We start from the raw sequence: 144,179 nt of genomic DNA, 5'->3' as shown, positions 1-144,179 counted from the left end.
AGCTTGCACCATTTTATATTGTCGAACGCTTTTTCCATGTCGACAAATCCTATGAAAGTGTCTTGATTTTTCTTTAGCCTTGCTTCCATTATTAGCCGTAACGTCAGAATTGCCTCTTTCGTCCCTTTACTTTTCCTAAAGCCAAACTGATCGTCACCTTGCGCATTCTCAATTTTCTTTTCCATTCTTCTGTATATTATTCTTGTAAGCAGCTTCGATGCATGAGCTGTTAAGCTGATTGTGCGATAATTCTCACACTTGTTAGCTCTTGCCGTCTTCGGAATTGGGTGGATGATGCTTTTCCGAAAGTCAGATGGTATATCGCCAGACTCATATATTCTACACACCAACGTGAATAGTCGTTTTGTTGCCACTTCCCCCAATGATTTTAGAAATTCTGATGGAATCTTATCTGTCCCTTCTGCCTTATTTGACCGTAAGTCCTCCAAAGCTCTTTTAAATTCCGATTCTAATGCTGGATCCCCTATCTCTTCTAAATCGACTCCTGTTTCTTCTTCTATCACATCAGACAAATCTACTCCCTCATAGAGGCTTTCAATGTATTCTTTCCACCTATCTGCTCTCTCCTCTGCATTTAACAGTGGAATTCCCGTTGCACTCTTAATGTTACCACCGTTGGTTTTAATGTCACCAAAGGTTGTTCTGACTTTCCTGTATGCTGAGTCTGTCCTTCCGGCAATCATATCTTTTTCGATGTCTTCACATTTTTCCTGCAGCCATTTCGTCTTAGCTTCCCTACACTTCCTATTTATTTCATTCCTCAGCGAATTGTATTTCTGTATTCCTGATTTTCCCGGAACATGTTTGTACTTCCTCCTTTCATCAATCAACTGAAGTATTTCTTCTGTTACCCATGGTTTCTTCGCAGCTACCTTCTTCGTACCTATGTTTTCCTTCCCAACTTCTGTGATGGCCCTTTTTAGAGATGTCCATTCCTCTTCAACTGTACTGCCTACTGCGCTATTCCTTATTGCTGTATCTATAGCGTTAGAGAACTTCAAACGTATCTCGTCATTCCTTAGTACTTCCATATCCCACTTCCTTGCGTATTGATTCTTCCTGACTAAAGTCTTGAACTTCAGCCTACTCTTCATCACTACTATATTGTGATCTGAGTCTATATCTGCTCCTGGGTACGCCTTACAATCCAGTATCTGATTTCGGAATCTCTGTCTGACCATGATGTAATCTAATTGAAATCTTCCCGTATCTCCCGGCCTTTTCCAAGTATACCTCCTCCTCTTGTGATTCTTGAACAGGGTATTCGCTATTACTAGCTGAAACTTGTTACAGAACTCAATTAGTCTTTCTCCTCTTTCATTCCTTGTCCCAAGCCCACATTCTCCTGTAACATTTTCTTCTACTCCTTCCCCTACAACTGCATTCCAGTCGCCCATGACTATTAGATTCTCGTCCCCCTTTACATACTGCATTACCTTTTCAATATCCTCATACACTTTCTCTATCTGTTCATCTTCAGCTTGCGACGTCGGCATGTATACCTGAACTATCGTTGTCGGTGTTGGTCTGCTGTCGATTCTGATTAGAACAACCCGGTCACTAACCTGTTCACAGTAGCACACCCTCTGTCCTACCTTCCTACCTAGACCCGTGGTCTAGGGGTAGCGTCTTTGATTCATAATCAAAACGTATTCGGTCCCGGGTTCGATCCCCGCCACTGCATAAATTTTGATAAATAATCAGCATTGGCGGCCGAAGACTTCCGGCATAAGAAGTCAGCCTCACTCTGCCAACGGCCTTGTCAAAGAGGGCGGAGGAGCGGATAGAGGTTCAGGGCACTCTCTTGTCCTAGGGGTGGGAAATTGCCCCTAAAGGCGGAAGAATCAGCAATGATCAACGACATGAGGATGCAGAAGGCAATGGAAACCACTGCATTAAAGACGCGTAACGTGTATCCACAGGACATGTGGCCTGTAATCGAAGAAGTGTCATGATGATCTCTCCATTGGTAAAAGATTCCGGAATAGTCCCCCATTCGTATCTCCGGGAGGGGACTGCCAAGGGGGAGGTTACCATGAGAAAAAGATTGAATAATCTACGAAAGGATAACGTTCTACGAGTCGGGGCGTGGAATGTCAGAAGCTTGAACGTGGTAGGGAAACTAGAAAATCTGAAAAGGGAAATGCAAAGGCTCAATCTAGATATAGTAGGGATCAGTGAAGTGAAGTGGAAGGAAGACAAGGATTTCTGGTAGCTGTATGAAAACTATAAAAACACCGCTATTTCTGTTGCTATTAATAGGAGATGGATAGCACAGAAATACTTTAACTAATAAGCAGGCACTATAGCATTTTAGAGCACAATAACCACTTTAGTTATCTTAGTCAGTATTGCTAACAATAGGCTCCGTGCAATTTCAATGTTCTATCTTGGATATTTCATCTTAGATGCCCACATAAAATCTTACATAGCGTTGAACAATAGTAATATTTTATAACAACTAATTATTGATTGGGGACCGTACCACATACATGTCCGCCGTTTTTAAAAAATATATCAGGACTATGGTAACATAAGACGATTACAATTCTTCAGCTGTCAAAAAATAAGCCTGCACGGTTAGATTATCGAATGTTAGTTTATTTAAGCTATCGAAGCAGATACTAATATTACAGTATCTCAAAGGTAGCGACAGTTAAAAATAAATGTAAGTTTATTTAAGCTATCGAAAGAGATACTAATATTACAGTATCTCAATGGTAGCGACAGTTAAAAATAAATCAAGACACTTTCGTAGGAATTGTCAACCTGGCAAAAGAATTCGGTAATGTAAAACAGCGCAAGATGTTCGAAGTTCTGAGAGAAACAGCAGTAATAAATGGGAAAATACGCATAATATGTAATGCATACAAGAAGTAAGAGGCAGCAAAAGGAATGGAAGGCTAAGAATGAAATTCTCAGATTAAAAAATATCTAATGCAGGCATGTATTCTTTTGTTCCTGCTGTTCAATTTATACTTCAAAGAAGCAATGACGGAAACTGAAGCAAGCCTCAATAGTAGGATTAAAGGATGTCAATGACAAGATTCGATGATGACCATGGTATACTGAGTGAAAGTGAAGCAGAATTATAGAACTTGTTGAATGGAATAAACTAATGAGTACACAACGTCGACTGGCTGTAAGCGAAGAGACACGACAGTAATGAGATTAGCGATAAACGAAACATCAAACCTGAGGACCACGAAGTAGAAGAAATTAAGGAATTTAGCTACTTTGATAGCAAAATAAGCAATGACGGACGGAGCAAGGAGATCGTAAAACGCAGACTAACACAGAAGAAAGAGCGCATTTCTGCACAAGAGAAGCCTGCTGATACAAACATTGGCCTTAACCTGAGGAAGAAATTTCTGAGAATGATTGCTGGAGCACAGCATCGTGTGGTAGTGAATCAGGGGCAGTGGGAAACCCAGAACAAAAGAGAGTTTGAGATGAGGTGCTACAGAATGTAAGAGGTATGCGATGTATGCGCTGCCTGCTACAGGCAAGACTTAGGAGAGTCTCTGACCAGAGAGCAGTATGTAGTTAGTTGTTGCTTGTCGCTAGTCGGCATTAGTCTTGGGTAGTCTTCAGTAGTCTGCAGTAGTCTGCGTGAGTAGTCTTGAGGAGTCTTCAGCTGTTGTTGTTGTTGTTGTTGTTGTTGTTGTGGTCTTCAGTCCTGAGACTGGTTTGATGCAGCTCTCCATGCTACTCTATCCTGTGCAAGCTTCTTCGTCTCCCAGTACCTACTGCAACCTACATCCTTCTGAATCTGCTTAGTGTATTGATCTCTTGGTCTCCCTCTACGATTTTTACCCTCCCCGCTGCCCTCCAATGCTAAATTTGTGATCCCTTGATGCCTCAAAACATGTCCTACCAACCGATCCCTTCTTCTAGTCAAGTTGTGCCACAAACTTCTCTTCTCCCCAATCCTATTCAATACCTCCTGATTAGTTACGTGATCTACCCACCTTATCTTCAGCATTCTTCTATAGCACCACATTTCGAAAGCTTCTATTCTCTTCTTGTCCAAACTGGTTATCGTCCATGTTTCACTTCCATACATGGCTACACTCCATACAAATACTTTCAGAAACGACTTCCTGACACTTAAATCTATACTCGATGTTAACAAATTTCTCTTCTTCAGAAACGATTTCCTTGCCATTGCCAGTCTACATTTTATATCCTCTCTACTTCGACCATCATCAGTTATTTTACTCCCTAAATAGCAAAACTCCATTACTACTTTAAGTGTCTCATTTCCTAATCTAATCCCCTCAGCATCACCCGATTTAATTTGACTACATTCCATTATCCTCGTTTTGCTTTTGTTGATGTTCATCTTATATCCTCCTTTCAAGACACTGTCCATTCCGTTCAACTGCTCTTCCAAGTCCTTTGCTGTCTCTGACAGAATCGGCGAACCTCAAAGTTTTTACTTCTTCTCCACGAATTTTAATACCTACTCCGAATTTTTCTTTTGTTTCCTTTACTGCTTGCTCAATATACAGATTGAATAACATCGGGGGGAGGCTACAACCCTGTCTCACTCCTTTCCCAACCACTGCTTCCCTTTCATGCCCCTCGACTCTTATAACTTCCATCTGGTTTCTGTACAAATTGTAAATAGCCTTTCGCTTCCTGTATTTTACCCTTGCCACCTTCAGAATTTGAAAGAGAGTATTCCAGTTAACGATGTCAAACGCTTTCTCTAAGTCTACAAATTCTAGAAACGTAGGTTTGCCTTTCCTTAATCTTTCTTCTAAGGTAAGTCGTAAGGTTAGTATTGCCTCACGTGTTGCAACATTTCTACGGAATCCAAACTGATCTTCCCCGAGGTTGGCTTCTACCAGTTTTTCCATTCGTCTGTAAAGAATTCGCGTTAGTATTTTGCAGCTGTGAATTATTAAACTGATAGTTCGGTAATTTTCACATCTGTCAACACCTGCTTTCTTTGGGATTGGAATTATTATATTCTTCTTGAAATCTGTGGGTATTTCGCCTGTCTCATACATCTTGCTCACCAGATGGTAGAGTTTTGTCATGACTGGCTCTCCCAAGGCCATCAGTAGTTCTAATGGAATGTTGTCTACTCCCGGGGCCTTGTTTCGACTCAGGTCTTTCAGTGCTCTGTCAAACTCTTCACGCAGTATCTTATCTCCCATTTCGTCTTCATCTACATCCTCTTCCATTTCCATAATATTGTCCTCAAGTACATCGCCCTTGTATAAACCTTCTATATACTCCTTCCACCTTTCTGCCTTCCCTTCTTTGCTTAGAACTGGGTTGCCATCTGAGCTCTTGATATTCATACAAGTGGTTCTCTTCTCTCCAAAGGTCTCTTTAATTTTCCTGTAGGCAGTATCTATCTTACCCCTAGTGAGACAAGCCTCTACATCCTTACATTTGTCCTCTAGCCATCCTTGCTTAGCCATTTTGCACTTCCTGTCGATCTCATTTTTGAGACGTTTGTATTGCTTTTTGCCTGCTTCATTTACTGCATTTTTATATTTTCTCCTTTCATCAGTTGAAGTCAATATTTCTTCTGTTACCCAAGGATTTCTATTAGCCCTCGTCTTTTTACCTACTTGATCCTCTGCTGCCTTCACTACTTCATCCCTCAGAGCTACCCATTCTTCTTCTACTGTATTTATTTCCCCCATTCCTGTCAATTGTTCCCTTATGCTCTCCCTGAAGCTCTGTACAATCTCTGGTTCTTTCAGTTTATCCAGGTCCCATCTCCTTAAATTCCCGCCTTTTTGCAGTTTCTTCAGTTTCAATCTGCAGTTCATAACCAATAGATTGTGGTCAGAATCCAGATCTGCCCCTGGAAATGTCTTACAATTTAAAACCTGGTTCCTAAATCTCTGTCTTACCATTATGTAATCTATCTGATACCTTTTAGTATCTCCAGGATTCTTCCAGGTATACAACCTTCTTTCATGATTCTTGAACCAAGTGTTAGCTATGATTAAGTTATGCTCTGTGCAAAATTCTAAAAGGCGGCTTCCTCTTTCATTTCTTCCCCCCAATCAATATTCACCTACTATGTTTCCTTCTCTCCCTTTTCCTACTGACGTATTCCAGTCACCCATGACTATTAAATTTTCGTCTCCCTTCACTACCTGAATAATTTCTTTTATCTCGTCATACATTTCATCAATTCCTTCATCATCTGCAGAGCTAGTTGGCATATAAACTTGTACTACTGTAGTAGGCATGTGCTTTGTGTCTATCTTGGCCACAATAATGCGTTCACTGTGTTGTTTGTAGTAGCTAACCCGCACTCCTATTTTTTTATTCATTATTAAACCTACTCCTGCATTACCCCTATTTGATTTTGTATTTATAACCCTGTAATCACCTGACCAAAAGTCTTGTTCCTCCTGCCACCGAACTTCACTAATTCCCACTATATCTAACTTAAACCTATCCATTTCCCTTTTTAAATTTTCTAACCTACCTGCCCGATTAAGGGATCTGACATTCCACGCTCCGATCCGTAGAATGCCAGTTTTCTTTCTCCTGATAACGACGTCCTCTTGAGTAGGCCCCGCCCGGAGATCCGAATGGGGGACTATTTTACCTCCGGAATATTTTACCCAAGAGGACGCCATCATCATTTAATCAGTAAAGCTGCATGTCCTCGGGAGTCTTCAGTAGCCTGCAGTAATCTGCGTGCGTCGGCGCGTGTCGGCAGTCCGCTCTGGTCGGGACTCTGGAGGATGAGTATTATTGTAGAAGGTAAAGAAGCAGCCTTGCGCATATCCAGTAATGTATGTTAACTGTCATCCAATTTCTTTTAAAAAATGCCCCAATAATAATTTTTATAATATAAAGTAATTTTTTTTTAAAAAAAAGCATTCATTTCAATTTAAAGATTTTATTCAATGGACTATCTTTCCTTTCATGAATCACAAAGCATAGGCCAGCTGTGCCGAAAATTTCTTTATGTAAGAGCAGATATATTCGCAGTTTTTATTGAGGTAAGAATTTTCGCTTTTTTTATTCAGAATACAGGGCCGAGGCGCAGCGCTGCTGTCGTCATAAAACTTACCAGGTTACTGAATTTTTATTTTATTTTAGTGTTTAGGAATTTTTCTGTTTCGAACATAACATTAAATGAGAAAAGAATTTTGTGGGAACATTAAATGTGAATGCATTTCTGCACAGAGATTATAAATGGGAGCCAATTTTGTTCAGAGGTTACAATATTTAAAAATTCATTTAATTCTTATTTCTGTGGGAGGTTACACGTGGTTCATTTTCATTTTTATATTTTTGTGGGGAGGTTACAAGAAGAATTTTGAAAAATGAGATAGCATGATAATACAAAGAGCGACGGCAATCACCAGCCTGTTGTAATTGGTAGCCTATTCAGCTGCAGTTCTTCCTGGCCACCAGCGCGGTTTCGTCTCGTAGATGTCTGTGACGCGGAAGCAGCAGAGCTCCAGACTCCTGCAGGGTCACTTACCGGCGCCTAGTTAACGCCAGTGCGTGACCTAATTACTAACCCGGACCTGTGTCGCTGGCTTCAGGTCCTGCTTCACCTCCACATCTTTTTATGCTATAAAAGCACGGCCGGCCGCTGTGACCGAGCGGTTCTAGGCGCTTCAGTCCGGAACCGCGCTGCTGCTACGGTCGCAGGTTCGAATCCTGCCTCTGGCATTGATGTGTGTGATGTCCTTAGGTTAGTTAGCTTTAAGTAGTTCTAAGTCGAGGGGACTGATGACCTCAGATGTAAAGTCCCATAGTGCTTACAGCCATTTGAACCATAAAAGCATGAGCTAGGTCCTTAATCTAATTATGAGTTTACACTGAGGTGATAAAAGTTATGTGCTAGCGAAATGCACTTTACAAATGGCAGTAGTATCACATACACAAGCTGTAAAAGGGCAGTACATTGGTGGAGCTGTCATCATACTCAGGTGGTTCATGTAAAAAGGTTTCCGACATGATTATGCCAGAAAGACAGGAATTAACAGACTTTGAACGTGGAATGGTAGTTGAAGCTAGAAGCATGGGACATTCCATTTTGGAAATCGTTAGATAATTCAATATTCCGAGATCCACAGCGTCAAGAATAGCAAATTTCAGGCATCACCTCTCACGACGCTCAACGAACTGGCCGACGGCCCCCACTTAACGACCGAGAGCAGCGGCATTTGCGTAAACTTGTCAGTTCTAAAATACAGGGCTATTACAAATGATTGAAGCGATTTCATAAATTCACTGTAGCTCCATTCATTGACATATGGTCACAGCACACTACAGACACGTAGAGAAACTCATAAAGTTTTGTTCGGCTGAAGCCGCACTTCAGGTTTCTGCCGCCAGAGCGCTCGAGAGCGCAGTGAGACAAAATGGCGACAGGAGCCGAGAAAGCGTATCTCGTGCGTGAAATGCACTCACATCAGGCAGTCATAACAGTGCAACGACACTTCAGGACGAAGTTCAACAAATATCCACCAACTGCTAACTCCATTCGGCGATGGTATGCACAGTTTAAAGTTTCTGGATGCCTCTGTAAGAGGAAATCAACGGGTCGGCCTGCAGTGAGTGAAGAAACGGTTGAACGCGTGCGGGCAAGATTCACGCGTAGCCCGCGGAAGTCGACGAATAAAGCAAGCAGGGAGCTAAACGTACCACAGCCGACGATTTGGAAAATCTTACGGAAAAGGCTAAAGCAGAAGCCTTACCGTTTACAATTGCTACAAGCCCTGACACCCGATGACAAAGTCAAACGCTTTGAATTTTCGGCGCGGTTGCAACAGCTCATGGAAGAGGATGCGTTCAGTGCGAAACTTGTTTTCAGCGATGAAGCAACATTTTTTCTTAATGGTGAAGTGAACAGACACAATGTGCGAATCTGGGCGGTAGAGAATCCTCACGCATTCGTGCAGCAAATTCGCAATTCACCAAAAGTTAACGTGTTTTGTGCAATTTCACGGTTTAAAGTTTACGGCATCTTTTTCTTTTGTGAAAAAAACGTTACAGGACACGTGTATCTGGACATGCTGGAAAATTGGCTCATGCCACAACTGGAGACCGACAGCGCCGACTTCATCTTTCAACAGGATGGTGCTCCACCGCACTTCCATCATGATGTTCGGCATTTCTTAAACAGGAGATTGGAAAACCGATAGATCGGTCGTGGTGGAGATCATGATCAGCAATTCATGTCATGGCCTCCACGCTCTCCCGACTTAACCCCATGCGATTTCTTTCTGTGGGGTTATGTGAAAGATTCAGTGTTTAAACCTCCTCTACCAAGAAACGTGCCAGAACTGCGAGCTCGCTTCAACGATGCTTTCGAACTCATTGATGGGGACATGCTGCGCCGAGTGTGGGAGGAACTTGATTATCGGCTTGATGTCTGCCGAATCACTAAAGGGGCACATATCGAACATTTGTGAATGCCTAAAAACACTTTTTGAGTTTTTGTATTTGTGTGCAAAGCATTGTGAAAATATCTCAAATAATAAAGTTATTGTAGAGCTGTGAAATCGCTTGAATCATTTGTAGTAACCCTGTACAGCCAACACGCCATGAAATAACCGCAGAAATCAATGTAGGACGTACGACGAACGTATCCGTTAGGACTGTGCGGAGAAATTTGGCGTCAACGGGCTGCGGCAGGCGACCGACGCGAGTGCCTTTGCTAACAGCTCGATATCGCCTGCAGCGCCTCTGTTGAACTCATGACCACATCGAGTGGTCCCTAGACGACTGGAAAACCTTGGGGTGCTGTGCAAGCTGGTGGTGCTCCATAATGGTATGTGTTGTGTGTTGCGTGGAGTGTATAACACTATACTGCATCGCGTATTATATCAACATACATTGTGTATTACTAAGTATGGTATTACGATGCAGTAAATGTTACCCTCTGGGAGGATTTAAGTAAAATTGACGTGAGTTACCTAATGGATTTGGATTATCGAACCTGAATATAACAGTAGAAACCAGAAAGCTAAAGACTGAAATTTGGAAAATGTTTTTAAGTGACCAAGCATACTTAAATAAAATACGGTCGCCAGCCTAATTAGGCATAGTAATATGAAACATTACTTTTAAAGAATCTGTATTGAATTTTGGTAAAGGAAAGCTACCATTACTTCTTTCCCAGAGAAGTGCAATGAAACTCTACTATAATAAGATAAGTGATACAGTGAATACTAGCAGTCATAAATAGTATGTGCAAGCTCTCACAGAAACAATTGACACTTTATCTCTTCTCAACAGTAATACTTTGTCATAAACAAATGATCTCATCATCAAATGTTGTGAATGACTACTAAACTACTAAACCAAAAATGGACATGGACATGGTCCTGTTTCAATAGTTACTTTTCATGTAGTACAAATATAATTAAAAGTCACTGGCAACAGGATTTTTACACTCACTATGAAGCAATCTTATTTCTATTTCTATTAATAAAAGCAATTACTGTAACTTTATCTTTTATAGACAAAAACTTAGGTGGGGACCTCAAACTGTCTTTCCAATTTTTACACCACAAAGCATTCAAAACTCAAAATTTGCTTCAACTGCAATTAATATATTCATTACTGAAATAGGTCTATTCATTTTAAGCAACTCCAAATTAGGGACTCTTAAACTGTTCATTACCATAAAGCAAACTAAATACACTTTTCTGAGGCGATTTGGTAGATGCAAATTTAGGTATTACTTTTTCACAAATCTCACTCATCTTGCATGGCTTTTAAAACTGTTAAAGCCAGTGATTTTCCATACAGATCCTTAATTATGACTTTAAATTCATTTACACTCTAACTTCAAGACAACTTGCTGTCTTATTGCCATTTATACAACCAGCAATTTTCACTAACAGTATTTAATGCAGTTAATCTTTAAAGCGCAAACACTTTAGAGTAAAGCAAATCAGTCACTATGGAAGTTTTCTTAAATGCAACACTAGCTTCCTCCCTTAACTTCAGTTGATACCACAGTATCTCTATACATCTTTTTGCATTCAGAATTAAGCAACACCAACAATCACTTATTTTCAATCGTTTTTGACATACCGGATACTCAGATGTTAGTAATTATGTGGAATGAATCCTAAGAGGTATGATGAGAGGAACCAATTCAAGGGTCGGACACACAGTTTATAATAATTTGTCTTATTATTGCAAATTAAACAACACTTAAATGTACTGGATCATACTTTCAACTCTTAGATTTGCTGAAGTGATGGCGCAATATTGGTGGCGAGTACATGATGGCTACCTGGTCCTTCCTCTGGATGTAATTGTTCTACTACTGTCTTCCAAGCGACGAAATTACCAGCTTTAGAGCCTTTTCCAATAATAGAGCACCATTTTAGAGTCGTACACACATCCGAGGCCTTTCCATATTAATCCAGGTACTGGATGCTACCCTCGGCACTTGCGCTATTCACTCAATTGCTGCTCAGACCAGACTTGTCCAGTAGCCGGCTGCAGACTGACTGTCTTCTCTCACTTGGCGCCCAGATTGAGCGCCACATCCACCTTTCAGTCCGCGCCAACCACATTTTGCCACACGCCAACTCACTTCCGTTACAAATGGAAAGTACTGTTGCTTTTCATTTTATACTATGCAAGTCCCTAAGTATGAACCAGCTTGTACATAGTTGTAAAAAAACATCTTTTAAAAATCTTAATATTTAAATACATTAACATGTCAACACAAAAGCCACATATTTATATAACAATTTACTCCAATTAATACAAAGAACTAAAATAGTAAAGAGAACACATTTTACACAACTTTGCACTTCATTACAATAGGTCAAAGACATTACATGGTGAAAAATACATACTTGACATTGAACAGAATTAATCAGTACAAAATATTTATATTATTAATTATGGTGTTAAAATGGACTAGGTCCTCTGGTCCAATTTGACCGATCATTGGCTGGAAACTGTTATTTTCGCCCACTTTGGGACTGTTTGTAGCCATTCATGGACTTCTTGTTGTTGTGGTCTTTAGTCCTGAGATTGGTTTGATGAAGCTGTCCATGCTACACTATCCTGTGCCCGTTTCTTTATCTCCCAGTACTTACTGCAACCTATATCCTGAATCTGGTTAGTGTATTCATCTCTTGGTCTCCCTCTACGATTTTTGCCCTCCACGCTGCCCTCCAAAGCTAAATTTGTGATCCCTTGATGCCTCAGAACATGTCCTACTAACCGGTTCCTTCTTCTTGTGAAATTGTGCCACAAACTACTCTTTTCCCCGATTCTATTCAATACTTCATCATTAGTTATGTGATCTACCCATCTAATCTTCAGCGTTCTTCTGTAGCACCACATTCGAAAGCTTCTATTCTCTTCTTGTCCAAACTGTTTATTGTCGACGTTTCACTTCCATACATGGCTACACTCCACACAAATACTTTCAGAAACGACTTCCTGACACTTAAATCTATACTCGATGTTAACAATTTCTCTTCTTCAGAAACGCTTTCCTTGCCATTGCCAGTCTACATTTTATATCCTCTCTACTTCGACCATCATCAGTTACTTTGCTCCCCAAATATCAAAACTCATCTACTACTTTGGGTGTCTCATTTCCTAATCTAATTCCCTCAGCATCACCCGACTTAATTCGACTACATTCCATTATCCTCGTTTTGCTTTTGTTGATGTTCATCTTATATCCTCCTTTCAAGACACTGTCCATTCCGTTCAACTGCTTTTCCAAGTCCATTGCTGCCTCTGACAGAATTACAATGTCATCGGCGAACCTCAAAGTTTTTATTTCTTCTCCATGAATTTTTCTTTTGTTTCCTTTACTGCTTGCTCAATATACAGATTGAATAACATCGGGGAGAGGCTACAACCCTGTCTCACTCCCTTCCCATCTACTGCTTCCCGTTAATGCCCCTCGACTCCTATAACTGCCATCTGGTTTCTGTACAAATTGTAAATAGCTTTTCGCTCCCTGTATTTTACCCCTGCCACCTTTAGAATTTGAAAGAGAGTATTCCAGTCAACATTGTCAAAAGCTTTCTCTTAGTCTACAAGTGCTAGAAACGTAGGTTTGCCTTTCCTTAATCTTTCTTCTAAGATAAGTCGTAAGGTCAGTATTGCGCCACGTGTTCCAATATTTCTACGGAATCCAAACTGATCTTCCCCGAGGTCGGCTTCTACCAGTTTTCCCATTCGTCTGTAAAAAATTCGTGTCAGTATTTTGCAGCTGTTACTTATTAAACTGATAGTTCGGTAAGTTTTACATCTGTCAACAGTTGCTTTCTTTGGGATTGGGATTATTATATTCTTCTTGAAGTCTGAGGACTTAATGTTGGCAAAAAACATTGTCGTGCTACCGGGCTACAGTTGTTCGCGATTGGGTCGAAGAGCAGTCTGGAGAACTCGAGCGAATGGTTTGGCCACCCAGATGGCCCGACATGAATCCCACCGAACATTTATGGGACATAATCGAGAGGTTAGTTCGTGCATAAAATCGTGCGCTGGCACCACTTTCACAATTATGGACGGCTTTAGAGGCAGCAGGCTCATTGTTTCCGAAGGGCACTTCCAACGACTTGTTGAGTACAAGCTACTTTGAGTTGCTACACTAAGTCGGGCAAGAGGAGGTCCAACACGATATTAGGGAGATATCCCATGACACTGCAGCGTAAATTTAGAGAAAATATTCCTAATCTGATATAATTTTGATATTCACATTTCTTATATTCATGAAAACTGCTTCTATTTTCCCCACGGTAGCTCACTGCATCCAGATGCGCAGCCGACCGTGTGGAAGTGGCCCCAGACTTTTAGGTCGTTGTTGCGAGGCGACGCCAGCGTCCTCTGCAGGAGGGGCGGCCCTTTGATTGAACGCAGCGCTCTGGGCGGCTAATGAGCCGGGTGCAAAGTGGCGCTCGCCTTCTCCAAGGCTTCCCTCCCCCTCACGGAGCGCGCAGGAGCCCCGGCCTCCTCACGTTACGTGAAGCCTACACCCGAGCTCCTACCTAACCTCTCACACCATTCATTACTCTTCTCCACTTCTCTCACCAACACCACGTCTTCTCCCTCTTTTCCGGTCCTCCAAATTTTGTTACGTCACTCGTTACCACGATACTAACATCTTTCCTTCCACCGCGAAAAATACGTGTTTCTACATCTACATCGACGTCCATTCCTTGCAAACCACTGAAATGCGTGGTAGTGGCTACTTCACATTATACCATTTATGATAGCTTTTTGCCATTCCATACACAGAGTGCGGGAAGGAAAAGTCTCTGTGCAGGCTGAAATTACTCTAATCTTGTCCTCGTGGTACACATAGGGTTGTAATATATTCCTAGACTTATGACTTACAGTTGCCTGAAGAAACTCCCTAAGTAGATTTTCGCAGCATAGTTCGGGTCTATATTGAAAAGCCTGCCAATTTATTTTCTTCAGCGTCTCCGTGAGTCCCTCGCGTCATACAAACCTGTGACCGCTCATTCGTGCTGCTCTTCTGTGTACACATCCATTATTCCCCGTTACTCCTATTTGGTACTACTCCCACACACTTCAATAATATTCTAAGATAAGTTGTATAGGAACATTGTTAGTAACCCTCTTTGTAGACTGATTGCGTTTCCCTAATATTCTATCAACGAAGGGATGTCTGCACCTGGTTTAGCTATGACTAAGCCTATGTGATCTTTCCATTTCATACCCCTACAAATTCATACAACAGTTTCTTGTACGAGTTGACCTATTCCTACTGTGAGTCGCTGTTATTGCTTTCATACAATACTATGTTGTTTTCATTTCTTGAAGTGCACAATTTTACATTTCCGAACATTTAAAGCAATGTTTGCACCAGTTTTAAACCTTATCAGACCTCACACATGACTGTGCAACCTTTTTCAGAGAGTCCTTCATTATAGATAACTGCATCTGCGAAAATTCTTGGGTTAGAGTTAATAATGAACATGAACAGCAAAGGTCGCAACACGTTTTCATGGGGCATACCTGAATATGTTTCTACATCTGTCGGGAGCTCTCCATCCAACATAACATTCTGCTCCTTCCATTACGAGAAATGGTCAGCCCAATCACGAATTTCGCTTTATTACGATCTTACTGTCTGTAATAGCCATAGATATTGGTACTTAAAGTAAAGAAATACTGCTTCTCCTCACTGCCTTGACCCATGGCAAAAATGGTTCAAATGGCTCTGAGCACTATGGGACTTAACATCTGAGCTCACCAGTCCCCTAGAACTTAGAACTACTTAAACCTAACTAACCTAAGGACAACACTCACATCCATGCCCGAGGCAGGATTCGAACCTGCGACCGTAGCGGTCGCGCGGTTTTAGACTGAAGCGCCTAGAACCGCTCGGCCACACTGGCCGGCCGTCGCCTTGACCCAAGTCTTACTCGACGTCATAAGGCAAATCCTTATTTTATAATTCTTTGAGCTAATGTTAGTATCCGTTGTCCAAACGGAGCTTTAATTTCTGTTGAGTCCTTAGGCGAGATGTACGGACGTCGGTCGCAGCAGTAGCTTTCACCAGTCCGTCACAAAAGCCGGTCCTTCAAACATTCTCTATAGCATGTTGCGAAAAAAAGCCTTCTTCCCTCCCGTTTGAGTTCACGGAGAATCTCCGTAATACTGACGCAAAATACCCGTAAAAAAGCTGGCAATAAGCCTCTGAAGCCCGCCCGGCTAGCCGCGAGGTCTAACGCGCTGCTCCCGAGCGGGAAGGCGTGCCGGTCGCCGGCACGAATCCGCCCGGTGTACCTGCCAGCCTGTGGATGGTTTTAAGGCGGCTTTCCATCTGCTTCAGCGAATGCTGGCTGGTTCCCCTTATTCCACCTCAGTTACAAATGTCCACTTTTGCTGACCTAATACTGTCTCCACTTACATGTACACCATAATTACTCTGCCACGCAAACATTTGAGGGGGGAGGGGGGGGGGAGGTCCACTGGGGGCCGAACCGCACAATAACCTTGGGTGTGAACCACTGAGGGCTACGGCGGGAACGAAGCCTATCCGTCGTTTCTAGGTCCCCAGTTCAGTACCCAATACACAAAGCCTCTGAATTGTTTCCGTGCCTTCCTTTAATCCGACCTGGTGGGGATCTCAGACGCTCGAGCGATACTCAAGAATGGGTCGCCAGAGTCTTCTGTACGCCGCCTTATTTATAAACAATGTGCACTTTCCTAGAATTCTCCCAATAAAACGATGTCGACCATTCGCTCTCCTTGCTGCCATGCTTAGGTTCTCCTTGCATTGTATGTCGCTTTGCAACAATAGCCCATGCCTAGAGACATTCTAAGGAAATAAAAAAAAAAACGACGTGGTACGAAAGAATTCCGAATGGGACGGAAATCGGTATATGTAATGTACAAACAAATGTTTACAATTTCAGAAAAATTGGATGATTCATTCAAAGGAAAGAGCTCCGCAAACTGAGCACGTCAATAAGGCTTTGGTTCACCTCTGACTCTTATGCACGCAGGTATTCGGTTTGGCAAGGATCGATAGAGTTTTCGATTGTCCTCCTGAGCGATATCATGTGAGAATGTCTCCAGATTGGCGAGTTAGATCGTCAAAATCCCGAGATGGTTTGAGGACCCTGCCAACAATGCTCCGAACCTACTCAGTTGGGGAGAAATCCGGCAACCTTGCTGGCAAAGATATGATTTGACAAGCACGAAGACAGACAGTAGAAACTCTCGCCCGGTGCGGGCGGGCGTTATCTTACTGAAATCTAAGCCCAGGACGGCTCGCCAGGATGCGCAACAAAACGGTGTGTAGAGTTGTACTGTAGGGGGGGGGGGCAGGGGGGGCTGCGCCGTCTGGCTAGGAAAAGAAATGGCACTCCATGCTATCACTCCTGGTTGTCAGGACGTATCGTGGCCGACAGTCAGGTCGCTATCCCACTGCTGCTCGGGACGTCCTCGGCCTGGAATCTCAGTCACTGAAGCAGAATTGCCTTGAGTGACGAGTTCCGCTTCGAACTGAGACTCGATGACCAGCGAAGACATGTTTTAGACGCTCCAGACATCTGTGAGATGGCCATTCATCATATGGTCCGACAACCAGGAGTTATGGTCTGGAGTGCCATTACATTTCATAGCAGGACTCCCTTCGTTGTCATTCGCGGCACCATTGCAGGATAAAGGGACGTCGGCGATACTCTACGCCTTGTTTTGTTCTCCATTATGGCAGTATTTCAGCAGGGTAATGCCTGCCACCACACGGCGAGCGTTTCTACTGCTTGTCATGCGCTTGCCGAACCCTGCCTTGGCTAGCAAAGTCGCCAGATCTGTCCACATTTGGAGCGTTATGGGAAGGGCCGTCCATACAACTCGGGAATTTGACGGCCTAACGCGCTCCTCCCTCTGGAGGACATCCAACAACTCTGTCAGTCAATGCCAAGCCGAATAATTGCTTGCACAAGGGCCAGAGGTGGAACAGTGAGTTACTGACTCGCTCAATTTGTGAAGCTGTTTCTCTTGAATAGATTTCCAGTTTTTATGAAATTGTAATCGCTTGTTTGTCTGTACACGTATTTCTGTTCCATTCAGATAATTCCTTCGTGGTGCGCTGGTTTTCTTTTTCACCTTAGACTGTATTTAATCGATGTGACTGTGAACCATACAATTAATACTGTATTATCCGAACATCATAAGATTTTTTTTTTATTAATCTGCACTAACTTATATTTTTTCTACATTTAGAGCTAGATGCCATTCATCACACCAACTAGAAATTTTGTCTAAGTCACCTTGTATCCTCCAACAGTCACTCAATGACGTCACTTTTCCGCATACTACTGTGTCATCAGCAAACAGCTGGAGACAGCTACTCACCGTTACCAGTCAGACCATTTACGAATGTAGAGAATAATAGTGGTCCTATCACCCTTCGCTGAGGCATTCCTGATGATACCCTTGGCTCTGACGAACGCTCGCCGTCGAGGACAACAAACTGGGTTCTATTACTTAAACAGTGTTCGAGCCTCTGACATTACTGTTAACATATTCCATACGCTCAAACATTCGTTAATAATCTGCAAGGTGGCAGCGTGTCAAAACGCTTTCCGGATGTCTATGAATATGGAATCTGCCTGTTGCCCTTGATACATAGTTCGAAGGATATCATGTTAGAAAAGGGCTGGTTGAGTATCGGACGAGCGATACTTTCTAAATCCATGCTGATTTGTGGACCGAAGCTTTTGTGTCTCAAGGAAATTTATTGTATTCGAACTTAGACTATGTTCAAGAATTCTGCAGAAAAATTATGTTAAGGATATGGGACCTTAATTTTGCAGTTCCATTCCTTTGCCCTCCTTATATTCAGGAGTCACCAGCGCTTTTTTCCAGTCACTTGGGGCTTTACGCTGGGCGAGAGATTCGCGGCAAATGCAAGATAAGTAAGGAACCAATGCCATAGAGAATTCTCCGTAAAACCGAATTACGATTTCGTCCGGACCTGGTGACTTATTTGTTTTCAGCTTTTTCAGTCGCTTCCCAGCATCACGAATGCCTGTCTCTATGTCCTCCACATAGCAGATTGTGCGACTGTCAAACGATAGTAAATTCGTACGATTCTCCTGTGTGGGTCGGCCGCTGTGGCCGAACGGTTGTAGGCGCTTCAGTCCGGCACCGCGCGACCCCTACGGTCTCAGGTTCGAATGCTGCCTCGGGCATGGATGTGTGTCCTGTCCTTAGGTTAGTTAGGTTTAAGTAGTACTAAGTCTAGGGGACTGATGACCTCAGAAGTTAAGTCCCATAGTGCTCAGAGCTATTTGAACCATATCTCCCACGTGACTGACTTTCTAAACGCGAAATTTAAATTTCAGCTTTGGTTTTTCTGTCTTCTCTTGTCCCACCTAATTGGTGGACGAGTGACTGAATAGAAGCCTTCGAACCTCTTCGTAATTTTACGCACGCCCATAATTTTCTATGAACCTCGGCAAGATCTTTCGTTAACGTGCGGCGGTGGAAGCACTGCTATGCTTCGCGCATCGATCTTTCCACAGATGTACGATTTTCTAGCAACTTTTTGCCCAGTGACATTTCTCCGTTCATTTTTGTGCCCAGAGTACAATAATATGTTTTCTCAGAATTTTCTGAATTTTGTTATGAAACCACGGTGGGTCTGTTTCGTTCTTAGCGCACTTACTCGGTACATACTTCCCGAGAGTATGGTTTAGAATCATTTTAAACTTTCCCCATAACTGCTCTATACGTCCACATGTTGCACACACACAATAAGTAAAATTTCGTTATTTGTTATTGTTCCTGCTGCTGCAGTTTTAATGGCCTCCAGCGTAAAGCGATCCTCGTAAAAAAAGTTATCGATCGCAACTGAATATGAAGCAAGAGTCAGTCATTAGCGTAAGTGCGGTTGTTGTTTCCTCCTCTTTTTTACCACAGATGGTACATGACTATGTGCATTCGCACAAAATTTCCTCCTCTTTTTTACCGCAGATGGTACATGACTATGTGCATTCGCATAAAATTTACCCGAGAGGGGCCAAAAGTCTTACATTACCATTCATGATACAATTAATTCAGTGGCTTCGGAAAACATGTCGGGCTCTACGAAGTAAGTTTGACAGAAAGTATACAAAATTTACTGTATCTCAAACGACTGATAGATATCAGAAGATTTCTTAAGTCAGATTACTTTGCTACCTATAAGTTAGGCAGATTACAACATTTCATGTTTTTATACATCTACATCTAAATGATTACACTGCAATTCACAATTAAGTGGCTCGCAGAGTGTTCATGGAACCATCTACAAGCTATTTCTCTACCATTCCATTCTCGAAAAGCACGCGGGAAAAGCGAACATGTAAATATTTCCATGCGAGCTCTGATTTCTCTTATTGTATTATGCCGATCGTTTCGTCCTGTGTAGATGGGCGCCTACAAAATGTTTGCGCACTCGGAGGAGAAAGTTGATGACTAAAATTTCATGAGAAGATTGTTTTAATGATTTCCACCACTTCTTCAGTGTGCTCCGTCAGTCGTATCTCATGCGGATCCCACACCGCGCAGCATTACTCCAGAAGAGAGCAGACAAGCGTAGTGGAAGCAGTCTCTTTAGTAGCCCTGCTTTCTGAGTGTTCTGTCCATGGAGGTAATCCAGAGTTCTGCCAATAGATCGTATCTTTGAATTTCTTCCCCCACAACATTATCTATGTGATCGTTCCAAATTAAGTTATTCGTAATTGTTAAAATGGCTCTGAGCACTATGGGACTTAACATCTGAGGTCATAAGTCCCCTAGAACTTAGAGCTACATACACCTAACTAACCTAAGGACATCACACACATTCATGCCCGAAGCTGGATTCGAACCTGCGACCGTAGCGGTCGCGCGGTTCCAGACTGAAGCACCTAGAACTGCTCGGCCACATCGGCCGACCATCGTAATTGTAATTCCTAAGTATTTAGTTGAATTCCCAGCCTTCTAGATTTGTGTGATTTATCGTGTAAACGAAATTTAGCCGATTTCTCTTAGTACTCATGTGGATGAGCTCACGCTTTTCATTATTTAGAGTCAATTGTCACTTTTCGCATAATTCAGCTATCTTTTCTAAATCATTTTGCTGTTGATTTTGATCGTCTGACGACTTCACAAGGCGGTACATGATAGTATCATCCGCAAACGATTTAAGACGGCTGCTCAGGTTGTCTCCTATATCGTTTATATACACTCCTGGAAATGGAAATAAGAACACCGTGAATTCATTGTCCCTGGAAGGGGAAACTTTATTGACACATTCCTGGGGTCAGATACATCACATGATCACACTGACAGAACCACAGGCACATAGTCACAGGCAACAGAGCATGCACAATGTCGGCACTAGTACAGTGCATATCCACCTTTCGCAGCAATGCAGGTTGCTATTCTCCCATGGAGACGATCGTAGAGATGCTGGATGTAGTCCTGTGGAACGGCTTGCCATGCCATTTCCACCTGGCGCCTCAGTTGGACCAGCGTTCGTGCTGGACGTGCAGACCGCGTGAGACGACGCTTCATCCAGTCCCAAACATGCTCAATGGGGGACAGATCCGGAGATCTTGCTGGCCAGGGTAGTTGACTTACACCTTCTAGAGCACGTTGGGTGGCACGGGATACATGCGGACGTGCATTGTCCTGTTGGAACAGCAAGTTCCCTTGCCGGTCTAGGAATGGTAGAACGATGGGTTCGATGACGGTTTGGATATACCGTGCACTATTCAGTGTCCCCTCGACGATCACCAGTGGTGTACGGCCAGTGTAGGAGATCGCTCCCCACACCATGATGCCGGGTGTTGGCCCTGTGTGTCTCGGTCGTATGCAGTCCTGATTGTGGCGCTCACCTGCACGGCGCCAAACACGCATACGACCACCATTGGCACCAAGGCAGAAGCGACTCTCATCGCTGAAGACGACACGTCTCCATTCGTCCCTCCATTCACGCCTGTCGCGACACCACTGGAGGCGGGCTGCACGATGTTGGGGCGTGAGCGGCCTAACGGTGTGCGGGACCGTAGCCCAGCTTCATGGAGACGGTTGCGAATGGTCCTCGCCGATACCCCAGGAGCAACAGTGTCCCTAATTTGCTGGGAAGTGGCGGTGCGGTCCCCTACGGCACTGCGTAGAATCCTACGGTCTTGGCGTGCATCCGTGCGTCGCTGCGGTCCGGTCCCAGGTCGACGGGCACGTGCACCTTCCGCCGACCACTGGCGACAACATCGATGTACTGTGGAGACCTCACGCCCCACGTGTTGAGCAATTCGGCGGTACGTCCACCCGGCCTCCCGCATGCCCACTATACGCCCTCGCTCAAAGTCCGTCAACTGCACATACGGTTCACGTCCACGCTGTCGCGGCATGCTACCAGTGTTAAAGACTGCGATGGAGCTCCGTATGCCACGGCAAACTGGCTGACACTGACGGCGGCGGTGCACAAATGCTGCGCAGCTAGCGCCATTCGACGGCCAACACCGCGGTTCCTGGTGTGTCCGCTGTGCCGTGCGTGTGATCATTGCTTGTACAGCCCTCTCGCAGTGTCCGGAGCAAGTATGGTGGGTCTGACACACCGGTGTCAATGTGTTCTTTTTTCCATTTCCAGGAGTGTACATTAGGAACAGCAGAAGGTCTATGACACATCCTTGGGAAAATCCAGAAATCAGTTGTGTTTTACTGTATGAGTTTCCGTCAGTAACTGCGAACTGTGACCTCTGTGTCAGGAAATGACGAATCCGGTCACATAATTGAGACGATGTTCCATACGTACACAATTTGATTACAAGCCGCTTGTGAGGTTCTGGAAATCTAAAAATATGGAATCAATTTGACATCCCCTGTCGATAGTACTCAACACTTCGTGGGAGTAAAGAGCTTGTGTTTCACAAGAACGATGTTTTCTGAATCCGTGCTGACTGTGTATCGATAGACCGTTACCATAGCGTTCGAAGACAGTATATATTGTAAAATCCTACTACAAGTCCACGTTAATGATATGGGCCTGTAATTTCGTAAATTGCACCTACTACCTTTCTTGAATAATGGTGTGACCTGTGGAACTTTCCAGTCTTTGGGTACGGACCTTTCGACGAGCGAGCGGTTGTCTATGACTACTAACAATGGAGCTATTGTATCAGCGTACTCTGAAAGGAACGTAACTGGTGTACAATCTAGACCAGAGGCCTTGCCTTTGTTAAGTGATTTAAGCTGCTTAGCCACACCGAAGATATCTACGTCTGAGTTACTCGTGTTGGCAGTTGTTCATGATTCGAATTCTGGAATATTTTCTTCGTCTTCTTTAGTGAAGGAATTTCGGAAAACCGTGTTTAGTAACTTTTAACTTTGCTGTAGTGGCACTGTCGTCGGTAACATCACATTGCTATACCGGAAGTAATGTTGCACAAATTATAGGGTATTTGTTCGCCTGCCGGCCGCTGTGGTCTCGCGGTTCTAGGCGCGCAGTCCGGAAGCGCGCGACTGCTACGGTCGCAGGTTCGAATCCTGCCTCGGGCATGGATGTGTGTGATGTCCTTAGGCTAGTTAGGTTTAAGTAGTTCTAAGTTCTAGGGGACTGATGACCACAGCTGTTAAGTCCCATAGTTCTCAGAGCCATTTGTTCGCCTATTCTGTGGAACTTTATTACGTTGGACTGGAAACTAACAGTTTGCAATTTGTTCCCTGACATTAATAATTATTGATCTGAACATCAGAAGTAGCCACGTATAAAACACACTGCTCAACAGGTTTCCCTTCCAGAATCGGGGCTTTGTGAGGTAGACTGTAATGTGTCAGAAGTATGGATGCAGTTATGGACACAAAATCGGAAAAATGCTCCCTAAACATCTCTAAAAATTGTTAATCGTGGCTCTAAAACTGTAATATTACTTGTACAATGGACGAGCTGTCCTGCTCTGCCACAGCACTTGTAAAAATGTAATTGAGATAAATCACATGTCCATACAATGCGTTGCTAAGCAAATGTGTTGGGATGCTGCAACTGAATGTTACTATTAATTCATCCCAAACATCCACGGTAGCAGAAAACTTTTTCACTGCTACAATTCACTGGAATTGCTCGCAAAGTTCATGTTAAATTACGCACTTGTTTGATAAGATGATGTTAGAAGAGAAATGTGGCTCACAATAAGAAATAACCATTGACATTTACTAAGAGTATGTTACAAACTTTACTTAACTTTTGGTAGCAGTCTAATTCATGGCACTTGATGTCCCACACCTATTACACTGAAATCTAAATAACTTTCCCCTCTCTGATATTGTCACTATGACTGAAAGTAATTCTGCAGACTCTTATCTAACTTTCTTGCTACCCCATAAAGGGCGACTGCTAAGTCGGAATGTAATCTTCGGATCGGCACTCATGGAACTGCACTCCGTGGCGTAATGTACTTTATTTATTTATTTATTCGTATGGCGTGGGCCCCCGTCGGGCGGACCGTTCGCCGGTTGCCGGTCTCTCAATTTGACGCCACTTCGCCGATCTGCAGTCGATGAGGATGATAGGATGATGATGAGGAGGAGGAGAAGGAGGAGGACAGCACAACACTCAGTCCCTGGGCGGAGAAAATTCCCCGACCCAGCCGGGAATCGAACCCGGACCCGGAGGACTGACAATCCGTCGCCCTGACCATTCAGCTACTGGGGGCGGACACGTAAAGTACTGAGCTGCCTGAAGGGACTGAATTGCATTGTCGTAACTTTACGATCAGAACTGAGTGATTGTCCAACGCACCGACGGATGTGGCGGCGGTGCAGAAGCAGGAAGTGGTCCATGATTGTGAGCGGCTTATGGAGGCTGCTGCTCAGAACTGACTGTGAGAGCTGCCAGGCGAGTTGTTGTGCCTGAATGAAGTGCCTGAATGAAGTGCCTGCATGAAGATTTAAGACACTAAACAGGCCTTGGTGCAATGTATGTCAGGAAGATCATGCAGAGTAAGCATCCATTTATCAAGAGGAAATATGTAGGTCTGTGATCAAGCAAATCAAAAACCGATCTCAGTTTAGTTCCTACATTTTAATGAAGAAAGCATGGCTGATTAAAAGTTAATATTTGATTAATACGAGGGCGGTTCAGAAAGTAACCTCCGATTGGTCACAGTGCGGGTTGTGGAGGGAGTAGCGACGCCATCTGTGCGTTCACGCACTCAACAGGTCAGTCGGCATCAAGCCGTGGTCGAGTGAACGTCGTACCTGCTCTAGTTTAGTTTTTGTGGCAGTTTGAAATGTGTGCTGCAATAGAAAACCCCGCCAAATGTGAAGTGCGTGCTGTCATAAGGTTTTTTACAGCCAAAGGATATTCTGCAGCAGCTATTCATCGTGAGCTTTGTGCCGTGTACGGACCAAGAGTTATGAGTGAAGGAGTTGTCCGTGAATGGGTACGTTTATTTAAAAGTGGACGAGAAAACGTTCATGATGAAGAGAGGAGTGGTAGACCATCATTGGTGACTGACGAACTCGTTCAGACAGTTGATGCAAAAGTTCGTGAAAATCGACGTTTCTCAATGTCGGAGTTGTCTACTGGTTTTCCACAGATTTCTAAGACTCTCTTGTACGAGATAGTGACAGCAAGATTGGGTTACCGTAAGTTCTGTGCACGATGGGTGCCCAAAATTCTTACCGACCACCACAAAACTCAAAGAATGGCCTCTGCATTAGACTTTCTGTCACGTTATGAGGACGAAGGAGAACCATTGTTAAACAGAATCGTGACCGGTGACGAAACCTGGATTAAGTACGTGAACCCTGAGACAAAAGAACAATCAAAGATGTGGGCACATTCAAATTCGCCTACCAAACCAAGAAAAGCCTCGCAAGATTTTTCTGCCAGAAAACTGATGGCAACGGTGTTTTGGGATGCCAAAGGGGTGTTGTTGGTTGAATTCATGGAACGTGGTACGACCATTAATCAAGACGTGTACTGTGAAACAATAAAAAAGTTACGACGGGCTATACAGAACAAACGCTGTGGTATGCCGACTTCCGGTATCGTTTTTTTGCACGATAACGCCCGTCCTCACTCTGCTCGCAGAACAACGGCCCTTCTTGAGTCCTTCAATTGGGACGTTATCAACCATCCACCTTACAGCCCAGACCTGGCGCCAAGTGATTATCACCTCTTCATGCATTTGAAGAAATGGCTCGGGTCACAGCGGTTTGATGACGACGAAGAGCTCAAAGATGCGGTCACAGGCTGGCTCCAGGCACAAGCGGGTGATTTTTATGCAGAAGGAATTTCAAAGCTTGTGAACAGATACGATAAGTGCCTCAATCGCTATGGAGACTACGTAGAAAAATAGTGCAAAGATGTAGTTGTAAGATGTATATATTAAAATATTTTTATTTAACTTGGTGTATTTTTTTAAATCAACCGGAGGTTACTTTCTGAACGGCCCTCGTATTTGAAAGTAAGAACATGTCTCAGATAATAAATGTAGACACTAACACTCACATGGATACAAACATGTAAACATAAAACTATTTCATGTACTTCATGAATAACCCAAAATGAGATTTTCACTCTGCAGGGGAGTGTGCGCTGATATGAACAGAAGAGCTTCTGTGAAGTTTGGAAGGTAGGAGACGAGATACTGGCAGAATTGAAGCTGTGAGAACGGGTCGTGAGTCGTGCTTGGGTGGCTCAGATGGTAGAGCACTTCCCCGCGAAAGACAAAGGTCCCGAGTTCGAGTCTCGGTCCGGCACACAGTTTTAATCCACCAGGAAGTATCATGAATAACGTTTAGAAAAGAAAAATTCCTTGACACAATCCGTTTAACTACTGATACAATAGATTCCTCAACACATACGTTGCAATCGCGAAATGGCTACCATCACAACGCTTTGCTAAATACAGATTTAGTCTGCATATAACCAATTGTGACGTGCATGATCTGACTTAAGCATGTTGCGAAAATCATAGCGACAACAGCAAACTGTAAAATTTGTCATAATTATTACCTCACTCCCTAAACAAACTGAGGTGACAAAAAGACATGGGGTGGCGATATGCACATATGCAGATGGGGATGTTATCCCATACACAACGTATAAAAGGGCGGTTCATCAGCAGAGCTGTCATTTCTACTCAGGTGGTTCATGTGAACAGCTTCCCGACGTGATTGTGGACGCACTATGGGTGTTAACAAAAGCTCTTCATAAGAAAGTGGACAAAGTGACTTAAATAATTATAGACCAATCTCATTGCTGACTTCATTTTATAAAATAGTCGAAAAAGTTATGTATTCAAAAGTAGTCTCACATTTAAGTGAAAATAGTTTACTCAGCATGTCACAGTTCGGTTTCCAGAAGGATTACACGATTGAGAATGCTATCTACACATTTACCCATCAAACAGTAAAAGCCCTAAATAAAAAATTATCGCCAGTTGGTATTTTTGTGAGCTCTGCAAGGCTTTTGATTGTGTGGATCATGTCACATTCTTAGAAAAACTCAGGTTTTAAGGAATTAAAGGCTATACACACAGCTAGTTTTAATCATACTTAATGAACAGAAAGCAAAAAGTTGTGCTGAATAGCACAGATAATGTTGGGATGGTGATAAATTCTAGTGAATGGGGAGTTATCACAAAGGGAGTCCCACAGGGTTCAATTTTAGGTCCTCTGCCGTTCCTTATTCATGTGAATGACCTCCCACTTAACGTTCAGCAAGCAGAACTGTTACTTTTTGCAGATGACACGAGTGTTATAATAAATCCCATTCCAGAAAAAGCAGCTGAAGATATTGTTAAGGATGTCTTTCAAAGAATTATTAAGTGGTTCTCAGAAAATGGACTCTCCCTTAATTTTGAAAAAAAACTCACTATATCCAGTTCTGTACACCGAATAGAGTCATACTGACAATTGATGTAGCATATGAACAGGGCTCAGTTAACAGGGTAGATTTCTCCAAATTTTTGGGAGTTCAGATTGATGACAACTTGAACTGGAAGAAGCGTATTACTGAGCTTCTGAAACAACTAAGTTCAGCTTCTTTCGCTCTTCGTATAATCGCTAGTCTTGGTAATAAACAGATCATCCTCCTATCGTACTTTACATATTTCCATTCAATAATGTATTATGGAGTAGTTTTCTGGGGCAATTCACCACTTAGACATAAAGTGTTGATTGCACAAAAGAGAGCAGTGAGAATAATTAGTGGTCTTCATCTAAGGACGTCATATAGGCACCTTTTCAAAGAGGTAGGTATTTTAACTGTACCTTCAGAATACATATATTTGCTAATGAAATTCGTTACAAATAATCCATCTCAATTCGTGAAGAACAGTGATGTTCATACGTACAACACTAGAGGGAAAAATCACCCTTCCTATCCGTTATTGAAGCTGTCAGTTGCTCAAAAAGGACAACATTATTCAGCACCAAAAATCTTTGGTCATTTGCCCAACAACATAAAGTGTCTGGCAGGTAGCAGATTAAGTTTTAAAGCTAGCTTAAAAATCATTTCTTTTGGACAACTCCTTCTACTCCATGGACGGGTTTCTGTTCCAGAAATGGTAAAAAAAAAATGTACCTCTAAATGTAGTTGCATGTGTAGAACTAAAAATTTCAGTAATATTAATGTTAGCACTATTCATATTATATATATATATATATATATATATATATATATATATCTTGTAATCTGACTTGTTCATGCCGGCCGCGGTGGTCTCGCGGTTCTAGGCGCGCAGTCCGGAACCGCGCGACTGCTACGGTCGCAGGTTCGAATCCTGCCTCGAGCATGGATGTGTGTGCTGTCCTTAGGTTAGTTAGGTTTAAGTAGTTCTAAATTCTCGGGGACTGATGACCACAGCTGTTAAGTCCCATAGTGCTCAGAGCCATTTGACTTGTTCCACATCATATCGATAACATAATCGGGAGAATGATCTGCGGAACATGACGTAACTAAACTAAACTTGTCTGATATTTGGATCTTGACACATAGAACATTCAATTTCGGAAATCGTCAGGGAATTCAATATTCTGAGCTCCACAATGCCAAGAATGTGCCGAGAATACTAAATTTCAGGCATTACCTCTCTCCACCGATAACACAGTGGCCGACGGCTTTCAGTTAACGGCCCAGAGAGCAGCGGTGTTTGCGTACAAAATGGTTCAAATGGCTCTAAGCACTATGGAACGTAGCATATAAGGTCATCAGTCCCCTAGAACTTAGAACCACTTAAACCTAACTAACGTAAGGACATCACACACATCCATGCCCGAGGCAGGATTCGAACCTGCGACCGTAGCGGTCACGCGGTTCCAGACTGTAGCGCCTAGAACCGCTCGGCAAATTCGGCCGGCAAAAAGGAGAGAAGGAAACGAAGTAGGTGAATATGGATTGGCGGGAAGAAATGAAAGAGGAAGCCGACTGGTAGAATTTTGCACAGAGCATAACTTAATCATAGCTAACACTTGGTTCAAGAATCATAAAAGAAGGTTGTGTACATGGAAGAAGCCTGGAGATACTGACAGGTTTCAGGTAGATTATATAATGGTAAGACAGAGATTTAGAAACCAGGTTTTAAATTGTAAGACTTTTCTAGGGGCAGATGTGGACTCTGACCACAATCTATTGGTTATGAACTGTAGATTAAAACTGAAGAAACTGCAAAAAGGTGGGAACGGTTGACAAGAATGGGGGAAAGAAATACAGAAGAAGAAGAATGGGTAGCTTTTAGAGACGAAATAGTGAAGGTAGTAGAGGATCAAGCAGGTAAAAAGACGAGGGCTAGTAGAAATCCTTGGACAACAGAAGATATATTGAATTTAATTGATGAAAGGAGAAAATATAAAAATGCAGTAAATGAGGCAGGCAAAAAGGAATACAAACGTCTCAAAAATGAGATCGGCAAGAAATGCAAAATGGCTAAGCAGGGATGGCTAGAGGACAAATGTAAGGATGTAGAGGCTTCTCACACTAGCGGTAAGATAGATACTGCCTACAGGAAAATTAAAGAGACCTTTGGAGAAAAGAGAACCACTTGTATGAAGATCAAGAGTTCCGATGGAAACCCAGTTCTAAGCAAAGAAGGGAAAGCAGAAAGGTGGAAGGAGTATATAGAGGCTCTATACAAGGGCGATGTTCTGGAGGACACTATTATAGAAATGGAAGAGAATGCAGATGAAGATGAAATGGGAGATATGATACTGCGTGAAGAGTTTGACAGAGCACTGAAAGCCCTAAGTCGAAACAAGGCCCTGGGAGTAGACAACATTCCATTAGAACTACTGACAGCCTTGGGAGAGTCAGGCCTAACAAAATTCTACCATTTGGTGAGCAAGATGTATGAGACACGTGAAATACCCTCACACTTCAAGAAGAATATAATAATGCCAATCCCAAAGAAAGCAGATGTTGACAGATGTGAAAATTACCGAACTATCAGTTTAATAAGCCACTGCTGCCAAATATTAACACGAATTCTTTACAGACGAATGGAAAAACTGGCAGAAGCCGACCTCGGGGAAGATCAGTTTGGATTTCGTAGAAATATTGGAACAAGTGAGGCAATACTGACCCTACGACTTATCTTAGAAAATAGATTAAGGAAAGGCAAACCTACGTTTCTAGCATTTGTAGACTTAGAAAAAGCTTTTGACAATGTTGACTGAAATACTCTCTTTCAAATTCTGAAGGTGGCAGGGGTAAAATACAGCGAGCGAAAGGCTATTTACAATTTGTACAGAAACCAAATGGCAGTTATAAGAGTCGAGGGACATGAAAGGGAAGAAGTGGTTGGGAAGGGAGTGAGACAGGGTTGTAGCCTCTCCCCGATGTTATTCAATCCTTATATTGAGCAAGCAGTGAAAGTAACAAAAGAAAAATTTGTAGTAAGAATTAAAATCCAAAATCGAGTATAGATTTAAGTGTCAGGAAGTCGTTTCTGAAAGTATTTGTATGGAGTGTAGCCATGTATGGAAGTGAAACATGGACGATAGATAGAATAGAGACTTTCGAAATGTGCTGCTACAGAAGAATGCTGAAAATAAGATGGGTAGATCACATAACTAATGAGGAGGTATTGAATAGAATTGGGAAGAAGAGAAATTTGTGGCACAACTTGACTAGAAGAGGGGATTGGTTGGTAGGGCATATTCTGAGACATCAAGGGATCACCAATTTAGTATTGGAGGGCAGCGTGGAGGGTAAAAATCACAGAGGGAGACCAAGAGATGAATACACTCAACAGATTCAAAAGGATGTAGGTTGCAGTAGATGCTGGGAGATGATGAAGCTTGCACAGGATAGAGTAGCATGGAGAGCTGCATCAAACCAGTCTCTGGACTGAAGACCACAACAACAACAACAACAACAACAACAACATTTATTTTTACAATTATTCAAGTGTTGTTTAAATGCTTCTAGTTTATTTTATTGCACTAAACAAAAACCTGGAAGATTTTACTATTTATCACACAAAAGCACATAATTTTGTGTGGTTCTTTTAAATAGTACACATAGACAGAGTATTAGAGTACTGAATTTTACATTCTGAAAAATTATACAATCTCTGTAGCAAATAAATTTCCAAATAAATTTAAATTCCAGGGTTTAAATTTGCAGATAAAAATTCCACCCGATAGCTACAAAAAGAAAGTCTGTCAAATTTACATTCATTGCTCGACACTAAATTTTTATCTCCACTCAGAACACATTCGATCTTAACAGACACTTTAAGTATTTCATTGAGCAGACAGATGCCCATCACAACTTTTCTTCCTCACAATGATACGCTTGTTCGATAGCAGAACTATGATCACTGGCTAACGTAAAATAGTTGTGTTTTTCTTTTATTCCTTGATCTATATCACTGACACCCTCCTCCACAGACCGACTAACATTTTCATCAAACTCAGGAAAGTTAAAAATGACTCATTCGTGCGAACACATTTTGAGCTATACGGTACCGCACAGAAGAAAACAGGTACGTAGTTCACGAGGCGCGGTCTAGGCGACTCCAGCACCCATGAATAACAAGTGTCAACAATAAACACAGAACGCGATAACGCAACCGAGAACAAAACATAGTAGGCTTGGTAATTTAAGGAGGGTACGGGGAGTATAGAAGTATTCCACCACAACTCATCTTGGAGAGCGAGTTCGAAAATTTTCGCGCAGTCTGAGAGACCACACCTCGTGAGTTAAGGTATAGTAGGGTTCGTGTGATGCGGACCGCCCGAAGACATGGATGGACCCAAGTTGTCAACAGGATGCTGCGCAAGCTGGTAGTGACGTCACAACGGTTGGGATATGTTTCCATGGAATGGACTGGATCGTCTCGTCCAACTGAACCGATCATTGACTAGAAATGGTTATGTTCGGTTACGTGTAGACCTTCTGCAGCCATTCATATATTTCATATTCCCAAACAATGATGGAATTTTTATTAATGACAATGCGCCAAGTCACCGGGTCACAGTTGTTCGTGATTGGTTTGAAAAAACATTCTGGATAATTCGAGCGAATGATTTGACCACCCAGATCGCCCGCCGTGAGTTCCATCGAACGTTTATGGGCTGTAATCGAGACATCAGTTCCACGCATCAGTTGAGCGAATATACAGATCACAAGGTGGAATGAGACAGGAACTGAAGATGCTACTACCCAGTTACACCTATCGCTGGAACTAACACTCGCCCAACAACGCTTACTTGGTTCTAGATCCAACAAAGAACGTTGACGGAGTCTAACTAAACCACCAAACCTGGTCCAGGCTGAAACCGCATTAGGATGGCTCAAGGGAGGTGTGGTTACACCTTGTGGAAGTGACGTAGTTTTCGTTCATCTGCATGTTGCGACTGTGGAGTGGAGGAGCAAACAATGGAACCCACTGTTAAGGTGTGCCTACTTCGGGCTTCTGGAGGTGATCTGAGGACTGTACACCAAGTGAATCAGAGTACTCCGGTCTGGTTGTCAGATTCGGACATTTTCATTTCATTGTAGGCACTTCTGTGTATTTGTAAAACCTCACGATAAACTAATAGACATTAACGTGCAGACGCTGTAGCGCACGCGAAATGTGGGATTCTTCGACGCGGACGTAGGCGAGAACATGGTGCCGCTTGCAGCCTGTCCCGCAAGCAACGTGCGACGCGCGGTCTCTGTCAGAGGTTAGAGCGACGTGCCTCCGGCAGCAGGTGGGTGAGTACCGCGACGTGACGAGCAGACGGCGACGTGGCGACTGACGGCTGACGAGTCCTCCGCTGCGCTGTTCCGCGTCTGGCCCTAAACGCGTTAAGGGAGCTCCCGGCGTGATTAAGGGCTGCTGCTGCCGCAGGGCGCGCCGTGGCTGATGGGACAACGCACCGCTACTCCAGGGCTGCTGCTCGCCTGTAGCTGCGTCTCAGCGATACACGCCGCGTACCGCCTCCAGCCTACTGCAGGCGACCTTTAAGCTGAAGCTAATCTCACACTAGGCGACTTCCTCCGATGAAGCTGAAAGACTACCACATCTTGTAAATTGTCAACCGAGTTCGGCTGAAGAAGACAGACAGCAAAAGGTCATCATTCAAGTGTTAAGAATGGTTGTGATGTGGGGTCTGAGTGGGTGACGGTCAAATGGGGGGTGTCCCAGGGATCAGTGTTGGGGCCACTCCTGTTCCTTATTTATATAAATGATATGTCCTCTACTATTATGGGTAATTCCAAAATATTTCTGTTCGCTGATGACACTAGTTTGGTAATGTGGGATGTTGTGTGCAACACTGGCTCTGTTTCAAATAGTGCAGTTCATGACACAAGTTCGTGGCTTGTAGAAAATAAACTAACGCTAATTCACGGTAAGACTCAGCATTTACACTTCGTAACAAAGAATTCCTACGGGCGTGAAACATGGACTCTCGGGACAGAGGAAGACCAGAAGCTAAATTCTTTTGAAATGTGGTGCTATAGACGCATGCTTAAAATAAAATGTATCGACAAGTTCACAAAAGAAGTGGTCCTGGAAAGAGCAGGTGAGAAGAGAAGCTTCTGAAGTTTCATTGTTAAAAGAAAAGTGCAATTTACAGGCCATCTATTAAGACATAAAGGACTCCTGAACACAATCATAGAGGGATATGTCGAGGGAAAAAGACCAAGAGGAAGACCACGGCTGAGGTACATGGGTCAAATCGTGAAAGATGTGGGATGTAACACCTATAAAGAAATGAAGAGAAAAGCTGAAAGACGCACAGAATGGAGACAAGGTGCCATCGTAGCTGTTGCAAACCAATCCTTTGATTGACCACTACAGAAGAAGAAGAAGAAGAAGAAGAAACAAAGAATTCAACAAAATCCGAGGTTTTAATTTCACAGAATGGGCATATGATTAGTGAAACTGAACAGTTCAAATTTCTAGGTGATCAGATAGATAGTAAACTGTCAGATAGATACTAAACTGTCTTGGAAATAAACAATAAAAATAAAAGTTTCACCTTGATTTTACACTATACCATGAAAATCATCAGGACTCCCTCATTTAATGGCGGATATTGGGCGAGGAGGCGGTATCGTCCTATCAGTAGAGATGCTATAACACGAGAATGGCTTGCTCGAGGAGAGCTGACTGACTTCGAACGTAGAATAGTAATTTAGAGTAATTTGGGTAATGATTCCATCAAGTACATTAGAAGCCTTAAAAGCTGCCCAGGTTGGCTGTTGGTGATGTGATTGTAAACTGGAAATGCTAAGGAGGAATCATAACTAAAATTTTGAAGTGGAAATGCGAAAGAGCAGCCACAGCTAAACAAAGTCCGGGCAGACCTCAAATACTAAGGGACACGGATCGTCGACCACTGCACAGAGTGGTCTTAGACAAAAATCGCGTGAAATCAGCGGATGAAATCACTCTTGAGTTCCAAAGTGCTGCCACCAGTCCACTTGGCGGAGTTAAAAGTCAGCCCTAAGCGACGCTTGAGGTGGTATAAAGAGCGACGCCAGTGGACAATGACTGTCCGGAAACGAATGATTTGGAGCGAATAATTACGCTGCATCCTGTACCAGCCCGTTGCAAGGGCTTAGGTTTCGCGAATGCCTGGAGGTCGCGACCCGTCATCATCGGTAATGCCAGCAGTGAAGCACAGAAGAGGTTGTGCTATGGAAGTGCTTTTCATGCTTCGGGTGCGGTCTTCTTGCACTTAAGAAAACGCTAAATGCAGAAGGATATGAAAACATTTTACAGTACTGTGCACTGCACACATTAGAGGAACAGTGCAGAGACGACGATTGTTTGTGGAAGCATGATAAAAGCAGCATCCGCGAGACAGTGGACAACTACGTCCCTGAAACGCGCTGGCCTGGCCAGAGCGACCATGACTGGCACATGGTCAACCGCCGTCTGATTAGAGTCTTAGACTCGCGGAACACAGTTAGTCGCTGCCAGTGTGGGTTTCGGAGGTGTCGGTCGATCCTCGACAACCTCGCTCTCCTGGAAGCGGAAAGGACTTCTACGCCGAAACCACCTCATAAGTATCCCCTTCCATCTTGAGAAGGCCTGGAAGCATCACATCTTGGGACAGCTTCAGAAATGAGGCTTCCAAGAACAACTTGCGTTATTGAGTAGGTGATGCTCATTCTGAGCGATTCGTGCAAGAGAATGGTGTCCTTCCAGGGATCTGTTTTAAGTGTGACTCCGTTTGCTATTGCCACCAGTGGTATTACATCGCCGATTAAGTTCAAATGGCTCTGAGCACTATGGGACTCAACAGCTGAGGTCATCAGTCCCCTAGAACTTAGAACTACTTAAACCTAACTAACCTAAGGACATCACACACATCCATGCCCGAGGCAGGATTCGAACCTGCGACCGTAGCGGTCTCGCGATTCCAGACTGAAGCGCCTAGAACCGCTCGGCTACTCCGGCCGGCCCCGATTAAGTCTCCCTTTCGATGTTCATTGTTCGTGGATGACTTTGCCTCATTTTTCTGCTCCTCCAACCTCGCGACCACCACTCGTCAGTTGCAATCAACGATATGACTGTTGCAGGACTGGGTAGATACCACAGGTTTTTAATTTTCCTCAGGGAAAAGGTTAGTAATTTTTTAATTACTAGTGTATCTACTAGTGTGTAATTACTAGTGTGTGTATGGTATCTTGCGAATGAACAATCTTTACTGCCCATAGTGAGTAAGTATATATATCCAGCACACATCAGATACAACACGTCAGTAGTAATTTTGACCGTTCCTCTCGCTCGTTTAACCTGCCTGTTCTTAAGATGTGGTACACTATTCTCGATATTAAAAGTTAGGTTTCATATTTGATAAGCGACTGACATGGTTACCCAATTTGAAGAATAATAAGACCGAATGTTTAAAGACAATAAATATTTCAAAACGCCCCACCCACAGGTCGCGGGGACCAGACCGAATATGTCTGCTCCAGTTTTACAAGGTGTCTGTGCGATCTCGCCTTGACTATGGATACATGGTTCATGGCTAAGCTAGGCCGTCTTATCTGAAGACCATCGATGCTGTTCACCGTATAGGGATTAGACTGATGACAGGAGGATATAGGACCAGTCCGATTTCCACCCTCTTTGTTGTCATCCGATGGCAGTTCCTCATGAAGGGTCATGTATGTAGCCTGCCCTCTGGTATCCGGTATTCCGACCGTTACTCGCCATCCAGTGGAACTACTGTTCAGAAACAGGCCGCGAGCAATAAAGCCATTCGGGATTTCCGTGCGGCAGGCCTTAGTGCCTCTTAATCCGGATCATATTTCTGTGCGTTCATCGAGGTTAGAGTTTTTCGCCGGCCTGGTTAATAAGGAGACCTAGAATTACCTTAGATCTACCAGCATCCAAAAATAATTGTACTTCAGGTTATGTTTTCAAATCGATGTTTGGCAGAATTTTATGCTGTCACTCCGACTCTACGATCTTTTACACTGTCGAGTCTAAGCAGGATAATTCCATAGCCTGTGCTGTGTTATTTCCAGAATGTGTTCTCAAGATTCGGTTACCTGGTGCATTCACAGTGCGTGACACTGAGTTATATGCGATCTTGAAGGCTCTGGAGAAGGTGCCGTGTCTTCCTACTACCAAATTCCTCATCTGCACCGACTCCCTAAGCGCTCCTAAGGCTATTGATGACAAATATCCAATCAAAAAGTGTCCTCAGCTGACCCAAGGCACCCTTTTCAACTTACAGAGGCAAGAAAAGGATGTGTCATTCTGCGAGGCACATGGGCATTGGCAGTAATGAACCAATGGATGACGCAGCTAAGAATGCCTGCTTGGAAAAAAAATCTGAATTTTCTGCCTCTGTACATGCAGTTACCTTAAAACATGTACGTTTGAAGTAACGATTGAAATTACGTAACTTAACAGTAGCCTGCAACACATTTGTTAGAATGGGAATGGCATGCTAACGTGTATTTTATCTCCTCGCTTATGCGCTTTGCCCTATTCTAAACTTTTCTGACTGCGAGAATGTAAACAGTCAATAACTTTAAACCAAACTGAAACTGCATGAATTTACGAAACATGAACTAAATCTGATGCAACACTATAGACTGGAAATTGGCTCTGGTAATAAAATTAAAGTTGTTCAATTTGAAAATAACGGTCCTTGTGGTTAATGAATGCTATCACTGAAATAATAAAATTTCTTACCTTTGTTTGCGCAATGGTAACGCTTTTCGCACTGCTCTCTGTTAGTACTTTAAGTTGTACAGTTAGCATACAGCTATTGTGCAAGGCTGCTGCTTAGCATACATTTTAATTAAATCAAATATGAGAGAGACAATAACTTCTTGAGAAAAATAGTTAATCAGTGGCTCTGGGAACTCGTATTGACTTGTAGTAAGTAACAATATGGTACTAACTTTAAAACTTGTATTTTTATTCTCTGAAAGTCAATAATGGTCAGAATTAACACACAATAAACTGGTTATACATTAACAAAAATTAGCTTCACAAAATCGTTGGATGTGAGTACTACACATGTCTAAATCACCACTTATGAATACGTGCATTCGATTGGCAACAAGACAACTTTCTTTACCTTAATATTTCCAGTATGTTATGTTGCGAATAAACAATCATTATTGTCCATAGTCAGTAAGTATACAGGGTGGTCCATTGATCGTGACCGGGCCAAATATCTCAGTTGATATCCATTTGACCTATGGCAGCGCCATCTAGCGGGCCAACCATAGCGCCATTTGGTTTCCCTCTTGAAGCTAGACAAGTTTAGTTCTTTGTAGTTTTTTCGTTTGATGCTTATTTTGTGAGATATTTGGCCCGGTCACTATCAATGGACCATCCTGTATATCCAGCACCATGTCAGAAGATATGATCTGTGAGGCAATGATCTTTGGTCTCAACATTCCTGAAATGGACTGGTCTGCCCAGAGTCTCGACCTGAATCCAATGGAACACCTTTGGGAGGAGTTATAACTCGACTTGGCTCCAGACCCCAGCGTCCAGCATCACTATCTTCTCTGGTTTCAGCTGTTGCGGAATAGTGGACTGAAATTCCTTCACAGACATTCGGAAACCTCACTGACAATGTCTCCAACAGAGTTCAAGCCGCTGTAAAGGCGAAGATCCGACACAACCCATATTAATGTCCACAGATAGGTGACCGGACACTTTTAATTCGATAGCGTATACCAAAATTCGCATTGTGGATCCCTGTAAACGCAGTCTGATTTGAAAAATTCTTTATTGACTCCGTAGAACTTTCGCATGCGCAACACAGATTTTGTGGATCACTTCGAAGTAGCAGAGGTTAAATATTAAGTACATACTCTGCCTGAGCAAACACTAAACGCATAAGGATCTTTGCCTTATAGGCTGGGTTTGTGCAGGGCAAATGTGCTTACCATCTGATATATTTATCACTTCAAAAACTAATAAACAGTGAGCTTCGTAAGTGGATCTGAAATTAATCAAATCACTGCTCCAAGCTGCAACTCAAGAACCGCCTCATGTCGTCCTTACATGATTGCTGAAAAATACTAAGAAAGATTTCTGGCGCAGGGATTGTAAAGCTAGATGAATAACTTTCTTTCGACACAAACCACATGGGAAAATGGCACTATGTGGCCACCTAGTGTCACTGAGAACAGAAAAAGCTACATGGCTGTACCCTCGGACAAAGGAAATCTTCCAGTGCAATAATTACTTGTGTGTAGAGAGAATGTGATAAATGAGTGCCATAGTGTTCAAAATAATTAAACACAATTGGTAATTTCCTATAACACCTCTTGATGTCAGCTGTCGCGACCTTTTCAGTGTATCGGTCAAATAACTCACTTCAGTATACACCGAGATGACAAAAGTCATGGGGTATCTCCTAAAATCGGGTCGGACCTCGTTTTGCCCGGTGCAGGGCAGCAGCTCGGCGTGGCATGGACTGAACAAGTCGTTGGGAGTCCCCTGCAGAAATACTGAGTCATGGTCCCTCTATAGCCAGCCGTAATTGCGAAAGTTTTGCCGTTGCAGGAATCTGTGCATTAACTGACCAATGCAGCTCTGTGGCATTCGCTTTGGGCGATCTGGACAGCTAAATCATTCGCTCGAACTGTCCAGAACGTTCTTCAAGCCAATCGCGAACAATTTTGGCCCAGTGACTTGGCGCATTATCATCCATAAAAATTACATCGTTGTTTGGGGACAAATGGTCTCCAAGTACCCGAAAATAACTATTTACAGTCAATGATTGGTTCAATTAGACCAGAGGACCAGGCCCATTCCACGTAACCACAGCCCACGCCATTATGGACCCACCGACAGCTTACAACAGTGCCTTGTTCCCTACTTTGGTCCATGGCTTCGTGGGATCTGCGCCACATTCGAACCCTACCATCTCACCAACTGAAATCGGGTCTCCTGCCGTCTAGGGTCCAACCAACATGGTCACGAGCCCAGGAGACGCGCTGCAGACGATGTCGTGCTGCTAGCAAAGGCACTCGCGTCGGTCGTCTGCTGATAGAGCCCATTAACGCCAGATTTCACCGCACTGTCCGAACGGATAAGTTCGTCGTACGTTTCACGTTGATTTCTGCGGTTATTTCACGCAGTGTTGCTTGTCTGTTAGCACTGACAACTTTACGCAAGCGCTACTGCTATCTACAGTGAGAGGTTGTAGTGTAACGACGCAAGTTTTTTATAAATGATTTTCTTTTGACATATGACCATGTGCAGACTTCGTCACCTACGTCGGTTACAACGCACTTCAAAATTATTTAAATTGTCTCTGAATGGTTCTTGAACGAAACTGTAAAACATCATCATTTGAGTTGTATGCGCAGAATTACATCACTCAGTCCAATTTGTTTGTGCAAACTTTTTTCCTATTTAGATGTCGTTTTGTTTCTTCTCAGAAATTATATTAATGCAAGTCATCTGATTTAACAAATATTAGAACCACACTGAATAAACTTTCCAGATTCAAACTCGCGATGCACGTTGTCACAATTAATAATCTTGTCAAATAAATTAGTAATTCATTAACATAATTCTTCATAAACAAATTCTCGGAACACGTATTTAAACTTTAGTAGTATCCACTAGTTTATTATCTTCCTACATATGGACGTGAACCTGAGCCTTGACAAGATAGGACTGACCATTTACAACATAATTAAACTTTTTATGACATCATTGTTGTAGAAACATTACAAATTCTTATTTTTCCAGTTTTTAGAAGCACGACCCAACAACTCGGTTTCAGGATCTTCTGTTGCTCTTTGGCTGTCGACCCGTGACGTATAGTGGCCAGCAATTTTCTCTCTGGTCCCGGCAGTGAAGATGCTGTCTCCGTTCGTTGCGCCGCCCTCTCCGTACATGAAACATAAAAAATTAAATACAAAACTTTAGACAATTCACAACTATTACAAATATTACAAAAATACATAAAAAACACTAAATTAACTGATATTCACCTGCAAACTGGGCTGACACTGGTGGATGGGTGACGCTTCAATTTCGCGTCCCACTACAAGGTAATACCTGAAAGTTGGTATTCACGGTTCACTTTTGACACAGTGGGCATCAGACTACTGAATTTCCCAACCATTTCCGGAATCTAATATCCTATACGTCTCGTTCCAATTACCATTCCGTGTTCAGAGTCTGTTAATTCTCATCGTGCGGCCATGATCACGTCTGGAATCTTTTCACATGAATCACTTAAGTACAAAAGGACAGCTCCGCCAGTGCATTGCCCTTTTATACCTTGTGTAAACAATACTACCGCCATCTGTACATGTCGCTATCCCATGACTTGTCCCTTCAGTGTAAAACGCCCTCACTTGTTGCACGTGAAAGTTTATTTTTCGCACGCCAATAGGACTTTGAAGTCGTTAGGGTTTTAGAAGTTCCAAAAATTTCGCTGTAATGCTATCTTGTCGTTTTAACGAAGAATGCAGATGCTTTGTTTGTTATGACACCCAATCCTCCGCTTCTCGGATCTAGAGTGGCTACTTTGGCATTTACTCGAAACATTTCTTCTTCCCACAAAAAGGAGGTGATTTTTGCCATTATTTCTCTCGCGATACTTTTTGGTGTGAGAAAAATTTGTGCAGTATAACACGCTTTAGAAAGTATCCGTGGCAGTCTCTTGGGTATCAAGAAGCTAGCACAAGACGGAGTAGCATGGAGAGCTGCATCTAATCAGTCTTCGTACTGAAGACCACAGCAACAACAGAAAGTCATCACGAGCTTTTGTATTTTACTCCCTGCATATTTTACTCCCTGCACCTGATTCATGTAACGTCGTAAATTTTCTGTTATGGCTGCGTGTGCTTTCTCTTATGCTTGTTTCCAATTTATAGCGGCCGTTTTCATCGTGCATGCTGTTAAGATTGTCCCAAGCGTTTCGTGTTGTTTGATTTTGCCCGTTCTACATTAAGTGGTCGATACCCTTCAAATTTAAAATTTTGGTTTGATATTCATTTGTGTCAGCTCCCGAGGCGCGGAAGTAGGAATGAGTCATGTCGCTAGCATGGTTACTTTGTAGGTATTTCTTGCGATGACTCCTACATTATCTGCATAGGCTCTTAGGGTTTGCCAGCCGGAGTGGCCGAGCGGTTCTAGGCGCTTTAGTCTGGAACCGCGCGACCGCTACGGTCGCTGGTTCGAATCCTGCCTCGGGCATGGATGTGTGTGATGTCCTTAGGTTACTTAGGTTTAAGTAGTTCTAAGTTCTAGGGGACTGATGACCTCAGAAGTTAAGTCCCATAGTGCTCAGAGCCATTTTTTTTTCTTATGGTTTATGGTTTGTTACTGTTACGTCCGTCAGACTGGCAGGAGCATTTCGATGAAAGGGGTCTAGCGAAACGGTGAATAAAAGCATGGAAAGAGGACTTCCTGAGAAACACCTCGTCCTAATTGTAACTGCTTCGTTGTTTGGCCGTCAACCGCTGTTTTAGCGTTTATCTCTGTTGCGATGTTTTCAGTCATGTGTAACGATCTTCCGAGGAAACCCAGTTTTTGCATCGTCTGTAGAGATATGTGTAGTTCACTGGGTCGAAACTCTTATGTAAATTTGAACAATAAAGCACATTTTAAATTTGTCACAGAGGTTAATGAAATGATGTCCTCATATACGGCTAATATGATTTCATCTTTACCTGTGATATTGTTTGGGAAAGAAGAAATTCTCTTATTATAATTCTAGGAACTATTTCGTAATCAGAACTGAGCAGCGAAATAGGTCGGAAGTTATTTAAAGCTTTGTTCTCTTTATTTTTTTTTTTTTTTTGGAACAAGTACAATTTTTCTCTTTTCAAGTTCAGTGGGTACCGCTTTCTAGTGAATAGAAGTCATTTTCTCACCCCCTAAACGCGCAGAAATCGCTGTTGGTAATCCATTAGTACGTGGAGATTTTTTGGTGGTCGAGATGCACAGCTGGCTTGCAAACAGTCTCATGTACTTCCTCTTTGCTGACTTCCGAAAAGGATTTCTTCATTGTCATCAGTGGGAAGTTGTATCGGTATAATTTCGGCCAAATTCCCGAGTAGACTTCTTCTTAATACTGATAAAACTCATTTAGTACCTTCTTCTGCGATCTGAGTACCAAACCACTTTTATTTCCTATTTCATCAATAAGGAACCTTCTTCTGTTTCCACTGTGCTTGGATAAGTGATTTAGGGAGGTCGTTTCATCTTTTGATGCAGTTTTAGCTTTATATTTTACTTTGAGCGGTTCTATTTTTTGTCCCCTAATACTTAGTAATTTTAATGTGTTTCTAAACAAATTGTGGACCTGTCTGCCTGAGCATATAAATTTTTCAACTTTGTGTAGTACATACAGTTCTATAGTAGGTTTAACCTTGTTGGCTCTTCATGAGCTGCAACTTCACTATCACAGTGGCACCCTGCAGGCATATTGCCCATGCTTACTGTAGAAGGCCTCCCTTTCTTGTAACAAGGAGACATTAAGAGTCCACTGATTCCTAAATAAATGGGTCGGTTGTGTGATTAAGTGTGTGCAAGCCAACACACAGAATTGGTCAGAAAAATGTTGGGATTTGTCTCAATGTTTTATAAGATGAATCAAGATTTCTACAAATATAAGGTCTGTCAATTCTGCTACAGGTATTCGGATCTCCGCATGTGTACTGGACAAACGCAGGGCGTCTGCTTTCACGTGCATAGTTCAAGCTTTTAACTACTGTAACAAGGAACCTCTTGAATGTGAGGTCGCAAAAGACCAATGATGTTCATGGCATGTACCATGCAGCCACAATATTGGTTGCCAATGGCAAGAGGAGGTGGGAGTGGAGGTATCCACCGGTTAACACAACATGAGGTTACGGAGCGTAGTCGAACTGCTTAGTCTACGAGTAACTCACAACAGTGCTACAGCGCTAGTGGTGTTGATGTCAAAGCATTCCAATGACAACGATAAACGAAGCAAACCTTGCATTATATCCGCAGCAACAGTTACCGAAGTTGACATTTCGTTAGAATGGAATCCAACGAATTTCGCAGAGTGAGAAAGAAGTGGCAGATGAAATATTAGCGTTTCTGCAAGATGAGTCAGTGGAATGTATGACGTCATAAAAGCTCGACTGTGTGGACAATGTACATGACGCGTACAATGATGACGACACGAGCTTAACAAGTGAAAGTGATAACGAAACAGTTGTCGAGACATGTAGTTCATCATTCTTGTCGGACAGGGAGCCACAAATCCTACCTCCCGCAAAGTGTAGTAAAGGACGGTTGTTGTGCAAGGAGAGGGTACTAAACATAATTACGTACATGGAAATCATCCGCAGCATAGTACAAAAACAATTATGAACAGATTTCGAATAAGTCCTCAGCAATACGACCATGTAGTGTATAAGCAAAACTGTGGATATTCAAGGAAGGACAAGGCGCATTTGTTACAAAAACTGGTGTTTGCCTTTCCAAGGATGCTCGATACAATTTACAGGATGTGCCTGATAGTGACCTATTACGTTATGCACATCTAATTACGTGCGACACAGATTATAGTGATTTCAAGGGAAGCAGTAGATGGCTGCATAACTTCAAACAGTGCTACAGAATTTAAAGACGCAAGATGACTGAATTTGTAGCTGAGATAAATAAACTTGTCCCATCGTTCAGTAAGGAATTTGTTTTCAACTCCGACCAATCGGGATTTGAAGAGGAAATTCAGATGAAAGAAACTCTGGAAATTAGAGGTACCAAGAGACTTGTATCAAGATCAATTAGCGCGAGTGCCTTAACGCATTCGTATACAATTATGCCGGCCGTTAATCTGGAGGGGTAAATTGGCTGGGAAGTTATTTATTGTGCTGCGAGAAGTCGGAGATGCTCTGCCCCCAACGATTCTTTCTCGTGCACCTGATCTTGAAAAGGCAGTTGGGAATATTTACGTCAAAGTAAGCCAGAGAGGGAAAATGGGCGTAAGAGAATTACTGCTGTGGCATGAGTACCGCTTTTGGCCAGTAACTGATCACAGTAATTTGCTTTTGCTTGAGTTCTGGTCTGCGTATAAAAATCATACTCCTTTAGAGCAAACTATCTCTCCTGAAAAGTGTATGACATTGCATTTCATACCACCTGGAAGCACTGGAGAAATTCTGCAACGGAATGTTTGTTTTTTCCGTACGTATAAAACATATTATCGCATTATCGACAGCTACGCCTTAAAGGATACTTAGTTTCACGATAAACTCCATGACAGACTGTTTAGCATTCGGCTGCATGCCATTACATCCCATCAGTTCTCATCACCCCGCTAAATCAATATCATTCTGTATGCATTCTTTACACCTAGCTGAACATCCTGCACGGTTTTTAACTCCTAAGCAGTTTGCCTTCGATCTTGAAGTTCAAACTTTCTGATCATTGTGTTACGCCATTTTTCATTTGGTGTTCACGGTGCAAGTTAATGGTTTGCTTTGAACATTTCTTGAATGAGGACGATGTCCATTTTGTGAAGTGCAATACATACAACGCACAGAAGGTTGATCTCTGTATCTCCCAGACACTCACTTTCTGACCCCTTCGTGATGAACATGGTGAGTCATCAGTAGCTACTATTTTTCCTGTTATAATTGTTAATACAACTCTTTCAAATAAGCCTTATAAAAGAATGAACTTTGCTAACTCGTACTCCAGTGGTTCCTTGTAAGTGATTCAGTTCAATCGAAAAATTAAAATTGGACTCCTGGCCTTTCTGATTCAAAACACAATTAAAATCACCACCTTTTATGAGTTGAATAGGGTTTTTCCACAATAAATATATAAGTAGAACGAAAAACCAGTCCAAGTTGCAAAATTTTACTTTTTATTCATTCGATGGCTGGTTTCGAGCCTAGACCCATTTTCAAATCATCATAAGAATGTCGAAAATGGCATTTCCGAAGATGTCAAAAATGTCTAAGAAACAGTAATGAACATTTACAGTGCGTACAGATAACTATATAATATGCTGTAAGTAAAGATTGAACTTGGGACCTCGCACTCCAATGGTTCCTTGTAATAACTATATAAGTTCTTCGAAAAAACGTGGCCCTATCGGCTCTTGAACTGCTCTCTGAAGAGCCGTACAAGTTGATAAGTCACGTCAAAGACCTAGCTTCCTATCTTTCTATTTCGGCTGCTGGAATTCCCTCACTTATTAAACTAGCGGTTCCTACACTTGTTTCGTGTGACACATTTATATTCTCAACATACCCTGAGCTCTTCAAATTCGGTATCACCACTTCTTTCTGCAGGGCGATATCCGTCACAGACTCATACAAGAATTCTTTGAGTGTCGCCACTTCCCGTTCTGGTACAAGCTTATTTATGTTTATCGTAGCAGTTGAATAATACTGTCACCGCACTATCATTTTTGTAGCTATTTTCAAATTGAATATTTTAGTTACTTGCAGGTTATCTCGAAAACTACACACTCACGGAAATTTTCACAAAATACAGGGCGTACATAAAGTCCCGGAACACTTTCCATTATTTATTGCACAAGAACATTTGGAAAAGTGTGGTAAGGTCTTATGGGACCAAACAGCTGAGGTCATCGGTCCCTAAGCCTACACACTACTTAATCTAACTTATCCTAATTTACGCTATGGACAACACACACACACCCATGCCCGAAGGAGGACTCGAAACTCCGACGGGGGCAGCCGCACGGACTGTGACAGGGCGCCTTAGACCGCACGGTTTTCCCTCACGGCTGCACAAGAACTAAACATTGTATGTCATACATATTGCATTTTGAAGAGAAACACTGAAAGTTCTTTTTTTTTTACAAACATTCGATATGCGAACCATGGGTGACCCGGTATACGTCAATACGGTAATCTAATTTTTGCCACACCCGTCCCAGCATGGCATCGTTGTCTGTGACATTCGCTTCTCGCATTCTCTCCCAGAGCTCTGCTACATCACGTGATAGAGTCGGTACATACACCAGATCTTTAATGTGTCCCCACAGAAAAAAGTCACACGGAGTGAGATCTGCTGATTGAGGAGGCCATTTCATGAAACAGCTGTCCCCTTCTGTTGCACGGCCGATCCACCGATGCGGCAGCTTCGTGTTCAGGTACCCATGAACTTCACGAACAGCTTCTGTCGCAGGACTTTCCACACTGTCATTGGAGCCATTTCGAGTTCACGGAATGCACGACGCACCGGTTTCTTTTGACTCCTTATGAATGTTTCTCGTAAGCGCTCCACATTCACTTCACTCAGACTGGGACGTCCACTTGTCTTTTCCGGGCACAAGCTACCCGTCGTAATGAATTTGTTGTGCCAGTGGTAAATGGCCTTCCTTGTTGGTGGCTTCTTACCGTACTTGGTTCTAAACATCCGTTGAACAGCTGTAGCACACTTGTTTTTGTCGAACTCCAGCAACACACAGAAAGCTCGCTCCGCACCTGAACTCGCCATGTTTGCAACTAGCGCTGACCATCGGCAAATTACCGAGCTACGCCGTGGTGATATACATAGAAAAAAAAAAAAAACCTTCAGGTTTTCTCTTCAAAATGGCATATATATTCTGGTAACGCGCGCTGCGGAATTTGAATCCCCGCCTGACGTCATGGACGTCGAAGACCCACAGAGGTCTCTGCACCATCGCGCTGTAAGCCGTGGCGGCGCGCGCCTCCTGTCCAGCTTTTAGTGTGAGGGCGCCACAGTGGAACACGTGGTTCCAGCGGCCAATAGCGGCGCCCCCGATAGAGTAGTTAAGCGCCTACCTCTCGCTCAGCCAGCGAGTCTAATCGTTGCGTAAGTCTTGACATATCGCCTCTATAATAGATAGCGTGTTTACCGTTCTTTGTTTTCATTACTAGTGGACGTCTTGGATTCGTTTGGTTGTCTCTCTGTCATTCCGTTGCTTCTTTCGTGTTGTCGTAAGGTCTCTCTCCATCGTCCGTCGTTGTTTCGTGTCCGCCCTTTCCGTTCGTTTGATTGTTCACGGGCCGCTCTCCGTTTGGTCCCGCCGCGCTTTCTCGGCGCGGTCGTGGTTACAACAGGTTACAACATGTATGATATCTGTGCAATGTTTGGTTCTTTGGCAATAAATAATTTTAAAGTGTTCCCGGACTTTATGTACACCCTGTACATAACATAATGTAGCATTTCGTTTAAGAATACACAAGGTAATACACTCTCTCTGCTGAATTTTGAGATTTTTCGAGTTTGTCATTACAGATTTGTGTTTCTTTAAGATCATCAGGCATGTAATCTAGTGACCTCACCTAACGATATCATCAGGCACAGTTTTTGGTTTCGTGTGCCCTTCTTGGACTTAGATTTACCTTGAGTGTGTATTATTCGTGGCGGAGTATCTTGAGGTACAAGACTACTTTTGAAATATCTTTGTTTCAAACTGTTTCTACTGTATCTGTCGTGGTAGCATCTTGTCTGGAAAGTCTTAGTTCTTTGTTGCCTACATTTATCTCCTAAAACCAAATGGCTGAAATAAGCGGCATCTGTGGAAAACTTTTTCCAATCTCTTTCCTGTCAACCGGCTACCGTTCCTTGTCACCCGTTACCTCTGCTATTGTTTCAGGCATACTGCTCTGCGGATCACCATCTACAGAATTGCTTTCCGTCTCGTTTTTCTTCGTCTAAGTATCTATTCCCATTTGAATGCTCTCTTGTTTTCCCATGACCACCTCGTCGTTAGATTTTTTTTTTTTCTGCGGAATGAATATGGTTTATCTACATGTACATCCGCATCAACATTTATACTCCTAAAGCCAACTTGTGGTATGTGGCGGAGGGCAATTTGTGTACCACTGTCATTTTCGGCTTTTCCTGTTCCAATCGCGAATGTTTCGCGGGAAGAACGTTTGCTAGGAAGCCTGTGTGTGTGTGGACTCGAATCTCTCTAATTTTATCTTCGTGGTCTTTTCGCGAGATATATGTAGAAGGAAGCAATATATTGATTGACTCTTCTAGGAAGGTACGCTCTCGAAGCTTTAACAATAAACCATACCGTGATACAGAACGCCTCTCTTGCAGCGTCTGCCAGTGGAATTTGCTGAGCATCTCCGTGACGCTTTCGTGTTTACTAAATGAAGCTGTAACGAAACGCGCAGCTCTTCTTTGGAACCTCTCTGTTTCCTCCATCAGTCCTATGTGGTACGTACGGGAGAGCTATGTTCCAGTATTGGTGGAACGAGTGTTTTGCAACCTACTTTCTTCGTTGATGGGTCACAGTTCCTCAGGATTATGCCATCGAATCTCTGTCTGGCATCTGCCTTACCCACGATTAATTTTATGTGGTCATTCCATTTCAGATTGTTTAATATGAATACTCCGAGATACTTTATGGAACTAACTGTTCCAGTCATCGTTCTGCAATTGTGTAACCATGCAGTAAAGGGTCTTTCTGCTATGTATACGCAATGCGTTATATTTGTTTATATTGAGCGATTAAAGTACTCAGTAGAAAAGCAGCTTTATAAAAAGGGAGAAAGGGATAATGTGGATAATTTTAGACCTATTTCTATGCCAGCAGTGTTTGCAAAAGTTATTGAAAAGGCTATGTATGTAAGGATGGTTCATATGGCTCTGAGCACTATGGGACTCAACTTCTGAGGTCATTAGTCCCCTAGAACTTAGAACTAGTTAAACCTAACTAATCTAAGGACATCACATACATCCATGCCCGAGGCAGGATTCGAACCTGCGGTCTCGCGGTTCCAGACTGCAGCGCCTAGAACCGCACGGCCACTTCGGCCGGCTATGTAAGGATAATTGATCATTTTGTATCATACGATTTGCTATCAAATGTACAGTTCGGCTTTAGAAGTCGTTTAACAATTGAAAATGCTATATTCTCTTTTCTCTGTGAGGTACTGGATGGGTTAAACAAAAGGTTTCGAACGCTTGGCATATTTTTTTGATTTAACTAAGGCATTTGATTGTGTTGATCACAAAATATTGCTCCAGAAGTTGAGCCATTACGGAATATGGGGAGTAGTTCGCAATTGGTTCACCTCTTACTTTAGCAACAGTCAGCAAAAGGTCATTATTCACAGTGTTGATAACGGCTGTGACGTGGGGTCTGAGTGGGGTACTGTCAAGTGGGGGGGGGGGGGGGGCGGGTGCCCCAGGGATCAGTGTTGGGGCCACTCCTGTTCCTTATTTATATAAATGATATGCCCTGTAGTATTACGGGTAACTCTAAAATATTTCTGTTTGCTGATGACACTAGCTTGGTAGAAAAGGATGTTGTGTGCAACATTGGCTCGGTTTCAAATAGTGCAGTACATGACCTCAGTTCATGGCTTGTAGAAAATAAACTAACGGTAAATCACAGTAACTCAGTTTTTACCGTTTCTAACACACAATTAAACAAAACCTGACGTTTTAATTTCACAGAATGGGCATATGATTAGTGAAACTGAACAGTTCAAATTTCTAGGCGTTCAGATAGATAGTAAGCTGTCGTGGAAAGCCCACGTTCAGGATCTTGTTCAAAGACTTAATACTGCCATTTTTACTATACGAACGGTATCAGAAGTGAGTGATCGTTCGACACGAAAATTAGTCTACTTTGCTTATTTTCATTCGCTATTGTCGTATGGTTTTATATTTTGTGGTAACTCTTCCCATTCTAAAATGATATTTTTGGTTCACAAACGGGCGGTTCGGGCAATAAGTGGTGTGAGTTCACGAACCTCTTGTCGACCTCTCTTCACGAGTCTGGGTAGCTTGACATTGGCCTCTCAATACGGATATTCCTTATCGTCGTTTTTTGTTAACAATATTAGTTTATTCCCAAGAATAAGCAGCTTTCACTCGGTTAATACATGGCAGAAATCAAACCTGCATTTGGATCGGACTTCCTTAACTCTTGTGCAAAAAGGTGTGCGGTATACTTCTGGATCCATTTTCAATATGCTGCCACTCGAATTCAAAAATGTTAGCAGTAATCCATGCACTTTCAAATAGAAACTGAAGAGTTTCCTCATGGGTCACCCCTTCTATTCTGTCAAGGGGTTCCTTGAAAAATTAAGCTAATTTTTATTGTATTGCTGATAGCGTTTACTTAAACTTATGGACTTTTTTGTTAAGGGTCATGAACATTTATTTTTATCTGTTATTACGTTTATGTTGTAATTTCATGTACTGACACGTTCCATGACGTTGGAGATTTGCTCCTCAATTTGGTCCTACGGAACTTGACGAGTAAATAAAATAAATAAAAGTTATGTTCAGTTGCCACTCCCTGCACCAAGCGTCGGTGCTCTGCATGACTTCCTGCGTTTCGCCACAATTCTGCAGCGTCACGGCTTCTCTCCTGTGCACAACAGTATCATCCGCGAAGGGCGTAGCGTGGAACTTCCGACGTTGTCTGTTAGGTCATTTATATATACACAGTGTCTCTCCTAAGAGTCGTCAGGAGTGGTTAGCACACTGGACTCGCATTCGGGAGGACGACGGTTCAATCCCGTCTCCGGCCATCCTCATTTAGGTTTTCCGTGATTTAGGGAAATCACTTCAGGCAAATGCCGGGATGGTTCCTTTGAAAGGGCACGGCCGATTTCCTTCCCCATTCTTCCCTCACCCGAGCTTGCGCTCCGTCTCTAATGACCTCGTTGTCGACGGGACGTTAAACACTAACCACCACCTCCTCCTAAGAGTCGTCAGGCACTTTTCCTCTGGTGTTTCGGCAGATATTTGCACTTCCGTTTCTACTTTGTGTACCTGGAGCCATCCCAAACAAATACTCCTCATCGCGTCTTTCATGCGACTTCCAGTGTTGACGGAAATCGGCTGTTTGTTTCCCGTTACAAACAAAATGATTTCTAAAGGGGGAATTTTACGTGCCCATTCGATAAAGCGGTCCCAAATTAACCTAGTGCGATACTCGTGCTACGGATATGTATTAACAGGTACGGTGAAACACGAAGAATAACTGGTACTCCAGCAGCGATAGCACTGCTCTGCCCACACTGACTGCTACCGCCATGCAGCAGCGCTACTCAGTCGCTTCTGGAATACTGCTTGTTCTTCGAGTTTTACTGTCCCTGTTAATACACCTCCGTAGCACGAATATCGCACTCGATTGATTTGGGACCTCTCTATCGAATGGGCACGTAAAATTCCGCTTTTAAGAAAACATTTTGTTTGTAATGAGAAACAAACCGACGATTTTCATGCACACATGGACTTCACATGAAAGACGTGATAATTGTTATTTATTTGGGATGACTACAACAACAGATTTAAGAAACAAAACTGCAAATATCTGCAAAAACATCAGAGAAAATGCGACTGAGACTCTCAGGAGAGCCCCCCTATAGTCTTGTAACACTCCCCAAGGGCACGCCCGAAATTTAACGTCTCAGGACTTCTCTCTTTTCAGCATGACATGCTTTTATTCTGTTTGCTAGAAACTCTTGAAAAATGAAATGGTTGAAATGGCTCTGAGCACTATGGGACTTAACATCTATGGTCATCAGTCCCCTAGAACTTAGAACTACTTAAACCTAACTAACCTAAGCACATCACACAACACCCAGTCATCACGAGGAAGAGAAAATGCCTGACGCCGCCGGGAATCGAACCCGGGCGTGGGAAGCGAGAACGCTATCGCACGACCACGAGCTGCGGACGAAACTCTTGAGTCCAGTTCACACAGTTGGTCTGATATTCCATACGTTCGTACTTTGTTCACCAGGTGGCAGTGCGAAATTGTGTCGAATGGCTTCTGGAAGTCAAGGAACACGACATCTTTTCTTTTTGCAACCTATGTTGGTTACTAGAGAGAGATTTTCGGCCTCCAGAAATGTCATAATACGCGAGCGCAAAACGTGCCCCAAAATTCTACCGCTGACAGACGTCACATATATAGGCGTATAGTTTAGCGCGCATGTTCGACGATCCCTCTTGAAAACGGAATTTCTTTCTACAATCACAGCAACACTTCGCACCTCCATCGACTTACAATACACTGCCACTAAAAGAGGGACTAGTTCTTCTGCATACTCGGTGCAGAATCGTACTGGTAGTACGTCAGATCCAGCGGCCTTCCGTCTGTTGAGCGATTTCAGTTGCTTTCCTGTCCCATGGTCACTTATTTGGTGGTTCGATGAACCCTCTGCTAAGCACTTCAGTGTGATTTGCAGATTATCCACGTAGATATGGATTTAGATAGCAGCCATTTTGTTGTTTGTGAGACGATTTAAAGGAGCACTACAATGGAATCTTACTCTGTGAAACAGTTTTGGAAAAAGACATTCAGTATTTCGGCCTTTTGTGGGTAGTTCTCCGTTTCAACGCCATTCCAGTCACAGAGTGTCTGAACGGATGGCTCGCCGTCCCAGTAACTATAGATTGGCTCATGGTGTCTTTTTTTCCTTTTGAAAATCCCTAGTGCGGGCAGGAGGATCAAACATTGTCCTCGTTTCTAACGGCGGAAATTGTCTGTTGCCATGGAGGGGGACATCAAAGCGGTTTACTACGTTTCTACCGTCAACCAGCTGGGTCGGTTTATTAGCTGTCAAAACATCACTAACAGCTTCTGGCGTTGAGTTAAATTACCTTTTTAACACAAAAACTCGACTCTGACGAGTCTGTCAAAAGTGGCCCGAGTAATTGCAGGTATGATAGGTAGATTCCTGATGAAAATAAACTACTAGGACCGTGCATCCACTTACGAGTATGTGCGACGGACTATTCGTCTTTATATTCATATGAACAGAGTGGATAGCACCAAAACATCGCAGTTTATGGCCTCGAGACCATCGTTCACTTGAAACGGACTTAACTTCTCCATACTTACTTCGTTAATTAAATATTTTCAATTTAAATTGGTCCATTCAACACAAGAACGATTTTATAGACATCAGCTCTCCAACTGGTATCCTGGCTGCTCGATCCATCTCTGTATGCAAACTCGACTTCAGTACTCCACTTTCATCATCGGACTCTCAACATCTTCATAACTACAGTACTTAACGTTGTCTACTTGAATCGTACGAACTAACTCAGAATTGACACAAATTACGTCCGTTATCCAGTGGCACATTTTGCACGGAGACGGTTTTCCATTTTACAAGAGGGGTCGGGAGTCTTTTCGGACGCCAATAGAGATGATGCAGTGCAGTGATGGAATTCCGGTTAAAATGCAGAAATTAGTTGGTTGATTTGGGGGAGAGGATCAAGCAGCATGGTCATTGGTCACATTGGATTATGGAAGGATGGAAAAAGAAGTCGGCCGTGCTCTTTGAAAGGAACCATCCCGTCATTTGGCTCAGGCCATTTATGGAAATCACGGAAAACGTAAATCAGGATGGCCGGAAGCGGGTTCGAACCAGCGTACTCCCGAATGCGACTCCAGTGTGCTAAACGCTGCGCCACTTCGCTCAGTAGCAGTAATTCCGTTGAACAACATAGTAACGAACAAAAGTCACGTAAACCGTGAACGAGCATAAACCAACACGGACAGACAGCACTCAGAAAAACAGCAAGCCAACTACGTGAGTACCGCGAGTTGAGCGCAGCAGTGGACAGCTCTTCAGTTCAACGCGTCTGAGGCGGAGATGATGCCACGAGCAGCAGACATCAGTGGAAGTAGACGAGGGCACAAACTGTAGTGAAACACATAACTGTGATCGTAATGAACATTTCTGTACTTTGTGCATTACGCGGACTGTGGGTCATTCTTTAGATATTGTTACAATACAGTAAATCAGATCGCTCTAACTTTGTGTCTAATTCCTTTACACTATTGTATAACACATAACTTGTTGTTTTGTAATAATTCGTGAACAAGAAAATCGTTTACGTAGTCGAAGTAAACAACTTTTCTGCTTTTAAAAGCGTTAAAAATAGTTTATTTAAAGAAGGACACGTAAGGAAGGTTCTTCCTTGCTAATAATCTAAGCACTTGCATTACCTGACAAAATTTGTTAAGTGTCATTCAACGAATCGAAGCCAGGAAGGCTTTTTATAATACAAAATCAAGTCGTCTCTTTGCACACGAAAAATAGCTTACGTTTTGAGACCTCTTTTCAACCACACTAATTTTGGTCCGTCGTCCCAATTTAAATTCTCATGTTCTCCTGTTTTCCACCCATTATCCAGAGAATATGAGCCTAAACACTTATTTAGCCCTTAATGGTTTGCGTCAAATTACAGTGAGGGTGAAACACCTCTTAAACATAACGTGGTTGCAAGCGGACACGATGTCGCGATTTCTTTTGATTGTTCTCATAAAGTATGGCTTGTGATACCCGACATTGAAGGTTTTTACAATAAAGAAAATTAACTCAAGTTTTAATCATCCTGGAGTTGACCCTAAGCAAAGTGTACTCACCGTTTAATGCTGATAGTTGCAACGGCACAATCATAGTTCAACAAAAAAGTTATTCGTGATTTAAATAATGAAAACAGCACCAGTTGCTTATTTTTTACTGCCTAGCACAACACGTTCCGAGAATTTATTCTCATTTTCAAATGCATTTATGTTTGGTGATATTTGCATGTGTGCTTTTCTTCCTCTCTTTTTCAAGTTAGACTGCAGTCGGAGAATCGTACAAAATGCGGGTTTTTTAAATGCTAATGTTAGAAATGGTATTTTTGTTCGTTTACTTACGGGTATTGTGCCTTCCCCTTTATACAGAATATCACACACACGCAAATAATCACTTGACTGTTTGTTTACAAAACATGCTACAAAGATATTATGACACTATGGCATCACAAAGAGTTTGTATACAGTCATACAATAGTTGTTACAATGTTTTGAATTACATCGATTACATGTTTCTTTGTAATGAGAAAATTTCTATATTTATGAAAAATGTCACAGTTACATATGCAGGAGAAACATTAGGTACTACACGCATCACTTTATCACGGAAGACACCTGTCTCAGAGACACAGCATTCCTGGTTTCCATACATTAACCAACTGTAAATAACAACTCTAATGTTACCACTAATTACATATTTGACTTGCAAGTACGAGGTGCATTCAAGTTCTAAGGCCTCCGATTTTTTTTCTAATTAACTACTCACCCGAAATCGATGAAACTGGCGTTACTTCTCGACGTAATCGCCCTGCAGACGTACACATTTTTCACAACATTGACGCCATGATTCCATGGCAGCGGCGAAGGCTCCTTTAGGACTCTGTTTTGACCAATCGAAAATCGCTGAGGCAATAGCAGCACGGCTGGTGAATGTGTGGCCACGGAGAGTGTCTTTCATTTTTGGAAAAAGCCAAAAGTCACTAGGAGCCAGGTCAGGTGAGTAGGGAGCATGAGGAATCACTTCAAAGTTGTTATCACCAAGAAACTGTTGCGTAACGTTAGCTCGATGTGCGGGTGCGTTGTCTTGGTGAAACAGCACACGCGCAGCCCTTCCCGGACGTTTTTGTTGCAGTGCAGGAAGGAATTTGTTCTTCAAAACATTTTCGTAGGATGCACTTGTTACCGTAGTGCCCTTTGGAACGCAATGGATAAGGATTACGCCCTCGCTGTCCCAGAACATGGACACCATCATTTTTTCAGCACTGGCGGTTACCCGAAATTATTTTGGTGACGGTGAATCTGTGTGCTTCCATTGAGCTGACTGGCGCTTTGTTTCTGGATTGAAAAATGGCATCCACGTCTCATCCATTGTCACAACCGACGAAAAGAAAGTTCCATTCATGCTGTCATTGCGCGTCAACACTGCTTGGCAACATGCCACACGGGCAGCCATGTGGTCGTCCGTCAGCATCCGTGGCACCCACCTGGATGACACTTTTCGCATTTTCAGGTCGTCATGCAGGATTGTGTGCACAGAACCCACAGAAATGCCAACTCTGGAGGTGATCTGTTCAACAGTCATTCGGCGATCCCCCAAAACAATTCTCTCCACTTTCTCGATCATGTCGTCAGACCGGCTTGTGCGAGCCCGAGGTTGTTTCGGTTTGTTGTCACACGATGTTCTGCCTTCATTAAACTGTCGCACCCACGAACGCACTTTCGACACATCGATAACTCCATCACCATATGTCTCCTTCAACTGTCGATGAATTTCAATTGGTTTCACACCACGCAAATTCAGAAAACGAATGATTGCACGCTGTTCAAGTAAGGAGAATGTCGCCATTTTAAGTATTTAAAACAGGTCTCATTCTCGCCGCTGGCGGTAAAATTCCATCTGCCGTACGGTGCTGCCATCTCTGGGACGTATTGACAATGAACGCGGCCTCATTTTAAAACAGTGCGCATGTTTCTATCTCTTTCCAGTCCGGAGAAAAAAAATCGGAGACCTTAGAACTTGAATGCACCTCGTACTTCGCTATTAGCTAACTTACAATATTACAGTGAACAGAGGACCAACTGAGAACAGTTAACAAGCCCCCAAGTTAAAGGCTCCACATGTTAAATAATGTAGTTAATCGAGCGTAAATATGCGGTGCAATCACATTAACGTGACCACCGTCTATGTTCGATGTCAAGGTGAAATAACCCTCATAGAAGCCAAGTTGAAACTTCCCCTTTGAATGTACATAAAGACTGTGCTGGTAAACTTCTACATTATTTGACACAGAAACAGCTGAGTAAAACTGAGCGTACTCAGACAGTTTTCGCTTTACTTATTCTGATCATTATTAAACTGACACACAATATTTTAGCGCAACGCAATCTGACTTTCAATAATCCCTACAAAAGAATAGCCCTGACTAACAATACCCTCCATGAATCTCTTACCTCAGAAAACTCTTTGTTACTCGAACTACTGCAATACAACGAGCGCCAATACTGGCAACTAAATAAAAGATTCTAACTACTGAAGGCACTAACTACTGATAGGCATATACACTCCTGGAAATTGAAATAAGAACACCGTGAATTCATTGTCCCAGGAAGGGGAAACTTTATTGACACATTCCTGGGGTCAGATACATCACATGATCACACTGACAGAACCACAGGCACATAGACACAGGCAACAGAGCATGCACAATGTCGGCACTAGTACAGTGTATATCCACCTTTCGCAGCAATGCAGGCTGCTATTCTCCCATGGAGACGATCGTAGAGATGCTGGATGTAGTCCTGTGGAACGGCTTGCCATGCCATTTCCACCTGGCGCCTCAGTTGGACCAGCGTTCGTGCTGGACGTGCAGACCGCGTGAGACGACGTTTCATCCAGTCCCAAACATGCTCAATGGGGGACAGATCCGGAGATCTTGCTGGCCAGGGTAGTTGACTTACACCTTCTAGAGCACGTTGGGTGGCACGGGATACATGCGGACGTGCATTGTCCTGTTGGAACAGCAAGTTCCCTTGCCGGTCTAGGAATGGTAGAACGATGGGTTCGATGACGGTTTGGATGTACCGTGCACTATTCAGTGTCCCCTCGACGATCACCAGTGGTGTACGGCCAGTGTAGGAGATCGCTCCCCACACCGTGATGCCGGGTGTTGGCCCTGTGTGCCTCGGTCGTATGCAGTCCTGATTGTGGCGCTCACCTGCACGGCGCCAAACACGCATACGACCATCATTGGCACCAAGGCAGAAGCGACTCTCATCGCTGAAGACGACACGTCTCCATTCGTCCCTCCATTCACGCCTGTCGCAACACCACTGGAGGCGGGCTGCACGATGTTGGGGCGTGAGCGGAAGACGGCCTAACGGTGTGCGGGACCGTAGCCCAGCTTCATGGAGACGGTTGCGAATGGTCTTCGCCGATACCCCAGGAGCAACAGTGTCCCTAATTTGCTGGGAAGTGGCGGTGCGGTCCCCTACGGCACTGCGTAGGATCCTACGGTCTTGGCGTGCATCCGTGCGTCGCTGCGGTCCGGTCCCAGGTCGACGGGCACGTGCACCTTCCGCCGACCACTGGTGACAACATCGATGTACTGTGGAGACCTCACGCCCCACGTGTTGAGCAATTCGGCGGTACGTCCACCCGGCCTCCCGCATGCCCACTATACGCCCTCGCTCAAAGTCCGTCAACTGCACATACGGTTCACGTCCACGCTGTCGCGGCATGCTACCAGTGTTGAAGACTGCGATGGAGCTCCGTATGCCACGGCAAACTGGCTGACACTGACGGCGGCGGTGCACAAATGCTGCGCAGCTAGCGCCATTCGACGGCCAGCACCGCGGTTCCTGGTGTGTCCGCTGTGCCGTGCGTGTGATCATTGCTTGTACAGCCCTCTCGCAGTGTCCGGAGCAAGTATGGTGGGTCTGACACACCGGTGTCAATGTGTTCTTTTTTCCATTTCCAGGAGTGTAGTTAGCAAATGAAAGATATATATTATTCTGACGGACACACGTCCAGATCGTCCGCTCATATTAACATCTCAAAACTCTGACATCTCTCTCCCCACATCCACCACTGCTGGCGGCTCACCTCCAACTGCCCAACGCTACGGACTGTTCACATCCAACTGCCCAACACTACACTAGCGAATAATCCAACAATGAGACAATCAGCCACAGAGTGCACACAGCGCAGTCAGCGATTTTAATACAGAGCGCTACGTGGCGTCCCCGACATAAAAACCTAAACAGCCTACTTACAAAGTGGCACCACCAGCAGCCGAATGTATATAAAGTGTGTGGAGGGGAACGCGGAAACCAGTGAAGTCGTTGTCGTAATGGGGAAACGCAACGATTTTCATGACGTCCAATAGGTCATGATCATGGATCAAGTACACCGTGCATGGCAAAAGGGCGCTGTCCAAAACCGGCGCCGAGGCATCAGAGGTGCACCACGGGCCATAGATGGCAGGTGTGAACGACGGCTGCAGAGACGTGTATGGGCGAATAGCCGTGCAACTGTTGAGAAACTGACCGTCCAGCGGAACGAAGGAGCTACCAACAGTGTCTCCTCGAATACCGTTCAGCGAATGCTGCCCCTTATGGGCCTCCGCAACAGGCTCCTGGTTCGAGCGCCCATGCTGGCTGCTGGAAATGAAAATGAGCGTTTGGCGTCATTGGCCGGGAGGCCCCTTACGAGGCAGGTCCGGGCGCCTTGGTGCAGGTCTTATTACATTCGACGCCACAATGAGCGACCTGCACGCCGGATGGGGATGAACTGATGATGAAGACAACACAACACCCAGTCCCTGAGCGGAGAAAATCCCCAACCCAGCTGGGAATCGAACCCGGGCCCCTTACGACGGCATCCGTCACGCTGACCATTCAGCTGTCGGGGCGGACGGTGAGAGAATTGGAGAACACGATCCTCAGGACGATAGTCGAACACGCTCAGGGGCGAAATAGGTCAGGACAGCACAGCAGAGGCGACGTGCCGTCTTGCGTTGTCTTCCTGGTGCCAAGAGCCCCACTTCAAGATACTTTGTGTGGTATTACGATCGTGTACGGCCGAGTGATCAATATTTGTGTCCTGTCGGGCGCTAGTTGCATGGGACCAGTGTGATCTGCATCTACATCTGTACTCTGGAAGCCGTCCTATGGTGTGTACCAAAGACTACTTCGTGATGCTGACACTCTTTTGTTCCTGTCCCGAATCGTTTGCGGGAAGAACGACTATAATATTGATGAGCCTCTGGGTGAGCTCAGATCTCTCTAATTTTACATTAGTGGTTTTTTTTGTTTTTGCTAGGAATATGTGGGTAGAAACAGCATATTGTTTGACTCTTTCAGAAACAGTCTTTTAGAACTCAATCACAAAGTGATGTATAGCGAATATGTGTGGACCGAATGTTTTGTTGGCTACCACTTTCGTGGTGAATTACACTTCCTGAGGACTCTTTCAACGAATCTCAGTCTAGCAGTTGCTTAACTTGCGATTTGTTCTTTGTCGTAATTTCACTTGAAATCGCATGCTACCAGCTATTTAATGGGTATTGCTTCGAAGGTAGGACAAAACGTAGTGCTGGAAATGAAGTTCTGAGGGCGGGTCGTGAGGCGTGCTTCACTTAGTGACTACCGAAACGGAAGGTGACAAAGAGATGGCAGAAGTACTAAATTAGGTCTTTCGAAATCGTTTTACCCCGAAAGATCGTAACAGATACGTCCTTTAAGTCGTTGCACGAACGTCGAAATGGCAGGTATTGAGACAACCGATAGCGGAATAGAACAATAATTACGAGGGTTGGAACTTACATAGTGAAAACTATTTATTCACAACCGATACAAAAGAGTTTTACATGTTTGCACCAGTTACTGTCCTTCAAAGTAGTCACCAGCGTTGTGTAGAACCCGTTGCCAGCGGTGTGGAAGACGTTAGCAGAGCCTGTTCTGTTGATGGTGCGAATGGAGCGGTGTACTGCCTGTCGAATCTCTGTAACAGTTCTGAAGCGAACGCCACGAAGTGGTTTCTGCATCTTGGGAATCAAATCAAAGTCACAAGGACTTTAGCCCGGGGAGTATGGTGGGTCGTACAGTACTTCCCAGTCCAATCGACGGAACAGAGCAGCCACAGCTTGCGCTGTATGCGCCCGAGCATTGTCGTGCAAAATGATGGGTGGGCTGCGTAGAAAGTGTCGCCGCTTCTTTCGCAAAGCTGGTCGCAGGTGATGCTCCAAAAACGAACGGTAATACTGTGCACTGACGATCTGCCGTGGAGGAACTTAATGCGTTAGGATAACACCATCACAGTCGTACACGAGAATCACCATAACTTTCACCATACTGGGGCTCTGACGCACTTTCGACTTTCGCGGCGACCCATAATGACGCCATTCGTTGGATTGGCTTTTCAGTTTTGGTTTCGTGGCATTCTCTTCAGAAGTGTTCCAGAGATTTGACAGGCAGTAGACCGCTCCATTCGCACGATCAACAGAACAGGCTCTGGTAACGGTATACTACGCCTTCCACATCGCTGACAACGGGTTCTACACAACGCTGGTGACTACTTTGAAGGACAGTAACAGATGCAAACATGTAACTCTTTTGTATCGGTTGTGAATAAATAGTTGCCACTATTTAAGTTCCAACCCCCTATAATCGCTTAGTACTGGAAAGGCGTCTGCACCAGATGAGGGGTTTATAAGATTCTACACAGATTACGCGAAATAACCTGCTCCCCTTCTAGCAGCAGTTTACTGTAGATCGCTGGAGCAACGAAGGGTACTTAGCAACTAGAAAAAAGCGCAGGTCAATCCCGTTTTTAAAAGGTGTCATAGGACATATGCACACAATTATAGACCTATATCGCTGACGTCACTCTGTTTTAGAATTATAGAATACGTTTTATGCTGAAGAATTATGACATTCTTGGAGAACGAAAATCTCCTATATAAAAATCAACTTGGATTCCGCAAACAGAGATCCTGCGAAACTCAGCTCGTTCTGTTCCTCCATGAGATCCACAACGCAGTGGACAACGGCGCACATGTGGATGCCGTGTTCCTTGACTTCAGGAAGGCTTTGACACCGATAAAAAAAATGGTTCAGATGGCTCCAAGCACTATGGGACTTAACATCTGAGGTCATCAGTTCCCTAGAACTTAGAACTACTTAAACCTAACTAACCTAAGGACATCACACACATCCATGCCCGAGGCAGAATTCGAACCTGAGACCGTAGCGGTCGCGCGGTTCCAGACTGTAGCGCCTAGAACCGCTCGGTCACTCTGGCCGGTGCGAAATTTATGTTGGCGGCAGTAGGATCGTTGTGCAGTCAGCTTCAAATGCCAGTTCTCTAAATTTTCTCAATATTGTTGCTCGAAAAGAGCGTCGGCTTCCCTCCAGCCATTCCCATTCGAGTTCCCCAAGCATCTGCGCAACACTTACGTGTTGTTCAAACCTACCAGTAATTAATGTAGCAGCCCACCTCAGAATTGCTTCGGTGTGTTTCTTGCATCCGACCTGGTGCGCATGCCAAAATTTCGAACTGTGATGAAGAATAGGTCGTAGTAGTGTACAAATGAACCACACTTCCCGAAAATCCTCCCAATAAACGGAACTCTGCCATTCGCCTTCCCTAGCACAGTTGTCACACGCTCGTTCAATTTCATATCACTTTGCAACGTTACGCCCAGATACTTAAACGACGTGACTGTGATGATACTAATACTGTATCCGAACATCACGGATCTGTTTTTTCCTACTCATCTGCATTAAACATTTTTATACATTTGCAGCTAGCTGGCATTCATCATACCAACTAGAAATTTTGTCTGTGTCATCTTGTACGCTCCTACAATCACTCAACGTCGATACGTCCCGTACACCACTGCATCATTAGCAGCCAACTGCACATTGGTGCCCACCCTTTCTGCCAGATCATTTATGTACACTGGCGTCAAAAATTAAAGCAAAAAACCATTATTCACTGTCAACATACGTCCGTACAATCGTGTTCTGCGCGGAAGGTGGCTTTCCGGTCAACAGACAACCGCGCCAATGATGATGTGAGGGCACCTATGAAACGACGCAGTGTTTGCCGGGTAATCCCAAATCCACAATCGCTGTGTACGCAGTCACAGACGGTGCAGAGTGGCGCAGAAAATACGCATACCAGACTCTCTGCGGTAGAGGGCCATAGAAAGAAAGGAAGCAGAACAGTCACAAACTGATGTGGCCCGGTGGCTTAATGTGAATTGTTCTGTTTTTTTCTCGGATGTTGCGACAGTTTATACAGACCCGATCTGTATCCCGAAGACCAGGGGAGAACCAACGTCGTGTGACATCAGAAAGAGAGGGCCGTTATTTGGCTCTAAGGGCACTACGGTGCGGCCTTAGTATTACGCAGCAGCCGCCCGCGGTGGTCTAGCGGTTCTAGGTGCTCAGTCCGGAGCCGCGCGACTGCTACGGTCGCAGGTTCGAATCCTGCCGTGGGCATGGATGTGTGTGATGTCCTTAGGTTAGTTAGGATTAAGTAGTTCTAAGTTCTGGGGGACTGATGACCTCAGATGTTAAGTCCTCTAGTGCTCAGAGCCATTTGAACCATTTTTTTATTACGCAGCAACTGTCATATGAGCTCGCAGCATCCATTGGCCGTGTTGTATCGGAGCAAACGATGTACAGAAGGGTTTGGCAGAGTGGCCTTTATTGTCGGAGACCTGCTGTACGTGTGCCTCTGACGCGTCTTCACAGAAGGGAACGTCTAGAGTGGAGCCGTCAGCATACCACCTGGGCGGTCGCACAGTGGGCCAACGTTGTTTTCACAGATGAGTCCCGAGTTAGTCTGGAGAGTGATTCTCGATGGATTCGCATCTGGAGGGAACGTGGAATACGATTTCGGGACCCAACCATTGTGGGAAGAGACCGAGACCGAGGAGGATCCCTACTGGTGTGGGCAGGGATTATGTTGACCACTCGAACCCCTCTTCATGAAATTGTACGGTTGAATCGGCAAGGTTTAACTGCTTTCAGGTACCGTGACGAGGTCTTGGGATCTCATGCGCGATTGTTGCGAGGGGCTGTGGGCCCAGAGGTCGTGCTGATGGACGATAATGCTCGACTTCATAGGGCACGGGCTGTTGATGTTTCCTTGGAAACGGAAGGTATTGCACGCATACAGTGGCGTGCTCGCTCTCCCGATTTGAATCGCATAGAGCATGTCTGGAAAGCACTAGGGGGACGGCTTGCATCACGTCAGCATCCACCAAGACCGCGAGCAGCTCAGCAGGAAGAATGGGCATTATTGCCTCAACATGAGACTGATGACATCATTCACAGCATGCCCCGTAGTTGTAAGGCCTGTATATCTGCCAGAGTAGGTCACACGCCGTACTGAGCACATTAACCAGATGTCGAAATGTGTGTGCAAATCCGTTACGTTGGAAAAAAACTTTGAACTTTTTTGCCTACCGTTACGCATGTTGAATTTGTTTATATTCTGTATTTTTTACACTGTTTCTACTTTGCTATAACGTGTTTATACTATTTTGTGGCAAAATAAACACAACCTTGCAAAATTTCCGTTTATTGCTTTAAATTCTGGACACCAGTGTATGTAGAGAATATCCGCGGTCCTATCACACTTCTCTGGGGCACTCCGGACGACACGCTCGTCTCTGACGTACACTCGCCGTCGAAACCTGTCCCGGTCGGGTCCCGAGCGCAGCTGCTGTGTTTGGCCGTCACCGCAACTCCGCCAGGCCTGTCCGCTAATCTGGACACCGGACCAGACGCCGGCTGATCCTCCAGCGAGCCGGAGGCTGTCTCTCGCGCCATCCCCCAAAAACGAGAGGGGTGGGGGAGGGTGGGAGTGGGGATGGGGGTCGGGTATAGAGGCTGCGTGGCGGCCGCAATCAGCTTAGCTGTGCACCAACCGCCGCCCCCGCCTAATTACCGTACCGGTGCCATTATCCGCGGCCTACCGCACGCTACAGACGGCCGCGGGCTTCTGTGATCCCAGCCGTCGCCACTGTGTCTGGGAGGGACGTCCCCTCTGGATCACCAATACGTGCTCACCCAGTACCGCCGCGCGCTCCGTCCAAACGCACAGTCCAGGCTGAGATTGCGGCAGTACATAAAAAGAACACTCTTTAAACGCATTCGGCAGAACCTTATTTCGCCGCGTAGGATAGTGACACTGCCTACAAATTAGATGAGCCCACTGATGCAACAGCTACTGCTCAGTTGCCAGTTTTTGTAAGGATGGTTGTCGACCCCTATTCAGTAGTCTGGGAATTCTGACATTGCCCTCACAGTATATATTTTCTTTAATGTCGTTTGTTGTTAGCAATATTAGCCTATTCCCAAGAGTTAGCAGCTCTCACTCAGTTAATACGAGGCAGAAATCCAATCTGCATGTGGAATGCACTTCCTTGACTCTTGCGCAGGAAGGAGTGTAGTATTCTGCTGCATCCATTTTCAATAAGCTACCACAAGAACTCAAAAATCTTAGCAGTAGCCCAAACTCTTTTAAGTCTAAACTGAAGAGTTTCCTCATGGCTCACTCCTTCTATTCTGTCGAGGAGCTCCTGGAAGAGCTAAAAAATTAAGCAAATTCCAGTGTTACATTGTTGATTTTCTTTATTTAAACTTACGACTTGTCACCTGAATACGTTTTCTTAATATTTCATTTTGTCTGTTTCTAATATCGTGTTACAATTTCATGTATTGAGTCGTTCCATGACCATGGAGACTTCTCCTTAATTTGGTCCCACGGAACAATAAATAAATAAATAATAACTTTACTGTCAAGGAAGAATTCTTGAAATTAATTCCTTTGAAAGGCCATACAAGAGGAGAAGATATATTTTTTGCCATGGAGCAATTCCATCGGGGAAAATACCTATCCACAAGCTTGTAAGCATTACCACAGATGGAGCCCCAGCCTTGAGAGGTTCTAAAAGTGGTTTTATTGTTCTGTGCCAAAGAGATAAAAGTTTTCCACCGTTTTTAACTTATCACTGTATTTTACACCAGCGGTCTCTGTGTGGAAAGTTTTTAAATTTGAATGAAACTATGAATACTGGTGTAAAGATAGTCAACAAAATTAGATCTCGTTCTCTTCAAAGAAGACTTTTCAAAGATTTGGCGAATGAACTAGAACTACAGTATGAAGATTTACTGCTCCACACTGAAGTGCGTTGGCTCAGCAAGGGAAAAGTGCTGCAACGTTTCCACAAGCTTTTACCGGCTGTCAAACTGTTTTTGCAAGAACAAGATAAGAATAGTCTGTCAGCGTGTATTGAAGATCCTCTCTGGCTTATGAATTTTGCTTTCTTAATTGTCCTAACAAAAAAGCTTCATGAGCTGAATTTGAAATTTCAAGGAAATGACCAAGATATTGCTGATATGATGTCTGAAGTAAATTCTTTTACCGAAAAATTGTTTTTGTGGGAGTGCTGCCTTAAGAGGTGTGAATTAAGACATTTTCCAACTCTGAAGACACAAATGGAAGAAAGTGAGATACCTTACAATAGTGAATGTCATCCAATAATGATCTCCAATTTGAGGGATGATTTCCGTGATCACTTTTCAGACTTGAAAAAGATTTCAGTGGTAACCCAGTTTGTATCTTCCCCTTGGGCTAACGTTGAACTATTGAATATGTCTTCTTCCATTGCAAAAGTTTTTGACATAGATAGGGCAGCTCTTGAACTTGAAATAATATCATTAAAATGATTTTCTCCTCAAAAGTGTTGCAGAACCCCAAACCTGTTGGCCTCTAATTCCTCAGGAGAAATACCTTATCTTAGTTAATGTTGCTCTTAGAATAAAGACCTTGTTTGCTTCACCCTAGCCGTCCGCTGTGGACGAGCGGTTCTAAGCACTTCAGTCCAGAACCGCGCTGCTGCTACGGTCGCAGGCTCGAATCCTGCCTCGGGCATGGATGTGTGTGATGTCCTTAGGTTAGTTAGGTTTAAGTAGTTCTAAGTCTAGGGGACTGATGACCTCAGATGTTAAGTCCCATAGTGCTTAGAGCCATTTGAACCATTTGAGCTTGTACCTACCTGTGTGAATCACTGTTTTCAAATATGAACTTTATTAAAAATGAACACAGAACAAGGTTGACTGATGAACATCTGGACTCCTGTATTCAACTAAGTGTAACAAGTTATATACCAAATATGAAGGACATTGTTGACAAAACAGCTACTCAGGTTTCACATTAAATGTAAAGTAATTGTTGTGTTATTAATGTAAGAATAAACTTGAGAATATTATGTAATAAAATTATTACGTTTCGAATAAATAGTGAAGACTTAAAACTTTTATTTTAAATAGTTGTTTTACAGTACCGGTATCAAAAAATTAAAAATGTAGCAATTGAATTTTTAAAAGTAGATCACTTTGATATGTTGGTACAGAATAGTAGATCATCAAGGCTTTGTGGTTGCCTACCCCTGGTCTACGTCCTACGTCACAACTCTGCAATTCACACGTAAATGCTCGGTAGACGGTTCGGACGACCAATTTCAGACCGAAATCAATGTTTCACACTGTAGCGGAGTCTGTGCTGATATGAAACTTCCTGGCAGGTTAAAACTGGGACTCGAACCTGGGACCTTTGCCTTTCGCGGGCAAGTGCTCTATCGACTGTGCTACCCAAGCACGATTCACGACACGTCCTCACAGCTTTACTCCGCCAGTACGTCATCTCCTACCTTTCACATTTCACTTGAGATCTCCTGCGAATCTTGCAAGATTAGCACTCCTGCAAGAAAGTATATTGCGAAGAGCACCTGCGATAGAGCACTTGCCTGCAAACGGCAAAGATTGTTCATTGCATAAAACACACTTAAATTGTCTGTGCGTGCTTTACACGTACCTTCGCCGCTTACAAGAGCCCGAAAACTATTTTTGTGTTCAGCCAGAAAGCGATGGAGGACATATTGATCGTAAATTGCTGTCTGCAAGTCCACATTCCACTTTGTGCTCACTGAAATAAAATGTTCCTACTTGCTATTTACTCGGCAGCTCGGCAGAATCAGGAACTTTAACTATAAACAGAAGTATCCCTAATAATAATAATAATAATAATAATAATAATAATAATAATAATATCCCCGTCAGAAACAGTACTCTTAACGGATCAGAGGCGACCTCCAAGGGAACTTCAAAGTAAAATGATCTATCGTCCTGACTTATAACCACCAAAAGTTGACAGTCCACGTTCAAAGTAGAAAACAATCTGGCCACTTGCCAAGCGGTTTTGTCAACATTACGGCCAGCACACAAACAGCTACTTCTATGAAATCTAAGCGATCCAAAACGGTATACAGTCCTCACTAATTCACTTTCCACTTTTACTGTCGGTGTGTGTGTATGTGTGTGTGTGTGTGTGTGTGTGTGTGTGTGTGTGTGTGTGTGTGTGAAATCCTAAGGGACCAAACTGCTGAGGTCATCGGTCCCTAGACTTACACACTACTTAAACTAACTTATGCTAAGAACCTCCGGCGGGAGCGGCCGCGCAATCTGTGACATGCCGCCCTAAACCACGCGACCCACTCTCACTGGAAATGCATTCAAGTCTGCCCAACTCTGACGTCATCTGAGGCACAGTACATGCAGACTTTAAGGTGTTAATGTACCTAAGCATACACTGACAAAATGTGGAAAAGTTATTTTAATTTTTAAGTTCACTCTAAGATTATGGTGCAATCTGTTATATGCTACTCACAGATTCGTTACGATGACGTGGGACTGGTAGCAGTGAACTGGGGTAAGCCCGGCACACTTGCTCACGTCTGGACCTCACCGGGCCGTACTAATTATTTGAATATATATATATTTGAATATATATAATATATATATATCGTAAACCACATCAAATACTGACGAATCGATTCCACAGACCGAACGTGAGGAGAGGGGCTAGTGTAATTGGTTTATACAAACCATTAAAAAATGCACGGAAGTATGTTTTTTAACACAAACCTACGTTTTTTTAAATGGAACTCCGTAAGTTTTGTTAGCACATCTGAACATATAAACAAATACGTAATTGTAAAATGTTAATTACATCCGGAGATATTGTAACCTAAAGTTGACGCTTGAGTACCACTCCTCCGCTGTTCGATCGTGTGTATCGGAGAGCACCGAATTACGTAGGTATCCAAAGGGAACGGTGATGGACCTTAGGTACAGAAGAGACTGGAACAGCACATTACGTCCACATGGTAACACCTTTTTATTGGTCTTTTTCACTGACGCACATGTACATTACCATGAGGGGTGAGGTACAGGTTCGACGGGCGTTTCATAGGACGTGGAGGACGCATAAATTGGCCAGCCCGTTCTCCAGATCTTACACCTCTGGACTTGTTTCTGTGGGCTACGTTAAAGGAGAATGTGTACCGTGATGTGCCTAAAACCCCAGAGGATATGAAACGTATTGTGGCAGCCTGCGGCGACATTACACCAGATGTACTGCGGCGTGTACGATATTCATTACGCCAGAGATTGCAATTGTATGCAGCAAATAATGGCCACCACATTGAACATTTATTGGCCTGACATGTCGGGACACACACTATTGCCGGCCGGTGTGGCCGTGCGGTTAAAGGCGCTTCAGTCTGGAACCGCGTGACCGCTACGGTCGCAGGTTCGAATCCTGCCTCGGGCATGGATGTGTGTGATGTCCTTAGGTTAGTTAGGTTTACTTAGTTCTAAGTTCTAGGCGACTGATGACCTCAGAAGTTGAGTCGCATAGTGCTCAGAGCCATTTTTGAACACACTCTATTCCACTCCGTAATTGAAAACGGAAACCACGTGTGTACGTGTACCTCACCCCTCATGGTAATGTACATCTGCGTCAGTGAAAAAGACCAATAAAAAGGTGTTACCATGTGGACGTAATGTGCTGTTCCAGTCTCTTCTGTACCTAAGGTCCATCACCGTTCCCTTTGGATCCCTACGTAATTCGGTGCTCTCAGATACACACGATCGAACAGCGGAGGAGTGGTACTCAAGCGTCAACTTTAGGTTACAATATCTCCGGATATAATTAACATTTTACAGTGCAACAAACGGCACTGATTACGTATTTGTTTATATGTTCAGATGTGCTAACAAAACTAACGGGGTTCTACTTAAAAAAACGTAGGTTTGTGTTAAAAAACATACTTCCGTACATTTTTTTATGGTTTGTATTAACCAATTACACTAGCCCCTCTCCTCACGTTCGGTCTGTGGAATCGATTCGTCAGTATTTGATGTGGTTTACGAAATATATGCAGCGGCAACGTTTACTAATTTTGTGATTTAGAATTTCTTCGTTTTTAACTTTTTCTTTGGCTCCCATTAATCATTTTTGGTAAGGATGCCACATTGGGCAGCAATACTCCAGCAGAGGATGGACAGGCGTAGTGTAGGCAGTCTCTCTAGTAGATCTGTCAGAGCTCATCGCCCCCCCCCCTCCTCCTCGGAATTTACGGGGGTGACTTGAGTGTGCAGATGTGGTGCAGCTCCCTCCAGCGATCTACCAAGGCGTCACTGCTTCCATGCCGTGACGCGTCGGCGCTGTTGTCAGGGCCGAAGGCGGACACGGCGGCTATTAGGTTGGTGGTCCTAATGCTCTGGCTGGTCAGTGTATGCCCAATTTGCCGCTGCGATTCTTGTGTTAATCTCAATTTCCCAATTTCTATTGCATTCTGTTGGCTAAAAATACTTCCCAAATATTTAAAAGTGTATATTACTTCAAAAGTGTATTCGTTAACTGTCGGTGAGGTACCATCATTGGGTGCCATGACCTTACTTTTCTTCTTGTTAATTTGTAACTGTTCTTTGTTTGCAATATTTCTGAGACAGCTTGTCATGAGCTGCAAGTCACTTATTAGAGCAACATCGTATGCACATGCGAACCGAGTTATTGTGTTATTATCCAGTCTTATTCCAGGTGGGTGTAATTGTTTTGTGTTCTCTGTCTATCTTTTCTTAAAAGAAACACCCTAACTAGCTTGCAGACCAAACGGTGTTTTTAACCTAAAACAATTAAAATATGTACAGCTGTATGTATACAGTTTACAGAACAACCACGGAAAATGCTTTGTAAATAAAAGCGAAACGCGACTGGTGTGATTCTTTTTAATTACACTACTGGCCATTAAAATTGCTACACCAAGAAGAAATGCAGATGATGAACGGGTGTTCATTGGACAAATATACTAGACCTGACATGTGATTACATTTTCACGCAATTTGTGTGCATAGATCCTGAGAAATCAGTACCCAGAACAACCAACTCTGGCCGTAATAACGGCCTTGATACCCCTGGGCATTGAGACAAACAGAGCTTGGATGACGTGTACAGGTACAGCTGCCCATGCAGCTTCAACACGACGCCACAGTTCAACAAGAGTAGTGACTGGCGTATTGTGACGAGCCAGTTGCTCGGCCACCATTGACCAGACGTTGGTGAGAGATCTGGAGAATGTGCTGGCCAGGGCAGAAGTCGAACATTTTCTGTATCCAGAAAGGCCCGTACAGGACCTGCAACATGCGCTCGTGCATTATCCTGCTGAAATGTGGGGTTCCGCAGGGATCGAATGAAGGGTAGAGCCACGGGTCGTAGCATATCTGAAGTGTAACGTCCACTGTTCAAAGTGCCGTCAATGCGAACAAGAGGTGACCGAACGTGTAACCAATGGCACCCCAAACCATCACGCCAGGTGATACGCCAGTATGGCAATGAAGAATGCACGCTTCCAATGTGCTTTCACCGCGATGTCACCAAACACGGATGCGACCATCATGATGCTGTAAAAAGAACCTGGATTCATCCGAAAAAATGAGGTTTTGCCATTCGTGCACCCAGGTTCGTCATTATGTACACCATCTCAGGCGCTCCTGTCTGTGATGCAGCGTCAAGGGTAACCGCAGCCATGGTCTCCGAGCTGATAGTCCACGCTGCCTGCAAACGTCGTCGAACTGTTCGTGCAGACTGTTGTTGTCTTGCGAACGTCCCGATCTGTTGATTCAGGGATCGAGACGTGGCTGCACGATCCGTTACAGCCATGCGGATAAGATGCCTGTCATCTCGACTGCTAGTGATACGAGGCCGTTGGGATCCTGCACGGCGTTCCGTATTACCCTTCTGAACCCACCGATTCCATATTTTGCTAACAGTCATTGGATCTCGACCAACACGAGGAGCAATGTCGCGATACGATAAACCGCAATCCGACATTTATCGAAGTTGGAAATGTGATGGTACGCATTTCTCCTCCTTACACGAGGCATCACAATAACGTTTCACCAGGCAACGCCGGTCAACTGCTGTTTTGTGTATGAGAAATCGGTTGGAAAGTTTCGTCATGTCAGCACGTTATAGGTGTCGCCACCGGCGCCAACCTTGTGTGAATGCTCTGAAAAGCTAAACATTTGCATATCCCAGCATCTTTTTCCCGTCGGTTAAATTTCGCGTCTGTAGCACGTAATCTTCGTGGTGTAGCAATTTTAATCGCCAGTAGTGTAGATTGCAGTCAGCTCAAGATGGATAGCCGATAGTAACAGATGAAACAAAAAGCATTGCAGATAATACTGCTTCTTGTCTAGTATCAGTTATGGCTTCAACTAATAGATGAATGAATAACCTGGTCCGACTGCCTCATAACGGTGCACGCTCGCTGCTGTCGTGTTGCAGGCGGCCAGACCAAGGAGGAGGTGATCGAGACGAACGAGCGACTCCGGGCGGTGCGCGTGCGCCTCGAGGACTCGTACGACACGGCCAAGCGCTCGCTCATCACGCTCATGAGCAAGTACACCGAGAGCAAGAACGTCCGCAACGTCTTCCAGCGCTACAACCTGCTGAAGGCCATGATCAAGGTGAGGCAACCACATCTGCCGCACCGCTGCGCTCCACTCGGCACCACCTAGGTGGGTAGTCGCTTCCTCATTCATCACCGTCAGCTCACGAGGACTGAACGTGTAGGTCCGCTTGTTTTTCTTTCTTTTTTGGGGAAGGGGCCACGGGGCTAGGATGGGCGCTGCGACCGTATGGATTGTATGGAAATGTGCATGTGGTGTGGGTGACGAAATAAAATGCAATGTCTCTCGTCAACTCGCCGAAAGTGAAAGTTCTAAACTGGTCAGAAGTCCTATACCTGCTCTGAGCTCACACGTGCTACTGCACGGAAAGACTTAGCCAATTTTACACAGTGCAAACACTTCACAATGGGCCTCCGTAAACGTGACTGGACTGGTTTCATCTATTGGCTACGTTTCATCTATGGGGAACCAACACACATCCATCGCAGTGTACCCAATGCTCCACAATTTAGTATAAATGCAGGCAGTATTTACTAGGCAGAGATCACATACGCACCGATAGTTTTTTTTTTAAGTTTCACAAATTCGAGATTTTTCCCATATGAACATAGAAAAATCGAAAGTCACAGTTCACAATGAATTAATTTCAGAGCCTGACCGAGTTTCTTAAGATCTTGGGGGCGACTGAATAAACCACGATTAATTGCGTGAGTTATCTTTAGAAAACCGTTGAACTTCCACAGTATCTCAAACTATAAATTTCACAATAGCCACACTCTGAAACGTTATAAGTGCGACTTGTGTCACACCCAACCCGAAAAGTAACAAATCCATCAGATGCCGAAAAATTTCTATGTTCGAAAGTGGGAAGTCTGAATAATTCCCACACGCAAGCTAGCGCCTATTTCACCGATCATCAGACAAAACTTTCTCGAAACACAGACTAACACAGCCTGACCACCTCCATCGGCGTCCGAACATATTACCTCCTCTCCAAATTCCCGCTGTTCACCTAGCAAACCTCGTTCAGGCACCACTGAAATAATTTGAACTACTGAAAACGAAAAATGCTGAAATTCTTAATTTTAACTTTATATACAGTTATGATTCATCACATCACTTGGAAAATTTTCCGAAAAATATAATGTTATCAGTTTTCTTCTATCTGCCATAGTTTATTTATAAACAATATTTCCTATGATTTTCCTCCGTTTTCGGATTTGTAAGTGTAAATATTAACAAACAGTTTAAATTATACATTAAATAATTTTCTATATAACTGAAGTTTAGACTGCTGCCGCTACTTGTAATGTTTCTCTATTTATTTAGTAAGAAAAGTTATTTTTAATTGCGTAAAATGCACTTTTCGGCCTCTCATTTAAATGTATGAATAATTTCAGGAAATCTATTTCCACAGTCCGCTACAGTTCTACGAGAGTGTCCACAAACTTATCGTTTGTTACAATCGGATAATGTGTTGCCGGGATATTTGCTTTTACAGCTCAGAAATTATTTATAACATTTAACTTAAAATAACTTACAAACATTTTTTTGCCCATAATGGTTCAAATGGCTCTGAGCACTATGGGACTTAACATCTGAGGTCATCAGTCCCCTAGAACTTAGAACTAGTTAAACCTAACTAACCTAAGGACATCACACACATCCATGCCCACGGCAGGATTCGAACCTGCGACCGTAGCAGTCCCGCGGTTCCGGACTGAGCTCCTAGAACCGCTAGACCACCGCGGCCGGCGCCCATAATGGCTACGTTTGTGAACGGTGAGTGTGAGGGATAATTATTTATTTGTAATTTCTGTGACTGATAGCAGAAATTACAAATAAATAACTTATGAACCAATGCGGATATCGAAGGCGTGCCTTCGCACGTGTAATCGTCCATCTTTCCCGCTTCAGCTGGGCCTACTGGCGCTTCAGTGACACATATGATTCAACATTTATTAATTTTGAGGTAAGCTATAATTTTGGAGTGAACGCGAAAAGCGGCAGTGAGAAACGAGCAACCATTGTGTTGCCCAGCGGACGGGTTTTCCCATTGACGCGGTCACCTCAGCGGTCGGTGGAAGTCCAGAGACAACCCCATCTTTGGAGCGAAGTGTGGAACAGGCCCTCCACGTGCAGCCATCAAGCTGATTTCGGCTGTAAACACGAATACGACCCGATATTAGCCGCTGCCGGTGCGTCCGCGGTCGCATGTTTGTGACTAATTAAAGTGCCTCACCCCTTTTACAATAAGCTGTCGTGTTGGACAGCGGGGCTATCGCCATTCTTTACACTGTCTGGATGCAAGCTGCCGCATCTTCCTCTCTCGGCCAGGCTTCACATCTTGGAGTACGTTCTCGATTATTTGTTGGAAATACACTGGTGTGCATAACCTAAGAACGAAAGTAACTTAGCCGGCCGCTGTGACCGAGCGGTTCTAGGCGCTTCAGTGCGGAACCGCGATGCTGCTACGATCGCAGGTTCGAATCCTGCCTCGAGCATGGATGTATGTGTGATGTCCTTAGGTTAGTCAGGTTTAAGTAGTTCTCAGTTCAAGCTTTGAGTGAGCAAGGAGTGGGAGCAGCATACATTGAAGTGCTCAGGAAAATCTACGAGAATTCTTCAGCTTATGTTAACATCGGCGAATCAACTCAAGAATTCCGCATCATGAGTGGTGTCAAGCAAGGCGATCCCATCTCCCCAGAACTGTTCTCTGCTGTATTGGAAATGGCTATGTCAAAGCTGAGCTGGGAAGGTAAGGGAATTAGAATTAATGGAAGAAGGCTTACCAACTTGAGATTTGCTGATGATATTGCCTTACTGGCCAAAGACTTCGCAGAGCTCCAAAACTTAGTTACAGATCTTGCATCGGAATGTCAGCTGGTTGGCTTCAACATGAACCTTTCCAAAACAAAAGTAATATCCAAGAAATGGATCCCAGCTGGAGATGTGAAAGTCAAGGACAGTCTACTAGAAGAGGTCAGTGAATATGTCTACCTTGGCCAGATTATAAATATGAAGGGAGACATAAGACCAGAAATCTATCGACGCATCAAGCTTGGTTGGCAAGCATTTGGGAAGTATTCAGATCAAAAATGCCAGTAAATCTGAAGAAAGCAGTATTTGATCAATGCATTCTTCCTGTGATGACGTACGGCTGCGAGACATGGACACTGAACTCATTCACAAAAGGGAAACTTAGGACAGCACAGAGAGCCATGGAGAGATCAATGCTGGGCTATACAAGAAAGGACAGGAAAAGGGCAGATGACATCCGGTCTGTGACGAAGGTTAATGACATCTTAGAGAGAGTAGGTTCCTTGAAATGGCAGTGGGCTGGCCACATCGCAAGAAGAAAAGACAACAGATGGACGAAGCTAGTACTGGAGTGGAGTCCGAGAGAGCACTGGAGGCCTAGAGGAAGACCACCAGACAGATGGGACAAAGACATCAAGAAAATCGCTGGTAACACCTGGCAGAGAACTGCCCAAGACCGTCCCACTTGGAGAAGACTTCTGAAAGCCTACCTGAATCCACGACTCTAAGAGGCCACATCATCTAATGATTGAATTGGCTGATGATGATGATGATGATGAAGTCTAGGGGACTGATGACCTCAGATGTTAAGTCCCATGGTGTTTGGAGCCATTTTTGAAAGTAACTTTCGCATAATGTGTCACTGTCCAGTAAATAGCTTGGTGAACCTTGGCTCATATGTACAAAGAACTACCACAGCCTAGTACAGATAGTATCTCAGAGAAACACGCCGTGAGACGAACAGAAACGACACTTTCATTCCAAGACAATAATTACACTGGAGCAACAGCGATTAACCACGCTCCCCTAGACATTACAAAAAGGTGGACATGATTCGATTCTTAATGAGGTGCGTGATGACCACGGACGATAATGCTTGCTCTGTAACGGTCTTATTTGCCGGCCACAACGCTGGTGAGGACTTCTTTTCGTGGGACGTTTTACTTTTCGGTCAGTGCGGTTGACATGCTGGAGCATGTGGACGTGCTGCTACACCTCTCCCCAAAGCATCCCGCAGGTGCTCGATGGGATTTAAGTCGGGGGAACGGGCAGGGCAGTCCATTCACCGAATATCCTCTCGTTCCAAGAGCATCTCTACCTGCGCAGTTCGATGCGGCTGCTCATTGTCATCCATAGAAATGAAGACACCGCTTAATGCACCCCTGAAAAGATGCGCATTGGGAAGGAGTGCAGTCATTCAAGTTGACTGGTGAACAGACCTTGTTCAAAGATTTCGCGGTCAGTGCACCCACGTAACTTTATGTCTCCCCACGCGTAACACCTGTATCACCAAAACGATCATGTTCCACAATGCTGGACGTACCATCAAATGGCGAGAGATGGGAATACGTGAAGCACCCAGGAACATTGAGAAATATTGAAATTTCTCGTGGTCCAGATGTTGTTGTGTGGGGAGACATAATGTTGCATGGGTGTGCTGGCCTCCAAATCTTTGAACAAGGTAGACTCACCAGTCAATGCTATTGTCACTCTGTACTCCTTCAAAAAAAATGGTTCAAATGGCTCTAAGCACTATGGGACTCAACTGCTGTGGTCATCAGTCCCCTAGAACTTAGAACTACTTAAACCTAACTAACCTAAGGACATCACACACATCCATGCCCGAGGCAGGATTCGAACCTGCGACCGTAGCAGTCGCACGGTTCCGGACTGCGCGCCTAGAACCGCGAGACCACCGCGGCCGGCTGTACACCTTCCCCATGTGCGTCTTTGCCTCTTCATTCTTATGGATGACAATGCGCGTTCCTCTTGGAACGAGAGGGTTCTCGACAAATGAATTGCTTACATTTTCTATATATTTGTCTGTAGCTTGAAAATCACAAAGCGGAAAACTGAATGTTTTGCAGATATGTAAATACGTAATTTGCGTAAAAGCAAGAAATTCCTAAGAAATGAAAGTATCTCTTAAAGTAATGTGTTTTTCAATTGTGATTGTCTGTGACTTGACAAAACATTTACGAATGAGATGCACCACACGCAGCCAGTAAATTCAACGTGGCACGCATTGAGTCTTGTGGAACTGGCATCTGACTTTCAAGAAATATTCTTTTTTTTTTTTCAAAGTTCTTGATAGATGGGTTATAGGTCTAGAGTTCTCTGTACAAAATTTGAAAAGTTCTCCAGAATTCAGCAAAAAAATATGATCATAGCCTCTAATTCACTTCAAATTCTTCCAAGTCGAAGAGACATTTCATTTATGGTACATTCTATATTTTTATGAATGTTATGGTTCACAAATATCACCTACACTAGAGCTACTACTGCACAAGAACACCAGCTGAACACGCACAACCGAACTGTTCAAACGAACGTGGGTAGTATTCGTGCGCATGCCCCTTATCTCTTTCTTAGTTAACGTGTTCTTGTTGCCAGATAGTTACCTACTTCTTTACGAATAAGCTTTAAAGACATGTCGTCTAAATCTTCAACTTTTCTTTTAACAGGATTCCATGATAATCTTCTGTTTAACAAATATTCTGGAGCTGGTGTGTGTGTTCATGATCGTCTTCTAAATGTGACAATAATTTCGCTGTCTCCAATACACAAAAGAGCGCCGCGAATTCTTACCACCGCATCTCCGTAATACTTCAGATTGCAGAACGCTTCACGTAGCGAAGTAATTGTACGTTACCACGAGCATTAAACACACTGCAGAATCTGCCTGTGCCACAGTTTTACTTTAAATATCTAACTTAAATTAGACAACGAAACACTCCGTAATCTTGCTCAGATGACTAACCAATTGGAGGATCTGATCGTCCTGCTACCTGAGGACAAAGTCTTCGGAGTTGGAGTAAGGGCATACAACTATTCTACGAATTTCTATTTTTATGTAGTGAAAGAGGGACATTCATTATTGCAGTTACCTCATAAGCTATTTGCCCCACAAAAAATGTAATTAAGGTTTTTTGTAGAACTCTTGGGCAGCTATTAAGGTTTGTGATCAAATTTCTTTTCGCAAATTGGCAAATTATTTTTTACGACATTAATATTTCCCCTGTTTCCTTCGCGAAATTCTCCAGAACTACTGAAATTTTGTACAGTGAATTCTGCAACTACACTCTTGGAAATGGAAAAAAGAACACGTTGACACCGGTGTGTCAGACCCACCATACTTGCTCCGGACACTGCGAGAGGGCTGTACAAGCAATGATCACACGCACAGCACAGCGGACACACCAGGAACCGCGGTGTTGGCCGTCGAATGGCGCTAGCTGCGCAGCATTTGTGCACCGCCGCCGTCAGTGTCAGCCAGTTTGCCGTGGCATACGGAGCTCCATCGCAGTCTTTAACACTGGTAGCATGCCGCGACAGCGTGGACGTGGACCGTATGTGCAGTTGACGGACTTTGAGCGAGGGCGTATAGTGGGCATGCGGGAGGTCGGGTGGACGTACCGCCGAATTGCTCAACACGTGGAGCGTGAGGTCTCCACAGTACATCGATGTTGTCGCCAGTGGTCGGCGGAAGGTGCACGTGCCCGTCGACCTGGGACCGGACCGCAGCGACGCACGGATGCACGCCAAGACCGTAGGATCCTACGCAGTGCCGTAGGGGGCCGCACCGCCACTTCCCAGCAAATTAGGGACACTGTTCCTCCTGGGGTATCGGCGAGGACCATTCGCAATCGTCTCCATGAAGCTGGGCTACGGTCCCGCACACCGTTAGGCCGTCTTCCGCTCACGCCCCAACATCGTGCAGCCCGCCTCCAGTGGTGTCGCGACAGGCGTGAATGGAGGGACGAATGGAGACGTGTCGTCTTCAGCGATGAGAGTCGCTTCTGCCTTGGTGCCAATGATGGTCGTATGCGTGTTTGGCGCCGTGCAGGTGAGAGCCACAATCAGGACTGCATACGACCGAGGCACACAGGGCCAACACCCGGCATCATGGTGTGGGGAGCGATCTCCTACACTGGCCGTACACCACTGGTGATCGTCGAGGGGACACTGAATAGTGCACGGTACATCCAAACCGTCATCGAACCCATCGTTCTACCATTCCTAGACCGGCAAGGGAACTTGCTGTTCCAACAGGACAATGCACGTCCGCATGTATCCCGTGTCACCCAACGTGCTCTAGAAGGTGTAAGTCAACTACCCTGGCCAGCAAGATCTCCGGATCTGTCCCCCATTGAGCATGTTTGGGACTGGATGAAGCGTCGTCTCACGCGGTCTGCACGTCCAGCACGAACGCTGGTCCAACTGAGGCGCCAGGTGGAAATGGCATGGCAAGCCGTTCCACAGGACTACATCCAGCATCTCTACGATTGTCTCCGTGGGAGAATAGCAGCCTGCATTGCTGCGAAAGGTGGATATACACTGTACTAGTGCCGACATTGTGCATGCTCTGTTGCCTGTGTCTATGTGCCTGTGGTTCTGTCAGTGTGATCATGTGATGTATCTGACCCCAGGAATGTGTCAATAAAGTTTCCCCTTCCTGGGACAATGAATTCACGGTGTTCTTATTTCAATTTCCAGGAGTGTATGTATCTATCAAGAACTGTGAAAAAATATATATTTCTCGAACATCGTGTGCCAACTTCATCAGATCGACAGCTTCATTTCGCCGAGTGCGGCGTACTTCCGGCTAGTGACACCATTTACCACAATTGGCTCCCTTTAGAATTTAAAACATAATTTCGTAGTGACAGCTACGTATCACACACAATAATGCGTGACGCAAAGCGCAAAAAATCTCAAAATCGCCAAACGAGGACATTATACAGTGTAAAGTCTTATGATTATTAATTTCGGAACTCCAAAATAACTATGTCGAAAGATTCATCGTAAAACTATGATGTGGGTCTATAAGGCTTAAGAGAATCGTTTGGTATAAATCAAGTGCAATACATTAGAGAGCGAAAAAAAACACGCAGGAAATACGTTGTTGTTAATTGTTATACAAATATAAAGACTTTTGCCTGAAATGGATACATGAGCTCTTTATTTACAAAAAAGAATAGATTTTACAGTATCACACCAGATAGCTGCTTTCAGATAGTACTTGTCTCGTGTGACGGACACAGTTTCTCGGAACGGTACTGCAGTGGCTTCAATACAGGCTGTATCGCAAGGGATACACACTATGTGATCAAAAGTATTCGGACATCTGGATGAAAATGACTAACAAGTTCGTGGCGCCCTCCGTCGGTAATGCTTGACTTCAGTATGGTGTTGGCCCACCCTTAGCCTTGATGACAGCTTCCAGTCACGCAGGCATACGTTCAATCAGGCGCTGGAAGGTTTCTTGGGAAACGGCAGCCCATTCTTCACGCAGTGCTGCACTGAGGAGAGGTATCGATGTCGGTCGGTGAGGCCTGCCACGAAGTCGGCGCTCCAAAACATCCCAAAGGTGTTTTATAGGATTCAGGTCAAGACTCAGTGCAGGCCAGTCCATTACAGAGATGTTATTGTCGTGTAACCACTCAGCCACAGGCCGTGCATTATGAACAGGTGCTCGATCTTGTTGAAAGGTGCAATCGCCATCACCGAATTGCTCTTCGACAATGGGAAGCAAGAAGAGCTTAAAACATCAATTTAGGCCTGTTCTGTGATATAACCAAGCAAAACAACAAGCCCTCACCATGATAAACACGACCACACCGTAACACCACCGCCTCCGAATTTTACTGTTTGCACTACTCACGCTGGCAGATGACGTTCACCGGGCATTCACCATACTCTCACCCTGCCATCGGATCGCCAAATTGTATATCGTGATTCGTCACTCCACACAACGTCTTTCACTGCTCAATCGTCCAGTGTTTACGCTCCTTACACCAAGCGAGGTGTTGTTTAGCATTTACCGGCTTAATGTGTGACTTATGAGCAGGTACTCGACCATGAAATCCAAGTTTTCTCACTTCCCGCCTAACTGTCATAGTACTTGCAGCGGATCCTGATGCATTTTGGAATTCCTATGTGATGGTCTGAATAGACGTCTGTCTATTGCACATTACGACTCTCTTCAACTGTCGGCGGTCTCTTTCAGTCTACAGACGAGGTCAGCCTGTACGCCTTTGTGCCGTACGTGTCCCTTCACGTTTCCACTTCACAATCACATCGGAAACAGTGGACCTAGGTATGTTTAGGAGTGTGGAAATCTCGCGTACAGACATACGACACAAGTGACACCCAATCACCTGACCACGTTCGAAGTCCGCGAGTTCCGCGGAGCGCCCCGTTCTGCCCTCTCACGATGTCTAATGACTGCTGAGGTCGCTGATATGGAGTACCTGGCAGTAGGTGGGAGCACAATGCAGCTAATATGAAAAACGTATTTTTGGGGGGCGTTCGGATCCTTTTGATCGTATGTTGTGTCTTCCTCAACACGCAATTGCGGCCAGTCACCGCATAGGTTCGTGAACGGCCGTCGTAACTGAAACCTCCCTTACTTGCGATTCACACACACACACACACACACACAGAGAGAGAGAGAGAGAGAGAGAGAGAGAGAGAGAGAGAGCGAGAGAGAGCGACGAGCGAAAACATTAACACCACCTGCTTAGTAGCGCATATTAACACCACCGATTCCGAATGGGTTGGACTCGATAAGTCCTTGGTCGGCGTCCAGGTGCATTCAGCGTCACATGTCTACGGACAGGTCACACAATTCCCATGTATCACAGGACAGTGGGTCGTGGGCGCGAAGCTTGTGCTCTGTAGTGTGCCACAAGTGTGCTATCGTGTTCATATCAACCGAATCTGGAGCCCAAGATTTTAACGTCGATGTAGTATCAGGCTGCTCAAATCGTTTTAGCACGATTTTGGTCTTGCGAAACGGACAGTTATTCTGCTGAAAAAGTGAAATCCCCATTTGGAAAGATATCAAGTATGAAGAGATGCAGGTGGCCCTCTTAATAATGTTTACGCAGTGTCATAATGCTTTCAGCTTCTACCACAGTTGCCAGAAGCCCTGGACGACGTCCCCCTTAGCATACTTTCTGCCCTCACCATCCTGTACCGGTGACGCTGTGTGTATTTCCATTGGCCGTTCGCCAGGATGACGGCGTATCGACTGACCGTGGTGACCGAGCGATTCTAGGCACTTCAGTCCGGAACCGTGGGACTACTACGGTCGCAGGTTCGAATCCTGCCATGCCTCGGGCATGGATGTATGTGACGTCTTTAGGTTAGTTAGGTTGAAGTAGTTCTAAGTTATACGGAACTGATGACCTCAGATGTTAAGTCCCATAGTGTTCGGAGCCATTTGAACCATTTTGAACGGCGTATCGCCAAGCGGGATTAGCCGAGCGGTCTAAGGCGCTGCAGTCATGGACTGTGCGGCTGATCCCGGCGGAGGTTCGATCCTCCCACGGGTATGAGTGTGTGTGCTTGTCCTTAGGATAATTTAGGTTAAGTAGTGTGTAAGCTTAGGGACTGATGACCTTAGCCGTGAAGTCCCATAAGATTTCACACACATTTGAACATTTGTTTTTGAACGGCGTATCCGGACACGAGAATCACCCTGATGTAACAAATATCGACCTGGTTTAACAAGAAAGACGATATATCCGAGCAGGCGACACGTTTCCATTGAGCCACGGTCCAGTCTCAGAGATACCGTGCCCAGAGCCATCGTAATTGACGACGTCGTCAGGTCAATGTGAGGAATGATACGGGTCATCTGTTGCACAGACCCGTATTCAACCTGCACACTGAGCGCTGCGTCTGCTGTAACACTGCATTCTGTCGTCAGATCTGCCACAGATCAACCGCCTATCCTGCTTTAAGGATTCGGCTAGGCTCTGAACTCCGCGTTCCCATGTGGCCTACTCGTGGTTTCAAACACACTCACACGCGAACTGCCGTCAGACGGTCCTGTTTCTCAGGTAAAATGGAGATAAGCATTTGGCGTCATTGGCCGTGAGGCCCCTTGCGGGGCAGGTCCGACTGCCTTGGTGCAGGTCTTAGACATTAGAAGCCACATTGGGCGACCTGCGCGCCGGATGGGGATGAAATGATGATGAAGACAGCACAACACCCAGCCCCTCAGCGGAACAACTCCCCGACCCTGCCTGGTATCGAACCCGGGCGCGTAGGACGGCAATCCGTCACGCTGACCACTCAGCTATCGGGGCGGACTCTTTCTCTGGTGCCGACCCATAACGATCTGTCCTTTTGTCAGCGTCGCTGTTGTGTCAGCGGATTTCGCCGCATGCATCCCGTATCGCCGCTAGATTGGTTCCCCATTCGTCTCTGCACCACTTGCCTATTTCACTTGCCGCGTCCCGTGCTCACACCGCCATCAAATGACGAGGAGAAAAACAATCTAATAATAAGATCGGAGCAGGGTATGCGACGTAAAATTGAGCAAAATTTGCCAGTTTACCATAGTTCTAAAATGCACAGCTCGGGACCAATGGCCATATATGTTGTGTGTCGTTAAAATTCGTGGTGAACCCTTCGGCTATTATTTATTTTACACAATACGCCACTAGTTTCGATCAATGAACTGTAGTATTAACCTTAGCTGGCATAAACAACAGGAAAGTTATGCCATAAACTGAAAAAAAGTAATTTGATCTTTTAAGCCCACCATAGTACGTAAAAACTTCTAACCCGCCAGGGTAGCCGAGAGCGCTAATGCGCTGCTTCCTGGACTCAGGTAGGCGCGCCGGCCCTGGATCCAATCCGCCCAGCGGATTAACGACGAGGGCAGTTGTGCCAGTCAGCCTGGATGTGGTTTTTAGGCGGTTTTCCACATCCTGCTAGGTGAATACCGGGCTGGTCCCCCAGTTCCGCCTAAGTTACACGGCTCGCAGACATCTGAACACTTTCGCACTATTCCATGGATTACACTCGACGCAGACAGTTGGGGTACACTAATTCCGTCCCAGGGGGTACGGGGTGGCGGCAGGAAGGGCATCCAGCCACCCCTTAAACATTAACATGCCAAAATCGATTAACGATGGCTGATCCTGCATAACTGCGGGACAAGGCTCAAGCGATAGATAGCACGTACAAACTTCTCACAATAATAGCTGTGTTTTTCGTCAGGAAGCACATCCACATCGACAGCTAGCCGATGGTGGTGGTGGTAGTGTTGCTCGCAGCTCTCCACGGTAGCCTACCTTCTGCAACCCTCTTCATCACTACTTAACTACGGCAACCTACATCCATATCAGCCCGCTTACTGCATTCATTCCTTGGTCTCCTCTACAGTTCTTATCCCACACACTTCCCTATATAACCCAAATGACTACTCCTTGATGGCTCAGAATATGTCCTATAATACAATTTCTTAGGCTGTTTAACTTATTTTCTCCCAATTCCATGCAGTAAGTACTCATTAACTATTCGATCTAGCTGCCATTCAATATTTTTCTACAGCACCACAATTCATAACCTTCTATTCGCGTTTTGTCTCAGCGGTTTCTTGTCCGTATTTACCTTCCGTACAAGTCTACACTCGAGACGAATGCCTCAAGAAAAGGAATCCTACCACTTAAATTTTACTTTACCAAACTGCATTTTCTTATCACAGGGAATTATTCCTAATCCTTGTGTATATAAAAATGGCTTGTTTCTGTCTGTCGATATTGTTATATTTTTTTATTTATTTACTTTTGTTTTTATTTGAGAGTCGTGGACTGCGTCACCCATCTAGAGATCATAAAATTATGCAGTTACATAGGAAACTTTCCTGATGGAACCATCAGTTTGTCACATATGTTTACAAACTGTATGGAAATACCATTTCACTGTCGTGCACATATATGACATTGAACTGATAGTTCCATCAGAACAGGTTACTCTGTAACTACAACATAGGCTCTGAAGATGGGTGACATTACCCGAAACCACTCATGACTATATACATGTTGTTGTGGTCTTCAGTCCAGAGACTAGTTTGATGCAGCTCTCCATGCTACTCTATCCTGTGCAAGATTCTTCATCTCGCAGTACCTACTGCAACCTACATCCTTCTGAATCTGTTTAGTCCATTAATCTGTTGGTCTCCCTCTACGATTTTTACCCTCCACGCTGCCCTCCAATACTAAATCGGTGATCCCTTGATGCCTCAGAATATGCCCTACCAACCGATCCCTTCTTCTAGTCAAGTTGTGCCACAAATTTCTCTTCTCTCCATTTCTATTAAATACCTCCCCATTTGTTATGTGATCTACCCATTTAATCTTCAGCATTCTTCTGTAGCACCACATTTCGAAAGCTTCTATTCTCTTCTTGTCTAAACTATTTATCGTCCACGTTTCACTTCCATACATGGCTACACTCCACACAAAAACTTTCAGAAACGACATCCTGACACTTAAATCCATACTCGATGTTAACAAATTTCTCTTCTTCAGAAATGCTTTCCTTGGCATTGCTAGTCTACATTTTATATCCTCTCTACTTCGACCATCATCAGTTATTTTGCTCCCCAAATAGCAAAACTCATTTACTACTTCAAGTGCCTCATTTCCTAATCTAATTCCTACAGCATCACCCGATTTAATTCGACTACATTCCATTATTCTCGCTTTGCTTTTGTTGATGTTCATATCATATCCTCCTTTCAAGACCCTGTCCATTCCGTTCAGCTGCTCTTCCAAGTCCTTTGCTGTCTACGACAGAATTACAATGTCTTCAGCGAACTTCAAAGTTTTTACTTCTTCTCCATGAATTTTAATACCTACTCCGAATTTTTCTTTTGTTTCCTTTACTGCTTGCTCAATATACAGATTGAATAACATCGGGGAGAGGCTACAACCCTGTCTCACTCCCTTCCAACCACTGCTTCCCTTTCATGCCCCTCGACTCTTATAAGTGCCATATGATTTCTGTACAAATTGTAAATAGCCTTTCGCGCCCTGTATTTTACCCCTGCCACCTTCAGAATTTGAAAGAGAGTATTCCAGTCAAATTTATATACATATAAAACGCAATTTCCGGACTCACTGAATCACTCACTCAGTCGCTGACCCATCATCGCCCACCCCAAATCACTAAGGTCGGAAATTAAAAATCGCTGAGGGTGTCTATCTTGTACCGTAGGCATCGTTTAAGAAGGGATTTGTCGAAATCCGACCTCTATGAGGGTGAAATATGAGAAGAAAAGTTTTTTTTTTTTGAAAAATGTCGCTATCAAGGCAATTTTGAAGCTAGACCTACGACATTTGGCTTTAGGTTTCGCGGTCAGAAATAAAATACCCGTTTCACAATTTTTGAAAATTTAACTCCTGTGAGTACGAAATAGTGGGGGAAATTTTTCAAAAAAAAGTCGTTGTTATAGAACTAATACAGTACTTTTAAAGCTACATCTATGAAAATTGGTATTTGAATTCTCGGTTAGAAATTTAAAAAAAAATACATGTTTCAGTGTTTTTGGAAATGCAACCCCTAAGTATGTGAAATGGAGGATGAAAACATTTAAGAAAATGTTTCGTTATATAAAAAAATGTTAAAGCTAAATCTAGGAAAATTGGTATTTTACTTCTCGGATGGAGATAAAGAGATATGTGTTAGAGGGTGAAAGTTTATATGGGAATATCACCACAAGAACGCAAAAGGCATGATTAATGAAAACCTAGTACTCCAGCTGCAGAATTTCTTTTTGGTCAGAAGTACATTCGGAAAAGAGCATGCTTCTATGGCCTTCATTTTCGTGAAAAGTTTATGCTGTGAACAAAAAAATGGATTAAAGACGGGCAAAAAAAAGTCTGTGCAGACGATACAGGCTACGAAAGAGACAGAAAACAAGCCTTTCTTTACTTAAGTTTGTATTCGATGGTAGTAGATTTCTACAGCCACATAGTCACCTTATTAAATGTTTAACAGCTTTTGCAAGTTATAGACTCAGGTTGACTAAACATTGGTGACGAATCTCTTCCATCTGGAACTGTTTCCATTACGGGAATAATTTCTGTAATATGATGGCATAGAAGAGAAGAATCGTAACCAGAGACCGGTTTTCTGTTTGCTTCTTTATCGCCAAGGCATCGTGTGTTCAGTACGCACAGTTCAAATGGCTCTGAGCACTATGGGACTCAACTGCTGAGGTCATTAGTCCCCTAGGACTTAGAACTAGTTAAACCTAACTAACCTAAGGACATCACAAACATCCATGCCCGAGGCAGGATTCGAACCTGCGACCGTAGCGGTCTTGCGGTTCCAGACTGCAGCGCCTTTAACCGGACGGCTACTTCGGCCGGCACGCACAGTGAGTAGTATGATTGCCACAGGGAACTACTGTGATGTCATCAGAAAATGTTTTCGATTTTAGTTGAATTAATACATGGCGTTGCAGCTTTTTGGGATCGCAAGGCAATCCGTTCCAGAGTTATATGGCTACACTCTAAAACAACGAGTGTAAGTTCGTTTTGTTTTTGCTCAATCATAAGGTAAGTTAGTCTTCAGATAGCAGGTATCTTGAGACGAAGGATACTACATCTATCACATGATGTCCTTAGGTTAGTTAGGTTTAAGTAGTTCTACGTCTAGGGGACTGATGGCCTCAGATGTTAAGTCCCATAGTGCTTAGAGCCATTTGAACCATTTTTGAACCTATCAGATATTGTGCGAAGAAGTTTGCACAGGGTGCAATAGTCAATCCGCTTGAATGCTTACACCCACACTCGACGAAGCCGAATGAGCAAATCTTACCTGACAAAGAACAAGTGGCGCGCAGAAAGGAGATTATTTAGCTGTCGTAATATAAACATTTTTGGATGCACTCGTTAGCGTATTATATGTTTTGCTTGTTACTATTGATTTCCTAGTTCTCATTTCATAGCGAACGAGTGTACAGGAAGCTAAAAGTAACGGCATCATTCGAAAGAGGTACTTCCGCTTAACGAGGCGGGGACCCTGCGGTGAGCACGGAGGTGGTTTCTGCTGTCTCTCTCCATTTACTGTCGCACGTCGTGCACTAGCGAACGACGGCAGACTGTCATATTTCGTTTGCCACATCCTCTTTTTACACGTTCAGTTCTCCGTCTTAATGTAATAATAATAAGAATAAAAAATAGTTACCCCGTTAGCATCCACACTAGGTCACTACCGAACGGGGGTCGACTTTTATGGTACATAAGCTGCGGAAAACTTTGGACTTCATTGCATTTAACTTCTCTGCAACAGCACAGACCTGAAGAGTTGCTCATCAGGAACGATAGTGCTCGAGAAAAGCACCAGGCTATTGCAACTAACGAACTGAACGATGGAGTCAGGTTGCTGACTCACGTGCTTGCAGTTGCAGCGTTAAGTCGCCAAGTGCCGCACGAGTTGAAAAATCATTCACGAATACACTTCCCGTCGATACCATGCAGGGTTTATTGCATATAGTTTTACAGACTATGGAAGCATACGCCTCACACCAATACAAAAAAAAGGCTGCTGATAAAGAAAATGAAGCGCTCAGCAGACACGGTAACTTCGTACTCGGACACACAGTCGGCTGCTATGTAAATGATTAGAGGGAATGGTAGAACGGCCACCACACTGCGTTAGTTCAAAATGGTTCAAATGGCTCTGAGTACTATGGGACTTAACATCTGAGGACATCAGTCCCCTAGAACTTAGAACTACTTAAACCTAACTAACCTAAGGACATCACACACATCCATGCCCGGGGCAGGATTCGAACCTGCGACCGTAGTGGTCGCGCAGTTCCAGACTGAAGCGCATAGAACCGCTCGGCCACTGCGGCCGGCGCTGCGTTAGTGTTGTTCGGGTTTAGTGTTGTTAGCAAGCCTTGTAGGTTATATAAGGGGTGTGAGTGGTAAAGTGATCACTGTGAAGGAAAGGGAGATGCTGCGTACTCGTGTGAGACAGCGTAATCACCACCTGACAGAGTTTGAAAGGGGCCTCATTACGGGTCTCCATTTGCCCAACTGGTCGAATCATGCAATATGAAAACTTGAGAGGCATTCAGATGTGACAGTGGTTCGAAGTTGGACTGCATGGGAGCATGAGTGTGGGCATACGTGTCGTCAAGGCTCCGTTGGACCAAGTCTGACAACCACAAGAGAGTACCCTTCACATCTGCGCCTGCTATCTGAGATCAAGTAATGGATTCCCTGCAGTACTCTGTGTCATCTCGCACCACTAGTCTGAGACTTGCACCAGCCGGTCTACATAGGAATTACGCGCCGTTTCCACCACTACACAAACGACCGCACCTGGAATAGTGCTGTGACAGAGTGTGAGGGATTGCTGATGAATGGCATTGCGTTGTGTTCAGTGATGAATCGTGGTTCTGCGCTGCCCTGGATGACCATCACCTACAAGTGTGGGAGCGACCTGAAGAGAGAGCCCATTATTCCAATGTTTCGGAGACCCACACTGATGTTACTCCTGGTGCCATGGCGTGTGAGCCATTGCGTGTGGCTGCATGTGGCAGCGAAAATCTGGTGGGAGAACGATACATCATGGAATTCCTGCATCACCATATGTTACCTGTCAGGTACAGTATGTTGGTGCCATTTATGCACAGGACACTGCCTGTGCACACATGACACATGTCTCGATGTTCTCTCTGCATGATGATTTTACTTTGATGTGGAGCCACAGTCATATAAAACTTTTTGAAAGACATGAGGGTTGGAACTTTAATAGTGGCAACTATTTATTTACAGTTCGTTGAAAATAGATACAGGTTTCAAAGTTTTATTGACCTTCAAAGTAGTCACCAGCATTGTGTATAGCCCGTTGCCAGCAATGTAGAAGTCATAGGATACTCTTAGCAGTGCCAGTTGTGTTGACAGTTCGAGAGGCGCGGTCTGTTGCCAGACGAATTTGTAGCAGTTCTGAAGCGAATGCCGTGAAGTGTTTCCTTCAGTTTAGAAATCGAGTTGAACTTACGAGGACTTACGTCAGAGGAGTGCTGTAGGTGGTATAACACTTAGTAGCCCCACCAGTCAAACAAATCAGTAACAGGTTGCACTGTACGTGCTTGAGCATTATCCAACAAAATGATGGTCAGGTCCTGCAGAAAGTGTCGTCACTTCTGTCTCTATGCTGTTCATTTTTGGAACACAACCTATGACCAGCTTCATAACCGCTACAAATTCGTCAGGCAATAGACTGCGCTGCTCGAACTATCAACACAAATGGCACTGCTAAGAGTATCCTATGACTTCCACATCACTGGCAACGAGTTGTACACAATGCTGGTGACTACTCTGAAGGTCAGTGAAATTTTTAAACATGTATTTATTTTGTACAAGCTGTAAATAAGTAGTTGCCACTATTAAAGTTTCGACCCTTGTATAACCACCATGTGACTGTACAACAGGTTTTATTCCACAATCTAAATTTCGGCCTTAGGACAATACCAAGTGTTACAATGTTGGGTACAACAATAAACAAAGCTCAAGTTCACTGGAAGGGGGAAACGAGAAAATGAACAGAGAAAGGGAGGCTAGACATAGAGAGGGGGAAGAGGAGATGAACAAGAATTTGGTGAGGAGATGATAGAGAGAGAGGTGAGAGGCGGTGCGAGATGGACAGATAGTGGGTGAGGGGGCGATAGGCAGAGTGAGGGGAGGAGGCGAGAACACAAGATGTCGTGAATTTTTTTTCTTTTCTTCTTTATTGTAATTTCATGCCCCCACCCCATATAGGCAGGGGAGGGCTGGAGCGGCACAGTCCACCGCTCTTCAGCCGAGTGGCTTTACGAAAAATATAAAAAGGGGAACTCATACATAAAAAGGGGGAAAAAAGGGGAACATAAAAACACAGTAAATGCAGATAATAGAAGTTAAAATATACTCTAATACAGGGACATTCACTGGGGGGGACAGTTAAAAAGTCGACATAAAGTTAAAAGAACACAGCTGGCAATTTTTGGGGCACTTAAAATACACTGGGAGCAAACACAAGTTAAAAGTTGGCCACAGTATAAAGAAACACACAGAGCGAGACACTTAAAAACCACTGTAAATGACAGAGCACACTCGAAAAATAAAACCACTGGTAGGGAATTGCTGAGGCACAGGAGGCCGGAGAGGAGGGAAAAAAGTGGGGAGGAAGGTGCAGGGGGGAGGGCAGGGAGGGGGGAGGAAGAGGAAGAAGAGGGCAGGGCGAGCGCCAAGGGGCAGGAGACGGGTGGGGTGGAAGATGAAGAGAGAAGAAAGGCAGGAGGGAGTGCAGAGACACAAAAGGGGGGAACAGGAAAGGGGGGTTGTAGGAGGGGGAAAACCGCCTAGGGGAAGAAAAGGGGAGGGAAGAGGTAGCCCTGAGAAGTACGGGGGAAGAAGGAGGGGCTAGAGTTGATAGGAAGGGTAGATGTCAGGGTGAAGCTCATCATCCAGTAGGGGTTGGTGCTGGAAGTTGTGGTGGGAAAGGAGATGGAGGGTGTGGATATGGAGGGAGGGTGGGACACAACGGTAAAGGCACAGCGATGGGCTGGAGGGGAGATGAAGGGGAACACCACGGAGGTTGGGAGCATTGAGTTGGCGCCAATGTACAGGGTGCAGATGTGTTTGAGGAAAAGAAGAAGGTCCTGGAAGGGGATGAGGTTGTAGAGGATGTGTGTTGGGGACGGAAAGCAGATATGGAAGGCGAGGAAGAGTCCATGGTGTTCCACGATTTGGACGTCTTCATAGAATCTTGGAGGGGCAAAAATCCAAATGACATGGGCATAAAAAAGGATGGGATGGATCAAGGATGTGTAGGTGTGGAGGATTGTGGAAGGATGTAGTCCCCATGTCCAGCCAGACAGGGCTTTCAGGACGTAGAGTCTGTTGTGGGATTTGTGTTGGATTGTAAGGAGATGGGGAGTCCAAGTGAGGTGGCAGTTATGGGTGAGACCAAGGTATGTCAGGGTAGGAGTGAGGTAGATAGGACGACCATAAATGGTTAGGTAGAAATCATAGAGATGGAAGGAGTGGATGGTGTGGCCTATGATGATTGCTTGGGTCTTGGAGGGGTTGATATGAAGGAACCACTTGTTGCACCAAGTGATGAACTGGTCAAGGTGGGTTTGGAGGTTACATTGGGACCGTGGAATGGTAGGATAAAGGGCCAGGAAGGCAGTGTCATCAGCAAATTGGAAGAGATGAACAAGTGGGGAAGGTTTGGGCATATCAGCAATACACAGGAGATAGCGGAGAGGGGAAAGGACGGAGCCTTGAGGCACGCCAGCGGTAGGATAGAAAGCACAGGAGTTGGAATTGTGGACAGTGGCATAGGAGGGACGATTGGAGAGGAAGGAAGCAACGAGACGGATGAAATTGATAGGGAGAGGAGCCCGGGATGCCAGACACGGTCGTAGGCGTTCTGTAGGTCGAGGAAAACATGGATACTGGAGCGATGGGAGTTAAGTTGCAGAGAAAGAAGATTGGTAACGTTAAGGATCTGGTTATTGGTGCCATCAAAATATGTATTTTCGGTCATATAAACCAGTTTAGTCAAAAGAAAATGCGAGAACATTTGTGTAATAGGCTAGTTTATTGGCAATTAGCATGACTTATTCACTTGATATGGTTGTGGAATAAAACAGATGACCAAGCCACAGGTTTTAAACTTCACTACACTGTGTCTAAGCAACCACTGTCAGACTTGTGTTCTACTCAAATCTAATGATTTTTAATACTTGTAACGCTTGATAACGGCTAAGGCCGAAAACTAGATTGTGGAATAAAACTTGATGTACAGTCCAATGGCGGTTATATATTTTAAAAAATGTTTGCGTGGTGCTGAGATACTCCATTAGCCAGCAAGATCCCTAGATCTCTTCGCAGTAATGTGCGGGACCAGTTCGGACCAAGTCCAACTCCAGTATCTGGGGTATTGAGGATCAGACACAACAGTTGTGGGTCAGCGTGCCTCAGGAGACGATACACCAGAACCATGGCGTCCTTCCCAAACGAATCAATGTCCAGGCTAGACGGGATGCAACGCCATACTGATAAGTGGGCTCATACTGCTAAGGTCTTTGTAAATTCCATTTGATATTGTAATCACCGAAATATACCCTCTCAACTCGTGAAGTGTCTTTTCGTTTCTTCATCCCCTTCTGGGTGCTAAACGTTTTTTTTTTTTTTTTCGGGTAATGTAATCAAAAGAACCGCAGTCAGGAATACATGAAGGTCATGGACCGTCCTCAAGAAAATATAGAAGCAAAATAAGAAGAAAATTTACTCTCTAGGAAGTGAGCAGTGTAGCTAGACACAACATGAATATGTTTTGTGATTTCCCTCATTCTCTACTCTAGTTTGAACACAAAATGGCTTAATGGCCATAGTTTCGTTGAAACTCATCGTTAGAAATACCAGTACAGTTTCTTTCTTGCTAGGAAACTGAATTCATGCTAACAGTTTTTGATATTGCTGGTACAATATTTTTTAAAGGAACGCACCACCATTTGACTGTAGCCAGCTTTGAGCTTGACAACATGTTAAATGTCCTCCACTATATGTTAAAGACATAAAATCAAATACTTGAAAATGACATAAAAGGCTGAAAGCTGGATTGTACTTAAATAAACAATAAAACAGTATAGTGGTGGTGTGTTTCTTAAAAAAAATGAATTCTTGGTATTTCGGTAACTGTAAATTGTTTTTATTCCAAAGAAAATCTTCTCCAAGTGAATAAAACATTGCTTACGGTCAAAGCAGCAACATTTGTTTGTCAGTATTATCCTAATCTCAGCATTTGGTGACAAATTCTTTTAGAGCTCCGATCATCTCCCCTCAGAAAGCAACTTACGTAATAACCAGGGAAATAGAAGCATTAAACAGGACGAATGTGATACCATCGGAAACAAAGTCCAGCTCCTCAGTAGTTTCGACACGATTTCTAAATATCTTAAAACTCTTCTACTAAATTACTTCTTATTCTCATATTTAAACCTGTTTTACGAGGCAAGACTTTCTTAGGAACGATAGTAAGTAATTCATTGCAGACTGCAGATTTTGTGCTACCTTCCTTCTGTACTGTTAATCCTGAGATAATGTTCAAAAAGTGTGGGCATTTACTGTTTTAAATCTCAGTACCTTCAAGAATGGTCAATCCTAGAGTCATATTAGATAAACAAGGTGGCGGAATTCGGTTCGTTCGTAAGCTACTGTGAAAATGTCGTCAGTCAACAAAGCAGACTGCTTACAAAACATTTGTGTCCCGTCATCGAATACTGCTCGAGTGTGTGGTACCCACACAAAATAAATAAATAAATATATATCCTCTTTTATATATACACGCAAAAGGGGATTTATATTTATTTATTTATTTTGTGTGGGTACCACACACTCGAGCAGTATTCGATGACGGGACACAAATGTTTCGTAAGCAGTCTGCTTTGTTGACTGACGACATTTTCACAGTAGCTTACGAACGAACCGAATTCCGCCACCTTGTTTATCTAATATTACTCTAGGATTGACCATTGTTGAAGATACTGAGATTTAAAACAGTAAATGCCCACACTTTCTGAACATTATAGCCGGGTCCTTACACATGGGAAAAAGTAAAGTGCAATGGAAATTGTTCAGCATACATCGCAGAATGCAATCATTGACACTTGATAACAGCGTGAGCAAATCTCATTAGCGTTTTACACGACACGCACCAGGGTAGCGGAAACGTTCCAAGTCTTATCACACATAGTCGAGTATTGCTGACAAAGTTCCATGACACTACACTTCTGGACAATGGGATACGGTTGCCTGTCTAACAGCTACTACGTGCAACAAAAATATGGTTTCGAGTATTTCGCATAATTATTGACAGAATTTAAATACTTAAAAAGCTCTCATAATGTAATCATTAAGATTTATGATCTTGTATGAGCTGAAAAATGCACATATAGAAAACAAAGGAGGCGAATACGGGGCTAAATGATTTGATAAGGTTGGTAAAAAAACAAGAAAAAATGTTTGTTTCGTAAACAACTCACCTTACCTCTCGACACATTCTCCTTTTGAGGGATGTACGACTGGTCCAGCGATCCTGCAGCAATCTCGAACCATCCTAAAAAAAGGTTCTGCCGAACGCTGAAAAATACTCGTTCACGGCAACTACCACTCCTTCATTTGATGAAAATTACTTTCCAGCAAACCAAAGTTTCATGTTAGGCAACGCGAAGAAGTCACTTGGGGTTAATCTGTTGATTAGGGTGGATGAGGGACCAATTCAAAGCCCATTTCAGGCACTTTCGCCATTGTTATCTCTGAAGTGTGGGATGGTATATTAGCCAGTGAAAGAGACCTTTTTCTGTGGCACCCATGGTCTTTTTTCAGCCAAAACAAGTTTCAGACGGTCCAACAACGAAGCGAAATAGAGTCGAGTAATAGCACGAAACTCGGTTTTCTCCATTTGCAGTCGTAGTCGACACACTGACCGATTCAGATGGCTGCCAACAATGAACTGTACGCGGTCCATTCTTGAAATTCTTCGTACGATTCTTGGAATAATTAAGCTTACCAACCATGAAGGTGCAACAACAATGTTCCATTCCTTCAAAATTTACCAGACTTATCAAACGACCCTCGTATGCTCCTCTTTAAAAGACTCTGGCAGAAAATTGGGGAACCAACTGCCTCAGTCCTCATTCCGCCGTCCTCATCAGACATAGTCTAACACAGAACACTCTAAAACCTTTTACCCAATCTCTCTTTATAGTTCAGCGTCTGTACCTGGCACCTGCCTCTCAATACCACTGTCTATACATGTCTCTCTGCCATTGTCTCCTTTTTTCCCCATGGCACTTTCTCCTGCCTGACTCTCCCAATGCCGCTCGCATCCCTTTCCCTATCTCTTCCTCATCACTGTCTCCTTGTCTGCCACTTTGACTGTCTCTCTGTCCCACTGCCGTTGTCTTTATCCCTCACTTTTTGTTTCCCATTGCTACTGTCTCTTTCTTTCTCGCTTACAGTCTACTTTTTTTCTCTTCAACCACCATTGTCTCCCCTCCAAACACTTCCCTTGGCGACGGTTTTTTCCACGGTCGGCATTTTGTTACATATTGGTGTACACGCACAGCAGCATTCAAACAATCATTCTTCCCCCACTTCATACATGAATGGAACAGGGAGAAATCCTGATAACTGGTACAATAGTATGTTGAACAAATGGTGCTTTTACGAGCTATCTAGGACTCACTTTAGGCCAGACATCAATCAACCAGTTTGCTGAATTTGCTCGGGACTGGAGGAAGTGCATAAGTTTTGTTGTTAGGTAGTCCACATGGTAGAGGTTTTGGCCAACCGATGCAGGGTGAACTAGGATCAGGTTACCAGGTCACAAGCTTTTGTAAATCTAGTGCAAGTCTGGTTCAGGGGAAAGAGGATGTAGGTTCACTTTGTAAAGACTTCACAAAGAAAGACACCAGGGTAATAGTGGGTGGCGTGGGCAACAGTATAGATAGGAACACTAATTATTCAACTAAGAGTGACCTGGTAAATACAGTTTCAACAACGAGACATACTGGTGTTGGACTTGTGTCTGTGCTGAGGTGCCATGACCAGCCTCATTTTAACTCTTCTGTTAGAGTTGATTTAGAGGTGGACCAGCTGCTTGGATCATATATGGGGTCTCATATCAGTGTGGTTCCTGTTGACTCTATCAGCATGTGTGACTATACTAGATATGGCCTTCACCTCAACAGGAAAGGGAAGGGAAAACTGCCTGGGCTAATAGCAAATAACTTAAGGGAGGGCACTGTCACAATTGGTAAAGTAACAGTGGTTACAAGTGACAGATCAGCAGTTTTTTTGGGTAGGGAGAGCAGAAACAAAAGATATTCAGAAACAGGCCTAAAATGACATTCACATGATAAAACAGGCAGCCAGAAAGGAAATTTTAATGTACACAATTCATGCAGACAGCCTCTGATTGAAACTAAAGATACTGAAAAATTGGCAGGAAAATTAAGTCAATCCACTTGTAATTCTGTCAGTGAACAAAATCAGTTATCACTATTGCATCGGAATATCCAGGGACTAAGGGGTAAGCTTAATGAGTTGCTTATTTTTGTTGAAGAATTAGAGTTGAGCAAACCAATTGATATAATCTGCCTCACTGGTATAGATATCTTAAATGTTACGGAATTCACGTTAGCTTCTTATTTTTGTAGACAAAATATGGAGAAAGGAGGAGTTACCATATTTGCCAGAAACTGTTTTGATTTCAAGAATACTGATACTAATAAATTTTGCTCAGAACATCACTTAGAAGATTGTGCAACAGAAGTAGTATTTCATAATAAGTCCTTTAAAATAGTAGGTATATACATACCACCTCTTCATAAAAAATCTGGATGCTCTGCTGTCCCATCTCATAGTAAAAAACAAGGAAATAGTGGTTGCTGGGGATTTTAACGTGGATTTATTGAAAAGCACTTTCTGTGAACAATTATTGCAGTCAATCACACTATCATTCAATTTAGTTCCTACTGTGAACTTTGCTACTAGAATATGTATATGCTCTGAGACTGCTACTGATAATATCTTTGTAAACAGACCTACGAAAAAAAACCATATCACAAAAACAATTGTAACTGGGCTATCTGATCATGACATGCAGCATCTTGTGTTAAATGATGAAACTTGTCAGGATACAAAAATCTATTAAATCTGAGTACAGGAGGGTAATAAATAAGTAAAAAATTGAGAAATTCAGGAAATTGCTCAAAGACATGAACTGGATAGATGTTTACAATACATCTGACTCAAATGGAAAATACAAAGCATTCATTAATAAAGTTGCCTCCACTTTTGAAAATTATTTTCCTCCAAAGGTATCTCAGATCATATAGAAGTCAAAAAATAAACTGTGGATTACACAAGGAGTAAAAGATATCATGTGGGACAAAAAGGAAACTCTATCTATTATCTAGGAACAGCTCTGATGGTAGAGTTGTAATGTATTACAAAGAATACTGCAAAATATTGAAGCAAGCAATCCAGAAATCGAAGCAGCTTTATTATGAGAAAAAGATAATTATGTCAGGTAAAAAAATAAAAACTGTATGGCATATTGTGCAAACATCTTAAACAAGTACTTCATTTCTGTTTCTGGCAGCTTGGGGTTATCAGGTTCAGTGAACAGTGCAGTGAAGTAACTGAGCTCGGTCTTTCAAAATAACTTCAGTAAAATGGAAATGACACTCAAGTCTCCCAAAGAAGTAGTGCCTATCATAAAATCCTTAAAATCTAAGTATTCCAGTGCATTTGATGACATACCAACAAAGTTAATCAAAGAGTGCTCATGTGAGTTGAGTACTATCTTAAGTTATTTGTGAAACAATCTCTTATCAGCAGAACATTTCCAGACTGGCTAAAATAGGCTGAAATTAAGCCTCTTTACAAGAAGGGGATAAACAGATACCATCAAACTATCGACCAATTTCACTTTTGCCAGATTTCTCAAAAGCATGTGAAAAAGTTTTGTACAAACATCTCCTTGAGCATCTGACTGCAAATAATATATTGTCCAAGGCACAGTTTCGATTTCTATAGAGAAAGCTATTTACACTTACAGTGAGAATGTACTTAATACATTAGAAAATAAATTAGGGGCTACTGACATTTTCTGTGACCTGTCAAAAGCCTTTGACTGCGTGAACCACAGAATTCTCTTAAGTAAATTAGAATATTATGGTGTCACCGGCAATGCTGTGAAATGGCTTGAGTCTTATCTATCTAACCAGAAACAAAGGGTGTCATAGCGAAATACATGTGCAGTAAGTAGTCAGTCTTCATCTGACTGGGAATTAATTACATGTGGTGTTCCTCAAGGTTCCATCTTGTGTACATTAATGACCTTTCATCTGTTACATTGCCAGATGCTAAGTTTGTTTTGTTTGCAGATGATACAAACATTGCAATAAGTAGCAAGTCAAGTACAGATTTAAAAATAACTGCTAATCATATTTTCACTGACATCAATAGGTGGTATAAATCTAATTCACTGTCATTAAACTTTGAGAAGACCCACTATATACAGTTTGGAACCTGTAAGAGATTTCCTTCCAGCATGAGTATAACATATGAAGACATGCAGATCGAAGAGGTTGACAGTGTTAAATTTTTGGGATTGCAAGTCGATAATAAATTCAGTTGGGAAGGGTGTATGATAGAATTGCTTAAGCGCCTAAACAAGTCTGTATTTGCTGTGACAGTGATGTCAGATGTAGGAGATATAAATATAAAAAAATTGCATACTTACCTTAGTTTCTGGGGCAACTCATCAAACTGAGCAAAAGTTTTTAGGATGTAAAAGTGTGTGATAAGAATCATTTTTGGTGTAAATTCAAGCACATCTTGTAGAAACATGTTCAAGGAACTTTGTATTCTAACCTCTGCTTCTCAGTATATTTATTACTTAGTGAAATTTGTTGCAAGTAATACATCTCTATTTCCAACCAATAGTTCAATACACAGTATTAATACTAAGAATAAGAACAATCTACATAAAGACCTAAAATGGAACACACATTTTCAATAACCTTTAAAAACTTGGTTTCAGATAAAACACGGTTTAAACAGAGTTTGAAGGACTTTTTGATAGGCAATTCCTTCTACTCCATAGATGAATTTCTTAACAGAGACTGTTAAGCCAGCTTAAGTAAAAATATCTGTTAGATTTCAGTTTTGACAACACTTGGTCACAACAGTCAAGGCTAGCTATTTTGTGTATGATAAATTTATTAATAGTGCATAACAGTGTTTCATTCTCGCAGCATGTTAATTCTGTAAATATTAGCTGTTCCAGTTTACTGCACTGTATTAATCTATTTCGACTATCTCCTGACAGATGACCAAGGTAGTAAGTATTATATTCAAATGTTTTATGTTATACTTTCTGACATGTTCCACACCCATGAGAATCATCTCATTTTTTGGGTCAATGGAATGTAAACTGAATCTAATCTAAAATCTGTAATGTTTAAATTTTGACTCAGTGCTGTAGGATAGCCTACAGTATGCCCCTTCTTCCAATAGGTATACAAATCTTTGCAGGGCCGAGGGCTATCCAAAACACTTGCCTCTATGATCAATAGAACCCGAGATATGACCCCATGAAACACCACATTTTCGCAGGAGGTACTTTGGGAAATACCAGTATCGATACCATACAATGTTGTGAAAGCTCCATTTAAAAAGAGGCTATCTCATCACCATAGCAGTTGCAGGCTGCCTATCCTTCCAGGGGCAACAAAAAATTGATTTTGAATATTTCGCATAATCATTGACTCAATTAAAAAATTTAAAATGCTAGTAGTAGTAGTAGCAGCTTTATTCATTCTTAGATATCTTTTTACAAGGATATAGGACATGCCAAAGTATTTACAAGCTTAGACCAATTTAAAATAAGCTAATTCGTATACATATATATTTACAGACTTCTAGTTAGACATAATCATTAGATTTACTCCTGCTATAGAATACTTTTTTTTACAGATAACTTATTAAAATAATGTAATGCCACACTGTTCACTCATATCTCACTATCAGTCACTGCACACACTACGCACACATTGTTTCATAAAAATTCACTCACTATACACACACACACACACTGGTGATCTCTGGCCCATTTACTGTACCGCATGATGTACTCATTAAGAGCTATTATCTTATATTAAAAGCTTAACACAGTAAGGCATGCGTTAGACTTAGATACTGCATTTGTCTTCAAGCACCCTAACTGACAGCCCTCCAAGTAGACATACTTTATTCGTCCATTATTTCAAAACAAGGGAACATAGTGACTTTCAACAAACTTTGCACATAATTTCAAACTTTTGCGGAAGTTTTCCTCACTGACACCGCTCTAAATGATGAACGGAAAAAAAGTTTACCACTTACTACACTTTTGCAGATCATGTAGTAAAACTCCAGCATCTGGCACGACGTTTTAATTTGTTACTTCTTTAGTATGGACTTTATTCATACCACACTTTGCAGACAGTATCTACATGTATCATATAATGAACCTACAAAATTATATGTTATATCATTGTGCGACACATAGTTGAGGAGACATGACATCATAGACATTTGTTGTTGTTGTTTCCAGTCCAGAGACTAGTTTGATGCAGCTATCTGTGCTACTCTATCCTGTGCAAGCCTCTTCATCTCCAAGTAACTACTGCAACCTACATCCTTCTGAATCTACTTAGTTTATTCATCTCTTGGTCTCCTTATACGATTTTTACCCTCCACTCTACCCTCCAATACTAAATTCGTGATATCCTGATGCCTCAGAACATATCCTACCAACCGATCCCTTCTTCTAGTCAAGTTGTGCCACAAATTCCTCTTCTCCCCAATTCTATTCAGCACTTCCTCATTCGTTACGTGATCTACCCATCTAATCTTCAGCATTATTCTGTAGCGCCACATTTCGAAAGTTTCTATTCTCTTCTTGTCTCAACTATTTATCGTCCATGTTTCACTTCCATACACGGCTATACCCCTTACAAATACTTTCAGAAACGACTTCCTGACGCTTAAATCTCCTCAGATAGCAGAACTCATCTACTACTTTAAGTGTCTCGTTTCCTAATCTAGTTCCCTCAGAATCACCTTATTTAATTCGAGTACATTCCATTATCCTCGTTTTGATTTTGTTGAGGTTCAGCTTATATACTCCTATCAAGACAATGTCCATTCCATTCAACTGCTCTTCCAGGTCCTTTGCCGTCTCTGACAGAATTACAATGTCATCGGCAAACCTCAAAGTTTTTATTTCTTCTCCTTGGATTTTAATTCCTACTCCTAATTTTTCTTTTGTTTCCTTTACTGCTTGCTCAATATATTGATTGAATAACATTGGGGATAGGCTACAACCCTGTCTCACTCCCTTCCAAAACACCGCTTCCCTTTCATGCCCCTAGACTCTTATAACCACCATCTGGTTTCTGTACAAATTGTAAATAGCCTTTCGTTCCCTGTATTTGACCCCTGCTACCTTCAGGATTTGAAAGAGAGTATTCCAGTCAGCATTGTCAAAAGCTTTCTCTAAGACTACAAATGCTAGAAATGTAGGTTTGTCTTTCCTTAATCTATCTTCTAAGATAAGTCGTAGGGTCAGTATTGCCTCACGTGTTCCAACATTTCTACAGAATCCAAAATGATCTTCCCAAAAGTCGGCTTCTACCAGTTTTTCCATTAATCTGTAAGGAATTCGTGTTAGTATTTTGCAGCTGTGACTTATTAAACTGATAGTTCGGTAATTTTCACACCTACCAACAGCTACTTTCTTTGTGGTTGGAATTATTATATTCTTCTTGAAGTCTGAAGGTATTTCGCCTGTATCATACATCTTGCTTCCCAGACGGAAGAGTATTGTCAAGGCTGGCTCTCCAAAGGCTGTCAGTAGTTCTAATGGAATGTTGTCTACTCCGAGCCTTGTTTTGACTTAGATCTTTCAGTACTGTGTCAAACTCTTCATGCAGTACCATATCTCCCATTTCATCTACATCTACGTCCTCTTCCATTTCCATAAAACTGTCAAGAACATCGCCCTTGTGTAGACCCTCTATATACTCCTTCCACCTTTCTGCTTTCCCGTCTTTGCTTAGAACTGGTTTTCCATCTGAGCTCTTGATATTAATACAAGTGGTTCTCTTTTCTCTAAAGGTCTCTTTAATTTTCCTGTAGGCAGTATCTGTCTTACCCCTAGTGATATATGCCTCTACATCCTTGTGTTTGTCCTCTAGTCATCCCTGCTTAACCATTTTGCATTTCCTGTCGATCTCTTTTGGGAGATTGTTCCATTAAGTTTCGGGTGTGCAGCCGCAAGAAATTTCCTTCTTCTTCTAATATTTCGGCTGTAGAACGTTCAGCCATCTTCAGAGTGAGCCGCAAGACTGCCGCTCCAGTGCTTGCTTTGTCCCTTTATACTGTTGTACCGCGCGACTGCGCATGTGGCCACAGATGCAAATGCGCCAGAGACGTTGGTCGGCGGCAGAGACGTGCATAATGCGCGAGTTGTATCTATGACTCCGCAGTTGATCTTTGTTGGCATATCGATATATATATATTAGAAGAAGAAGGAGATTTCTTGCGGCTGCACACCCAAAACTTAATGGAACAGTCTTTGCGCCGCCAAAACCTGAAGATTCACATCATTTGGGAGATGTTTGTAATTCTTTTTGCCTGCTAGACATTTAGAAGCGTGAAAAACTATCTTCTGCTTAAAATGAGGCTCAAATTACCCAGACTGTATTCATCTAATGTTCCGCAGTTCCGCAATGAGTGCTTAGTGATTCCCAAAAATGTGAATCATAATTTCAAACCTTATCAAAAATTTTTCTCGCTTCTATGTTTACAGTCAGATATTTAACACATTAATTATTTATCTTCTTACACTTAGTTACGTAGTTGGCAGTCACATAGCAGAGATACTGTCGCTTGTGGTGGGGTCACTAAAATTACAATGTTCATAGTCACTGCCATCGACGCATTTTTGTGCACGAACAGCAAAGATGCGAGAATACTGAACATTACCCATAGCACTTCTCATTTCACGAGGTACCAATGACTCTTAAAAATTAAATTCGTTCATTAAAAAGTTGGTAGTTAGTGGTATAAAGATTTTACAGAAACTATTCGGCACAAAAAGTTTGATTTGCCTATAGCTTCAAATGACTGGTTCATTTTGATGCGACCATCATGTCATTAATGGTCATAGTTATTGTGATATTTGCATGGAGGTGCTACTGTGGGAAATTCGAAAAAGTTTGCAATGAAAAATAGGGGACGCTGTTGTCTTGAGCATGGTGCATATTACATAATGTGTTGCTGTGTATGAAATTTAGCTAACATATCGAACATTTCTTTAGACTTGGTTGGAGGTATCTATCTGTGAACAGTGTCGAGAAAATTCATCTGATGTAGCATATTCATTTTAAGCTGCTGCTGGCATCTGGCATGAACTGTACCACCTCGATTTCATCTGCTCGCAAATGTTGTGGGAGTGAATTCGCATGTAGAAACAAGAGAATGAGATTTTTTACATATTTCTTGTAAATGTTCTCTTGAAATCATACTTATAAAAGAATAGTACTGATGACTGTATTATTCTTAATTTACAACTTCTGTATGTACTACCTGTGACAGTTATTACCTTTTTTCGCATTTCACGATTTTTAAAATAATAAATGAAACAAAACTGGGTTAAGTTGCCCTTGGATTGAGTTACTTGAACCCATGTTCTATTTTCCTACGCAAATGCATTATAAACGTGTTTTGGGTTCAAGTAACAGACAGGATCTTTGAATAATATCTATATATGTTATTCCAAAATAATTTTACTCAAAAAATTCTTTTAAAAACAAAATAAAATAATGAGAAACGGAGTTGTGAAAGAAATTACAGAACCTTAACCAATTCTAAACATTTTCTTTGATTGATGGGACAGAAAATAAGCCCCTTTTGGAGATTTATCTTCCCCTTAATATGACTTCATTTATAAAGCAGAATGTTTGTTCAGGCCACTTCCAGAATTTTTTGTTTGCTTCCTACACTCAGCAACAGTTCCATTGTTGTCTATACTTGAAACAATGCCAGTAAATTCAATATTCTACCATAAAACCATTACAAAGCTGTCTTCTTCCAATATCTGTTTAAGACTACTGTCTTTCGAACACTGTCTTCTTCCTTCCCCCTTCTTGCAGTGCCCATCTTAATTTGTTTAGCTATACGTCTGCAGGTAGTTAGCACATCAAGGTCCCTCAGGTCACAAGCTTCATCCACACTGGGTTAAACAAACTAAAATCACTTTTTGATTGCAGACTGTAATCATCTGTAACTTTCGATGTTGACTCAATGTCGACTTGTTTTGATGGTTTCTTCATTTTCTTGGTATTCTTCTTCCCTTTTTCTGCGATTGTTTTGTTCGACATTTTTAGCCTTTTACCATAATGTTTAAGCATTTTCCCAGTTGTTCATATGCATCATCATCGTACTTGAGGCTCCCAGGTAATCTTCTGTATTTAGATGGTATAGTTAGCCTTAAAGCTGTAAAGAAAAAAACCTAAATAGTTTCAAACACATTGTCTATTAGTTACAAATTGAAAATAACTTGTCACAATCCGAAACAGGCGTTTTGTTTTGATGTAAATTTACGTATGTGAGGATTACTTGGACCAAAGCAGGTCGTGGGTCCAAGTATCCCTTTTATACGGTTATTAGTACACCAGCGTACACTTTCATCAATAACATTTTAAAGGTGGCTTATGGTTAAACATTGACATAGAAATTCAATAAAGTACTCCTTACGGAATAAAAGAGAGCGCTTACTGCATTGAAAATATCGTTTCTTCACACGCTGGCCAAAGAAGTTGTAAGACGAGAGAACCAGTACACATGTTATACCATTAACATAACCTCCAGTAAACTCTAGCAGCAACTCGTGGAAGTACGTGTGTGCAAGAGCCTGCTGAGTGCTGCTATCTCGGGGATGAACGAAGAACTACATTGAATATTTCAGTAAACCGATACAAGGAACGCCATAAATCACTTTAACGTACTGGGTTCAAATAATCCTCCTCCCCCACCCCTCCGGGGTCCAAGTAATCCTGATTAGTAGTAACGAAAAAACGGAGAGTTTTAGGACGTATTTTGTACTGATTTTTTTTTTTCTTGGTTAGGTGTGAGGAACGGTGTTTAGAATTAATCCTGACACACACTATAAATTAAACGTCTGTCCCAGAAGACACTTGTTGACAAGAAAGGTATTATCTGTATTATCTGTTGATTTTGTACCGTTAGTTCCATACATAGTTGTACACACTTTCAGGTATGAGACATTCGAAATGTCTTTGAGTGCTGTGCGCATTTCCATACAGGCCTCCTTCCCCCAAAATCGCAAAGGCTCAGTTCAGGTCAGTGATGGCCCAGTCGGCTGATGATGTGGAAATCCTGCACGTCGAGACCGCTTGCTATCTGAAGCCGTTGTGTGCACGTGGTGCGGAAACGATACAACTCGTTCAGGCCTATTAAGCGGAGCAGAGATGAATAATGAACCATCATAGCGACGACGCGAGCCGCAAACGGCGAAATCCACTGACACACAAGACTTTGACAAAGGCTAGACTGTTACGGCGTGGCACCTGCGAACGAGAATCTCAGAAACGGCGAAGCTAGTCATCTGTTCGTGTGCTACTGTCGGGAGGAGCTGCGCAAGCTGCGAGAGGCGTTCAATAAGTAATGCAACTCATTTTTTTCTCCGGCAGTTTCGATTGAAAATTGCGAAATTCTTGAGGAACATCGTGGAGTATTCCCGCTTCAGCCCCTACAGTTTCATGAAGTTGCTACAGGTGACGGCGCTATACACAGCCTCTAAATTGCGTCTGTATCAGAGGTGCGTTCCAAGCAGAGAGCTGTCTTTGAGTTTCTTATGGCGGAAAACCAGAGCATCACAAATATTCACAGGCGCTTGCAGAATGTCTTTGGAGACCTGGCTGTGAACAAAAGCACGGTGAGTCATTGGGCTAAGAATTGAAATCATCGCAACAAGGTTGCACAAACCTGTACGACCTCTCGCGTGCCACCCAACCGCACCAAGCTGACTGTTGCCGTGTTGGGACGTGCGGACACTCTCATTCAGTATGATCGACGGATCATAATGAAACACCTCGCTGCTCAACTGAACGTCTCTATTGGCAGTGCCAACAAACTCGTCGACTAGTTGGGGTACCCGAAAGTGTGAGCCGACTGGGTTCCTCGGTGTGCGTTATGAGGCTGATAGTGACTTTTTTTTGTCGAACGTCGTGACTTTCGTTCATCACCTCCAATCGAAAAAAAAACGGCAATCCCTGGAGTGGCGTCATATGACCTCTCCATCAGCCGGTAAAGCCATGGCGATGGTCTTCTGAGACTCTGAAGGGAATGTTCTGTTTGATGTCCTCCACTGTGGTGTAGTAATCAACTGTGAAGTGTACTGTGCAATCCTCAGAGTTCAGCATGTTCGTCGCCACAAAATGCAAACGAACCTCTCCTTCTCCATGAAAATGCAAGGCCTCACACAAATCTGCACACCCGAGAGGAGCACACAAAACTCCATTGAACTGTTCTTCCTGGCCCACTCTACAGTCTGGATCTCGCACCTTCTGACTTCCATCTGTTTGGCCCTATGAAAGTTGCACTCTGCAGCAAGCAATACATGGATGATGGGGAGGTTGTTGATACGAGAAGACTTTGGCTCCAACATCGTCCAGTAGTGAGGACATACAGGCCCGTCCAGTAAGGTGATTTCAGACAAAAAGTGTGTTGCAGTGCTTACTGAACGCCCCTCACAGTTGAAGGTCGGTGAAACTGGAAGTAGGCGACAAGGTATTGTACGTCCGCCCCTTACCACAGAACGTGAAATTCGAAGACTTGCCCGTCCTGTGAAGTAGGACAGGCGCAAACTATGGCAGACCTGATGACAGATTACAGTGCTGGTGTAGGCACAAGTGTTTCGGACCACACTGCTGAGCACCCATTTTTGAACAGCTGCAGACAAGCCCTACGCGCATCAGAAATTAATAAGTTCAGATTTCCGCGAACGGCTGCCTCCTATTCTGTTAGACGGTATTCCAATACCATATCAGAAAACAGTTAAGAACTTGGGTGTAACTTTGGATGAGCATCTCAACTGGGCGGAGAATACAGACGCATTGTGCCGGAAGACGTCCGCTTGTCTCTATGCTCTCAAAAAGTTTCGGAACATATTTCCACAGGACTTGAAACGCCAGCTCGTGCAAGCACTCGTTCTACCGAACCTCCACTATTGTGATGTGATTCAACAAGGCATGAGTAGTGAAAACAAAAGACGGCTAGAGCTAACCATGAATGCCTGTGTGCGTTACACCTGCAACATTCACCGATATGATCATGTTAGTGCTTCATACTCCGAGCTAGGGTGGCTGCGGCCGGACAAATTGCGTGACTACCACACTCTATGTCTACTTCACCGACTCCTCGTCGCTCAAGCACCCCAGTATCTTGCTTCAGAGATTAAACACCTTTCATGCCATCATAATCGAAGCACGATGTCACTCTTATTTGGTACCCTGACTGTGCCCACTCACAAAACAAAAAGTTTTGCAAACTCCTTCTCAGTTACCACTGTCCACCTCTGGAACAAACTGCCCTTTACCTTGCGCAAAATTCAATCCCCTGCTGTTTTTAAGAAGAAGTTGAAGCATTTCCTACTATCATCCTCATAGCGTTTTCCACAAAATTAATGTACAAGGCCAATCCTCTCCTCTGTCAAATAGCAAAGCTAGTGTCTCCTATCTTGCTCCTTCCTCTTCTTCCTCTTCATCTATCTCTATTAACCATGCAATCTTCTTTTCATTTATATTCCCTTAATTACGTTACATCGTGTCTCTATTCTTCTCCTCCCTTCACCATCAGTCTCCCTTATACTCCCTGCTGCTAGCACTCCTATCTAAAATCTGTCTCTTTCATAATGTCTAATTATAACAGTACTTATCTACGAATATAAACTCTATATGTATGTATTTTTCCAAGTGTGCCTTTGTAATTGTTTATTTCACTTTCTGTACTAGATGTAGTTTAACATGCCTACCAAAACATATGAATGTAAAATAAGTAGAATGCCTGGTTAGATGTAAGAGTGGGCCTGATAGCCCTAATCTTGCCAGGTTAAATAAATAAATAACTAAATTTCCACCTTAACAGAACGACATCATCAGCTACGATTGCAGTGGATCCATGGCAAATTCTCGTTTGATTTGATAAATCATGTCTTTGGTTACACCAGGACGATTTTCGTACCTGGATACGCCGTCATCTAGGCGGGTGGATGCACGAAACATGCACTGTCCCATGGACACAGGCTGGTGGGGACAGTATTATGCTATCGAGGACATTCCACCTGGGCATCCACAGGACCAGAGATTGTAATCGAAGGCACCATAACAGCTGTGGTAGCCGGCCACGGTGGCCGAGCGGTTCTAGGCGCTTCAGTCCGGAACCGCGCGACTGCTATGGTCGCAGGTTCGAATCCTGCCTCGGGCATGGATGTGTGTGATGTCCTTAGGTTAGTTAGGTTTAAGTAGTTCGACATTCTAGGGGACTGATGACCTCAGATGTTAAGTCCCATAGTGCTCAGAGCCACTTGAACCATTTGAACAGCTGTGGTGTACACAAACATCACTGGACACCACTTATATTCCTTCAAGCTTGATGTCTTCCCTGACAGCGATGGCATCTCCCAGCAGGTTAACACTCTGTGTCAAAAGACAGAATGGTGCTATAGTCGTTTATGTATCGTGATAGTGCACTCACGCGGTGTCATTGCTAGGATGTTCAGGCCCCAGACAAGCGTTTTTAGCCGCTTCCCCAAATTTTTTATTTTAAATGTTGCTTTCTAGTATTAACGCAGATAGTCTTAATGTAAAAAAAATCGATCAACCCATTTTAAGCAACTGTTTCAAGGCTCTCAGTTTACATAAATTCGATACTTTACAAAACAATGCTTTCTTTCTAGCGTTTTTGTATGAGAACTCATTTATAATCCCGCTATAATCTAATGAGTGGGCTAAATCTGACTCTACTGTGATCAGAACTAATCCAACAAGCTGCTCTCCCTCATTGTAGTTCTCGAATAATTTGAAGTTGAATGACCAGTCTGCTTGGGCAACTGGCAAGTGCAGAAAATCAGCAAGGCTACCTTCACATTTGGAAGTAGCCTACGTTATTAAAATCGCACTTATGAATAGCATTGAGAAGATACCGAGGGGGAAGTGGCTTAGACATAAATTAGTTGCATGAAACTTTTTTTAATTGCAAAATTTCTTCTTTTATTTTTTGTTTATGAACTTTTATGCCGTACGGAGATGCTGTGTTTTCTATTCACTCTGATAGTGTAGCATCGTCAAGGTTTATATCGTTCCAAAAGAACCCAAACGTGGCCACCATTTGTCTGTGGCAGCATATCTTATAGTTCAGTTTCCTACAACTATATCTAGAATCACACCGAAAACATTTGGTTTAAAACTGTACTCTGGGCTCAGATTTGATTCCTTTTCTGCTGTTTCGTCTGCAAAGCATTTTCTTATTCTTTTCCTTATTTCTGTGCCGTGAAACGCTGCATTCAAGACAGGTGACATTCCGGTTTTTTCTACTACCTCACAATTTTCAGCGTAAATAGTATTCCATCTGTTTCTTACTTCATTTAATTCTTTCACTAGACTCTTAATGTCACCACTTCCAACATCTATTACGGATTCCTTCCCTTGAAGCACAACGTTACTACGTTTATCGCAGCTAATACTTTGTACCGTACTGAAGATATCAAGACCTACTAAAATGATTTCAAATACTTCTGAATGACTTTTGAGTCAGTATGTGCCTCTGCAGTAAAACAAATAATCTGGGTAGTTGCTTACCAAATGGATGCACGGCATCTGTGCGTGCAGACCGCGTCGTTTCTGACAGCTCGTACAGGTACGATCTAAGATTTTCTTTTAGAACTCTGCATATTTGGGGACCAGACTGTTACTTATACTTACACTAAAATCTGATATCATCCATTGGATACTGAAATACATTCATAAATATTACAACACTTGCGCGTATGGAATAATAATATGTTTTTCTGTACAGTGTGTAGTGTACTGGTAGTGCCTTACACGCAGAACCATGTTATTTTGCATTAATTTAAGCACTAGGTATATTGTGCATATGTTTTTTTAAACTATCCCACAGGTCCGACGAGGACCTCCAGCCTCTGGTCTCTTATTCAAAGTCATGGTTGCAGGTTTCAAAAGTTGCATTTAATTTGTTTAGTAAGGCACCCAGGCCAGCACGCCCCCCCCCCCCCTCCCCCCAGGAGCTTGTCCCCCTGCCCCACCCCCATCCCCCGCCCCAGCATAACGCTAGCTCTGCACTCACGTTGATGTCTTGGCCTCCAAATTCTCCGGCTCTGAACTCAATGGGACGATATGGAGCGCCAGCTCCACGTCCACAAACCACCGACCCATAGTTCGCGGGAACTGTCTGACCTGTGCACAGACAATGGTGACACGTACCACCACAATAATCATGAATTTATGACACATCCTAGTATATACAGTTCCATATGTGCAAAAATTTGTTGTGCATTCGGAACATTTGTACCAGATTGTATGGTAGGCAGAGATGAGGTACAGCCAGTAGGGCTGTATAAGCTATACCTTTAACTCAAGAAACATTTTTAATTACAGTAAACAAATTAGGTGTGTGTAAATTCTTAAGGGACCAAACTGCTTAGGTCACCGGTCCCTGGACTTACACACTACTCAAACTAACTTATGCTAAGAACGACACACACACCCATGCCCGAGGGATAACTCGAAGCTCCATTGGGAAGAGGCCGCGCAATCCGTGACATGGCGCCTCAAACCTAGCGGCCACTCCACGCGGCCATATTAGGTCATAATAGCAATACGTAAATCACAATTCTAGGCGACAATGACGATATGTTTGTCGTTTTATTCGTTTAGAAAAGTAAACTTGTACGACAGGCAGAGATAAGGGACTACTGCAGTGGTCACATTATTATTTACGACACTGCTGTATACAAATTATCCATTAAATAAGTACTTTAAAACAAGTAAAATGGAATTTGTAATGAGGTGATACGAAAATGGAGTCTCTTATTCGTGATTAATAAGGTAGCTTCGTAAAATATATTTATGAAGCTAGGTATCCATGATGCCCTTCTGGCTATGATAGTTAAAATTTTGATTCGAGATGCAGTTTACAGTTTTCATGTAAACGTAAACACTACTCACAGATTAGGCCTTTGACCTGTTCTGACAGTCCGACTGCTGCCTGTACGAGGAGCGATTTATAGTCGTGGGATATGTGATCAGCGTGTTGGCAATTTCTCCAGCCGTTACTGTCAAAACGTGAATCCAGCTGATGACGTTTTTAATGCTTAGTTTTGACCCTTACTTGACAGTTTTCACATTATTTAAAATACGTTGAGTTTACTCCGAACTCTAAGCTTTCTAGTGACCTTTAAATTATCAAAAGGTAAGTTGTTTTTATAACTATGTAACCACTGAAGGAAAGTGTTTAGTCAATTCACGTATCGGTTTGTATTCTGTAATAGTTTAGCACGATTTTCGGTTTTTCTTACACAAGACGTGACCACTGTCAAAGTACATCAAGTATCGACCACAATTATATCTTTAGATTAGATGCCATAAAAACAGTTGTACACTACTGGCCATTAAAATTGCTACACCAAAAAGAAATGCAGATGATAAACGGGTATTCATTGGACAAATATATTATACTACAACTGACATGTGATTACATTTTCACGCAATTTGGGTGCATAGATCCTGAGAGATCAGTACCCAGAACAACCACCTTTGGCCGTAATAACGGCCGTGATACGCCTGGGCATTGCGTCAAACAGAGCTTGGATGGCGGGTACAGGTACAGCTAGCTGCCCATGCGGCTTCAACACGATACCACAGTTCATCAAGAGTAGTGACTGGCGTATTGTGACGAGCCAGTTGCTCGGCGACCATTGTCTAGACGTTTTCAATTGGTGATAAATCTGGGGAATGTGCTGCCCAGAGCAGCAGCAGAACATTTTCTGTATCCAGAAAGGCCCACACAGGACCCTCAACACGCGGTCGTGCATTATCCTGCTGAAATGTAGGGTTTCGCAGGGATCGAATGAAGGGTAGAGCCACGGGTCGTAACACATCTGAAATGTACCGTCCACTGTTCAAAGTGCCGTCAATGCGAACAAGAGGTGACCGAGACGTGTAACCAATGGCACCCCATACCATCACGCCGGGTGATACGCCAATATGGCGATGACGACTACACGCTTCCAATGTGTGTTCACCGCGATGTCGCCAAACACGGATGCGACCATCATGATGCTGTAAATAGAAACTGGATTTATCCGAAAAAATGACGGTTTACCATTCGTGCACCCAGGTTCGTCGTTGAATACACCATCGCGATAGGCTACAATCCGACCTTTATCAAAGTCGGAAACGTGATGGTACGCTTTTCTCCTGCTTACACGAGGCATCACAACAACGTTTCACTAGGCAACGCTGGTCAACTGCTGTTTGTGTATGAGAAATCGGTTGGAAACTTTCCTCATGTCAGCACGTTGTAGGTGTCGCCACCGGCGCCAACCTTGTGTGAATGCTCTGAAAAGCTAATCATTTGCATATCACAGCATCTTCTCCCTGTCGGTTAAATTTCGCGTCTGTAGTATGTGGTGTGGCAATTTTAATGGCCAGTAGTGTCATTATTGTTCATCAAGAACTTTTCTTTTCTTTATGAAGTTGAAAGAACAGAATCTGAACATTATAAAATTTAGTTTCTCCGACTGCAGGAATTATATGTCGAAATTTGAGTGTGCAGACTTCTATTGTAGTACTCCGTAGTTGCTTGACAGTGTTGTAGTATCTGATACACGAACTAATTCAGTGCTGCAGTATGCGATGCACGGTCTAAAGCGGTATAACGGCCTACAGGAGGTGATCCGACTGGAGACCCAGTACTGGACGCTAGTGGACATCCCGAAGCAGGAGAAGCAGGAGACGGTGCCGGCGTTCGTGCTGCGCGCATGCGCCATCATGGAGAAGACGCAGAAGTCCGGCGAGGGCGTCAAGACGTCGGCCAAGCTCGCCGAGGAGGAGGAGAAGCGCCGCGAGCGCATCGACCGCCTCGAGAGTGAGTGAGCGACCGGCCACACTACACAGTCTTATTTCGCCTCATTGCTCTTGTTCCTGGAACCCCGAACATTTGCCGTGTTCCATCGATAGGTTCCCTGCTGTCGAAAAGAGCGGTGCGCTAGTAAATACGAATATATCTGTGAGTAGCTACCACATTCTAACATAACTGTCACGACACTTCGCCTCGATTTTGTTGTTTACCGCACCAGCAGCGCCCCAAGCGGCCAGTAACTTAAACTGTTCGGCGCGATCCTGAAAGCGAATAGTGGTAGTTTATTTTGATTTCTACAATGGTTTTTACAAGCTGGAGCGTTTGTAGCGCAATAAATTATAGCAACAACAGGAAGAAGACACCACTTGCAAACTACATGTGTAATAATGATTAATGTTTCGTTTTAGGAGCAGAAAATGGTTAGTTGGTAGCAGACGAGAAGACCTTATGAAAAAAGATCCAGTTTACCTACATTTAGAACAAAACCAGTTCACGAACGCAGACAATAATAAACTCGTGTAGAATGCAGTACCCACATTGTTTGACATCCCAAATATGCCACCTCAACTGATGATGAAGAGGAAACTGCCACAGATTCGACAATCCACCTAAAGCTGTAAAACAGTCCTATGACACAGAAGCAGCCAGTTCAACTCTCCATGTATCAGTGCCAAATTCGTGTGAATCTTCAACACAGACATGCTTTGACGATGAAGTGGTTAGATTAAGTGGAGTTATTCGTGTCTTACAAAAGCGTGTATTTCATTCACTTCTGTTGTTAGTCACTTGATTTTCCTTGCTTCCTTCGTGTGATGACATTATTTTGTTAGCACCTTGTTCACTGACAGATTGTTTGAAAATTAGTCAAATATTTGGTTTTGCGTGAAATGTACTGTAATCAGCTCGTTATAATGTTTTCAACATATTTCTCCAACTATTTGGCAGTTGCTTGTCCCACTTAGAATAATATAAAGATGAAGGTCGTACTTGTGGCAACAGGCGACAACAATGACAAAGTTGGCCTACAGAACGATAAATGAGCTGTCGATTGCTTTTGCATGTAGAGGTACATGTCTGTGCTTCTTACGTGTGAATCTGTTTGTTTATATTCTTCTGATATCAACGTGGTAAACTGCAGTTTTATCCAATGTCACAAGTGTTTCTTCACGAATGTGTTGTAGCTTGTCACTCGATTCACGGTTTTTATCCATACTTGCGCTTATTTTAGAATCATTTTTAGAAACATATATGCCTTCATATATCCCCTCTGATACTACACAAACGCTTAGAGGAAAGAAAATAACTCAAATATTTCGTAAATTACGTAGGAAATGGATACAAAACAAACATTATGCTTACGACACGTCTGACGTTCATTTTACTCGCCGCTCTCAAACGCTAACAACTTTTACAGCAGTGAGTGTCGCGACTGTTATGTTAGACTGTGGTAGCTACCAACTGAGATCGACCTATGTTTAATTTTAAGATCCATTCATACTTGACAGCACAGATCCGAACAATACATTTCGAAACTCAAATGGAGGCATTCACCAAGGCTGTCAATGGAACGAAACAGTCAACGTTTTTCGGGAAGAAACTATTGACACTGATAATGGGAAAGGTGTCTTCTTCTGCTAACAGCGGAAGTTAACCATTTTCACAGCGATCTCGCATATTATAGTAGTAGATTTCGTGCTTTTTGTTCATTTTCTTCTTCTTCTTCTTCTTCTTCTTCTGCTTTTACGCGGGGACACTTCTGTCAACCATTTTCTGGCCATCTTCTTCAGTACTTATTCTTTCCGAATTGCCCAGTACCGTTTCATTCGTTCTGATATTTTTTGACATTCATCATCTGTGAATACCCATTTTACTGTTTGTCATTTGTCTATTTTTGGTTTAAATCTTTTTTTTATGTTTTTCATCTTCTTTAAATTTTCCGTTTTGTTTTGCATATCGTCCAGGGTCAATTCTAGCTCTTTGATCTCCTCCCTGATTTCCTTTATCCACCCTACCTGTTGCTTCATGTTCCAAAATTTCTCTATAATTTTTCTTAGTAATAAGGTTTCTGGTGCCCTCATAATCTGACCAAAAGAGAGATCCTTTTCTTCCATCCACTATCTGTAATGGGCTCCAGTTCACTGTACACCATTTCATATGGCATTATCTGCCACTGTCCAACTTTTTGATAGTTCTTATTTATCCAAGTTCTATTCTTCTCTCTACTTTTAAAATTTTGTCGATTCTCTTTTTCTGGGTGACTTTACAAACAGTTTCACTTCTGTACGTCACCTCTGGTTGAACTACCATTTCGTTAATGTTTTAATTTAGTTTTCATTGAGAGATATTTTTATTGAATATAGATCATATTAATTTTTGAGGTTGTATCATTTTATTAGATCTTTATTGCCAAGCAGGTTTGTAGTCCAAGCTGTATGCAATAATTTCTCCTAAGTATTTAAATTTTTCATTAATTTTACTTTCCTGTTCTTTCCTGTTATGAGGTTGATTACTTGTGAATATGCTACCATTATCTTGGTCTTTTCAAATGATATCTGGAGTCCAATTTTTATATATATATTGTAGGCTTCTTACTCAATTCCTGATTTAATTATCCACTAATGCTAAGTCATTTGTCAGCCCCAGGCAATTTAAGTTTATATGATCTTTTTTGGTTCCAATTCTTATGTTTTCAGCATTTTTCTTGTAACATTCCCTCATCACACAATTCAGACCACAGTAGAAAAGTAATTGCAATAGACCATCTCCATGGCTTAATCTTGTTGTAATCATAAATGCCTCCTCATGTATTTCTCCTCTGAACTTTACTTTCGATTTGGTGATTGTTCGAATTAAGTTTATCAAAATTAATTTTGGGCTTGCGACCGAAATTACTTAGTAACTTTATCATTGAATGTCTGTGGATACATCATGTGCTTTTTTGAAGTCTATAAAGGTTCTGATGTGATGTTTCAGTTTTCTTTCGTAGCAGTCCATTACCAATTTCAGACTGATTATCTATTCTGGGCAACTTCTCCAGGGTATAAATCTTCCTTGGTATTCTCTTAGTTCCAGTTCAAGTTAATCTTTATAACGACTGTATGGACTTCATAGTTTTCAGAACATTATTTTGCTGTGTTTTCATGACACACTGCAAATGTTGCATGATAAATTGGATATTTTTTACATTGAGTATTCTTCCCCAGTAGAGGCCAGGTAAAGAAAAGTTATTTAGATAAGAACACAAATTTATCAAGCGAAATTCATTGAATAACCTTCTGTTTAAGAGACAGTGGCAGTTCTGTTAAAGTAGAAAAATGCAAAGTAAGAAGAACACAATAGAAAAGGCCATCAGCCTCTATGTACTATATTACAAATATTATTTGATGTGTTTGTATGTGTATATTTTCAGTTGTCAATGTAGAAAAGGTTCTCAGGTAAAGACATTAGATGTCGTTGAGAAATTCCTGCAATATTTCATTGGTGCAACTGACCAACATCTTCAGATCACTTGCACTAATGGAATACTATGGGAATTTCATGATGACACCCAGTTGACTGTTTTGAAGTTTGTTTCACTTCTCAGAAATTTGCTGTACAATATTGATCAGAAATATCCATAATGAATTTTGCTTTGCCCATTAACAAACTTTATCAATACTAGTTCCTTAATTCTGATACTATATTCTGACTTTTTGTATCACATATCTCATCTCATAACTTCACTTTTATCATTCAGTGTTGGGCTATGCAAGCTGATGTCATAATGACACTGGCTCTTGTGTGAACACTTCACCATTTGACGGTATTGTCAGTTGCCTTTCCATTCCATTCTATTGATGTTTAGTGTGAATTGACATCTAGGCATAAAATCAAACCTCCCTTCAGTAGCCTCTCAAATCCACAACTTTTGCAGTCACTTTTCATTCAGCTGTAAGTCCATAGCCTCTCATGTCAGAGGTGATTTGAAATTGTTGAATAATAATGTTTGTTTATTCAGTATAAGTTAAAAAAATATTGTTCAACTTCAAAAATGGCCATTGTCAAGTGCTGTCACCAACAGCTTGTCAGAGTTCAAGATGCACATTGTTATCTGAAGCTGTGAAGCGAAACCACCACCTGTTGCTCCCATCATTCTGCTAGGTACTCCACTAACTCACTGAAGGAAAACTCTCTAGAGCCAGCCACGACCCCCTCCCTCCACCCCCTTTTCCAGCTCAGACAGAACCCTTTATTACATTGGTTTGTGGCACCACTCTTAATCACGAATCAGTTTTTCAAATGACACTGAAAAGCCAATGTTAAATGCGATTAATTGAATCAAAATAGTATATGTGGACCCTCATAGACAGGTAGGTCAATTTTTTGCAAATCATCTTCATAATATATTGACTGCATAAGAATAGAAGGGTTAAAACTACTCTGGTGGATGTACCTATCTTGTGGTTGTTGGTTGCCTGGGGTTGTAGATTCACAGATGCACTTTTACCATTGGGGTGATTTGACTTTATAACTAAGAAAAGAAAGCTTCAAGTAACTTTTTTATTATTTTTTGGTTTGAAAAAGAAGGAAAAAAAACGTAATCTTCCACCTGGCGTACTCAGAGTTTCCAATATATTGCTCCTCACCTTCAAACAATCAGAATCACTGGCCTAAGTGACTCTACATTGACATTTTGAAAAAAAAAAAAAAAAAAAAAAATCAGGACTTCTGCCGGGTGTTCGCGTTGTTCTCGCACGATATTTCGATGGCATAACTCACTACCTTCTTCAAGTGCTACCTGAGAATGGTCCTTGGGCTGATGAAGTCCAGTGTTTATGCATGCAGTCTGCACTGCATCAGGTGTTCCCTCTGCCGTCTGTGCCCACCAGACACAGCTCCCATGGTCCTTTCTGGTTGCTGATGTTCCCACTGCCATCCATACCTCTTCTTCAAATCTTACCATGAATAGGTTGGCAACCACTGGTGATAGAGAGCTGCCTATTGCAACCCCTTCTGCTCGCTCATAAAATTGACCCCCATATAGGAAGTAGGTTGAGGTTAGTGCATGCCTGAATATATGGGGATCAATTCTATGAGTAAATGGGAGGGGTGGCAATAGGCAGCCCTCTATCACCAGTGGTTGCCAGCCTGTTGATGGAAATATTTGAAGTGGAGGAGGCACTTATATTGGCCACATAAGAACGCTAGTGCTTTTTTAGATAGGTGGGTGACACCTTTGTCATTTGGCCCCATAGCAGAAAGAAGCTAGATGATTTTCTGCAACATCTGAATTTATGCCACCCGAATGTAACATTCAAAATGGAACTGGAGAAGGATGGATAATTCCAATTCCTGGATGTATTAGTCAAGAGGAAGGCTGATGGCACATTTGGGCACAGTGTGTACCGCAAACTGACACACACTGACTTATATCTGCAAGCCAACAGCTGCCACTATCTGGCACAGAAGAACGGGGTGCTCAAAACTCTAGTCCACAGAGCACGTACTCTGTCAGACCCTAACAGTTTGGTGATGGAAACAGAACACTTACAGTCAGTGTTCAGCAAGAATGGATTCTCATCTGGAGACATCCAGAAGGCACTTCGACCTGCCAGTCAACCACAGGATCCAGTAGAAGAACCAGAAAAGGCAAAAAGGGTGCCATATGTGCCACATGCTGGCCATATCTCTGCTAATATCAGTAGAATTCTCATGAAACATGGCATCTGGAGCGTATTTTTCCCACTCACTAAGATTGGGACAATGTTGGGGAATGTAACGGATGACCTGGAATTACAGAAGCCAGGCATTTACAACATACCATGTGAGTGTGGGATGTCATACATCAGACAGACAACCAGGACTGTGCACATCAGGTGTAAAGAACACCAGAGGCACACCAGACTCAGACAGGCAACTATATCAGCCATAGCAGAACATTGTCTAGAGCTTGGTCACTCGATGAACTACAGTGGCACCAAGGATGTCACACAGACCCCTAGACATTGGGACAGTGTCATAAAAGAGTCCATCAAGATCATGGAGGATCTCATCAACCGTGACACTGGATACCAGCTCAGCACAGCTCTTGAAATTCTGAAAGCTCAATGCAAGACACATCGAGATTTCACAAGGAATAGGAGTGGGGACCAAGAAAATAGCCACAAGACAGAGCACCAGACACTACAGATTTGTCCTGACACTCCTGAGATGATGATCAAGACCCCTAGAGGGTGTGCAAGTCGGGTGCGGATGGCGGTCAGAACACCAGCGACCACAGAGGACCACAGGAGCCGGGCGTGGACTGCAAACATAACATTCGATGTGGCGCGGACCAATTACGAAGCGCCCGGCAAGAAATAGAAGTGGAGACAAAGGAAACAGCCAGGATACAGAGCACCAGACACTACAGACGATGTCTGCAACCCCAGAGAGCAGCTGAGCTGGGCACAGACAGCAGCGGGAACACCAGTAACCAGAGAAGACCATGGGAGCCGCATCTGGTGGGCACGGACCACAGAGAGAACACCCAATGTGGCATAGACTGACTGGGGAGCGCCCAGCACTTTACACGCATAAATAGTGGACTCGAACTGCCCAAGGACCATTCTCAGGTAGCACCTGTAGAAGACAACGAGTTACACCGTCAAAATATCACATGAGAACGCTGCAAACATTCAGCAGAAATCCTGTTTTTTCAAAATGTCAACAGATCTCCGGGAATGCCTGAAGAATTAACTCAACATTGTCAAAAACTGGGACTGTTTCTTTTGTTGTGTTGGCCTCTGAGGTCATTCCCATGACATTAGACAAGACCTGCATCAGAACTGTGAGTATTGTGAATCAAATTAAGGTTCAAATAATTTTTAGTTTCTGTTCATGACCAATTCAGAGTCTCTCACAGAGTCTTGGTTCTGTTCACATGCAAATTGTGCCTATAGTACATTGTTTGAACCAAGCTTAAAGGGGTATCAAGAAGCTGGAAACAAAAAACAAATATCACTAGAAAAATGTCAAAATAAAAAAAAACAGAATGTCATCATGATGTCTATCAAAAGATTCATTTTTGTCAGAGTATTACCAAACTGAAATTTGATTTGGTCTAAGCAAAGTATTAAGAGATGTATCATATTAGATTAGATTAGATTAGATTAATACTAGTTCCATGGATCATGAATACGATATTTCGTAATGATGTGGAACGAGTCGAATTTTCTAATACATGACATAATTAGGTTAATTTAACAACATACTTAAGTTAATATAACAACTTTATTTTTTTGTGTTTTTTGTTTTTCTTTATTTTTTATTTTTATTTTTTTTATTTTTTAAATATTTTTTTTCTTTTTTTCTTAATTTATATCTAAAAATTCCTCTATGGAGTAGAAGGAGTTGTCATTCAGAAATTCTTTTAATTTCTTCTTAAATACTTGTTGGTTATCTGTCAGACTTTTGATACTGTTTGGTAAGTGACCAAAGACTTTAGTGCCAGTATAATTCACCCCTTTCTGTGCCAAAGTAAGATTTAATCTTGAATAGTGAAGATCATCCTTTCTCCTAGTATTGTAGTTATGCACACTGCTATTACTTTTGAATTGGGTTTGGTTGTTAATAACAAATTTCATAAGAGAGTATATATACTGAGAAGCTACTGTGAATATCCCTAGATCCTTAAATAAATGTCTGCAGGATGATCTTGGGTGGACTCCAGCTATTATTCTGATTACACGCTTTTGTGCAATAAATACTTTATTCCTCACGGATGAATTCCCCCAAAATATAATGCCATATGAAAGCAATGAGTGAAAATAGGCGTAGTAAGCTAATTTACTAAGATGTTTATCACCAACATTTGCAATGACCCTTATTGCATAAGTAGCTGAACTCAAACGTTTCAGCAGATCATCAATGTGTTTCTTCCAATTTAATCTCTCATCAATGGACGCACCTAAAAATTTGGAATATTCTACCTTAGCTATATGCTTCTGATTAAGGTCTATATTTATTAATGGCGTCGTACCATTCCCTGTACGGAACTGTATGTACTGTGTCTTATCAAAATTCAGTGAGAGTCCGTTTACAAGGAACCACTTAGTAATTTTCTGAAAGACAGTATTGACAATTTCATCAGTTAATTCTTGTTTGTCAGGTGTGATTACTATACTTGTATCATCAGCAAAGAGAACTAACTTTGCCTCTTCATGAATATAGAATGGCAAGTCATTAATATATAATAAGAACAACAAAGGACCCAAGACTGACCTTTGTGGAACCCCATTCTTGATAGTTCCCCAGTTTGAGGAATGTGCTGATCTTTGCATGTTACGAGAACTACTTATTTCAACTTTCTGCACTCTTCCAGTTAGGTACGAATTAAACCATTTGTGCACTGTCCCACTCATGCCACAATACTTGAGCTTGTCTAGCAGAATTTCATGATTTACACAATCAAAAGCCTTTGAGAGATCACAAAAAATCCCAATGGGTGGTGTTCGGTTATTCAGATCATTCAGAATTTGACTGGTGAAAGCATATATGGCATTTTCTGTTGAAAAACCTTTCTGGAAACCAAACTGACATTTTGTTAGTACTTCATTTTTACAGATATGTGAAGCTACTCTTGAATACATTACTTTCTCAAAAATTTTGGATAAAGCTGTTAGAAGGGAGATTGGACAGTAATTGTTGACATCAGATCTATCCCCCTTTTTATGCAAAGGTATAACAATAGCATATTTCAGTCTATCAGGGAAAATGCCCTGTTCCAGAGAGCTATTACACAGGTGGCTGAGAATCTTACTTATTTGTTGAGAACAAGCTTTTAGTACTTTGCTGGAAATGCCATCAATTCCATGTGAGTTTTTGCTTTTGAGTAAGTTTATATTTTCCTAATTTCAGTGGGAGAAGTGGATGAGATTTCAATTGTATCAAATTGCATAGGTATGGCCTCTTCCATTAACAGCCTAGCATCTTCTAATGAACACCTGGATCCTACTATATCCACAACATTTAGAAAATGATTATTAAAAATATTTTCAACTTCTGACTTTTTGTTCGTAAAGTTTTCATTCAATTTGATGGTAATACTGTCTTCCTCTGCTCTTGGTTGACCTGTTTGTCTTTTAATAATATTCCAAATTGTTTTAATTTTATTATCAGAGTTGCTGATTTCAGACATGATACACATACTCCTGGATTTTTTAATAACTTTTCTTAATATAACACAGTAGTTTTTATAATTTTTTATAGTTTCTGGGTCACTATTCTTTCTTGCTGTCAGATACATTTCCCTTTTCCGGTTACAAGATATTTTTATACCCTTAGTAAGCCATGGTTTGTTACAAGGTTTCTTACGAGTATATTTAACTATTTTCTTGGGGAAGCAGTTTTCAAATGCATTTACAAAAATGTCATGAAATAAATTATATTTTAAATTGGCATCAGGTTCACGGTACACCTCATCCCAGTCTAACTGCTGTAGGCTTTCCCTGAAATTTGCAATTGTTAAATCGTTGACTGAATGTACTACTTTGGAGGACTGTTTAGTATTGCTGAATGGAGCTATGTCATATATTGTAACTAGCTGTGCACCATGATCAGAAAGACCATTCTCAACAGGCTGTGCATTTATCTCGTTAAACTTATCTTGGTCTATAAAGAAGTTATCTATCAGTGAGCTGCTATCCTTTACCACCCGAGTAGGAAAATCAATAATGTGTGTCAAATTGAAAGAACCGAGTAATACTTCAAGGTCATTTTTCCTATTACCCTCTTTCAGAGAATCTACATTGAAGTCCCCACAAATAATAATTTGCTTCCCCCTGTCTGACAGATAGCACAACAAGGAGTCCAAATTTTTCAGAAATAGATGAAAATTTCCTGATGGGGACCTATATACAGTTACAATTATAAATGTGCCTTTATTTAATTTAAGCTCACAGGCACATGCTTCTATATGTTTCTCTACACAAAACTTTTTTGTTTCTATACTTTTTGCACAATGATAACTTTTGACATATATGGCAACTCCTCCTTTCTCCATATTTTCTCTCATTACATGTGCAGAGAGCTTATATCCACTTACATTTACCTTATCCATATCAGTAACAATGTGATACTAGTATCTGTATTGATGTAATCAATTAGTAACACTTATGCATCACCTTTTGACCTTCCCAGTCCTGAGCTTACATTTTGTGAATGAAAAGTTTATATAGGTGACCGTTGTGTTGCTTTGGGGCAAATTAAGACTAAAATTACTAAATTTAAAGAATTGTTGTGATCCACCAAAGTGCCAGGACAGAAATATGTTTTTTTTCTTTTTTTGTTCTAGTGATGACATGTTTCCAGGAATTCCTTTCATTTGATTGTGTTTATAAACTGACAGCTGAAATACATAGATATATTTAAATAGGTACCATAAAATGTGATATATTTTTATTATCACATCTGACAAAGCAATCACATGATTTTTCACCTGAGGGGACTTTATAAAGTAAGTTACTCATTACGATGGCAGGCCAAGCAACATTTACTGAATGCTGCACTATAACTCAAAATGACACAGGTACAGCATACTATTTCTTCAACACCCTCATCAAGTCTGTGTAAAAAACGCTCAGAACATTCCACCAACTGTTCAACTGTTCAATTTCTCGATGCTAGAGACCCAGCTTTTGGTCACAGAACCATTTGGAAGCCACTGTGTGAAAGTTTTCATCGTTGACAAGTCTGTGATTGTTGCAAATCAGTTTTTTTATTGTCTGAACAGTGTTGTCTATGGTTGATGTCCATAATCTAACTTCCCCATCAGTGTCACCCACATCTGTGTGCCTATGGTCAAATTATTGGCACCATTCCACTATGGCTTCTGTTAGCCATTCGTCTACATCAGCAGGCTGGATATCATTCTGAAGAGTCTGCAGATCTGTGACGAAATCTGTAGTGTCTGACTCATTAGTTTTATGAAGTCTTGCTCTTCATTTAGGCTAGGACGAATTTTATTCCATGATTTTTGTAGAGTGGTTTTCTTTAATTCTTCTCAAACTTGGCAACTCTGTAAATTGCATCTTTTTGCTGAGTCTTTTCACTGCTTCAAAAAGATCACAACCCTCTTCTGTTTTCTCCACAAATTGCTGAGGTATTTCCTCCTGTAACACTGTAATGTCATTTTAAGCACTCAATAACACTCTGGCCCATTGATTGGATTATTGAAGGGGCAGAGAGGGGGCAAGGATGGCAAGAACATAGATTTTATGTCAGCTTAGTGAAGTTCAGACTCAGAGAGATGGCTTGGGGTTTTGGCTAGCAATGCAGTTGCACAGGATGGTGGATTTTTTTGATTTAAAGTACTTCTTAATAGCCAGAACAAGAGCACAAAAAACAATTCTTTAAACAAATTAACATTCATCTAAACAGTTTTTTGAAGTTTGTAATGAATGAGAAGTGCTGATGGGTTTATAATTTTGAAGGCTCCTGGTTTCTTATATTTGCCGATTATAAAAAAAAGCATGTTATGGTCACCACTTGTGTTGCTGCATGCTTTAATGGTCAGCCTGTCCTTTGTTAGTTTCACGTCTGTAACCGCTACATTTTTTGAGGCAGGATTTTTTTGAGGGAACATTTTATAGTTTAGCTCAATCTAATCAATATTGTGTAACTGATCGGCTACCAGTTTATTTTATGAGACTTTTTTTTAAAGATTTTTCAACAAACTTCCTACCTGCATCATCAGCAGCAGAAAGTTTCTCACCTGAAGTAGTAAATTGCCTAATGCCTTGCTGATTTCTCCCACAGTGAAGACCACCTTCACTTGCTTGCAATTCATCTTTTTCACCCCCCCCCCCCCCCCCAGATTTTTATCCAAATGAAAAGTTTTTCTTTGACAACAGGACCAGAAAGGGAGGTCCCTTGTATCTGCCCTGACAAAACCAAATCCACACAGTGTCATCTAACGAGGTCAAGTTTTGATTTTCCAGTGATTTTCAAGTTTTTAAGGCATTTTCACCACATATAGTTAAAGAAAAAGCTTCCAGATCTTGTCCGTTGTTTTCCCAGTCTTTAATGGTTGTCTCTAGAATACCCATTTCAGAGCCTAATTTAGTAACTGACTCACCTTTGTCAAGTCTTTGCAGAACACTTAGTTTCTGTCTGACTGTGCACATAGGAAATTTCCTGTTCTGGTTCGTTGCCATTTTTAGTCTTTCACAATCCCTTACACTTCATAATCACAATTAAAAATTGTACAAAACTACACTGAAACTTTGAAATTAAAAGGAATACAGTGAAAAAATGTGCACAGATAAAGCAGCAGATTTAAAGAGTACAGTGAAGTCAACAGTCTGGCAGTACAGTAGTCTGTCAACTGAGAATGCGTGATGAGTGTGACTCAAACAGACATCTCTTGTGACACTAACAAATCAAAGTGTTAAGCTGACACACCGTTCAGTGTGGAGCACAGATGACTGGTTGAACACGTGGTTAGTTAATCAAAGGTCAGATAATCGAGGTTCTGCTATAATAATTATTTGCAGACAGTTTAAGCCCAAACACCACAACCCAAAAAAGATCCATTACAGCATAAGATACACCAGCATTCTCACATCAACAAATTCTTTTTTGAGGTTATAATTTCTGGCTAAAATGTCTGTCAAAGATTTTTGGCTACATGTGATTTCAAAAAACCCTGTGATTTCAGTCCATAGAGTCCAAACAGTATCCCAGTTATGATCTTTTTAATCCATAGGAAGCCACAAACTCCTTCCTTGAGTAAACTTATCAGTTGTGATTCTTCAATTTCTCCCAGCGTACTTCATGATAAAAGAGTTCACAGGTGAGCAGCCGGGCGTTAGTGTCCAACGGGCACATTATTTCGCCAAGTGACCACGTTACCATCAGAAAGTTAAGTTTTATGGTCATGTAATAAATTTTTGGTCTGGACTGTTCTTGTACTTTTTGTAGCAAATCACTACTTAAATAATCAGTTTTTGAAAATATAATTTAATTGGAAAGATAAAAAATCTACTCATCAAGTGCTGGCAGAAGAACACACGTATAAAGGTATTAAAGTTTGTAAGTTTTCAGAACCAGTGGCTCCTCCTTCTGGCAAAAGGATTGAAGGGGAAGGAACAGAAGTGAAGGAAAAGGGATAGAATTTGGAAATGTTGCACAGAATCCTGTATCAGGGGAGACTTAAGAGACATGATGAGAAGGACAGACAGATTCTTGGAGACTGCACTGGATAAGATTTGAAAACCTGAGAGTTTGAAGGTGGAATATAAGGTAATACACAAGACAAAGATTACTGCCAAAACATCGTGCATGAGTTAATAAGAATCAAAAGTTAAGTGCATTGTATGTGGTAGAGGTGGGAAGGGGCAGTGAAAAATAGACAGGTCAGAAAATGAAAGATGTACAAGGTGCATTCAAGTTCTAAGGCCTCCGATTTTTTTTCTCCGGACTGGAAAGAGATAGAAACATGCACATTGTTTTAAAATGAGGCCGCGTTCATTGTCAATACGTCCCAGAGATGGCAGCACTGTACAGCAGATGGAATTTTACTGTCACCGGCGAGAATGAGAACTGTTTTAAATACTTAAAATGGTGACGTTTTCCTTACTTGAACAGCATGCAATCGTTCGTTTTCTGAATTTGCGTGGTGTGAAACCAATTGAAATTCATCGACAGTTGAAGGAGACATGTGGTGATGGAGTTATGGATGTGTCGAAAGTTTTAAGTTATGCAACCAACCACTGCTTCCCTTGAAATCATTGTAATCTATGCCACATGCAATTTGATGAGCATAATGTTGTAGGTCAGTATCAACCACATCCTGTAAATTCCATGAAGCATCCCTTATGCATGACATGATCATATTGCTGCAAACTTGTATATATATTATTCACAGTAAATACTCCTTTCTTTACTCCATTTCAGTTTTCTACGTATTTCATTTTCTGACTTGTCTATTTTTCATCATCCCCCCTCCAACCTCTATTACATACAATGCACTTAACTTTTCACTCTTATTAGCTCATGCACAATGATTTAGTATTAATTTCTGTCTTGCATATTATCCTGTCTTCCACCTTTAAGCTCTCAAGTTTTCAAATCTCATCCAGTGCAGTCTCCAACAATTAGTCTATGGGATTCTGGATACAGAATGTAATATACGTAATAAACAGTTCCCAAGTTTTCTATATAGACGTATATTTTACCATAAAGACTGGTATGTATGAACTCTGCATGAAGTACAAGGGCAGACTGAATTAAACATGGTGGCTTGTCAGAGCAGTTAATGTTCCAAAGATTGTAATTTGTGTGGTTGATGTTACCTATTGATGCCACACAGCCCCCTCCACCCGCAGTACGGAGTACGGCCTATAAGCCCTGAGGGGGGGGGGGGGGGGGGTGTCAGCGTCGGCATGAGTGTTGCGAGCTGGCAGGCACACGACCAGAAGCTCCATCTCCATCAGTTCGGCGTGCTAAGGTGCAGCGGGCGGCCGTCGGTCAAACTCATAATACGATAATACGAAAACTAACACGGGTGGGAAGGGGGGGCGATGATGCATCGACCAACTCGGGAGTGGCAGTGTGGGAGAGGAGGCGGTGTGTGAGCATGCCTTTCCCGAATGCATACTGATTCGTCCAAAGAAATGAAAGCTTGAACACATGACAGGTCGCATCTTGTGGGAGGAACAAGCTGTGCACTATCTTGACGTTGTGTTCCCCAGTGAGGGTCGAGTCTGTGCTGTTGGAGAGCAGTACAAGCACATGATTATCGAACACCATAATTGACATGTCATGTCAGGTGGCACATTGCAGTGTAAAAAGAAGGACGGGGCATCCGCGTCTCCAGTACCTGAAATGTCTTCAAAACCTGTGAATGGGGATGATGATGACATGCCTGAGGAATCTGTGAACTGTGGTGGTGACTCATTGGGCAGAGAAAACCCAACTGTAGGTTGAACAGACTCCTTAGCAGGTTCTTCATAAGAACAAGTGCTCGGGCAGTCGATTGGGATGGCAGAGGGGTGTCGGAGTGTACGAAGGCAGGCTTGAGCCTGTCTAGGGAAACCGTTTGCGAGCGATCTTTTATCATAATGTTGAACGTCGTCTCGCCCCTCTGAAGTACTTTGAAGGGGCCGAGGTAAGGGGGTTGTAAGGGTTGTCTGACAGATCGTCCCTGAGCATGACGTGTGAGCAAGTGCTGAGTGCAGTCGGCACGTAAGTGTCAGGTTGGGAATGGCTGACAGCTGGGTGTAGCCGGGTGTTTCTAAAGTGTGCATGCATCCTTCCGATAAAGTCTGGGAAGGAGGGGGAATCCCCAGGTTCTTGGGGGAGAATTAGTTCCCCAGGTAAAACTGGGTTTACACCGAAAACGAATTCGGAAATCGTCCCATGTAAATCTGGTTTAAATGTAGAACGTAGGCCCAGCAAACCCAAGGAATTGCCTCAGACCAGAGACAGTCGTGGCAACTGAGTGCAGTTTTAAGGGTGTGGTGCCATTGTTCCACCAACCCATAGCTTTTTAATATCACAAAGATTACAGAGAATCATCAAAAGTGAAGATTCGAACTGTCGACCCTGGTCAGTTGTGATGGTGGACGGGCAGCCGAACCTAGTGATCCAACAAAAAGACATTTGGTCTATTGTGGACAGGCTACACCTGTGGCCCTCCGACGGAGGCAGGGGACCGATGAGGTCGATATGTACATGACGGAAATGTCCCTTAGGGATGTCAAACTTGCGAAGTGGTGGAGAGGTGTGACGTCCTATTTCGTTTCGTTGACAGGAAATGCAGCTGCGTGCCCATGTTTGACAATCCTGTTTCACATCTTTCGACACAAAATGCTCGGTGACGAGGCGAGTGGTGGCTCGGACACTGGGGTGGGCAAGATTATGCAAGGCGTCAAAAACCTGTTGGCGCAGCGGGGGCAGGAGCAAAGGCCGCAGAATGCCCATAGAAGACTCACACCACACTTCGTCTGAAATGCCAGGGAACTTAGCCTTGGTAAACACGAGTGAAGCCTGCGGGTCCGTGACCAGACCCTGAGTGTCTTCGTCTGAAGCCTGTAGAGCGGCGAGGTCGGATAAATCGATGATTTGTGAAATGGCATTGATCCGCGAGAGGAAATCAGTGGGTGGGCATGTTCTCTGTGTCTTTGATGTAGCATATGTTTGTAGTAAATTGAGAGAACAGGTCGAAGTGGGGGGGGGGGGGGGGGGGGATCCTCTGGCGGGTTGCAGAAGGCATCTGCCACATGTTAAAGGGATATAAGCTTTTTGCACATAGCATATACACTACACAAGAAGATAATCAAACAAGAGTTGTAGTAGCAGAAGTAATTACAACTATGCACAGAATGGTTTCCATAAAGACAGATTGTGCACATATTGTTTTTTCACCAGCTACACTTCATAAAAAAACGTTAAGCATTAAATATTTCTACTTAACACTGCTTCTAGTGGCTTTGAAAAAGCATTTTACAGGGTAAACAAAATCAAATTATTCCAAGACATACTTGGTAAGGGTGTCCTTTAGTCTCTGATGAGTGTAATGTGAAGTATATATGAAAGCAGACATATTAAAATTTTAAACAGACTGACACAATTTGAAATTAACCATGGACTGTATTGTGTTATATTGCATTAGACAAGGATTTGCCTGTCACATACTCTCTTTAATTGATATATTGATGATGCCATAAACATAAGGCAAAGATTATGAGGGTGATCTACAATACAGACTGCGCCTGCTTGTGAAAGTAGCAAATGAGCATAACTTAAATACCTCTGCATCAAAAACATAGTTATGGCATTTTGAGAACGTGAACCACTTAGCATCTAAACAGATTTTAACAATGAACCAACAGAGCAAATTAACAAATTTCTTTGACTTGGGTGAGACATTACTAACATATCAAAATGCTGACATGAGTACAAAGCTACAGAAATTCCTGTCCCATTTTCTATGTGGCATACAGCTGCAGAAGAGAATACACTGCTTGAACTATATAAAGCAATGACAGGAGAAAAAATGTTGTATGGATGTGAATACTGGACACTGTACTTGCTACATGATGATGGATAAAATGGACAGAAGTGCAGAGATGCGATTTCTGAGAGCAGTAACTGGTTATAGGCTAACTGATTGGAAGAGAAATGGACATATCAGAGAAGAGCTAAATATATTTAATATTAATGGAAAAATAGTGACACACCAAAGCAAATAGGAAGAGCATGCTAAAATGTTGTCTCTGAAGTATAAGTTGACACTAGGCAAAAGGAAGATCTTTTGATTGATGGTGGTGGTGATGATGATCATGATAATGATGATGACAACAGTATCTACCAAAATAGTTTGTAGAGACAGAATTGATTTATTAGGAATGACGATGATGAATTAATCTTAGATATAGTAATTCACAGAACTGTTGGACTCCTCCCTGCATTTTTACTTTTTTTATTTAATTTACTTACAGTTTGTATTGGCCTTGATAAGCCTTATTTTTGTAATCATTTACTGTAACTACTGTTGTAGAATGCCAATTTTATTCTAATAATTTGCAATGTTTTCTCTTTTCCAGATATGACAACTTTGCAGATTGAGTCAGAAAACACTCAGATGACCAATGATTTATACCGTCTGCTCAAGAAGTATTCTGGTCTCAGGAATCTTATAAGGGAACTCAAGGTACTTGCTGCTTCTGGATAATTCATTACATTTCAATTCTACTTTTTCAAAACAGGACAAAAAATTCTGATTTATTATAAATGCATAAGCATAACAACTTCGCACTTACATCATATTCATGATAATCATAGAATGTAAGGAAAAGATCCATTGCTGTTTTCCGTAAAGATGACACATTAAATTAAAGATGCGTACAACCAAAAGGCACTTACATATTATCTTTTGGCTACAGCCTTTGTCAGAAAAAGAAAACACACCCACAATCATTCACACAAATATGCATCCTGGTGCAAGCCACCAAAGATGGCAGTCATGCGTGCGTGAGGTGTGCTTGCTTTTGTTAATGAATGTGCATTTGTGTTTTCTTTTTCTGATGAAGGCTAGGGCCAAAAGCTAATATGTAAGTGTCTTTTAGTTGTGCCTGTCTGCAACTTAACATGCCATCTTTACAATAAGTAGCAGTCTATCTTTTCTTTTTGCTGCTGATGTTCCTACCAGGATTTTCCATTGTTTCGTGATCGTCATATTACTGTAACAGAAATTCCAGAACAGGAACAATAAAAAGAGCAATGGCAGGTATTGATTTGTAGTTGAATGGTGCATGATGCAAATGCAAATTAAACATCATAGAAAAGTTTCCTATGTCAATTAGAAACATTCACGTACATAACTACACACACATGTTGTCGCTCGTGGTCATTTAAGCTGATCATTTGTGTGTGTGTGTGTGTGTGTGTGTGTGTGTGTGTGTGTGTGTGTGTGTGTGTGTGTGTGTGTGTGTGTGCGCGCGCGTGTGCACGCGCGCGTGTGTGTGTGTGTGTGTGTGTGTGTGTGTGTGTGTGTGTGTGTGTGTGTGTGCGTGCGTGTGTGCGTGCGCTTGTTTAAATAAGGAAAACAACAGTAGCTCACAAGCTAGTAATGTCTTCATGCTGTTATGTATGTCTGTATGCTGCACATGAATCAACTACACGGTTGCCTTTCCTCATTCTTGTTATTGCCAGAACTTTAAAAAGAGATCATAATATGAAAATAGCCTCAAAAAATATATTAAGTCTTAACTGTGACAGGCAGTTTTTGCATTTACAGCATTTTCAGGCACCTGGAATGTTACCTTTCTCAGGCAAACCCCTTACCAATTTAGCTATCCAGGTATGACCCACAATCCACTCTCACAACTATACTTCCACACAAACACATAACCACATGAATGCAAATTGGTACCAGTAATTGCAGCACTGATTACTGTGACCTGCTTGCCACATATCGGCCCCAGATGCTGTGGAGGCTGCAGTAGGCTTGGCAGTAAACCGCCCAGTGAATCCTCTGTTGACAAACAACCTCTTGTGATAAAGCAGAAGCCTGGCCTGACCTGCGGAGTACATCCATGAGTGTGGTGGCTGAATATGCAGGGGCTCAGCCCTGCACATATTATATTACTGTCAAATAATTTAAAGCTTAGCTTCCATAATTTTCTGTTTAAGAAGTTGTTGACTTATATAAATTGTACTTTTAACTGACTTATTTTTCAACCATTACTTCAACTACCTCCAAAAGTTTGTAGAAGCTCTCCTGCATATCTTGCTGGAATAGCAGTACTGGAAGGAAAGATATCGCAGAGAAATGGGTTACCCACAGTGTAGGGGATTATTTCCAGCACACTTTAAAATGTTTCAAAACATTAAAAGTGCTCACTCCACCATAGAGTGAAATATTCATTCTGAATATTACCCTAGCCTGTGGTTAAACGATTTATCCACAGTACTTTTTCTTCTAGGGTTGCTATCGCAGCAAGGTATATAGAAGACCTTCTGTGGACTTTGGAAGGTAGGAGGGAGGTACCTACTGGAGTGAATGAAGCCGTGAGGGTAGGTTGTGAGTGATGCTTGGATATCTCAGCCAGTGAGAGAATAATCTGCAAAAGGCAACCTTCCAGGCTCTAGTCTCAGTCTAGAACATACTTTTAATCTGCTATGAAGTTTTAAGAAGTGCACTTTCTACAGCAGAGTGAAAGATTCATTCTGGATATTGTCATGTACAAGATCTTTAAATGTTATTACTGTGCAAAATAAATAAATAAAAACCTTTTTTCACTTTATAAATTCCTAATACAACACTGATTATAGTTCTCATGTTAAGAGTGATACAATCTCCAACACCTCAATAGGTATGAATGAGTGGCCACCTTCAGGTGGATTGAGAAAATGTGAAGAGGGAAAGGAACACATGCAAATAAATGCATAGGGAACATGAGCGCTGTATACAGAGAGGTACTGAGGTAATCCTATACCCTTGGCGAAACTGCCAAAGCTAAGCTGCACTCCTTCCTGCCATACCCCCCCCCCCCCCCCCCCCCCCCCCCCGACCCCATAAAACTACCTTCCTGCAATTTTATGATTGCTGAAACTATGTTAAGGTACTGCAGTCAATAACACTGTCATAAATATCCTCAAATGTATTTCAATGAAAATAATCCATGTTTGAAAATATAACATAATTGGATAGGTAAATAATCTTTCACCAAACAGCGGCAGGAGAAAACGCATATAAAAGGTATGTAAATGTACAAGCCAGTGGCTCCTTCTTCTGGTGGATGGACTGAAGAGAAAGGAAGAGGGATGAAGGTAAAGGGCTGGCGAGGTTTAGGAAATGGAGAAAGTTATGGAAAAGTTGTCTAGAATCCCGGATCAGGGGAGGCTTACCAAATGGGATGAGAAGGAAAAACTGATTGTTGGTGCCTGCACCAGATGAGATTTGGAAACCTGAGAACTTTTAAGTGAAAGGTAGAGTAATAAGCAAGACAGATTATAGAAATAAATCATGCAAGAATCACCAAGAGCAGAAAACTGAATGTATTGTACATGGTAGCAAGAGAAGAGGGAAATGGACAGGTTGGAAAATAAAAGATACAGTAAAATAAAAGGGAGTGAAGAAAAGGCATAGTTACTGGAAAGAAATATTGAGAGCTCAGAAATTAATGTAAAGCTAGACCAGATGTCTGATGAGAACCACAGAGGAATCAGGCAATTAATGTAAAAAAAATGATCCCAACAAAACAAGCACTCTGTGTCTGCTTAGGGGAACGGTCACTGGCCACCCATAGGTAGTGAAGGGGAAGGCAGGGCATAGGTAGGACAGGGGTTGGAGTTTCCAAGAAGTCATGACCCAAGGCCCATAAAAACACACTACGGCATCTGAAGCACGAACAGAGATGGGTGGACCAGCAACAGGATGGCTGTGAAAGATGTGATGGGGATGGCAGCAGCAATGGCTGGGAATGGCCTCAAGAGGACAGGGCCAACGTCAAGTGTGAAAGTGCCAGTAGGGACGATTGGGCCAGCCAATGGAATGGCTGTGGAGGTGGCAGGGATAACAATGCCAGCAGGAACAATTGGGCCGGCTGCCGCAACAGCCTTGGAGGTTACAGTGGTGACAGTGTCAGCAGTCAGGAAACATATGAAGAAGGCCAGCAGCTGTCGGGCCATTGATGACTTGAGGGTGGGTTGCGACAGGGCCAGCAAGGGAGCAGGCTTTGGCACTGACAGGGCTGGTGATAACAGAAGGGCTGCTGAGGGCAGGTGGGCTGGCCGTGACAAGGTCAGTGATGAGAGGCGCGGTGTCTGATACCATCAACCACAAAGGCTGGGCCCACACCAGAGGGACTTCTGTCAGAGAACACAGGGAACAACGGTGGAGTGCTGTACACCATGACAACATTGCAAACAAACCTGACAGGAGGTAGCCCAGCTTGTCACATATATATCCTGGACACTCTGACAAACACTGGTGTTGATCACATCCAATCAAACACCATGAGAAAAACTGAAGAACCAGAGTGAGTAGAGGGATGTTCCAACAGCATATCCAGCTATTGTTGCCTGAGGCAACGATAGCTCTGAAGACATGGTACATAGAAAGACAAGAAATACACCAAGGGACTACTGAAAACATTGCACACCAACAACATCATGCAAGAGAATGCATTCTGGACAACATGTGGATGGAGCATCTGAACTACACTGAAAAGATAACATTGATAAGAACTTGTATCTATTGAGAAAACAGGAACACTAACTGCCAACAAATGCCTACCAAAATCTGGACATCCATGCAATTGAACATAGTCACAGAAACAAAGAATTGAACAGACCATGTCCAGAACATGGATGGACACACTTGTACCTTAGTAGGACTTAAATGCAGACTGTCACAGTGCAATAAACAAGCATATGCTGCCCTATCACGCCAAATCACTGTTCAAGCAAAGATGTGTTAGTATGAGAAACACATGATCAATTGAGAAAATATTAAACCCTGCTCAAGAAAAAACAAATGACAGCCCATCATGTAACACTGAATCACTCGTGAAGAAGCAGCCTTCCCTGTCCTGTCTGGACACTACCACCCTAGGGATGAGGGCCAATGATGTCTGCACCATCTAGGCAAAATACAGCCTTGAGCAGGTGCTGGAGAGGGTGAATCTTGATCAGGCACTGTACTGAGTATCCACACAAACTATGAGTGTCACACCTGAGAGCAACAGCATCATCACTATTGTATTGTACGGCAGTCAAGGGAAGAGCACTGTATCACAAAACCATTATTCTGATAGCTACTGAAGTAACCTTAGCCAGGTGGTTTGACTAGTGGAGATTGAATTTGCACATAGCAATAACGGATCTCTATTTATTAACCTCAACAGTCCACACTTGATTACAAAGGAAAAGCTCATCGTGATGATGTGATATGTATCAGGTGCCTACTATTGCGAGGCCCACGATTGTCAGAAGTGGTGATTAGCTGAGAGGTACTGTGAATGATCTGATGAGGCTATTAACTCCTAGGTCGAGGCACGGGAGTAACTGATGGGCACCCAGGAGCTGACGATCCTGGTGAAAGCATGAGACAGTGCTGTCTGTTGAGTAGCAGTAACAGAAAGTGTTGTGGTTCAAAATGTAGACTCAAGGTGGTTGATGGTCAGTCTGGAGCCCTGAGCAGAAGTGGCTGTCAAGGGACTGAGCAGTGACCCAAGTAACCATTGCAGAGAAATACAGGCACACTGCCACGCGGACACGTGACTGCGCGAATGCAAATAGGTGCCTGTGACTGCAGTGCTGATTACCGTGGCCTGTATGCCACGTATCAGTGTGTCTTGCACCCCCACAGATGCTGTGGCAGCTGCGAGACTTGGCACTAAACTACCCAGTGAATCGTCCGTTACCAAACAACAACCTGTGACAAAGCAGAAACCGTGCCTGATCCGCAGAGTACATCCGTGAGTGTGGTGGCTGAATATGCAAGGGACCAGACCTGCATATACTACAATACTGTCAATTAATTTAAAACTCAGGTTCTATAGTTTTCTGTTTAAGTTTATGTCATCATTGCTTTAAAAGGTGTACAACTTTGCTTCTGTCATTTTTTCCCCAGCATTTGAGGCTTTTAATGAAACAAATTGGTTACACATGTATCATTCAAAGTATTTTCCATCGCTGATTGCTACTTTCTCCCATCTTTCTGGCAGTGTACGAATCCTGCGTTGAAAAAATTGTTCATCTTTTGAAGCGATCCACGAATCGATCCAATTTGTGACTTCTTCACGAGATCGAAAGTGCTGGTCAGCCAGGCCATGCGCCACTGATCTAAACAGGTGACAGTCAGAGGGAGCAATGTCTGGAGAATACGTTGGGAGGGGTAGGACTTCCCATTTTAATGTTTCCAAGTATGTTTTGACCTCTTTTGCAATGTGGGGTCGAGCGTTGTCATGCTGCAAAATCACTTTATCGTGCCTCTCGCTGTATTGCAGCCATTTTTCTTTTAATGCTCTGCTCAAATGCATTAATTGCATTCGATAACAAGCACCTGTGATTGTTTCACTTGGTTTTAACACCTCATAGTACACAACACCAAGCTGGTCCCACCAAATGCAGAGCATGATCTTGGAGCTGTGAATATTCGGTTTGGCCATCGACGTGGGAACATAGCCAGGATATCCCCACGGTTTTTTGCATTTAGGGTTATCATAATGAATCCATCTTTCATCTCCGGTCACAACTCAATGCAGAAATCCCTTCCGTTTTTGCCGCTGAAGCAACTGTTCACAAACACACAAATACTGTTCAATGTCTCTTGGTTTCAGCTCACATGGGACCCAAGATCCTTCTTTCTGAATCATGCCCATAGCCTTGAGATGTTTTGAAATGGCTTGCTGCGTCACTCCCACTAATTGTGCCAAGTCTTCTTGAGTACGATGTGAGTCTCCACTCAGTAATGTCTCAAATTCTGCATCTTCGAAAACATTCTCTCTTCCACCACTATGCCGGTCTACAACATTAAAATCACTGTTCTTGAAACATCGAACCCACTTATGTCACGTTTTTCTCACTAATAGTGTCCTTACCATATGTACTTGAGAGCATTCCATGGGACTGAGCCGCTGTTTTCGTCATATTGCGTCATTGTGTCATTAATGTTGGTATACTTTCAATGTACGTGGCATGACATGCTCAGTAATAGTCTCATTCAGCAAGATTTGATAACTCAATTTTGTTTAGATCATATATGGCAAGAAGAGACAGGGACTGTAGCAATTCTTCAGAGAGTGTGAGGTTAAAATCCTTGTCCCGACATACTGATTTAGAGTTTTCTTGTCTTCTCTCAATCACTCCGTGTGAAATCTTGGTGAGATTCATTCAAAGAGGCAACAATCTTTTTTCTTCACATCTTTCTTTAACAGAGCTAGTGCTCCAAAACAGATTCAAATGGATGTAGGCTGTGGTATGTATGCAGAAGCGAAGAGGCTTGCATAAGGTAGACTAGCCAGAGAAGTGTGTCAAACCAGTCTTCGGAGTGGTGACCACAGGAACAACCAACTGCTTTTCTCGGTGCAGGACAAGTGAAGGAGCATGGTGGGAGAGGGTGTGGGGCACGGGGTTAGCAGAGACTGAGGCCAGGAGGATTACAGGAATGAACGGTGTTTTGATAACATAACCCCCATCTATGTAGTTCAGTTCACTAAAGTAATTTTAGAAGCACTGGACGAAGGTGAAAATGTAAGTGGTATCTTTTTAGACTTGTCAAAGGCCTTTGATACAGTTGACCACAAAATCTTACTTCATAAATTAGGGCAAATAGGAATAAGAGGTTTGACAAAGAAGTGGTTCAAATCATACGTGGGAAACAGAGCTCAACGAGTTCAGATATCACAAGTTTCAAACAATTCCCTTATAAAACACCTGTCTGACCCAGAAAATGTGAATATAGGCGTCCCACAGGGAAGTGTATTAGGCCCAATATAGTTTCTTATATACATTAACGACTTCCCACAAAGTATCAGACATGGAGAAAAAATACTTTTTGCTGATGACAGCAACATAGTAATAACAGGTGAAAATCCAACACAATTGTCAGAAAGAGCAAACGAGGTCTCAATGATGTCCACAACTGGTCATTAAAAAATAAAGTAACCCTAAATGTAAAGAAAACTAACTATATTAACTTCCAATTGAATAAAAAACACAATGCCACTAGAATAAAAGTTAATAATAATGAATTAGAATGTGTAACAAGTACCAAATTCTTAGGGATGAATGTAGACAGCCAACTGAAATGGACAAACCATGTCAACATTTTGGCAAAGAAATTATCCACAGCATCCTTGCACCGGTATGCAATAATACCTGTCTTAAAATAACATATTACGGATATCTACACTCAGTCCTCAGCTATGGGATCATGTTTTGGGGAACAAGTGCCAGTAACATACAAACTGTGTTCAAAGTACAAAAAAGAGCCATAAGGATAACAAACAGCAACAACAGGGCCCACTGTCTAGAATTATTTAGAAAGCTAGGCATTCTAACTGTTTCTTGTGAGTATATCTTTCAGAACATAATGTTCATTAAGAAAAATCTCAACATGTACAACACAAACAGCCTAATACATGACCATGAAACAAGAGCTTGTCACCACCTCCATCTAGATAGAAAGAACAAGGCAAAGACGCAAAAAAGTATATTTTATAATGGGATAAAACTGTATAACAAATTACCACAAGAAATTAAAGAAATAAATGGGCCCCTCACTTTCAGACAAAAGCTTAAAACCTTTTTAGTAAGTAAAAGTTGTTATACTGTAAAAGAATATTTAACATAGATGTAGATTATCAGCAACATATGACATTACCACCAAAATATTATGTAATTATAAATATGTGTATGACTAGTTAAAAACTACACAAAATATGAGAAACCTGTTTCATTGTAAATGTAAATGTGTGCTCATGTGTTGTAAACTGACAACATCCATACAATATTTATTGTTCCACAGATGAATAAATAAATAAATAAAAAAGAAAAGCTTATACTACACAGTATATTAGAACAGAATATCACATACATAAAAATTTCAGAAAGCTGTTGCTCTGCATTATATCCTGTTCACTGTGTATTATTTCTTGTAATTAGCACTATTTTATAAAACTGAATGTGCACTGTGTTGAAACACGAAACAATTTTACTTTACCTACAGGGTGTATAACCCACTTATAAGTTGCGGGAATTGCTGCATGTATTTTGGACAATCAGTTTTGCATTTTATACATTATTCTGCAGTTATTAATCAGCACTTTTAACCAACAATAAGAAAGCAATTGCATGCCAATGAAGTTAAAATCATCACCAATATTTATCAAGTATTTTCTTCTTTCTGTTGCAGTCTGAGTATATGAATTCAAAGGTGTATCCTATATTTCCACGTTACACCATTTTGAAGGATATGATCAAGGACATCATGCATGATCCAGATTACATGGAAGTATGCCATGAAGTGGACGTTTAGTGGTAGCCTAGCCATATGGCGACCACCAAATGCCAGGTTGCCATCTGAAAGGTGTCCTTGAAACCGTCAATTGAAATCTGTAGGGTTTATTGCTGCTGAGCTTTTGTGAGTTTGCATTGTGGTTTGTGCAGGGTGTTTATACAAGAAAATTATGCAATATGTTGGTATGGAACATTTAAACATTACGCTAATGAAGTTTGAAGAAAGATTATTTTTTTATTGCACTCAGTTTATAACTTAATGCAGAAATGCTTTAAACGCTTTGATAATGCATCATTTCATGGTGGCATTTTATTCCCAAATTTTCCAACATGTGAAACATTAAAAACCCCTTAAATTGTTTTAAAACTGTGGAAAATTTAAACCACAAATGCAGCATGGAACATAAATCATGTAACAGGTGCAATGTAGTATGTGCTGTCATGTATGACTGTGTGTGTAGAAATGCTGTAATAATGACAAGACAATTCAGACCACACTAACAACTAATATTTTTATATATAAATAACCTTTTTTATTTTGAAGAATAAAGGCTAAAACTCAAAATTATGCATCTTTTCATAAGAAATGTATTTTAAACTCAATATTTTAAGAACTTCAAGCTAAAAGATCTTTATATCATTACATAAAACGTGAATGAGTTAATAGTACTGTGTATGTAGCTACTGCAATGTGCACTCACTTCTCTACATAATCATTACACGAAGGCAAGTGAACCAAGACTTTGCTTCATACACCTTTTATATTTATTTTCTATCAATACAGTTTGCCTATACAGATTAGAAAATACATTTTACTCACCACATTTCTCTTCCATTCAAACACATAGATAACACAAACTTGAAAATGGTAAACTAAGAAATGGAAGTAAACGTGATAATAAGAAATAAACATTCTATGAACTAGTACACTGTAACTGTATTATTTTGTATGTCATATGTAGCCCTTGTGCAGATCCTGGTTGGTTCCAGAATGCTTTTCCTCTGTCACTAATCTCTGATAGAAATTTGTGCATGCAGAGAAAATGCTGTACATATTTACTGTCTAAAAAACCACTATGGTGGGAAGAACTGTAAACTAAAGTACCAGTGCTGTCTACAACCTAATATTTTCAGCAGTATACTAAAAAAAAAAGAAAAAAAATCTTTTTAGCAGTTTATTCCTACAAATAATATGTTGCAGCTGCACTACTGCAAAGAAAAGTTCCATCAACAGTTATAGTTATCTCCTTGTTCCATTGACTATATTTCCGATCTCTCTCTACTATAGCGGGATGAGTCAATTTTCAATAACAACACACTTTCTCAATGAAAAATTTGGCAACTTACTTATCATTTATGTGCTTATCTTTTACATTCAATATTATTATTATTATTATTATTACTCACAGTGATAATTACACATTCAGTAATTCTTCTATGTGTTGAAGGAGTTGTCAAGCACTTTGTGTTTGAAGGTAAATTTTATTATGCATCAGATTTTTCACATGTTGGATCAATGGGGCACACATAAATTCCTGTCTCTTTTGAAATTTTCAACATTTTATATCTTTAACCAAAGGCACTTGCAGACACGGAGCTAAAGAAACTATCTCTACTACCACAAAGTCAAAGTACCACTGAACTGATAAAACCATGTTAAGAGTGTCATCCCAAAATCCATGAAATGCTAATAACCAAAAACCAACCAACAGATTTTTTTGTAAATTGGTTCCTACACCTCAGAAAATTTCACTTAAACCATACACGCATATTTCACATTAAGTAAACTCCAGTATGCAGGAATTACTCAAATATACAATGTCCCTAGTTATTTGAGGCAGTTATTACTAAAACCACTCTTGTTAAATGTAAACAATTTTCAGAAGAATCACTTATATTTTATGTTATTTCTTGAACATACTTGAAGCCACATAAAAAACATACATTGGAGCCTAATAACAAGTAATGTTTTTTGAAAAATACAGTCATCGCTGATACAGATCATTTTTGTCACAAACACAATCTAGTGTCAGAAAAGAACTACAAAATAGTTGCACTAATTATGCTTTATTACCCTTAAGGGGCACTAACATTTGGTACAAAAAAATATAAAATTACATTAGAAAAGCAGAGGATTCCATCAGTTATCTCCACTACTGTTGTTGGACTTAAAAAAAACCAAATTCTGTCCATCTTACTCAGGTGGAAAGGGAAAATGTGGTTTCTTCACTGTGTGAATGTGGTTGAAAGGCGACTCTGGCAAAATCTGCACTTTTTCAGAGTGCCATTGTATGCCACGGTCCTACATAACCAAATCCCTCAACTTCAGGCATTCTTTGTCCCTTTATTTGTTCTTTTCTTCACAGGGAGTGTGAAGTTCCAATCAACAACTTCCTACATTGTTGTACAAGCCATTGTACTGATTTGATCTACGGGACAAATAATAATAAATAAACATGATGAACATCAATGATTGATCTAGCTTTCAGTTGCTGAAAGTTAGCAGAAGTAATAACTCTATCCCAGTCAACTACAATTTAAATGAGTTGTTTCTTAAGCAGCATATCTGACCATTAGGCAAAAACATATGGCCAGTTACGGTAAAAAAATAAATTAATCAGTCAAGCACTTTCGGAACTAGTAAGTATGGAAAGCACAGTGTGACAAAAATTTTTGTCTAGCAAGTGTGTCCATCTGAAATTAAAAGTGAATCACTTTGTTGATACTGCTTGTTTTTCAAATACTGAAACAATAAAGAAGTCTCTTCCTTCCATTGCCTTTTGGTAATTCTTCCATGGTAGATGAACATTATGATTTCACAGCGAAAAGCACCTGAAACATAATACCACAGCTGTCTTGCATAAAATATTGCATTATTTGTTATATGAGGGACAGACATACTTTGCATACACTACTCACTAATATGTGTCAAGATTTTTGCATGAAAAGTCTTTTTAAATGGAAAAGGTTTTTCTTAGATCAATTTCTTTTTGCATGTTAGGCATTAATAGCAAATATCAGATGTATCAGACATCAAACAGGTGTCATGCCATGTACATTGAAAGTATACCAACATTAATGACAAACTCTCCCAGAAACAGTTTGTAATTTTTTTTCTTTTCCTCCAAATGAATACCTTTTATATGTGTCATGATGGATCAAATAAATGGGAATTCTTGGCTTGGATAAGGATATATGATGTTCAATGAGCTTTTTGAGAGCCTACAATTGCCCCCCCCCCCCCCCCCCAAAAAAAAAATACTTTGGAGAAATGTTGTTTAAAATCAATGTTGCTGAGTCATGCATAGTCAGTTTCACACATTATCTTAAAATGTATGATTGTCACACTGTAAGTAGGTACCATTAGCAGTAAGTAACATAAAAAGTGAAAACAATTGTTGTGTGCATAAGGGGTACCTCATACCGTACATGCACTATCTTTCTGAGCACTCGTTCTTTGTTCATTCTGCTTTCTTTCTCGTTTCTTTTTCC

At 42.5% G+C, this 144,179-nt stretch overlaps 1 protein-coding gene across 1 annotated transcript; it reads left to right on the top strand.

The window, feature by feature from the left end:
- The first annotated feature begins 64,594 nt into the window (after window positions 1–64,594).
- Window positions 64,595–140,706, top strand: LOC124778121. Its single transcript, XM_047253622.1, has 5 exons — window positions 64,595–64,673; window positions 72,419–72,600; window positions 114,005–114,203; window positions 131,765–131,871; window positions 140,584–140,706. The coding sequence occupies exons 1-5, from the start codon at window positions 64,595–64,597 to the stop codon at window positions 140,704–140,706; spliced, it is 690 nt and encodes a 229-aa protein (XP_047109578.1).
- Window positions 140,707–144,179: the final 3,473 nt, after the last annotated feature.

The sequence above is a fragment of the Schistocerca piceifrons genome, chromosome 1, assembly GCF_021461385.2.
Source record: "Schistocerca piceifrons isolate TAMUIC-IGC-003096 chromosome 1, iqSchPice1.1, whole genome shotgun sequence".
Taxonomy (NCBI): Eukaryota; Metazoa; Arthropoda; class Insecta; order Orthoptera; family Acrididae; genus Schistocerca; species Schistocerca piceifrons.
The sequence above is the reverse complement of the archived record's forward strand: the minus strand, read 5'-3'. Positions and strand labels throughout refer to the sequence as shown.

Bases quoted from the DNA above. Each gene is read 5' to 3' on its own strand.
- LOC124778121 (XM_047253622.1), top strand. From the start codon at position 64,595: ATGGGGGTCGGGTATAGAGGCTGCGTGGCGGCCGCAATCAGCTTAGCT. The intron at 72,601-114,004 runs GTGAGGCAACCA...AACGGCCTACAG, and splicing joins TGCTGAAGGCCATGATCAAG to GAGGTGATCCGACTGGAGAC. The intron at 114,204-131,764 runs GTGAGTGAGCGA...TCTCTTTTCCAG, and splicing joins GCGCATCGACCGCCTCGAGA to ATATGACAACTTTGCAGATT.